The 139,135-nt window shown below is 39.7% G+C and overlaps 2 protein-coding genes and 1 pseudogene across 2 annotated transcripts; 2 read left to right on the top strand and 1 right to left on the bottom strand.

The window, feature by feature from the left end:
- Positions 1-14,338: 14,338 nt before the first annotated feature.
- On the top strand, positions 14,339-17,377 carry LOC138870937 (uncharacterized). Its single transcript, XM_070148779.1, has 4 exons — positions 14,339-14,461; positions 15,351-15,441; positions 16,289-16,346; positions 16,783-17,377. Exons 1-4 carry the CDS (start codon positions 14,339-14,341, stop codon positions 17,375-17,377), a joined length of 867 nt encoding a protein of 288 aa, XP_070004880.1.
- Positions 17,378-28,666: 11,289 nt separating this feature from the next.
- LOC138870938 (uncharacterized) lies at positions 28,667-29,029 on the top strand. The gene has a single exon (XM_070148781.1). The coding sequence runs from the start codon at positions 28,667-28,669 to the stop codon at positions 29,027-29,029; it is 363 nt and encodes a 120-aa protein (XP_070004882.1).
- Positions 29,030-31,408: 2,379 nt separating this feature from the next.
- LOC104245670 (protein EARLY FLOWERING 5-like) lies at positions 31,409-90,878 on the bottom strand (annotated as a pseudogene).
- Between the last annotated feature and the right edge of the window lie 48,257 nt (positions 90,879-139,135).

The raw sequence follows: 139,135 nt of genomic DNA on the forward strand, positions 1-139,135 counted from the left end.
CCCGAATATTATTCTTTTGCCCGGACCCGAGAAATAGGAACACGTTGCTTAACTAGTCCTATGTAAGCAAAATAACTACCAAAAATAAGACTAGTATTTAAACAAAACTATATCTTTTTAAATATTTTTCAAGATTTAAAATAGCTACAAAATATTAATAAAACTATTTTTTGTAATTTTCGTTTTTTAAATATTAAGATAAAATATGAGGTAATATTAATAAAACTATTTTTTTTGTAATTTTCGTTCTTAAATAAAGACAAAAATATGAAGTAATATTTTGTATTATAATGACTGCAAACATTAATAGAACTATATTTTTTTGTAATTTTTGAATTTATATAAAGTACCAAAATAAAGTACAATTTTTGTATTTTTCAAGTTTATGAGAGATACATAAACTAAAATTTATATATATATTTTTTGAAATTTTCTTTTTTGCAATGAAATAAAGTAAAAATAGTTAATACTAGACCCAATTTCACATATTCACGCTAAAAATGTGAAAATTCTCGGGGAGGGTCAAAAATCACGTGCTTACAGCTGGCCATGACACACAGCTGCCAATCTCTTTTCATCAATCAAGTTCAACTGCTCCAAACGGGTTTTGACCCACTCGTCATCATCAATCTCAGCTTCAGCGACAATCCGAAGGGATGGAATTTCAACTTCCGCCGGTATTACTGCTTCAGCTCCATATACCAACAAATAAGGAGTTGCCCCTACTGAAGTACGAACAATAGTGCGATAACCCAACAATGTAAATGGTAATTTCTCATGCCATTGTCTGGATCCTTCTATCATCTTCCTCAGTATCTTCTTTATGTTTTTGTTGGCCGCCTCGACCGCTCCATTCGCCTTGGGGCGATATGGTGTGGAATTGCGGTGTGTAATCTTGAACTGTTGACATACCTCTTTCATCAAACCGGTGTTAAGATTAGCATCATTGTCCGTGATGATCACTTTTGGGATCCCAAATCTACAGATGATATGGGAATGAACAAAGTCTACCACTGCCTTCTTGGTTACAGACTTGAAAGTTTTAGCTTCAACCCACTTAGTGAAATAATCGATGGTCACCAGAATGAACCTATGACTGTTGGTAGCTGCCAGCTCAATAGGTCCAATGACATTCATGACCCAGGAAACAAATGGCCATGGTGCTGACATTGTATGCAATTCTGTCGGCAGAGAATGAATCAAATCTCCGTGTATCTGACACTGATGGCATTTCCGCACGAAACTAATACAATCACGCTCCATAGTGAGCCAATAGTACCCCGCTCGAAGAATCTTCTTCGCCATCACATATCTGCTCATATGTGGCCCACAAACTCCAGCATGTACCTCTGTCATAACTGTCGTGGCTTGACTAGCATCTATACATCTCAGCAATCCCAAATCTGGGGTTCTTTTGTACAACACTCCTCCACTGAGGAAAAATCCATTTGCCAATCGCCGAATGGCTCTCTTTTGATCTCTGGTGGCCTGCTCTGGGTATATCCCCATCCTGAGGTATTCCTTGACATCATAAAATCATGGTTCACCATAAATTTCTTCCTCTATCATGTTACAATAAGCATGCTGATCACGAACCTGAATATACAATAGGTCAACATGAATTTTGTCTGGGTGGTGCAACATCGATGCTAAAGTGGCCAAAGCATCGGCAACCTCATTATGAACTCTTGGGATGTGTCTGAACTCCACTGATCAAAATCGCTTGCTCAGATCGTGCAAACATTGTCGATATGGTACGAGCTTCAAATCCCTTGTTTCCCATTCACCCTGAATCTGATGCACCAGGAGGTCCGAGTCTCCCAAACCAAGACGTCCTGGACATCCATGTTTGCAGCTAACCGTAAGTCCAAAATGCATGCCTCATATTCAGCCATGTTATTGGTATAATAGAAACGTAGTTGTGCCGTAACAGGATAATGATGTCCTGTTTCAGAAATAAGTACCGCTCATATTCCAACTCCCTTCGCATTTGCGGCTCCATCAAAGAAGAGCTTCCAACCTAGTTCCTTGGTCATTTACAACTCATCTATATGCATCACTTCTTCATCAAGAAAATACGTCCCCAAGGGTTCGTATTCTTCATCAACAGGATTCTCAGCCAAGTGATCCGGCAATGCTTGGGCCTTCATGGCAGTCCTCGTCACATAGATGATGTCGAATTCTGTGAGTAATATCTGCCATTTCGCCAATCTCCCTGTAGGCATAGGCTTCTGGAAAATATACTTCAGTGGATCCAAGCATGAAATGAGATAAGTAGTACATGATGACAGATAATGCTTCAATTTCTGGGCCACCCAAGTTAGGGCGCAACATGTCTTCTCAAGTTGAGTGTACTTAACCTCATATGCTGTAAACTTCTTGTTGAGATAATAGACAGCTTGCTCCTTCCTTCCTATAATGTCGTGTTGCCCCAATATGTAGCCAAACGAATTCTCCAGGACCGTTAGATAAAGAATTAACGGTCTCCCGGGCTCAGGGGGAACCAACACAAGTGGATTTGATAAATATCCTTTGATTTGGTCAAATGCCTCCTGACATTCTGTCATCCATTCTACCGCGGCATCTTTCTTAAGTAGCCGAAAAATGGGTTCACAAGTTGCTGTGAGTTGAGCGATAAACCTGCTGATATAATTCAACCTTCCCAACAGACTCATTACTTATGTCTTGTTCTTCGGCGGTGGCAAATCTTGGATGGATTTGATCTTTGACGGGTCCAGCTCAATGCCTTGCCGACTGACGATGAATCCCAACATCTTTCCAGATGGAACACCAAATGCACATTTGGCCGGGTTGAGCTTAATATCATACCTTCGAAGTCTTTGGAAAAACTTCCTCAGGTCTGCTACGTGGTCTTCCTGATGCTTGGATTTTATGATCACATCGTCCACGTATACCTCAATCTCTTTGTGTATCATGTCATGAAATATTGTAGTCATTGCTCTTATGTACGTTGCCCCAGTATTTTTCAAGCCAAAAGGCATTACCGGTAGCAATAAGTCCCCCACGACGTAATGAATGCCGTCTTTTCCGCATCTTCTTCATCCATCAGAATCTGATGATACCCAGCATAGCAATCCACAAAAGACCCGATCTCACGTCCGGCACAATTATCGATCAAGATATGGATGTTGGGTAATGGAAAGTTATCCTTTGGGCTTGCCCTGTTCAGATTGCGGTAATCGACACACACCCTGATCTTCCCATCTTTCTTCGGCACTGGCACCACATTAGCCAACCAATCAGGATATCGAGTGACCCGAATAACCTTTGCTTGCAGCTGCTTGGTTACTTCCTCTTTAATCTTCACACTCATGTCTGTTTTGAACTTCCTCAATTTCTGCTTGACGGGAGGGCATGCCGGGTTAATGGGCAATTTGTGAACCACTAAATCCGTGCTTAACCCTGGCATGTCATCATACGACCATGCAAAAACGTCTTTGAACTCAATAAGTGCTTTGATTAGTTCCACCCGGATATTCGGTGCAATGTGGATGCTTATTTTAGTTTCTCTGGTATCATCTGCATCCCCTAAATTGATGGCTTCTGTGTCATTTAAGTTGGGCTTGGATTTCTCTTCAAACTGGCTTAACTCTCTGTTTATCTCTTCGAAGGCTTCATCCTCATCGTATTCCGATTCATCATCATAATCGACCTCTTGTATAATTAGTTCGGAATCAGATTAATTTCTTAGACTGGGTTGAAGATCCGTTGTGCATGCCAAGTCATTAGAACCAATATAAAGAGAACTGTTCAGAAAGAGAAAAGAAGAAAACAAAGTTAAAACAAAATAAGAAGAAAAAGCTTTCACTTTATTAAAATACGGGATAACAGAGTTTCACACTTTGCCGAATACAAAACAAAATTGGATTACAACCCTGGAACAATCCAAAAACAAGAAAGAAAAATCAGAGCCCACTACCAAGACTCCCTCCGAGTAGGAAGGAGAGTAGCCATCCAATTGTTGATATTGGCCCTAGGCCCCACAAACTATATGTCTGCCTTACTGGAACCTTCTCCAGCTTCTATCATGTTGACATGAGCGAACAGCCTTTCAAAGTCTTCATTCAAATCTCCATCTGGCCCAATCAGTGGTCCGAGAACTTTTGGGCCCGACAGCTTTCTGATACCTACTCTGACAAATGATCTGGATAGGCGCGGGATTGGCTTGGGAAGGACCCAGACTCTTTTCTTCAACTTGCGGGCCCGTCTCACATCCGCCGTTGTAGGCTTGAACCCCAACCCAAAGGTGTCCAGATTTTTGGGCAAAGAAACCGGCTGAACAATACCCTGAAGATCAGCCCCTAAACCTTTGCCTGGCACAAACCCGTTCTTCAACATCTCCGAGGCTACCATGACAGTCGCAACTGCGATCCTGGGAAGTGGAAGGTCCTCGCCTTTAGAAATTTTACCCACTGAAACCGTATCGAAAACCTGGTAAACCCACGGTCCCATATCATCATCAATTTCTATGAAGGGCACGATGGCATCACTTACGGCGTTTGCATTGTCTTCCCCATGTACTATGATCTCTTGCCTATCCCACTCGAATTTGACCATCTAATGTAATGTAGAAGGCACTGCTTTGGCGGCGTGGATCTAGGGTCGCCCCAATAGAAGATTATATGACACTGCCACGTCTAACACTTGAAACTCCATGGTGAACTCGACTGGACCAATTGTTAACGCAAGTATGATGTCACCCACTGTGTCTGTACCACCACTATCAAACCCTCGAACATAGATGATGTTCTTGTGAATCCGGTCACCATCGACCTTCAGTTTGTTCAATGTGACCAAAGGACAGATATTGGCACTGGACCCATTATCAATCAGTACTCGAGTGACTACTGAGTCTTCGCACTTCACGGTCAGATAAAGGGCTCTATTGTGTTCTGTACCTTCCACGGGCAACTCGTCGTCTGAAAAAGTGACCCTGTTGACCTCGAAAATCTTGTTTGGTATTTTCTCCAGATGATTCATAGAGATCTTATCCGGAACATGGGCTTCATTCAGAATTTTCATCAATACCTGGCGGTGCTCGTCTGAATGGATCAACAATGATAACAATGAGATCTGTGCCGGGGTCTTCCTCAACTGTTCCACAATGGAATAATCTTGCGCCTTCATTTTCTTTAAAAAATCTTCCGCCTCTTCCTCGGTAACTGGATTCTTTATCGCTACTGGATTGGCCCTTCTTAACTCTGCGGGGAAAAACACCTTCCCGGACGAGTTAACCCCTATGCCTCACATATTTCTTCCACAACTTCCTTCCCCCTGTGCATTACCATTACTTGATTGTAGCTCCATGACACAACTTTCTCACTTGTTATCGGCAACTGCATTACTGGCCTGATAACAACTGGTCCTGTGCATGCCCCCTTCACGGCTACTGGCTTGCTTGATATCCCTTGCACCATTACTTTGACCGGCTCTGGATTCTTGGTAACATCAGGCGAACTCTTCCCCATCACCACCACTGGCTTGCCTTCTACCCTTTCCGACTGTACTACCGCTTTTCCACTGATCGACTTTTCTTTCGGACTGGCACGGATCATCATTACCATTTGTGAGGGCTTCTTGAGCTTCCCTCCTTCGTGCACTAGTTCGATCATGTGGGCTTCATGGTGTGCTAGCAAAGGGTTCTGATTGATGTTGGGTGCCTCTGGCTCCTGGACCTCGATCCTATTTGTGTCAATAAGATCTTGTATGGCAGTCTTCAACTTGCAACACTTCTCAGTATCATGCCCGGGAGCCCCCGAACAATATTCACAGCTTACCGAGTGATCCAGATTTTTGGGAAGGGGATTTGGCAATTTGGGCTCCACAGGACTCAATAGGCCTAACTGCCTCAATTTGTGGAACAGAGTAGTATAGGTTTCTCCCAGCGGAGTGAATGTTCTCGGCCTCTGCACCCTTTCATTCCTGAAAGTCTGATTCCCACGAAAACCTGGTCCCGAAGGATTCCTATAGGCCCTTGGTGGTGGATATGTGTTTTGTGGAGGTGGATATGTATTTTGGGGAGCCAGCGCATGCCATTGCGAGCGAGCCGGAGGCTGGGTGTAAGTTTGGGCGTGATGGACAGAGAAATGTGGCTCTTGTGGTGGGTAATAGGGTTGTGGAGGGCCATATGGAATGTGTGGGTAATTTGAGTGATGGGGTTTAGGTTGGTAGTGAAAGGGGGGACCTCTGGATCTGGACCAAGTACCTACCTCGACTGTTACGACATCTTCCCTTTTCTTCTTTCCGAGCGCACCTCCCGTGCCGCTCTGGATGGCCTGAGTGGTTGTTTTAATCGCCGAATAGCTCAGGATTTTGTTGGACTTAAGTCCCTCTTCAATCATACCGCCCATTTTCACCACCTCGTTGAAAGATTTGCCAACTGACGTCACCAAGTGACCAAAGTAAGTTGGCTCTAGAGTCTGTAGAAAGTAGTCCACCATCTTCCCCTCTCTCATCGGAGGATCAACTCTTGCTGCCTGCTCTCTCCAGCGGAACCCAAATTCTGGGAAGCTTTCCCCGGGCTTCTTCTCAAGTTTCAGCAATGTGAAACGGTCAGGGACGATCTCAAGGTTATACTGGAAGTGACCTGCAAATGCTTGTACTAGATCGTCCCAGGTATATCACCTGCTAGGATCCTGCCTTGTGTACCATTCCAGTGCGGACCCGCTTAAACATTGACCAAAATAAGCTATCAGTAGCTTATCCTTTCCACCTGCCCCTCTCATCTTACTACAGAAACCTCGTAGATGTGCCATGGGATCACCATGTCCCTTATATAGATCGAACTTTGGCATTTTAAAACCTGCCGGCAATTGAACATCGGGGAATGGGCACAGATCTTTGTAGGCCACACTGACTTGGTTGCCTAACCCATGGATATTCCTGAAGGATTGCTCCAGGCTTTTAAACTTTCGAAGCACTTCGTCTTGCTCTGGGCTCTTAGCCGGCTTTTCAGTCTCTACCGGGAGCTCAAAGTGAGTATTATAAGTATGAGGCTCGAGTGCTTTGAAGGTTGGTTCCGGGGGGTAATACTGGTTATCGTGAGCCTGAAACAACGGCTCGCTGGATGATCTTTGTAGTGTGGCTGGTGGGGGTGCCACGAAAACCGGGACATTTGGTGGGGGAGGGTTCTGATTGGGTTGTGAATCTTGGGATCATAGGCATTTCTTCCCTGATAGTATTGGTGACTGAGGAAGCTTGTCGAAGGGCCGGGGGAAGGGTATTCCGGCGTGTGTCCTGGTGGGAGAGTGGGAATAACGGGAGGGTTAGGCATCTTTTGTACCCTAGCTAAAGCCAGCTGCATTTCTTTCATCTCCTGTCTCATCTTATCCATTTCCTCCTTCAGCATTTGATTCTCCGTCCTTTCATCCTCGACACTTTGGTCTGAACTAGTCATGCTTTTTAGTACGGGCCCTTTGGATCTTGTTTGGTAATGGTAATCTTCCAGAACGTTCTAACAAACTAACTGGTTCGAAATCTCTCTCTGGATAAACAACAAACTTGTTAGCGTTAGAGTTTAACACATATTGCAATTTCTCGTTGGGGGATGCAATGTTCCTAGGCAGTTTAACCATTTCTAACATGTCTTTGCTTCGACTGCATGCGTCATTCTGGCTTACTTTGTTTGTGCCTTGTTTAAGCATTTTCGAAACTTTCTTTATCTCTCTTTTTATTTTCTTTCTTTTCTTCTTTTCTCTTTTTTCTTTTTAGTGGTGGTCGAATCTTATGTTGATTGCCTACGTATCATGTCCCTACATGAATCAGACCGCGCGTAGTTCTGCCACATAAGTGCGAAAAGAAAAGGATAATTTTTTGGAAATTTTCGATTTTTCATTAATAAACACTCTATTACAAACCAGACACTTTTTGGAAAGGAAAATAACAGACTCGAAACCAAACCAAGTACGAACTCAATTACTACTGACATACTCTGATGCGAAATAAAGATAGACTCTAATAGACACCAGACTCTAAGAAAAAGAAAAATGCAGATTCAAACTATGAACACATTAAAGTTTTAAATTTGGGTGCCCGCGGGGCGTCATTCGGCCTCGCCGCGGGTTTAGGTGTAAGGTTCCTTTCCAGCTGTTCCAATTCGTACATAATTTGCTTCACAAATATCATCACCGCCGAGAAGAAAGTAGTACGGGTCATGTTTTCGCACTCCCGACATTTCCTGGTGATAGCACGAGCAATAGTCAGAATCTTGTTCCTGGTTCGGTCTTTCTCTAGGAGTAGGCGTTCTATCTGATCCCCTCTAGCCTTCAAAACCCGAGAATCATGCAGATGTTGTTTCCGTAACTGTTGTATTTCATCTTCCATCGAGGCCATCAGATTACAGCAGTGTTTACTCTTGGTTTCAAAAGCCTTGGCTTGTTTAGCCGCCTTGCTCTCTAGGGTGGTCACCTTCCTTTTTAGACTGACAATGGTCTTTTCATAATCTTTCCCTACCTGTTGTAGGTACTGTGTGCGCTCTTTCGTTCTCTTTGCCCATTGTACCTGGAGTTGTGCTATGGTACCCTCAGATTTCTTCAAATCATCCCGGCACTCACCGATTTCCTTCTTTAGTCCGTTAATCAATCTTTCATCTGACCGACTCCTTTGCTGATTGTTAGCATCTATCCTCATTTGTCGGATCTGAGCTGAGAGCCTCATTTGCTTGGGCTAACTTGTTCTTCTCTCCTTCATCGGCAGCAACTTGCACCTTGTTATCTAATTTCAGATCCTCGATCTGTTGTTTCAGCTTGCCTACTTCGGCCCGGTGTTCGCGCTCTTTGGCCAACCAGTCCCACGGTTCTTGTGACGCCTCAACGAATTCTTGAATGTGAGGTTTTTTGGTTGGCCGTTCTGGCTCATCCCATACAATGTCTCTTTTCCTAAACCAGGCGATATAAGCAGGTGAGACTTCGCCTCTGGATAGGTCGCGTACTCGAGTGTTTACTGTTAAATACTGGCATTCATTCCATATAGAACGAACGGTTTCTTCATGAAATTGGCCGTTGGTGCTAACCTCGATTGCATAAACACTGAGATCTTCATCTGGGGGTACCACCTGATACCTCTCTAACTGTCTCATCACCCGGTAAGGCGCATAAGGCTAAATACCTCGGAGTCCCATTAAAAGGAAGTAAGGACCCATGGCGGGCATGTACACAATTTCTTCAACAGGAAGCCAACCCAATGTCCACCCTATTTGTGCTACAGTGATGGCGCGAAGGCAAGATACCCAGTCTTCAGACCCTTCTGGCAATTTGAGCCATGAAACCCTCGTGTTATATTCTTCAATGCAACCTTTGTTTGTAGATCTATAGCTTATATACTGAGGATGATGACACAAGTGCTCGATCATCCACATTTGCAATAACAAATTGCATTCTTCGAAAAAATCTGCCCCGGCTTTACAGGCTGTGAGAGCTCGGTATATCTCGGACACTATCATAGGGGCAAGCGTGCTTTTATTGTTGGTAATTAGGACCTTGACGACTCCAGCCACCTTCAAATCAATATTTCTGTCTTTCCGAGGAAACACCACAATGCCCAAGAACGCTACCATGAAGGCGAACCGCCTATGTTCATCCCATTTTTCTCGATTCCTTCTGCTGCAAACCCCGCTTTCGAGATCGTTGAACCCTCCTATATGCCCATACCTCTGGTATATGAACTGCAGAGTAGAAAAACCTCTATCCAACTCAGAGTATGGGACTCCCTTGCTTATATTCAGTAGATCCATGAACTTGTGCGAATTGACGGCTCTTGGAGCAATCAGATATTTGTGCCTTAGCCCCTCAGTAATGTCCATATAACCTGCTACCTCTTCTAAGGTTGGAGTGAGTTCAAAATATGAGAAGTGGAATACACTGTGGGCTGGGTCCCAAAATGTAACCAAAGCCTTTATGATGTCACATCTGGGTCTGACGTTCAACAAACTGGTGAGACCTCCCAGATGTAATTTGATCTTATCTCGCTCTGACTTTTCCAAATCCTCCCACCACAAGCGCAACTCCAAAGGGATCTTGCTCCTAACTGTTACCGGCAAACTTGGACCCGGGCTCATTCTGTATGTTTGTTTAGGGTGATTAACACTCATTGGACTCAAAGAAAGAATAAACTAAAATTGACACACATTTAAATAAAACTCCGGTCTTGTCAATATGGCCTTTCAACACTTCGAAGAAGATTTAAAGGCTGTGTTTTACCAACCGGACAAAACCTTGAAAATGACCAAAAGTGGCTATTTTTGCAAAAACAACCTTCCGGCATTTTTTTAGGGACATTCGGCTATTTTTAAAAGAATGGAATCACCCGACTTATTTATGACGAAAGATTAAAAATTTTGACATTTTTTTTTGGATATTTTTGCAAAAAAGGGAAAAGTTGGACCCGATGAGGGCTGCCTACGTATCTCACATCCTGTGAGAATTAAACCGGCGTAGTTCGGGCCACGACAATAAACTAATTCTGATAACAAGACTTGTTAACTCAGAATTATCTCTCTACACTGCTATTTTTTTTCAAATATTCCAGTATTTTCAGAAGCCGGTCAGCATGCAAGTCTGCAGCAAATAAATGCGTAAAACAAACAGGATGCAGCAGGATGGTCTTTTTCATTTCAGGTCGCTTGTCCTAGACGAACCCAACCCCTGTGTTGAGTCCCCTAAGTCAAGTGCACATGATGCAAATAAGCGTTCCTACTAGGGATCCGACATGAGGTTTTGTTATACTAGGTTCATCCTGGGTGTTTGTTCTAGACCTGGCTTACTCGAGCGGACAACTCGAGCCAAGGATGGGAACTGCGTACCGGTAACCAAAAGATCATCCGGTTTTGCAACTCCTCCGAATCCTCGTTCTATTTTGGGATATGACACTAACAGAAAGAAGTCACGACCAGCGTGCACTCCTCAAGAGAGAGAAGAGAGGGATTTCGTAGCAGTTTATATATACAGTTCAGATAATATCAAAGCGCTAAAAGCAACATTTTAGCACATTAGGACAAAACATGTAATAAAATCAGATAATAAATAAAGCCAAATATAACAATTCATCTAAGCTCAAATTCTGAACCCTGAACCAGAGATTCTGGGTTCGGTCCCCAGCAGAGTCGCCAGAGCTATCACACCTCCTTTTTCACCCGCGCCGCCGCCAAGGGGCGCAGAAGGGAGTTTTTCCAATTAAAGGACAATCGAAACAGGATTTGTTTATTTATTTCAGAGTCGCCACTTGGGAGATTTATGGTGTCCCAAGTCACCGGTTGAATCCCAAATCGAGGTAAGGATTGACTCTGTATTACAGTCCGCGAACCAGAAATCCGAGTAAGGAATTCTGTTAACCCGGGAGAAGGTGTTAGGCATTCCCGAGTTCCGTGGTTCGAGCACGGCCGCTCAACTTGTCATATTCGGCTTATTTATCTGATTTTAATACATGTTGAACCTATGTGCAAATTTTAACTTTTAACCGCTTTTATTATTATCATTATTAACGAGAATTGCGACATCGTGAAAATACATCTCGAACCACGTCACATCAATGCATCCGTGATTATTGACACATTTCAACTCTATCAAGATTTGGATTTGGGTCACATAAATGTGCACCCGAGTTTAAGAAAGTAAATTATTAAAGGCGCGCCTAAAGCGACTAGTGTATTATTATTTTGGGTGAAGCCGTGAAATTTTGCTAAACGGCTCATCCCGAAATCTAAATATTTTAATATATACAATTATCGAGGGCCCCGCAATCTGTGCGTTTTATTTGACGAGCCTCATCTCGTTTATTTTCAAAGGACAATCCTAAAGTGACTACATTTTTCTATTAAGTTCGTCTCTAAAATAAAAGAGAAGAGGTCCTAATTAGTTACATGTTTTTGAGCTCGTACCTCTTATTATTTATTAGATTAAGACAAATGCAAACGGAAAATTGCAACAGAGCTTACTCAAGGGAGATTGTATCGTTCCTTATTCTATTAGTTAATAACACTAAAGTTGAGATTATGAATAGAACACGAGATTGACACCCAGTAATATCAAAACAAACTAACTATTCTTTGATTAATTTAAACTAACATTATTAGATGAATTGAACTACTGGAATTAACTATGTGTAATACAAAGCCATTTTTTAACTCTCTTTACGACTTGTTGAAGAAATGAGTCAATGCTTAAAAAACTGACATCAGGCTAACATCAATCACTAACATTTGAGAATATTAGTTACTAACATTATTCACAATGCTATTTAAAATGATGTTACTTACTCAAGTGAACTCGCAATTTCAGAACTAACCCTATTAAACCAACATGCTGATTTCCATGAACTATTTGAACTTGTTTTGTGGCATAACCTATTTGAAACTATTTCACGACTACTGAAAAAGAATTAACTACACTATATTTCATAACTAGTAATCACAAACTAAAATTAATTACAATTGGTATTCACATGTTTGTAGAAATAGATTCAACAGTCCAGTTTATGCATTCCAAAGTCATTCCAATACATACTATGAAATATCAAGTGAACTACTGATTATACATTAAATTAAACACAAAGAAACAGGAGAAATTCAGAAATCCATTCCAACAACTCTTTACTTCATTTCCATTAAATTTGAGAGTTTTAGAACATGTACCTGGATAATGGAAGTACAAGAAGATGAAGGAATAGTCAGCAACAGTAATAACACTGCAACGCAGTGACAGAACAACCCAGTGACAGATTAAAAAGGAAGGAACCAGCAGAGTTCCAACAATACCCAATGAAAACAGTAGCCAATAACCAATAGCAAACTCAGGAAGAACCAATTGAAACCCTTTTCAGTTTCTTAACTCTCCAAACACTGAACCTTTTAGGATTAAAAAACCAGCCTCCTTTTTCTTTTTACTCTCAAATTACTGAACTTTTAAATGTTAAAAATCCAACCTAAACTCTCTGAAAACAAAGACTGAAAGAGAACTCATTTTTCCTTTTAAAAAAAACCCCCCTTTTCTGTCTTGAAATGACCCTATTTATAACCCAAAAACAGGTATGGACAACATATTTTAATCAATCCTTTTTAAGCTTTTCATACCATTATGTTTTGTTCCCCACACTTGCATGCCTTGTTCCCCACTCTTGCATGCCTTATTCCCCACTAGCAAATGTCTTGTCCCCCACTATGTATTAAACAATGACTTATTTTAATATTATTAGTGCTTAGTGGACAGAGCACTCAAATTAAAAACTTTAAATCCCGAAATACCCTTGAAACTATTGAAATTACCATTCTACCCCATCAGCTATACCCAATCCTCCTAAATCAATTAACCAAACTATAGCAGCTATAACCAATCTTAAGTGAGAAAACCTAACAATTGACTAATTAAAACACATGAAACTAACTCCCAATCAACAACATTAGGACAATTCAACAAGGCCAGATTCATATCAGAACAAACTTAATAGAACAAACAAGTATATCCAAATCACTAAACACAATCATCAATTGAACTCAAAACAGTAGAAAAAACGCATACACATATAATTTCAACGAATATGCAGTAGGATACTTCATGTGCAGATTTTATCAAAATGAACCCACATTAAAACGAAACCACAAATAGGTCCGCGAATAGCATAGATTCGAGGTAAGAGATATGACCTTTACTACTGCACTTTCTTGCTCCGTTATGCACAGTGAAAACGAAACTCCAAAGAAAAAGCAAAATATCCATGAACGAGCTATGGCTGACCTTTATGCTAACGATCCGACGTTGAACAATGTTGAACTTCCGATGAAACACAGCTTCGTTTGCAACACTGTTTCGACGCTTAACTAACAAACACGGACTCGGATGGAACCTCGACGCACTGCCTCGACGTACGACTGAGCACGACCTCGGATGGTTGGTCTCGTTTTGGACTGGAGGGTGGTTGGGCTGTGGGTTGTTGATGATTGGTTTTGGTTGGGAGTCCGCAGAAGAAGAATCATGACACCAATAGTTTGTTTGAGAAGCGACAGTACAACCGAGTAGGAACAGCGAGTCAAATCAGAACGACGAAAGGACCTCAAACGGAAACGAAGAGCTAACGGTCTCAAATGGAGATCTCCTGACCAAAAATGAAATTCAAAAACTTATTTTGAAGAGCTGAAGCTTTGATGACTGGATTGGGACTTTTCGCTGTTCTTTTTTGCATTTTTTTCTGCGTTTCGCGTTGTTTCGGATGATGATGCTAGACGAAGAAGAAGAGACAGAAGGTGTTCACTTTACTTAGGTCTGAAGGTTCAAGTTTAGGTGAGAAGGCTGCGTAGGGTGTTGTGTGTGCGTGTGTGGTCACCGATGTGATGGGAGTTGGACAATTGGAGAAGTTGGTGATGGCTGCTGGACGTGGTCGTGGTGGGCGCGAGGCGGAGGGCAGCCATGGACGTGGTCGTTTGGACGACGATGAAGAAGAAGGCCGCATGGGGGTGGTCGTTTGGATGAAGATGAAGAAGAAAAGCAGCCATTGGGGTGGTCGTTTGGACGAAGATGAATAAGAAGGGCCACCATGGGGGGTGGTGGGTTCGAAGAAGAAGAAGAAAGAAGAGGGGGCGGGTGTTTAGGGTTTTTTTTTTTTGGTTAGGGGTTTAGAAAATGAAAATGAAAATGGGGAAAGGGGGGTTGGTTGTTTGGGCTATGGGGCAGACCGGGTCGGGGATGGGGTATGGGCTGGGTATCCGGGTTTCAATTTCAAAGGGGAAGAAAAATTGTTTGGGACTTTAAATTGATTTGGCCCAAATATGACTTAAAACTCTTTTATTTTGCCTTCCTTTTCTTAGACTAATAAAACTAAAAATTCCAAAAATCCTAAATTAGCTTATAGGACTAGATTAATTTACAAAAGTACTACTAACTTTTTAATAATAATTAACACACACAATCAAATAAAATCACATAACTTGGACATGAAATGCTAAAAATGCAAAAAATACATTATTTTGTGATTTTCTTCCTCTTAAAAACAAAATATGGTTCAATTAATTCCTAAGTGCACAATTAAATCTTAAATGTGCATGCAACATATATTTTTTGTATTTTTAATTAATTAAAACAATATAAACATTCACAGAAAAAAATAATTATCCAAAATGTCACGCAAAATTCTCAAAATTGTACCCAAAAGCAATTTATTTTATTTTTTGATTTCTTTGGGAGTAGTTTTTGTGAAGCAAAAATCACGTGCTCACAGTCCTAATTGCACCTCAATACCCTTTATTGTTGATTCATGTGAGTCTACTCTCTCTGTTAATTTTCCAGTGGTCCCTATCAGTTGTTGCAGCATTCTGCTACTGTTATTCAGCATTCCCTCAAGTTTAGCAAACCCGTCATCTTGTTTCACAATCTCTTATTGTTGAGGTTGTTGATAATCCAACTGCTGATTTTGTTGGTTATAACCTTGTTGCCTTTGGTAAGGCACCACTTGACCATGTGGTCGCATAGCCCCAAGATTGTTGATGTTATTGTACCGCTACTGAGTTGGTCTATATTGTTGATTCTGCTGACCCCAATTCTAACCACCTTGCCTCTGTCCCCCATAGTTGGCCACATAGTTCATATTTTCCTGATAGTGTTGGTTATCACCTTCCGCACTCCACGAGAAAACATATGGTTGGTTAATGCATGATGCACATCAGCCCTCATTAGTTGCATCAACTATGTGTACCTGCTGCTTCTGGCCTGATTCATCAACCTTTTTGGTAAGGATACTCATTTATATCACTAGAGTGGCTATATTTTCAGCTATGGATTTAGTTGGGTCTAAAGCCACTGAGTGAACTACAGGAGTGATTGGAGAGTTTCATATCATCCATCCTGAGTTTTGGGCCATCTTGTCAAGTAGGATCTTGCTTTCTCTGAAACAACAATAGTCATATTGCTTTCGGTGTCATATTATGTTGCCTTTGCGTGGCACATATCGATAGGAAATTCTTCAGATGCTACTGAGAATCTTCAATGTATGACCCTGAGAACAGTCCTTTGTTTTGTAACAAATGTAGCATGTTATTTGTGATTTGAAATGATTTTGCTTGTATCTGAGGGACTGCAATTGCGGTTGCTAGGTTGTCGGCGGTGGGTTGTGCCCAATCGTACAATACTGCTTCTGGCAGAAGGCACCATACCCTGATTTTTCGGGTCACTCCCGTTATTTCTGTTGTTTACTTCGTCTCCCATGTCTGGTTCGATTTGTTCTGTTGAGTTCTATTGTTGTTTGCCTTTCTTGTTTGCACGATTCAATGCCTTGAAAACTTTCTCAGGATCTGATAATGCTTTGAACAATTCACCAGTTCTCGAGGAGTTTCTAGGCACGCACTTGTAACACCCAAGACTACAAACGTTAGAATTTCAATGTACTTGGTTTAAATTGAAGAAAATTGACTACTCTAAGAATTTTAGCACTTCTTTTAGGTGCAATTAATAACACCATTAATTCCCCGGCAATGGCGCCAAAATTTGATCACGCCCAACTATGCCTTATAAAAAGCACAAAGCGGTCGCTGCAAATATATTTCGGTTAACAAGTCCGGAGTCGAATCTCATAGGTAATTAACCTATCAATCACAACTATTGAACTCACACAAATTCACGTATTCAATCTTCAGAAATATTTAAGTAATAGATTGGATGTTTACTAACTAAATATTACGTAATGAAAATGCAATAATTAAGAACTAACCACAAACGATAGTAGACAAGAATTGGAATGATCTAGGGTTCTGATTTCCCCTATTGTAGAAATCCTTTCTGCTAGGTTTATAAGAGGGGATTTCAATGGTCATATTTGGTCGACCACTGGTGGGTATGATGGAGTGCATGGAGGCTTCGGTTTTGGGGAGAGTAACGAAGGAGGAACCTCGTTACTAGACTTCGCTAAGGCTTTTGGGTTGGTGATTGCAAACTCTAGCTTTCCGAAGAGGGGGGAGCATTTGGTTACTTTTCAAAATGCGGTGGCAAAGACTCAAATTGACTATCTCCTCCTCAGGAGGCGTGACAGAGGGTTGTGCAAGGATTGCAAGGTGATTCCAGGTGAGATACTCGTGACGCGACATAGGCTCTTGGTGATGGACGTTGGTATTATGGTGAAGAGGAGGAAAATGTCGGCTCGAGGAAGACCGAGAATCAGGTGGGGAGATAAAGCCCAAGAGTTGGAGGGGCGGTTGTTGGCTATTGGAGCTTGGAAGAGCAGTGGTGACGCGAGCACTATATGGTTAACGACAGTAGACTGTATAAGGGAGGCTGCAAAAGAGGTGTTAGGGGTCTCGACGAGCATCTCTAGCAGGCACAAAGGAGACTGGCGGTGGAATGAAGTGCTACAAGGTAAAATGGAAGCGAAGAAGGAGGCGTAACGGACGTTAGTGGGGAGCATAGGTGAGGAAGAGAGGTGAGCGGGCATGGAGAGGTATAAGGTAGCTAGGAAGGAAGCGAAGCTGGCGGTCACGGAGGCTAAGACTGTGGCTTATGGTCGTATGTACGAGGAGCTAGGGAAAAAAGGCGGGGAGAAGAAGTTATTTAGGCTGGCCAAGCTGAGAGAGAGGAAAGCTCGAGATTTAGACCAAGTGAGATGCATCAAGGACGACGATGGTAGAGTATTGATGGAAGATTCCTAGATTAAGAGGAGATTTCAGACTTACTTTCAAAAATTTCTTAATGAAGTAGGAGATCGAGATATTGTGCTAGATGAATTGGAGCATTCCGAGAGTCACAATGACTCTGGGTACTGTCACACCTCCTTTTTCCGCACCCGCGAGGGTGCAAGGGAGTTTTTCCAATTAAAGGACAATCGAAACGGGATTGGTTTATTTATTTCAAAGTCGCCACTTGGGAGATTTAGGGTGTCCCAACTCACCAATTTTAATCTCGAATCGAGGAAAAGAATGACTCCATATTACAGTCTGCGTACCAGAAATTCGGATAAGGAATTCTGTTAACCCGGGAGAAGGTGTTAGGCATTCCCGAGTTCCGTGGTTCTAGCACGGTCGCTCAACTGTTATATTCGGCTTGATTATCTGATTTTATACAAATATGAACTTATGTGCAAATTTTATCTTTTAACCGCTTTATTATTATTGTTTTTAAAAGAAATATGAACATCGCTTAAAACACGTCTTTGGACTGCGTTACATGAAATGCACCCACAATCCGGAACACGTTTTATTTGATGTTTTGGGATTTGGATTCGGGTCGCATGAAATGCACACCCAGGCTTAAGAAAGTAAAATATTAAACACGCGCCTAAAGAGACTATCGCGTTATTATTTTGGGGAAGACCGTGAAATTCGCTAAACGGTCCTTCCGAATTCTAATTAAACCATACATTTTGTGAGGGCCCCGCAATCTATACGTTTTATTTGGCGAGGCTCGTCTCATTTTTATTTTTAAAGGATAAACCTACAATGACTATATTTTCTATTAAGTTCGTCTCTAAAATAAAAGAAAATCTCTTAATTATTTACATGCTGAAAAACGTAACTTATTAGTTATTAGTTTACGGCTAATGCGAATGGAAAATTGCGATCGAGTTTGTACAAAGAAAAACTGCTTTCATTTTATATTCTGTTATTCAATAATACTAGAACATGAGATTGACCATAATATCAAAACAGATTAATTATTCTCCGATTAATTTAAACTAACATTATTAGATGAAGAAAGTATACATATGCAACCTCATTATTCATTAATCATTCAACTACATCTTTATACGAAGAAAGAAAAATTATATTCAACCACAAATCTAAACAGGAGGAATTCAACAGGAACAAAGCCTGATTAATATTTCATTTTTTGCTTCAAGCCGAGATTGTACAAATGTGTACCTGGAAACAGCAGTACAAGAACAAAAGAAGGAGAAGTCAGCAGCAGTAATAACACAGCAACAGCAGATTCAGCAACATCGCAAACCAGTACAGTAGGAATAGCAGAAAACCCAGGAGACTATAAACGACTCCAAGTATAGTGAAGAAGTAAAAGGTAGGAAGGTTCTGACTATTTCAGATCTTAAGCGAGGCAATGAAGCAGTAACTATTCTTTTTCAACTTCAAAACTCTCCAAAATGAATTCTGCCCCTGTATATTCAGTGTATCCAGAATGTATATCGGGTGTATACTTCTCACTCCGCCCCCTCTTTTTTTCTTCTCTCTATCTAGTTTTTCCTCTTTTTTTCCACACCTCTTCTTCCTAAATTTTCTCTTCTATTTATAGCAAAATTTTCGAAATTTTCAGATTTGTTTTTTTATTATTTTATTATTTTTTTAATTAAAAGAAATTCTCACTTACAAATTGCTTTTATTTTTTTAGAAAAAGAAATCCCACCTTTATTTACTTTTATTTTTAAAATTCCAACTTTAATTACTTTATCTTATTTAAAATCCCACTTTTTATTTTTTTAAAAGAGAATCTCACTTTATTTAACTTTTCTTTAAAAAACAAACCACTATCTTTTCTTTTTCTTTCAAAAATGCTACTTTCAATTACTTTAAATTTTTTAAATTTTCAGATACCTTTATATTTATTTTTTAATTCCAACCTTCTTTTACTTTTAAATTTTTTTAAAAAACATTTCCACAAAACTTTTTATTTTTTTAAATTTTCTACATTCTTTTACTTTTTTTTTTAAAAAAAAAAAGAGAATTTCACCTATTTTTACTTTTATATTTTTTTTATTCAATACTTCCCTTTTTCTTATTTTTTTTAAATCATTCCCGAAATTATTATATATTTTTTTTAAAATGTTTTAAAAAAATAAAAATAAAAATAAAATAAAATATTTTCGGATTTTTTATATATAAAAAAACAAAAAATAAAACTATTAATAGTGATAATTCACCTTTTATTTTTTATTTTTTTGGTTTTGTTTTGTGTTGGACAAAAATGAAGAAGGGGTGTTGGGTTAATGGAGCGGACCGGGTCGACCCGGTTTGAAGTGGACCGGGTCATGGGGAAAGTTGGGCAATTATTTGGGCCTGTGGTTTGAAATTGAAGAAGTGGCCCAATCCGATTTTTCTTTGTATTTTTGTTCTCTTTTCTTCTTTTATTTTTCTAAAACTAAATTATAAAAGTACTTAAATTATTATTAAGAACTAAATTAAGTTATAAAAGCGCAAATTAACTTCCAATAACAATTAACGCACAATTAAGTAATAATTAAGCATAAAATTGTTCATTTGGACATTAAATGCTAAAAATGCAAAAGATGCCTATTTTTGTAATTTTTAATTTTTGTAAACAAATTTAATTACTAACAATTGTAGAATTAAATCCTACATGCAAAATGCGACATATTTTGTATTTTTTATTAATTTAACAAATAAACATGCATAGACAAACATACAAATAGTTACACAAAATATCACAAAATATCACAAAAATTGCACACCAAGGAAAATCATTTGATTTTGAATTTTTTGGGAGTAATTCTCATATAGGGCAAAAATCACGTGCTTACAGGTACAGCAGGCGTATCAAGGTTAAGGAGGTCGTGGGAGCTATGAGTAAGATGAGTAGGGGCAGAGCGACCGGGCTCGATGAGATTCCGATAGAATTTTGGAAGTGCGTGGGGAAAGCAGGTTTGGAATGGTTGACTAGGTTGTTGAATGTTATTTTTAAGGCGAAGAAGATGTCGGATGAGTGGAGGTAGAGTACGATGGTCCCATTGTATAAGAACAAGGGTGATATCCAGAGTTGTAACAATTATAGGGGCATCATATTACTGAGTCATACTATGAAAGTGTGGGAGAGGGTAGTTGAAGCGAGGTTGAGGATGACGGTGTCCATTTCCGACAACCAGTTTGGGTTCATGACGGGTCGTTCTTCTACAAAAGCTATACACCTTGTTAAGAGGTTGGTTGAACAGTACAGAGACAGAAATAAAGACCTGCACATGGTGTTTATTGACCTAGAGAAAGCGTATGACAAGGTTCCTAGAGAAGTTCTCTGGAGAAGCTTGGAGGCAAAAGGCGTGTCGGTTCCCTACATTATGGCGATTAAGGACACGTATGATGGGGCAAAGACTCGGGTTAGGATAGTGGAGGCGACTCTGAGGCTTTTCCAGTTGTTATGGGGTTACACCAAGGTTCTGCGCTCAGTCCGTTCTTATTTGCCCTGGTGATGGACGCGTTAACACACCACATTTAAGGGGATGTGCCATGGTGCATGTTGTTCGCCGATGACATAGTTCTGATTAATGAGTCACAAGCCGGTGTTAATGAGAGGTTGGATGTTTGGAGACAGGCTCTTAAATCTAAGGGTTTCAAGCCTAGCAGGACGAAGACGGAATACCTGGAGTGTAAGTTCAGTGCTGAGCAGGGGGAAGTGGGCGTGGATGTGAGGCTTGAATCACAGGTCATCCCGAGTAGAGGCAGCTTCAAGTACCTTGGGTCGGTTATCCATAGGGGAGGGGAGATTGACGAGGATGTCACACTCTGTATTGGGGTAGTATGGATGAAATGGAGGTTAGCATCTGGAGTATTGTGTAACAAGAGAGTGCCACTAATACTCAAAGGTAAGTTCTATAAAGCAGTGGTTAGACCGGCCATGATGTATGGGGCTAAGTGTTGGCTGGTTAAGAACTCACATACCCAGAAGATGAAGATAGCAGAAATGAGGATGTTGAGGTGGATGTGCGGGCATACTAAGATGGATAAGATTAGGAATTATGATATTCGGGAGAAGGTGTGTATGGCTCCCATTGATGACAAGATGCGGGAAGAGAGGCTCGGATGGTTCGGGCATGTTCAGAGGAGAAGCCTAGATGCTCCGGTAAGGTGGTGTGAACAGCTGGTTGTGGAGGGCACGGGAAGAGGTAGAGGGTTGCCTAAGAAGTATTGGGGGAGGTGATTAGGCAGGATATGGCGAGGCTTCAGATTTCCGAGGACATGGCACTTGATAGGAACATGTGGAGGTCGAGTATTAGGGTTGTAGGTTAGGAGGTAGTTGAGTTTTGACTTATGTCATGACTTTGTGAGACTAGTTTGGTAGGGATACTATTTCGCTTTTGCTTTGTATCTTTCTTCTTGATTTCATGTTGTTCCTATTTTTCATATTATTTCTGTGGTGTTACTGATATTGTCTCCTTTTGTCTTTTTGTCTTCTTGAGCCGAGGTTTTTTCGGAAACAGCCTCTCTACTCCTTCGGAGTAGGGGTAAGGTCTACGTACACACTACCCTCCCCAGACCCACTAGTGGGATTTCACTGGGTTGTTGTTATTGTTGTTGTTGTAGGTTTGCTACATATTTGCCCAAGTCTTCTCTATCTATCATGAGCACTCTGACTATCGTAACTCTCTCCCGAGTAATTACAACAATTTACTAGACATATTCTCCCGAATTACTCTAGCTAGCATTAAGTACAACTCACTTAGATCGCATCAAGGTTTCGTTATCCCTAATCCCACCTTTAAACCCTTCGTATTGATCCCTCATATACGTTAGGAGTAATGTTGTTCAACAACTACCTAAATATGCACTCTCTCCCGAGTAATACATACTAAATAGGAATAGTTATTTGAGGGCCCTTCAATCAACAGCAATAAGCATATAGTTGAACAAATAGAGAGAATACTATAGCAAATCTATATTAACGTAACAAGAAATTCATCCTCCATTAGGTTCTATCAAAACCCTAAATTAAGATTTTAGCTACTCATACTCATAGTAACAATATCCAAAGTAATTTACATAATTAAATTTCAGAGTAAAGATAAAGGGATGTAGAAATTGATGATTCTAACTCCCAAGTAGTTTTCCACGAGCTATTCTTGCCTCCGGTTGCAAAAGTCCTTCAAAGTGGCATTTTGGGTCTATTTATATGTTTAGGGCAAGCCCTAAACGTGTAGGTCAAATCCTAATCAAGCAGGGAAATAATTTAAGTCTTCAAAACTCGGACTGGACCTGGCCCTAGGCATGGTGTCGCCAGCCTAATGCCAGCCTCAGCCTGGCTTTTGGCTGGCCTCGCCAGGCTAAAGCTTTGTTTCCTTAGGCTGGCATCGCCAGGCTAAAGCTTGGTTGATCTTGGCCTTTGGCTGGCCTCGCCAGGCTAAAGCCTGGTCGATCTGGCTTTTGCCTGGCCTCTCCTTTGCACTGTTCTCGAGTGCACTTTCAACATTTAAGTATCCCTTTTGCTCTACTTTCATCTCCAATTCACCCACACATAAAATAGACTCCATTACATACAAATAAAGTGTAATTTATCTTTAAAGCATATAAAATGCAAGGCACATAATGTGCTAAACCATGAATTATAGTCACACATCACTAACATATAAAATAATAAAACTAACATATTAAAGTAACATATAAAATATAAAATTATAATATTGAAAATGTATCAACCTAATTAACAAAGAGTAAAAATATAAAAAAAATTAATATTAAAGGTATTGCAATATATTTAAGCAATGAAAAAGAAAAATAATGTAATTAATTTTGTTCAATTTACAGTAGTCGTCATGGAGGTTCTGCATTTGCTTCCCGGACCTGCCTCGCTAGAGCTACTAATGCTATAGGCCGAGCATAGGTCTTCCTACATATATGAGGGGCAATTATTGGCCCAGACTTTCCGTGCTAGGAGAGTAGACAATATGTGGGACTTTATTAAGACCCTCCATCTTTATCCTCGTATAGTCAGACGCCTGTAGGATACAGGTTTCTATAGAATTATTGAGATCGGCTGGCTGTAGCTGGATTGGTCGTTGATCACAGTTTTGATAGAGCGGTGGCGAGACACACACATTTCATTTGCCCATTGGCGAGGCCACTATCACACTGCAAGACGTGGAGGTTCTGTATGGGCTGCCGGTTGATGGACTTCCTGTTTCTTTGCCGCATGCCATGAGAGATTATACGGGAGATCAGTACCTGGAGACGTTGCAGCGGCTTACCTATTTCCGGCTAGAGGATGAGGGTACATTTATTGGGGCTAGTCGTCTTGCGTTGATGCCCGTCCGGCTGCATTCGGAGGCCATGCATGCTAACATTATTCATGATACACGAATCTTCATATTAACCGGTACACGAGGTTGTTGCTGCTGCTTATGTTTGGAGACGTATTGTTCCCGAAAACTTCGGGAAACCTAGTCAGCTTGAGATTTCTTCATCATCTTAAGCGGCTAGATGATTTACATCAGTACAGCTGGGGTGTTTTTATTCTTGGTTACTTGTACAGGCAGATGTGTCGGGCATGCATGGGCACCCAACGAGACGTTGCAGGATTTATGTCGTTGCTGCAGGTGAAAATATAGTCAAATACTCTCTTCATTATAACATACTTCATAAAAATATACCTTAAATTTTACGTCCAAATTGTATATTATGTTTGGGCCTGGGAGCGGTTCCTGCAGTTTCACCCACCTCTACCACCCATAGCTCAGGATGCACCACTTCCATTGTTTCTCCCTTTAGCTAGGAGGTGGGTTGATAGGTGGGGATACGGACGCGAGTACGAGGCTCGACATAATCTCCTGTATTGCAGAGATTTGTTGGATTTGCTGGAGGCCACGCAGGTAATTCTATATTATGTTTACTTGGCCTGGATTTATATGTGTTGCGTATATACACGGTTCCTATTTTTATGTAATAGTTCATTTGGAGGCCATACAACGACAAGCTAATAGCTGGTTTGCCCGATTATTGTGGGACTGGGCGACTTATCTAGAGCTCTTCCGTCCTGTTGATGTGTCTCGATATTGTCGAGCATCATGCCACCGAGCGAGTCCTTCGCCAGTTTGGTCAACTGCAACTTGCACCTCCACCGCCAGCTTGGCTTAGGACACATTACCAGCGGGATGATCATGCGAGGGTTGACCAGGCATATGAGGCATGGCTAGAGTTGCAGATCAGGACTTCGGACCAGCGGCGTGACCTGATTCCGCCACTCTCTCCGCCCGATAATATGGATGGTGAGCATGCATATATCGGCTGGTACCATCATCTTATGGCACTCTTTTACGCTGCACATTTTCACCGCCCTGATTAGGCGTGCTTTATCAAGAAAAAGCATGCCCTTTGATAGCACTGTTGGTCTAGATTCATCCCATATTGATGTCCGAATTTCATTAATATCCCTTGTGTGGGCATCCACATCCGGCATACTTGGAAAATGATCAAGGTAGGGAATATGAATTGAATGAAACGGCACGTGGGACTCATACATTCTTGGTCTAACGGGAGGTGGAGCATGCTCCCTCGTTAATTCAGGTTCAACATTCTCTTCCTCCTCATCATCACCCTAGTTAGGGAAGGGTGTGTCATTTCCAGACTCACCAGCATTGTTGTCATAATCACTATTCTCTTCATGACTCTGCGCATTTGCAAAATCCCGATTAAATACGTCGTCTTCGGGCAATTAAGTAAGGACAGGACCTTCAAGTTGCTCGTTTTCACTGCACAACCAAAGAAATAATGAGTTACTCAAATTGGTCCAAATATATAATATATATAACTTTATATATTCACTTACACATCATAATGTGTTAATATCCCATGATGCACATTATCTTGTTGATGTTGACTCCCGGATGGACCACCATGATCCAACACACCAAAACTAGACATATTCCAACTGGCCTTAGTTCATAACTTGTAAAATTCATATCTAGTCGGTATCCCCTGTGGAATATATGAGTGTTAATACAAATACAATACACAAAAATATACATCGTAACACAAAGGAAAATTGAAGTTTACCACTCAGCTTGTGGATTATGTATACTAGGGGAGACATTATTTCCTCGCTCCTCATTCGTCCGTAGAGATAAGTTTAGATCCGACCAAACTCTTTCAGCCGGAACCTGTTTGGCTAAAACTGCTCCAAAATAACCACCCGATGATTGAGGGATTTTCCTACTTTGCGCAACCTCATTATTGCGAACGTCTTCAGCCTTGATGTACATTTCCAACAATGTTATCACAATAAATTCTCGGCTCATCCGGAGTCCTCAAAACATCTCTCAGAGTTTTATCGTCTTTGATATTAAACTCAACATAACAAGCAACCCTTTGCGGAGTCATAGAATACTGATATCTTTCGGTTATTTTAAGATTAACCAAACGTTTGTTTACACTCATTTTTTACATAACAACGATACAAATGTATCGTACTCCATTGTAAGTGGCAACTTAACATGAGAATGTGGAGATAAACTATAGCTTACTGAGTTATTCGCCACCACAACCTCACCACACACCCCCACCTTTCCAAAATAATGAAACTCTAATTCTTCGCTCTTCAGACATTATGAAAAAATGCAAAACAACTTAACAAAGAAAAATTTCACAAGACTTGAGAATATTTCTGAATGTATTTTTACAAAATCATTAACGTCCTTATATAAAGTAAAAACCATTCCGGGGGTTCAATTATTTGAGGTATAGCATCTTAGCTTAAGACGCTATACCCAGTTGAATTATTGTTATGTCAGTTAAGCCCGAAAGAATTATTTATGGGCCCACATAATATATATAGCTTCTTAGAGAAAAACGTTATATATATAGCGTCTTTTTAAAAGAAGCTATACTTAACTGGCCAAATGGTCGTTAAGGTATAGTATCTTTTAAAAAGACATTATACATATTTTGGTCACTATGTTGTTTTCCACACATTTTTGTTCTTTGAGTCCAAAAGAATCACATTTTAGTTCCGGACTAGGGAACTGATATTTGTTCTGACATTAACATAGGAGAGAACTTGTGAAACCTACATTGTTGTTTCTTATTCGTTTTTTATTGGGTGGTGGTGGTTGGGTGGGGGTGCGGTTGTAAGGGGCTTCCTTTCGAAGAAGGTGGGGAACTATGCTCCTGGTCACTTGGCCCAACAACCCATCAAAAAATGGCCCATGTTTGAAGCCTTTATCTAATATGGGCCAGGTTGTACATAATCCGAAAAGGAATTTTTACCTAGCCATACTATATTACAAACTTATTTATCCATGTTTTCTATATTTTGTAGTTTTTAATAAGTATCTAGGGTTTCCTTACAAATTGTATACATTGCTCCTTAAAAGTCTCTCACCCATTATAAGTGCCTTCAATTAAGGGATTCAATTACATCATTTCCTCTCTTTTTTTCCTCGCCTCTGCTCTCTCCTTTTTTTTTGCATCAAAATTCCTTAATCTACACCAAGAATCTCCATCTTTTCTCTTCCCACCATTGCCGACAACTTTATATTATTAAAAAATCGTCAATTGTATCGTTCTTTTGTTGGAGACTGGATAGCACTAAAAATGAAGAAATATCCAAGAATTATATGATAACTGTATCATAATTGTATTTGAATTGTATCAGATACATCAATGCCTAAAACATAATTGTATCATACTTGTATCACAAATGTATCTGGTACATTAATATTCAAAGTAATACCTGATACAATACTAATGAATTAATATATCATTATCATATATTTGTGATACAAACTATGAAATGCGTCACAAACTCACAACTTCTCGTAACAATATACAATGAATATACAATTACCATAAATTTGTAATACAATTCCTGCGACAATTATGATACATATACAATTATAATACAATTGTGATACATTTCTGAAAAATTGTGATACAATTATGATCTTCATCTTCTTCAAGTTTCGATCACAACTCTACACTAAAAGTCTAATATAATCGTATTATAAATGTATTAGTATTGTATCGAATATTATTTTGGATATTGATGTATTATATACAAGTCACATACAATAAAGATTTTAGAAAGAAAGAAAACAAGATTCAAAAAATTACCCACAGCTTGATTCTAGTGCAATATTCCGAATTTTGTCTGCATTGTATCAATAAGAAATAGAGATTTTGGGTGACTAGAAAGAAAGAGAGAAATTGAGTTTGAAAACCTTTGGAAATGGAAAAGAATCAAAATTTTGTGTGTGTGTGGGGGAGGGGTAAAAATAAAAAAGAGATTTTGGGTGATTATTAAGAAAGAGAGAAAAAAGAAACAAAATATTAAATGTAGGGGGGTTATTGAAAATAGGGGTGGGTGTCGTATAATTGACACGCTAAAATTAAGGGATCCTAAATTTTTTTTCTTTTTAATTGTTTTGTATATAACTTGTAAAGATAGATATACAAGTAATTAATTTAAGTAATCTTAATAAAGGTGGTAAACATGTTTCTATTATAGTATAGCTAGGAAAATCTCATCTTAAAATTACTTTTCACCAGTTAACCAACCCCATTTAATTGTTTGTATCTGACAACCAGTTCGGGTTCATGCCGGGTCGTTCTACTACAGAATCTATACACCTTGTTAGGAGGTTGGTGGAACTGTACAGAGAGAGGAAGAAGGATCTGCATATGGTGTTCATTGACCTAGAGAAAGCATATGACAAGGTTCTTAGAGAACTTCTTTGGAGATGCTTGGAGGCAAAAGATGTGTCGGTTCCCTACATTATGGCGATTAAGGACATGTATGATGGGTATAAGACTCAGGTTAGGACAGTAGGAGGCGACTCTAAGCATTTTCCGATTGTAATAGGGTTACACCAAGGTTCTGCGCTCAATCCGTTCTTATTCGCCTTAGTGATGGACATGTTAACACACCATATTCAAGGGGAGGTGCCATGGTGCATGCTATTCGCCGATGACATAGTTCTAATTGATGAGTCGTGACCCGGTGTTAACGAGAGGATGGAGTTTTTGAGACAAGCTCTCGAGTCTAAGGGTTTCAAGCTTAGCAGGACGATGACGGAATACCTGGAGTGTAAGTTCAGCGTTGAGCCAGGAGAAGTGGGCGTGGATGTGAGGCTTGAATCACAGGTCATCCCAAGTAGAGGCAGTTTCAAGTACCTTGGATTGGTTATCCATGGGGGAGGGGAGATCGACAAGGATGTAACCCACCGTATTGGGGTAGGATGGATGAAGTGGAGGTTAGCATTTGGAGTCCTATGCGACAAGAGAGTGTCACTGATACTCAAAGGTAAGTTCTATAAAGCGGTGGTTAGACCGGCTATGATGTATGAGGATGTTGAGATGGATGTGCGGGCACATTAGGATGGATAAGATTATAAATGATATTATTCGGGAGAAGGTGCACGTGGCTCCCATTGAGAACAAGATGCGGGAAGCGAGGCTAAGATGGTTTGGGCATGTTCAGAGGAGAAGCCTAGATGCTCCGGTAAGGAGGTGTGAGTGGCTGGTTGTGGAGGTCACGAGAAGAGGTAGAGGGCAGCCTAAGAAGTACTGGGAAGAGGTGATCAGGCAGGATATGGCGAGGCTTCAGATTTCCGAGGACATGACACTTGATAGGAAGATGTGGAGGTCGAGTACTAGGGTGTAGGTTAGGAGGTAGTTGAGTCTTGCCTTACTTCGTGCCATTGTGGGACTAGTCTAGTAGGGTTTTTGTCTACGATAGCTAGTGGCAATGTTGAGTCTTACTATTTCGCCTTTCAGTGCATGACCTATTTAATAGCTATCGCTTTTGCTTTGCTTTGCATCTTTCTTCTGGATTTCCTGTTGTTCCTATTTTACCTATGATTTCTATGATGATACTAATATTGTTTCCTTTTGTGTTTTTATTTTCTTGAGCCGAAGGTCTTTCGGAAACAACTTCTCTACTCCTTCGGGGTAGGGGTAAAGTCTGCATACACACTACTTTCCCCAGACCCCATTAGTGGAATTTTACTGGGTCGTTGTTGTTGTTGTTCATTCTTCTCCTTCCTGTATCACGACTTTGCACCCCAAAATTTCTCTATCATTATATTTATTCTTCAATTCCCCTTCCAAATTCAAAGTTAATAACCATTATTTAGATGAGAAGAAAAAATACTACGTAAAAGATTATTTTTTTTTAGTCACCTTTAGTTGTTTGGATTAGGTGTTTTCCCAATTGATTGGGATCATTAAGGGGAGTTCAAAACTCAAATTTGAATTGATTTGGATTAGATTTAAGCTAGATTTGAGTTGAATTTCAGAAGATGCCCAAAGAAAAAGAACCCTTGAAGCTCCATTAATAGGATTCATTTGTATAATATAGTATAAGTAATATATAATAGCGTATAAACACCTCCTCTTCTTCTTCTTCTACTACTACTTCTATATACATAGTGTATCACCAACATTTTTACTATTGTGTTATACATCTTTATACATTTTTATACAATTGTATAATAATGTACCTCTTTGTATAAAAAAGTATAACATTGTATAAAAGTGTATAAGCATCTCTGACGAACTTTTTGTATAATTTTCACTTGCAATTCTTGTTTAAAATTAGTCCAAATCTCCATCAAATGACTTCAAACTTTGTATACAGTCTACTTAGACTATTTCTAATAAGTTCAAACAATACCCACTCCAAATTTCTCATAAAATAATATTCGAAATTTAACAAGACTAGCATTAAAGGAGATGAGATTTTAGATTTTTTTATTTTTGCATTTTTTGTAGCTATGATAGGTATGTAGAAACTTGAAGAAAAAGAACAATGGAAACTCACATATGTTTCACACCTGAAGATATAGAGAACAACAAAAATAATATTTTTTTTAGATTTAAGCTTATTGATATTTGGCTATACATTTGCATACTTGTAATTGGTCTAAAATACTGCAAGGTCAGCTTATGGAGTGCATTATTATGTAATTTTGTGAAAAAATAATGGGGTAAAAAGTTCAAGTGCCAAACATTTCTGAATGCATTTTGAAAGAAATTAAAAACTGATTCCTTACGCCTCAAAGTCCTTATTTTTAAAGTTCGACATTCATAGAGGAGACTTGTGCCTGAAATCCTTTTCATGCTTTAAGATCCATACCCGAGAAAAGACATGAAGCCTCATTTCATTTGTGCTGTCTACTCTCCATAAGTTCATAAGCTACAAAAAATGTCGAGACAATCAACACCTCGGTCACTATAATCACTTGGGACTTGGTATATCACCTGTCTGTTCCAGAGTACTTTGAGACTGATTAATAAGTCGTCCCATTTTTGAAATTTCAACCATAATTTCTCAAGGAAAATGCTAACAATTAATTCACTCTACTAGTTAATTGGCTGCCTGAACTTTCACCTTGTTGATTGAGGTTCATTCCCCACCTTGTAATCCCCCTATGTATAATAAAATTTTAAAATATATACATAAAGGCAACGAAAGGCGAGCCAAAAGAAAATTCCTTGTAAGACTTCAACTTACAATATGTTTCCTGCTTCCTCTAGACTAATGCATATCCACTACCCATTAAAGGCTGAAAAAATGCCAAGATAAAATGGGAATAAGGTGCATCAAAGATCATATATGCAACAAATGAGAAGGCCGATACATCAAAGCACCATAAAGTTATGGACATTCAAGTATTAGGAGACATGGGCGATGTAAATGTCAACATCACATTATCTGCGGCATCTGTTTCCTCTTCCTTTCTCCTACTTGTTACTTCAGCCTTCAAGAGCACCAAGTGCTTTCATGTCCTCCAAGAATGCTGTATATGAGTCATCACTGCTTTGAGGTTTTGGTGCAGATGTGCTAGTTAATTCATGCTTGACAACAGGCAGAGTCACTGCTGGTTGGTTCACTGTAGTCACGATAGTTGATTTTGGCTTGGTTTTTGGGAGTGCAGATTCTCTCTTCACACGCACAGATGCAGGAACCTACAGGAAAGCAACTAGTGTTTTGAACCTAATATGAACAAGTTTGGTTCCCAGTAAAAGTGGTATTCTCATCACTACTACTATTATTTTGGATGGCAAATAAGATAAAAGGATCAAAGAGACAAGGATAATTTCAGTCCACCGCTATATAATTTAAGTGCAAAATGCGCATATTCATAACAATTTACTTTAATCACTTTAATCTCTTCACCACAATTTACTTCATTATTTAATTTGCTATAGATTCAACCAGAATTCATGCTTCATTCGGTCAACCATGAATTTTGTTTTTACCCAAGAACAAAGTCTTTGAAAGACTGTACTAGCAAAACTAGGTAACGAGGCAAGCCCACCGTTAAGTATAAGGTAGGTGCCAGTCAAAGATTGTATTTACTCAGTCCATCAATGAAATTCAAGTATGTCAAACTAGATGTATCTTCTATCCTGTAACCATAAAATGAGAGCATGAGAACACTATATCACCAACATTAAAGATATATGACCAATAAAAGTGATAATAAAGTTCACTTCATCCGCAGTGCTAAATAACAGAAGCTACCAATTATCCATAACTCCGATCCAAGATGCATTTATTCACAAATCCCTGCAGGAATTCCAACTTTTCATATAACTTTTTTCCTTAATTCGTATCTATGTCGATAATTTTGGATTAACTGCAATTTAAGCTTAAATTGCAAAATTATAATTGTAACATTCCTCAAATCAATAAAAGTTGTCATGATACGCTCAATATAGAATTTAATTTTTTTATCTTATCTCAAGTGCATACAAAATTATACTTCTATTACGGACTAAAACATTGACTTATGAGTTACTTCTCTATTTATAAATAATTGGATATACAAATAGGAGAATATTAATAATTTTAATATTATTAATTATTAAAAGTGAGTATCATTGAATACTTTTTAAGTCAAAAAAAAAAAAAAAAGAGCAAAACACTTTAAGAATTGGGCTTAAAGCCCATAGAACGATCTGCTGAAAGAAAAAGGAAAAGGCTTAAAGCCTTAGGAGGAACGAGAGACCAAGGGCGGGTAAAAATTGCAAAGAATTCAAAACAACAAAAAATAGATTTTCGAGGAGCAAGAAACAAAGGCAGCGTTGTTGCTCCCATCGAAGTAGTCACACAGGCAGCGGAATAATTCTAGGTTTTTTTACAAATCACTAGTTCTTGAACTCAGGTATATAAAATGTTCTACTGTCAATTATTCAACAGTAGCAGTAGGTAAGAATTGGATAGTTAATTCCCTTCTTTCTCTGTATCAACAATAAGTTCAATATTTAGGTGTGAAACTTTGAAATTAATTAAAATGCATTGGTTGTTGTAGAATCGATTGTTTGACAGGTATAAATTGGACTGGAGACAACGTATTGGCTCGAGGAGTTTTGAGGTGAGTTGATATAATCCTTTATTAAAGTGGTTTAACTCACAAAAGCACGCATACAAGGTATTTGATGAATTGTTTGAAAGAGTTAATATGTACTTAATTGGTGTATTTATTTAAACTAGTTTCTGAACACGTGCACTTATCAATCGTTACAAACTTTTTAAAATTAATGATAACCAAAAATATCTAAACGATTTGTTAAAAGTTCTATAAAATGGATGTAGCTCTTGGATTCAGATGTATTCAAATACTTAATCCCCTCCCCCCCCCCCCCCAAAAAAAATCGATATGTAAGAATTTTAGTACCCTAAATCCTACCAAATGATAGTTGGTTTATGAGGATTTGAGTTATGTTCTTCTACTTGCCTTATATTCTTCTACTTATATGTCATTGAAACTTAGGTTCGAATGATAACAATTGACTTATGAAATAATTTAACAGTTAATCGTGCATTGTAGGCACTATTGTTCTTTGATTTACGTAATAGACTTCCACATAACCCATGACTTCTTACTGGTAAAAGTAAATAGAAGAGTGTCACACCTCCTTTTTGCGCGCCTACCCCGAAGGATAAATGCGTGAGGGAGTTTTTTCAATTTAAGTGACAATATTCGAAATGGAATTATTTATTTAATTAAGAGTCGCCACTTGGGAAAGGTTTGGCTTTTGGTGTCCCAATTCACCGGTTTATCTTGAATCCCAATTCGAGGAAAATATTTGACTTTCCAAATGAAGTTTGCGAACCAGAAATTCTAAGTAAGGAATTCTGTTGACCCGAGGGAAGGTGGTAGGCACCCCCGAATCCCGTGGTTCTAGCACGGTCGCTTAAATTGTTGTAATGGCTAAATATCTGATTTTTATACATGTTATGACTTGTGTGCTTTTATTAAGTTTAAACCGCTTTTATTATTATTTTTTTAATAGAATTGCAACGTCGTGAAAATGCATCTCGAACCACGTCACAATCAATGCACCCGTGGTTGTTAATACGTTCCGACTCCGTTGAGATTTGGATTTGGGTCACATAAATGCGCACCCGAATTTAAGCATGTAATTTAATCAAAATCGCGTCTAAAGAGTCTAACGCGTTATTATCTTTGGAGAAAGCCGTGAAGTTCGCTAAATGGCCACTCCCGAAATCTAAGTAATTATTAACATCTATTGAGGGCCCCGCAGTTTGTGCGTCTTTGTTTGGCGAGGCTCGCCTCATTTATTTTTAAGGATATCCTAAAGTGACTACATTTCTATTAAATTCGTTTCTAAAATAAAAGAGAAAAAATCCTAATTAGTTACATGCTTAAAAAAAGGGCGTAACATATTAAATGCTAGATTAAGACAAATGTTAACAGAAAGGAATATTACAAAAATTGAAATTATAAATAAACTACGGAATCGACAAATAATATGTTCAAAAGAAACTAATTATCCTATAACTAGATTAAACTCGTATTGTTAGATGACTTGAACCGTTGGAATTAATTATTTACGACTATTTGAAACTAGAATCAATCTTAATTACTAATGCATATTCGAAAGTTTATTAAATTCAAACGTTAACTCGTCTTGTTTGAACTCAAATCATGCCATAATGCCTAATTCACGAAATTAATTTAAATTCATGCTTTAACTAAATTTAGCTACATGTTCACGATTAACCTACTGTTGACAATATTAAAACCTTCAAGCTAGTGAACTAACCAGTTTTACCAAGCCGATTCACTAAAGACCAACTTATGTTATTTTCCTCTTACTCCAATTGTTAAACAGTTTGACAGTAATGAGCATGCTTAAACATATACTACCTAATAACCAAACTAAAACAGAGTATTATTTAATACATCACTACAAGATGCCTAGTTATGCAAAGCAACCGAAATTTACAGAATAATAATACATGAGATAACCTAAACACAATCAGTAAAAGAGACAAAGAAAAAAAAGCTAAATTAAAACTTCAAAGTTCCATTCTTCATATGTATTCATGCTTTCACATTTCAGCTTACAATATCGATAAGGTTACGGCCATGTACCTGGTATTGGAAGTAAAAAAGAAGAGGAAGATCAGTAGAAGCAGCAGTAGCGTAAATACACAGCAATAACAGGTTCAGAAACAGCAAAACCAGTAACGACCAGTAGAATAACTCAGTAACAGATTGAAAACCAGCAGTACCAGAATGCAATCGCAGTCAAAGCAGAAGAGAGACGGATACAAGACGCAGTAGTTTACTGATTTTTGAATAACACTCAAGGAAAAGCAACCCGAAATTATTCAAGTAAAAGTTCAGCTTGTTTTTCTCTTTTTGCTCTCAAATTCTGATTTCTCAAAATTCAGTCAACTCTCTCCACTTTTTTTTCTATCATCCTCCTACACTGTGTAAAAAATGACTCTATTTATAACCAAGACTCTTGTCTTGAACAACTAACCCGAAATATTCCCATAATTGCATGTCTTGCCCCCACTACTTAATATTTTCTTATTTAATTCCCTTGTTCCCCATGCCTACATTTTTGTCCCCCACTATATTAAACAAATACATTATTCTCACTCCATTATGTCTTGTCCCACACTATATTAAACAATGTATTAACCCCCTACTACCCCATGTCTTGCCCCCCACCATGTACTATTGTAATATTATTAATGTCTAGTGGACGGAGCACTCAAAATTAAGGCTCGTTTCCCATTTTACCCCTGAAATAATTTGAAATTACCATAACACCCCCATCAGCTATATCCAAATCCTAATCAATTAACCGATTACGACAGCTATAACCAATTCCTAATCAAATTTCATCAACAAATTTAAGCTAGAAACTCAGATTATGTCAAATATCATCAAAACAAAGATTAAGGATTCTATAACAGTAACAAATTGAACAACATTTTTAACAACAAACATACTTTCAGATGCAATAACAGTAACAAATTGAAACACAACAAATAAGTAGATTCAAATCACTAGACCCAATAATCAATTGAACTTCAAATTAAATCTAACAACATTACAACCAAGACGAAGGATTCAAGTGATTAAACTAACACACTTCTGTATTTAAAACTAAACAAGAAAAATGAATAAAAACAAACTGAAGAAATAATCAAGAAATGACAAACAAACGAACAAGAAAAGAATCAAAAATATACTGATTTCAGATCCGAGAATATCAAACAAAATACGGACAGAAATGAAACTTAAACCAACTAACCGGATCGGAACAACGACGAACTCGAACGGAAACAAATCTGCCCGGAAACTTTGAAACCAAAATAACTCGAATCTGCCCGGAAAATAACTCGACGAGTAGGAACGCAGCAGTGGCGGCGCTGGTTCGTTTGTTTTGACAAGAAGAAGAACGAAGCAGCAGCAGCCACGCTGCTCAACTGGACGGGCGATGGAGGCGACGATGCTCATTTGGATGTGACGATCGAGTTGTGGTCGTTCGTGGCTGGAGGCGAAGGACAATTGTGAAAACTGTGGGTTGTTTGAGGCGATGTGGCTAGAGCTCGAAGCAGTGGCAGCCATGGTCGTCGAGCAAGCAGTGGCAGCCATGGCAATGAGGTGAAGACGAAGCAGAAGATAAAGCAACAGGGATGGCTGTTGGAGCTTGACGAAGCTGGTTATGTTAGAGAGGTCAAGGGTCGTTTGGTCGTTCATAGCTTGAGCTTTGCGGCGAGGGGTCGTTTGGTCGTTTGGACGAAGCTGGACGAAGCAGCAGCAGCAACGCTGCGTTGTGGTCGACAACGAGGGTAGCTGTGTTTTGTATGTGTTGTTGTGTGTGTGTGTGTATGCGTGAGGATGAGGAGGCAGCCATGGTTGCTGCTCGTGTTGGGGTCGTTTGGGACGACGGAGAAGAAGATAGAGGGGGGCGGGTAGATGGTTTTTTTTAGGGTTTGGGGGTTTTGTTTTTTTGTTTTGGGAAAATGAAAATGAAAATGAAGAGGGGGAGTTGGATCTTTGGGTTTATGGGGCGGACCGGGTCGGGTTGACCCGGTATGGGTTTGTTTCTTTTGGGCTTGTGGTTAAAATTTGAAGAAAATGCTCAATCCGGTTTTCTTCTATTTTTTGTTCTTTTCTATTTATTCAATTTCCTAATTAATAAAGCTAAAAATGCTAAGATTAAATTATAAAACCCAAAATTATCTCAAAATACTAATTAACTCCTAATAATAATTATCGCACATTTAAGTAGCAATTAGCGATAAAATCACATAATTTGGACGTTAAATGCTAAAATGCAACGTACATTATTTTTTTATGATTTTTTCGTTTTGTAAAAAAAACTTAAATAAATATCAAATGCAAATGCGACATATTTTTATATTTTTTATTAATTTAACACATTAACATGCACAGGCAAAAAATACAAATAATTATCAAAAATACCACGAAAATTCAAAAATTGCACACAAAGGAAAATTGTTTTATTTTGAATTTTTGGGAGTAATTCTCATATATGGCAAAAAATCACGTGCTCACAGCTGCCCCTCTTTGTCCGAAAACACAAAAAGTTTCCGTGCAAAGATAAAGTGAGCGGATACGAACGATTTTTGCCCGTTGTAATACTCCGTGTGAAGCATTTTTTTTTTTGAAAGATTTGACCGAACCTTTGCTTCAAAGGTTTCCTACATATCCTGGGCTAAACAGGAATCAGGTCAATGTAGTTCGGGAAATTTTTGTAGTTGGGACTACCATGGAACTGCGATGTTGTTGTTACTGCTGTTGCATGCTGTTACTACTGCTTTACCGACCTCCTTATTACACCAAAGGAGAATTAAAACTAAGCTAGCTATGCATATCAACTACTAGTTACAAGATTCCTATCTATAATTCTTTCACAAATTGATCTTGAGTCTTAGCTGATTCTGCTTGTAGACTTCGATCTGAATCTTGATGCTCGCAAGTTGTAGGCGCTTGTTTATTTCTGCAGCATTGAGTGAAGCGGGATTGGCGGAGCTCGTGACTTCAATCATATTTTGAGCGATACGCACTTTGTTTGTTCCAGTATTTGGGCTCATCTTCTTTTGTTCTTTTCTTCCTTTCTTTTATTCTGGATTGAGACTTACTCCATAGGTCATCTCGATCCCTATGCCTCGAGGTCAAACCTGCTCAGACAACGAAACAAACAAACGAACGAAATATTTCTGCCCCAGTTTCACTAGGAAAATTTTGTGAGTTAATTGCCATAAAAATCTACAGAATTGATGAGGGGATTAGAAACCTCAAGTCTAAAAGACGCAACTCAGGGATTGGAGCCCTAATGTCAGCTAAAGAAAAATCGCTCAACTCAGGGATTGGAGCCCTAATGTCGGCTAAAGGAAAATTGCTCAACTCAGGGATTGGAGCCCTAATGTCGGCTAAAGGAAACTTGCTCAACTCAGGGATTGGGGTCCTAACGTCGGCTAAAAGAAAACTTGCTCACCTCAGGGATTGGAGCCCTAATGTCGGCTAAAGGAAAATTGCTCAACTCAGGGATTGGAGCCCTAATGTCGGCTAAAAGAAAACTCGCTCAACTCAGGGATTGGAGCCCTAATGTCGGCTAAAGGAAAATTGCTCAACTCAGGGATTGGAGCCCCAGTGTCGGCTAAAAGAAAATTGCTCAACTCAGGGATTGGAGCCCTAATGTCGGCTAAAAGAAAATTGCTCAACTCAGGGATTGGAGCCCTAATGTTGGCAAAGGTGACTAGGGAATGGAGGCCCTATGTCTAAAATCTCAACTCAGGGATTGGAGCCCTAATGTTGGCAAAAGGCGACTAGGGAATGGAGGCCCTATGTCTAAAATCTCAACTCAGGGATTGGAGCCCTAATGTTGGCAAAGGTGACTAGGGAATGGAGGCCCTATGTCTAAAATCTCAACTCAGGGATTGGAGCCCTAATGTTGGCAAAGGTGACTAGGGAATGGAGGCCCTATGTCTAAAATCTCAACTCAGGGATTGGAGCCCTAATGTTGGCAAAAGGCGACTAGGGAATGGAGGCCCTATATCTAAAATTTCAACTCAGGGATTGGAGCCCTAATGTTGGCAAAGGTGACTAGGGAATGGAGGCCCTATGTCTAAAATCTCAACTCAGGGATTGGAGCCCTAATGTTGGCGAAATATAGGTTGATATTAGGGATTCTAAACTAACCCCTTTTTTGGAATTTTCTTCTTATTTCTCTTTTTGTTTTTTTTTAATTATTTTTTGTTCAGTAAAAATGTAGGAAAGAATTTGGAGGAAACTTCCCTTTTGGGTTGATTCCTTGCTGCAAAGCTGTTTCTTGCACTTGTGCATTTCTTTTCCCTTTTGGTTGCACCTGCTTCTTGCACGGTTGCTTTGGATTGCACCTGTTTCAATTTTCCAAACAAAGAACAATTGTCAGTTTGAAAATGGTGGTTGGTTCGGTGGCCTTGATCATTCCAATTGCTTGGTCCCGACCTCATTTCTGTTGACAAACTTCACCATTGATTGGCTTCAAAAGCGACCCCCTTTCAAACTGATAAGACTCAGATTTCAGGATTTCATGATGACTCGCCCGTGTAAGGCTTTGGGTCTCATTCCGCTTTCCAGACCTTTGCCTTTGACTTTCTTCTCTCTTTTTTTTTCTTTTTTTTTTTCAATGCATTTACTTTGGAGGTAATCAAACATCATGATCAGTCGGGATTGGACTGACGCACCACTGAGGCTGGGTATTTTCTTCACCTCTTGCCAGATGGAGCTCTGTGAAACCGGTCCTGCCACCTTTTCTTTCTAACACATTTTGGAATTTAGGGTTAAGCCGAAAGGGATTCAAGGAAAGGTAAACAAAGAGCGGAAAACCGAATTTAAAAGAGAAGCGTCCCTTTCGGGGAAAAAGAAGGACTTATCTGAGGTGCATGCTGGCTTCAAACTGACATGACATGCTTTTTGGACTGGATGCCCGAACCTCACGAACTTGCATTTCCTCATGAACCAAAACGGATCTATGTTTCCCGACCAGGGAACCTTGCCAGAACTTTCTGTGGTGAAATCATCTTTTTGGCCGACAGCGCCCTTTGCGGGTTTTCGCTAGTCGACCTCTCTCGTTTCTCTTCTCACCGTCGCCCGATAGTACTTTTTGTGGGTTTTCACTAAACGGACTCTCTCATTCTTGGTTTCTCTACTCTCGTCGCCTCATGGTGCCCGAAGGTTTTCACCGACAAGACTCTCTCATTTTATTTCTCTCAATTTTAGAATGCATCGGCTTCTAACCATGATATTTCTTGGTTTCCCCTGCCTTTGGCAATTGATCCGAAGGACTTGTACTTGGTTTTTGGTAAAAAGAATTGTGGATGAAATTACAACTTCGGAACCATTTGGTGTGCCCGTGGTTGAACCATTATAACATCTGCCCCAGTTTCAACTTCAGGGAAAATTGGATTTTTGTTTTGGTGTGACTGAACCCCAGAGAGAGGCTGCCTACGTATCCTTTCGGAATCAAGTCAGACGTAGTTCAGGAAACTTTGTTTTTGATTTTTTTTTAATGACACTTTCAGGTTCCAAAGAGGGTAATGAAAGAAAGGTAAACGGCTCAAAGGGTTAGCAAAGGATTGGAGTGTTTGGGGTAACGAGAATGAAAGCTTTCGTCATCCCAATCGGATAATGTTATTGCTGCAGAAGGATTAGACGTAGTACCTTTTGACCGCATCTGCATTTACAGCTGTTTCAGGATCATTTCCTTCGATATCGCCCAGATACAATGCTCATCTTGGCAATATCTTTCTGATGACGTATGGGCCCTTCCAATTAAGAGCGAATTTTCCTTTTGCTTCCTGGTGATGGGGAAGAATATGCCTTGAAACGAGTTGCCCCACTTCAAAATTTCTAGGTCGCACTTTCTTGCTATAGGCACGAGCCATTCTTTGTTGGTACAACTGCCCGTGGCAGACCGCAGCCATTCGTTTTTCATCGATCAAGGTTAATTGGTCCAGACGGGTTTTAACCCACTCACTGTCTTCAATTTCAGCTTCAACAATGATTCGAAGAGAGGGAATTTCGACCTCGGCGGGTATTATGGCTTCCGTGCCATAAACCAAAAGATACGGGGTGGCTCCAATTGACGTGCGCACAGTAGTGCAATATCCCAACAATGCAAACGACAGCTTTCATGCCACTTCCTGGAACTTTGAATCATCTTTCTCAAAATCTTTTTGATGTTTTTGTTTGCTGCTTCAACAGCACCATTGCCTTTAGGCCGATAAGGAGTAGAGTTCCGGTGCATTATCTTAAATTGCTCACATATCTCCCCTATCAAATGACTATTCAAGTTTGCAGCATTGTCTGTGATAATAGTTGCAGGAATGCCAAAACGGCAGATAAGATTGGAGTGCACGAAATCTACCACATCTTTCTTGGTGACAAACTTGAGAGTGATTGCTTCGACCCATTTTGTGAAGTAGTCAATGGCAACTAGTATGAATCTGTGTCCATTTGAGGCTTTTGGCTCGATTGGCCCAATGACATCCATGCCCCAGGCAACAAATGGCCAAGGTGCAGACATGGGATGCAGTTCTGTGGGAGGTGCATGAATCAAATCACCGTGCACCTGACACTGATGACACTTTTGAATGAAACTAAAACAGTCCTTTTCCATGGTCATCCAGTAATAACCCGCTCGAAGGATTTTCTTTGATAAAACATACCCGTTCATGTGGGGCCCGCATACTCCCGTGTGTACCTCATGCATGATTCTTCCAGCCTCTTCTGTGTCAACACATCTTAACAAATTGAGGTCTGTAGTTCTCTTGTATAAGACATCCCCACTCAAAAAGAAACCACTCGTGTGCCGCCTAATGGTTCTCTTTTGGTCTCCACTAGCTTGCTCGGGGTATTCTTGAGTTTTCAGAAACCTCTTAATGTCATGGTACCATGGCTGGGTATTTGGTGCTTCTTCAATTGTATTAAAATAACCATGCCTTTCCCGAATTTGAATTTCCAATGGATCTACGTGAGCATTGCCTAGATATGGCAGCATTGAGGCCAAAGTAGCAAATGCGTCGGCTAATTCGTTGTGACAACGAGGAATGTACCTGAACTCTATTGACTTGAATCGCTTGCTGAGGTTTTCCACATGCTTCTTGTAAGGGATAAGCTTAAAATCTCGGGTTTCCCATTCTCCTTGGGCTTGCCGGATAATCAGATCTGAGTCTCCCATAATCAACAACTCTTCGACATTTTGGTCGATTGCCATGTTTATACCCATAATGCAAGCTTCATATTCGGCGGTGTTGTTTGTACAGAAGAACTGAAGCCGAGCTGTGGCTGGATAGTGCTGACCAGTGGGTGAGATCAAAATTGCCCCAATTCCAACACCTTTTGCGTTTACCGCCCCATCAAAGAACATTTTCCAAGCAAGAGTGTCTTCAGATATTGCCTCAACTGAATTTACTTCTTCATCCGGGAAGTAAGTTCTCAAAGGTTGGTACTCATCATCAATCGGGTTCTCAGCCAAATGATCCGCTAATGCCTGGGCTTGCATTACCGTGCGAGTGACATAGACTATGTCAAACTCCGTGAACAAGATCTGCCACTTTGCTAATCTCCTAGTGGGCATTGGTTTCTGAAATATGTACTTTAAAGGATCCAACCTGGTTATGAGGTAGGTGGTGTAAGCTTGCAAATAATGCCTCAGTTTCTGAGCGACCCATGTCAAAGCACAACAAGTTCTTTCCAATAAAGTGTACTTGGCTTCATAACTAGTAAACTTCTTGCTCAGATAGTAAATGGCCTGCTCCTTCTTTCCGGTAACGTCATGTTGCCCGAGGACACAACCAAAAGAATTTTCCAAGACGGTCAGGTACAAGAATAGAGGCCTCCCTGGCTCATGTGGGACCAAGACTGGCGGATTCGACAGATATTCCTTAATTTTATCAAAAGCTTCTTGACATTCAACTGTCCATTTGATTGCCGCATCTTTCTTTAACAACTTAAATATGGGTTTGCGCGTGGAGGTCAACTGAGCGATGAAATGACTGATGTAATTCAATCTTCCAAAAAAACTCATAACATCTTTCTTGGTTCTTGGAGGAGGCAAATCCCGAATAGACTTTATCTTTGTTGGATCTAACTCGATGCCCCTCCGACTGACTATGAATCCTAAGAGTTTGCCGGATGGTACTCCAAATGCACATTTGGCTGGGTTCAGTTTCAAATCATATTTGCGCAACCGCTCAAAGAATTTTCTCAAGTCCCAAACGTGGTCGTCCTGGGTTTTGGATTTGATGATTACATCGTCCACATACACCTCTATCTCTTGGTGCATCGTATCATGAAAAATGGCGGTCATGGCCCTCATGTAGGTTGCCCCAGCATTCTTCAGACCAAATGGCATGACTCTATAACAGTAAGTGCCCCATGGTGTGGTAAAAGCGATCTTTTCTGCATCTTCTTCATCCATCAACACCTGGTGGTATCCTACGTAACAATCCACAAAAGACTGTATTTCATGTTTGGCGTAGTTATCAACAATGATGTGGATGTTTGGCAAAGCGAAATTGTCCTTGGGGCTTGCTTTGTTAAGATCTCGGTAGTCAACGCACACCCGGATTTTCCCATCTTTCTTTGGCACAGGAACTATATTAGCCAGCCATGTGGTGTATCGGACCACTCGAATCACCCCCGCCTTTAATTGTTTTGTGCCCTCTTCTTTAATCTTGTCACTGATATCAACTTTGAACTTCCTCTATTTTTGTTGGATAGGGGGATAATCGGGGTAGGTTGGTAATTTATGGACCACTAGATCGACACTTAATCCTGGCATGTCATCGTATGACCAAGCAAACACATCTTTGAATTCAAACAAAAGTTGGATCAATGCATCCCTGGTTCTTTCATCTGTATGAATGCTTATCTTGGTTTCTTTGACTTCTTCAGAGCTACCCAAATTAACTGGCTCGGTTTCATTTAAGTTTGGCTTAGGTTTATTCTCAAATTGTTCCAATTCTCGATTTATTTCCTTAAAAGCCTCTTCCTCATCATATTCCGGTTCTTGGTTCATTATTTCGCAGTTAGACAGCGTGTTTGGATCTGGGCATGAAGTCCGCAAGCATGTCATGTTATTTAAAGCCGCATTATTAGAACTGAAAGAATAAATAAGAAAAAGTAACAAAATTAGAAAGAATGAAGAGAGATGAACGATGAAATATTAATTTCATTTCATTGAATTTTGGGGATAACAGGGTTCACATTGGTAATTTAAAAGACAAGAAACTAAAGAAAAATATCCGAGTTACACCCTGACATAACTCGCGATGCAGAAAAAGTGGCAGGACAGGTCTACCAGGACTCCCGCCTGATTGGGAATGACGTAGCCTTCCAATTCTGTAGCTTGGCATTGGGACCCATATACAGCACCTCAGCGGTGCTTGAGCCTTCCCCTGGCTGGACCATGTGGGTTTCATATAGTATCTTCCTCATTGCCCCACGGATCTCCTCAATCTCTTCGGCAGTAAAGGCCTCATCTTCTTCTTTCTTCTGGTATTTTGGCTTGACAAATGTTCTGTAAAGATGCGGAACCGGCTGAGGCAAAACCCAATCATCATTCTTTCTATCATTTGCCCATCTTCTATCAGCTGGAGTGGGTCGGAAGCCTACCCCGAAGAACTTTTCACTGGTGGGCAGGGTGATAAGTTCAACTATCCCTTGCAATAATTTCCCAAGTCCTTTCCCCAGTTTGAAGCCATGTCGGATCATTTCTTTGGCCACCATGATTGATGCATTAGAAAGAAGGGTTGGGGGCAAGGGTTTCCTTCTTTGTACTGGTCTGCAACCACAATTTCAAAAGCCTGATAAACTATGTGCTCACTCTCCTCTCTTTCTTCAAGACATGGGACTGATGGGTCCCGATAAATTGATTGCTCATCTTCTCCGTAGACCACGATCTCTTGGTCCTTATGCTCGAACTTCACCATCTGATGAAGAGTGGAGGGTACAGCCCCTGCTGTATGAATCCATGGCCTCCCCAAAAGAAAGTTGTAGGATGTGTCCATGTCAAGAACTTGGAAGGTTACTTCAAAGTCTACTGGGCCGATGGTCAGAATTAGATCGATCTCTCCAATTGTGTCCCTTTTGATGTCATCGAAGGCACGTACACAGACATTGTTGGGTCGGATTATTTCGGTCCCAATTTCCATGCGCTGTAGAGTTGAAAGTGGGAAAATGTCTACTCCAGAGCCTCCGTCCAACATCACCCTTTTCGCGTAGTGCCCTTCGCATTTGACTGTTAGGTGCAAGGCTTTGTTATGTGTGGCCCCTTCTGAGGGTAAATCAGTTTTGCTGAAAGTGATCTGGTTGATTGCGAAAAATCTTTCCGCCATTCTCTCCAACTGCTCTACAGAAATGTCAACAGGCACATATGCTTTGTTAAGGGTCTTGATCAATACCTTCTGATGTTCGGCGGAATTCATCAACAAAGCCAATAGAGAGACTTGTTTGGAAAATTTTTGAAGCTGGTCAATCACCTCATAATCTGCCATTTTCATGTTTTGGAAGAAAACCTCCGCTTCTTCGGCACTCACAGGCTTCTTAAGTGGGAAGCGCTTTCTAGTAGCGTTGTTTACCTCTTCCAAATTGGAATACTTTTCAACAGGGTTATTTTCTTGAACTTTTCCTAGGATTTCTTCGCCTTTATAGGTCACCACCATTTTGTTGTAGTTCCAGGGCACAGTAGTAGGATCTTTCATGGGCTTCTATAGCACGCGTCCAATAACCACGGGCTCATTCAACCTTGATGGTTTAATTGGCCCCCGCATCACATAAACCCCCTTGGGCACATACATCTGGGTTGTTTTGTTCAGCTCGAATCTCTTGGGAGGACTCAATGGCATCTGCTTTTCTTTACGGCCTTGAGGGACGTAGAGAACAACATCTTTGAGAGGCGTTTCCCCGGTCTCAACTTCCATGTTCTTCTCTGACTTTGGAGGGGTAGTTTCTTTCTTTTTCTCCCCTTTATCTTGCTTCGAGGTAACTTTTGGTTTCTTTTCTTTGTCAGCAATGGCAATGATGGCCTTCAATGCTGGGTCAAATTCCTCATCCTCACAAATCATTCCAATTACCGGCCCGTTGTTGTGGGCTGGAAGTGGGTTATTGGTCACATTAGGAACCTCTTCATCCCTCAACACTATCTTCCTTTGTTCTATCAAGTTCTCCACGGCTCTCTTCAGAGTCCAGCAATCATCCGTGTCATGCCCTTCTGCCCCTGAGTGATAGGCGCATCGGGTACCGGCTCTGTAAGCGGGTGATGCTGGGTTTTGCCTGGTTTGAGGAACAGGCTATAGCAGACCCATTTGACAAGCTTCGGTAACAAGCTGGAGTAGGTTTCGCCAATTGGTGTGAAATTTGGTCTCTTTGGTGGTTCATGAGGGTGGAAATTATTTTGTGGAGGACGGGGGCTGTAGTGGGTTTGGTAAGGAGGTTGGTTTCTAGGAAATGGAGCTTGATTTCTGTTGGCTTGTTGTTGTGGCCGGACATAAGGCTTAGTATTCATGATCGAGTATGGCTGAGGAGTATAGGCCAAATCTTGGTGAGGGTAATAGTGTTGCGGGGTCCTCTCTGAGAAAAGGGATCTGGGAGTATAGTTTCTCCTTGTACCCGACGCTGCCATGAATGTTTCTTCCCTTTTCTTTCCCTTTGCTATTCCTCCAGACCCACCCTGAATGGCTTGGGAGGTAGCTCTGATAGCAGATTGGCTTAGAATTCGACCCGTTTTTAGCCCATTTTCAACCATTTCGCCAATCTTGATAGCTTCAGTGAACGGTTTACCCATTGCGGACATCATATTCTAGAAGTAGTCAGCTTCCTGAGCTTGAAAGAAAACTGTGACCATTTCAACTTCATCCATCGGAGGCTTCACCCTAGATGCCTGCTCACGCCATTTAACTACGTACTCTCGGAAGCTTTCTGAGGATTTCTTTTTCAAGTTTGTCAATGAGTTCCTATCTGGAGCAATATCAATGTTGTACTGGAACTGACTGACGAAATCTCTAGCAAGATCATCCCCGATGTGCCAGCGGGATATATCCTAGTCCATGTACCACTCAGATGCGATGCCAACCAGACTTTCTCCGAAATAGGCCATGAGTAGTTCTTCCTTTCCACCGGCTCCTCGCAGTTGATTGCAATATCTATGGATATGAGCAATAGGATCACCATGCCCATCGTACTTCTCAAATTTTGGGGTTTTGAATCCCAATGGTAGGTGCATATGAGGGAACATGCATAAATCGGCATAGAATACATTTTTCTGTCCGCTCAAGCCTTGTATGCTTTTGAGACTCTGTTCCATACTCCTCATCTTCCTCACGATCTCTTCTTGCTCGGAAGTTTTGGTGGTCTTTGGTTGCCCTGCAGCGAACTCAAATTGGGGTGGTTGAGGGTAAGTATAAGTAGGAAACTGAGGAGGTTCCGCTTGGAAAGATGGTGCTTGAAATGTGAAGGAAGATGAATCAAAGTTAGGCCTGGGTAAAACATGTTGTGCCGTAGCTGAACAAGGTGGTGCGGTGAATATGTTTGAAGCCGCACTTGAAGCTAACACCTGGGGACGAGACTCAGAAGGTGTTCCAGCAAAGTGGGCTGAAATGGTAGGGTATCCCAGTGGGGTATTTGGATAACTTATGGGGATGTTGGAGGTCCCACTTGCCCTGGGGAAAAGCTCAGGGAATCCAGGGATCGCACTTGGCGGTTCTTTTCCGTTGGCCCAGGCGTCCCACATTTCCATCATACGGAGACGCAGAATTCTATTTTCCTCAATCGTTACTGACTCAGAAGTTGTGATGGCCGAGATCGAACTATCCTCTGGAATAGGAACTGTTGGCAGAGGAATTTCCGAAGATATTTCAACGCTTCCTTTTGACCTTGTGAAGTATGAATGTGAAGCCAGACTACCACAAAACCAACCACCTTACTATAGAACCTCTGAATTGGACAAACAAACTAGTTAGTTTGAAACAATTAACACATAGGAAATCGCACGTTGGGTTGTGATGCACCTATACAGTTAAATGTGTTTCTACATGTTTCGCAACGGCTGCATGTTTCATCCCGGCTCTGCTTATTTTTCCCAATTTTCTTTTTCTTTCCACTTTTTTTTTGGTTTTTCTTTGGCTCTCTTTTTCACATCCCTCTCTTATTTGGAACTATTTACAAAAACGTGACCGGATCCGATGAGGATTGCCTACGTATCACGACGCCGCGTGAATCTGATCATTACGTAGTTCAAGAAAAACAAGTGCGAAAAATAAATAAACAATTTTTTTTTGGGAATTTTCAAATTTTCATTAATAAAAACTCCTAAACTCTCTATTACAAAAGACTTCAAATTACTCATTTTCTGGGAATTTTAAAACTACCAACAGACTAAAATAATTTCCAAAATACAGACTCAATAAGTGAAAAATTATGAATACATCAATGCTTCGACTCCTGGGGCCCGTGGGACATCATTCGGTCTCACGGGCCTACGTGCAAGATCCCCTTGAAGCCACTTCAAATCATTCATTATCTGGCTGACAAATGTCATTACAGCAGCGAAGAAAGTGGTCTGAGTCATATCCTCACATGCGTGACATTTCATGACGATGTAGTCGGCAATGGCTCTAACACTCTCTCGGACAATACCCTTTTCCTGAAGTAAACGCCCGATTTGCTGACTCCGGGCTTCCAACACTTGAGTGTCATGATGATTTTGATTCCGTAATTGTTGCATATCTTCGTCCATTTGGGCCATCAAAGCATAACAATGTTCCCTATCGGCTTTAAAATTCCTGGCCTGTTTGTCCGCCTCATTTTCAAGGGTTATTAGCTTTCTCTTTAAGTTGGCAATTGTCCCCTTATATTTGCTTTTCATTTGTCGCGCAAACTCTATCTGCCTTTCTGCATTCTCTGCCAATTGTGCTCGTACTTTTGCTAGACTAAACTCGGATTTTTCTAGGTCATCTTGACACTCAAGTACTTTCCTTCTCAGACTGCTTATAAGCCTTTCATCTGCCCGGCTTCTTTTCGGGTTTCTAGCAGCCATTCGCATTTTATGGATTTGAGCCTTGAGAGCTTCGTTTTCCTGAGTTAGCTTTTTCTTTTCCCCTTCATCCGCGGCAGCTTGGATACTGTGGCCGAATTTGAGGTTCCTGATTTGTCCCTCTAATTTACTTATCTTAACCCTATAGCTTTCTTCTTTTGCCAACCAGCCCCACTGCTCCTGCGAGTCGTTAGTGAATTGCTGGACATGAGGTCTCTTAGCAGGTCTCTCGGACTCTCGAGGAATTTGAAATCTTTTGCCAAACCAAACCATATAATTGGGGTCCACCTCACCTCTAGCTAGATCCCGCACCACAGTCTTGGGTTCGAGAAATCTGCCCTCATTCAAAACTTGGCGAACTCTTCCTTCTGGAAATACAGCCTTTGGGCCCAATTCGATGACATGTACACTCAAATCTTCGTCATGGGGGATGGTTTGAAATCTTCCTAGTTGGCGCAAAACCCTGTGAGGAGCATATGGTTGAATGCTCCGGATGCCCATTAGGAGAAAGTAGCATACTTTAGCTGACATGTATATGACTTCGGTGGCAGGGAGCCATCCAAACGTCCACTCAATTTTATCCGACGTTAAAGAACTCAAACGGGCAAGCCAAGCTACAGTACCCTCTGGAAATTCAACTTCCACCACTCGGCTTTCAAATTGTTCGATGTAATCCAAACCGGTCATGTCGTAGTTCATATACCTGACACGGTGGCAGAGATGTTCCAGTATCCACAGTTGTAGTAGTAAGTTGCAGCCTTGGAAGAATTTTCCCCCTTCTCGACAGATGGTCAAAGCGTGGTAAATCTCAGATAAGATCAGGGGAACTAATGTGCCATTAGCTTTCTTGATTGCGACATCCACCATTCCCACGAGGCCCAATTCTATGTTGCCATCTTTTCGCGGACATATTACAACACCCAAGAATGCTACTATAAAAACCAAACCCCGCCTTGCTTCCCATTTATCTTTATTTCCGGCATGGGTTAGACTAGTATTCGGTGCTTCGAAACCTTGGGGATTGCCATAGCGTTGGTACAGGAACTGGAAAGTGTAGAACCCTTTAGATAAATTCCCATCTTGAATGTCCCGGCTAATACTCAACATATCCAGACACTTGTGAGGAGTTACTGGTCTCGGTGACACCGGGTACCGACTTCTAAGGTTTTCGCTAAGGCTGGCGTAACCCGCAATTTCCTCTAGCGTGGGTGTGAGCTCAAAATCAGAAAAGCGAAACACATTGCGAGTCGGATCCCAAAAAGGTATCAAGGCTTCAATCACGTCCAATCTTGGCTTGATGTTAAAAAGTCCGACAAGACTACCCAAAACTTTTATCACAGTTCCTCGGCTACCTTTTCCTAGGTCATTCCACCACATGTGGAGCTGTAAGGGGATCTCTTCAAGAGCTGCGAAGGGTTCGTTTTCATCTGTGCTCATCCTGCACATTTATTAGGGTGATTTAATTTAAAAGGTTATGACTCATTTTGACTCAAGAAAAGGTTATCACTATTTATTTTTAAAAAAAATTTCATAAAAATCCGGCTTTGCAAATACGGCCTTTCAGCACTTCGGGGAAGAAGATTTTAAGGTTGTGTTTGCTAAACGGCCAAAACCTAAAAGAAAACTACTAAAAGTGGTTGTTCTTGCAAAAACGGCCTTCCGGCGCCCTTTTGTGGACATTCAACTATTTTAGACAAGAATGACACCACCTTCTTATTTACAAATCAAAACAAAAATTTTTATTCTTTTTGGGCTATTTTTACAAAAATGAAGTTGGACCCGATGGGGGTTGCCTACGTATCCCACATCCGGTGAGAATCAAACTAGCGTAGTTCGCCTGTTTTGACAGAACATGGCAGTTGAAAACTTTGGCTCATTTGGAGATTTCGGAATTTTCTAAATACCTACCTCTCACTCCTATATTATTATTTTTTATTTAATTTTTTTTTTTGATTTTTTTAAATTTATTTTCTTCCTCTGTTCTAGAAGCCGGTCAACATGCAAGCCGAAACAAACAGATGCGCAAATAGCACGTAAGATGCATCAAGATGGTCTTTTTCATTTGGGTATACCTGTCCTAAACAGACCCAACCCCTGTGTTGAGTCTCCAAGGTCAAATGCACATAATGCAAACAAACGTTCCTACTAGGGATCCGTCATGAGGCTTGTTATACTAGGTCTAAAAACCTGGGTTTATTGTTCTAGACCTGGCTTACCCGAGCGGACAGCTCGAGCCGAGGGGGGGCAGCGTACCGGGAATACAGAAGCTTCACCGGCTTTGCAACTTGTCCGAACCTCGTTCTAAAATTGGGATAAGACTCTAACAGAAAAGAAGTCACACGAAGTGCACACTTCCCAGATGATTTAGAAGACTCAGAGAGAGGAGGGTTTCGTAGCAATTTATATACAGTCCAAACAATATCAAAGCGGTAAAAGCGACATTTAGCACATTAGGCTCCACATGTAAAAATCAGATAAAACAAGCCAACTATAACAGTTATTCTAAGCTCGAATTCTTGAACCCTGAACCGAAGTTCTGGGTTTGTTTCCCTAGCAGAGTCGCCAGAGCTGTCACACCTCCTTTTTGCGCGCCTACCCCGAAGGATAAATGCGTGAGGGAGTTTTTCCAATTTAAGTGACAATATTCGAAATAGGATTATTTATTTAATTCAGAGTCGCCACTTGGGAAAGGTTTGGCTTTTGGTGTCCCAAGTCACCGGTTTATCTTGAATCCCAATTCGAGGAAAATATTCGACTTTCCAAATGAAGTCTGCGAACCAGAAATTCTAAGTAAGGAATTCTGTTGACCCGAGGGAAGGTGTTAGGCACCCCCGAATCCCGTGGTTCTAGCACGGTCGCTTAAATTGTTATAATGGCTAAATATCTGATTTAAATACATGTTGTGACTTATGTGCTTTTATTAAGTTTAAACCGCTTTTATTATTATCATTTATTTTATAGAATTGCAACGTCGTGAAAATGCATCTCGAACCACGTCACAATCAATGCACCCGTAGTTGTTAACACATTTCGACTCCGTTGAGATTTGAATTTGGGTCACACAAATGCGCACCCGAATTTAAGCATGTAATTTAATCAAAATCGCGTCTAAAGAGTCTAACGCGTTATTATCTTTGGAGAAAGCCGTGAAGTTCACTAAATGGCCACTCCCAAAATCTAAGTAATTATTAACATCTATTGAGGGCCCAGCAGTTTGTGCGTCTTTGTTTGGCGAGGCTCGCCTCATTTATTTTTAAGGATATCCTAAAGTGACTACATTTCTATTAAATTCGTTTTTAAAATAAAAGAGAAAAAATCCTAATTAGTTACATGCTTAAAAAAAGGGCGTAACATATTAAATGCTAGATTAAGACAAATGTTAACGGAAAGGAATATTACTAAAATTGAAATTATAAATAAACTACGGAATCGACAAATTATATGTTCAAAAGAAACTAATTATCCTATAACTAGATTAAACTCGCATTGTTAGATGACTTGAACCGTTGGAATTAATTATTTACGACTATTTGAAACTAGAATCAATCTGAATTACTAATGCATATTCGAAAGTTTATTAAATTCAAACGTTAACTCATCTTGTTTGAACTCAAATCATGCCATAATGCCTAATTCACGAAATTATGCTTTAACTAAATTTAGCTACATGTTCACAATTAACCTACTGTTGACAATATTAAAACCTTCAAGCTAGTGAACTAACCAGTTTTACCGAACCGATTCACTAAAGACCAACTTATGTTATTTTCCTCTTACTCCAATTGTTAAACAGTTTGACAGTAATGAGCATGCTTAAACATAAACTACCTAATAACCAAACTAAAACAGAGTATTATTTAATACATCACTACAAGATGCCTAGTTATGCAAAGCAACCGAAATTTATAGAATAATAATACATGAGATAACATAAACACAATCAGTAAAAGAGACAAAGAAAAAAAAAGCTAAATTAAAACTTCAAAGTTCCATTCTTCATATGTATTCATGTTTTCACATTTCAGCTTACAATATCTATAAGGTTACGGCCATGTACCTGGTATTGGAAGTAAAAGAAGAGGAAGATCAGTAGAAACAGCAGTAGTGTAAATACATAGCAACAACAGGTTCAGCAACAACAAAACCAGTAACGACCAGTAGAATAACCCAGTAACAAATTGAAAACCAGCAGTACCAGAATGCAATCGCAGTCAAAGCAGAAGAGAGACGGATACAAGACGCAGTAGTTTACTGATTTTTGAATAACACTCAAGGAAAAGCAGCCTGAAATTATTCAAGTAAAAGTTCAGCTTGTTTTTCTCTTTTTGCTCTCAAATTCTGATTTCTCAAAATTCAGTCAACTCTCTCCACTTTTTTTTCTATCATCCTCCTACACTGTGTAAAAAATGACTCTATTTATAACCAAGACTCTTGTCTTGAACCACTAACCCGAAATATTCCCATAATTGCATGTCTTGCCCCCACTACTTAATGTTTTTCTTATTTAATTCCCTTGTTCCCCATTCCTACATGTTTTGTCCCCCACTATATTAAACAAATACATTATTCTCACTCAATTATGTCTTGTCCCCCACTATATTAAACAATGTATTAACCCCCTACTACCCCTTGTCTTGCCCCCCACCCATGTACTATTGTAATATTATTAATGCCTAGTGGACGGAGCACTCAAAATTAAGGCTCGTTTCCCATTTTACCCCTGAAATAATTTGAAATTACCATAACACCCCCATCAGCTATATCCAAATCCTAATCAATTAACCGATTACGACAGCTATAACCAATTCCTAATCAAATTTCATCAACAAATTTAAGCTAGAAACTCAGATTATGTCAAATATCATCAAAACAAAGATTAAGGATTCTATAACAGTAACAAATTGAACAACATTTTTAACAACAAACATACTTTCAGATGCAATAACAGTAACAAATTGAAACACAACAAATAAGTAGATTCAAATCACTAGACCCAATAATCAATTGAACTTCAAATTAAATCTAACAACATTACAACCAAGATGAAGGATTCAAGTGATTAAACTAACACACTTCTGTATTTAAAACTAAACAAGAAAAATGAATAAAAACAAACTGAAGAAATAATCAAGAAATGACAAACAAACGAACAAGAAAAGAATCAAAAATATACTGATTTCAGATCCGAGAATATCAAACAAAATACGGACAGAAATGAAACTTAAACCAACTAACCGGATCGGAACAACGACGAACTCGAACGGAAACAAATCTGCCCGGAAACTTTGAAACCAAAATAACTCGAATCTGCCCGGAAAATAACTCGACGAGTAGGAACGCAGCAGTGGCGGCGCTGGTTCGTTTGTTTTGACAAGAAGAAGAACGAAGCAGCAACAGCCACGCTGCTCAACTGGACGGGTGATGGAGGCGACGATGCTCATTTGGACGTGACGATCGAGTTGTGGTCGTTCGTGGTTGGAGGCGAAGGACAACTGTGAAAATTATGGGCTGTTTGAGGCGATGTGGCTGGAGCTCGAAGTAGTGGCAGCCATGGTCGTCGAGCAAGCAGTGGCAGCCATGGCGATGAGGCGAAGACGAAGCAGAAGATGAAGCAGCAGGGATGGCTGTTGGAGCTCGACGAAGCTGGTTGTGTTAGAGAGGTCAGGGGTCGTTTGGTCGTTCATAGCTTGAGCTTCGCGGCGAGGGGTCGTTTGGTTTGGACGAAGCTGGACGAAGCAGCAGCAGCAACGCTGCGTTATGGTCGACGACGAGGGTGGCTGTATTGTGTATGTGTTGTTGTGTGTGTGTGTGTGTATGCATGAGGATGAGGAGGCAGCCATGGTTGTTGCTCGTGTTGGGGTCGTTTGGGACGACGGAGAAGAAGATAGAGGGGGGCGGGTAGATGGTTTTTTAGGGTTTGGGGTTTTTTTTTTTGTTTTGGGAAAATGAAAATGAAAATGAAGAGGGGGAGTTGGATCTTTGGGGTTATGGGGCGGACCGGGTCGGGTTGACCCGGTATGGGTTTGTTTCTTTTGGGCTTGTGGTTTAAATTTGAAGAAAAGGCCCAATCCGGTTTTCTTCTATTTTTTATTCTTTTCTATTTATTCAATTTCCTAATTAATAAAGCTAAAAATGCTAAGATTAAATTATAAAACCCAAAATTATCTCAAAATACTAATTAACTCCTAATAACAATTATCGCACATTTAAGTAGCAATTAACGATAAAATCACACAATTTGGACGTTAAATGCTAAAATGCAACGTACATTATTTTTTATGATTTTTTTGTTTTGTAAAGAAAACTTAAATAAATATCAAATGCAAATGCGACATATTTTTATATTTTTTATTAATTTAACACATTAACATGCACAGGCAAAAAATACAAATAATTATCAAAAATACCACGAAAATTCAAAAATTGCACACAAAGGAAAATTGTTTTATTTTGAATTTTTGGGAGTAATTCTCATATAGGGCAAAAATCACGTGCTCACAAAGAGGATGTAAAGAATTGAAGTCTATTAATGGGCGTGATAATTAGTCTAACACTTGAATCAAAAATTCATTGTTACAGCAAGAGGAAAACATTATTTCTCACTGGAAATCAATAAGGATAGTATAGTAGCCAAACTTTTTATAACAAAAGATATTCATTTTCATGATAAAAACTATGGAAATATTATATAAAAATAAGAACAATTTTAAAATTTGCGCGAGACTCATAAAATTACCAGGAAAAGAAAAAACTTTACCTCATTTGACACTTATAGATTGGTGTTATGTGTTGTAGATAGTTAACGGATATGACAAATGAGAAGAACAAATTTTCAATGAGAAAAAGAATTTTTCCAATTGACAAATGGTCTGACAGTAAGAAGAATTGCTTAATTGATTTCATTGTCCAATTTTATAAAGTGAATGAAAGAGGGAGAGAAGGCTGAAATACATGAATCTTTAATAATTGTGGGAAGCTCAGAGCAAACATTGAATGGACATTCTAAAGATTGAGATAGTATGTATATTTGCAATAAAGTATCGAAAGATGAAAGCAATACTTAAGAGTAGAATAGGCTGAATTAAGTAGTACAAATTTATTATTTATTGGAAGGTAAGTTTACTTTTTAGTACAAGAATATTAGTGAAGTAGTGTTTATATAATTAATGGGTAAAATAGTCCTTCAATTTTTATGAACATTTTGGTAATTCAAACTTTGACATTTGGAACTTCCTAATAGTATAATATGATATGATGATTTAGATGGACACTTTTGAATGTTGCTATTCAAAAGTTTTTGGAATTCAAAAGAGCTAAGCATGCCAATAATGATAGAGCCCAACTCCAACTTCGAATAAGTGAACAAAATAACATCCACATGGTACATGTTATATACAGAGAAACTAAAGTTCCCAACTTTAGATCATTATAATATACATAGAAAAAGGGGAAGAATGGCTGAGTTGGCCTGGTCCTTTATTTCTTTTTGTGCCATTACCACCTTCTTCTTTTTTTGATAATAACTTCATCTTTTTCTTTTGGTTTCCACATATCTACTTTTGATATATATGCATAAATTTTTAGATTTTTGTGTTATCTTTATATGTCGTTTTCATGTTGAAAGTTCATGAAGAAAAAAGAATCTTTAGATATACTTTTGAATATTTATTTCATGCTTATGCCATGCTATACATTTAAAAATATCGGTATGAGTATGGATAGGTTGTTCCAGAAAAGATTTAGACTTGAATGGTCAAGCAAGTTGAGAAGTTGATTTAGACCCTAGCGAGGTCACACAGAAAATTTTGCTAGCGTTTGGCCATAGATTCCAAAATTTGTTTTGAAAAATCGGATTTGGGTGAAGTTTGATTTGAAGATGAAAATGTGTTTGGACATCATATATCAAAACATATTTCACTTTTTTTTTTTTGTAAAAACATGAAACATGACTTATACCCACAAGTTCTAAAAACTATCACAAATATCCAACAGTACATTCATCAATAACATTCATTATATTTTCGCAAACCATAGTCCTGAACATAAATAAATTTGGTATAAAATTATCATTTTTATAATGAACTACATAATACACTATCAGATGACTGAGAAGACGAAGCAACATTGTTACAAAATAATAAATAGTGGCCTCTTTTATAAAATATAAAAGTTTGGGGCAATCTTAAAAAAAATGTAATAGTATATTTTGGGCCAAAACCAGCTCTAGGTTTTGGGAATTTGCCAAAATATGGATAAAATTTATGAACAAGCATGTATTTGCCAAAAAAACCCAAATAAATTTTGGCAAAATCTATGGCCAAACGAGTCCTTTATTATTAAAGTATTTTTGGGAGTATCCTCTATTCTGAGAAGGGGTCATCGTCAAGGCCAAGGGTCCTGACCAAGGCGCTGTCACACCTCCTTTTTCCGCACCCGAGGGCGCAGGGGGAGTTTTTCCAATTAAAGGACAATCGAAACGGGATTGGTTTAATTATTTCAGAGTCGCCACTTGGGAGATTTAGGGTGTCCCAAGTCACCAATTTTAATCCCGAATCGAGGAAATGAATGACTCTATATTACAGTCTGCGTACCAGAAATCTAGATAAGGAATTCTGTTAACCCGGGAGAAGGTGTTAGGCATTCCCGAGTTCCGTGGTTCTAGCACGGTCGCTCAACTGTTATATTCGGCTTATTTATCTGATTTTAAAATACAATTATGAACCAATATGCCAATTTTAACTTTTAACCGCTTTATTATTATTGTATTTACAAGAATGTGAACATCGCTTAAAACACGTCTTTGGACTGCGTCACATGAAATGCACCCACAATCCGGAACGCATTTTATTTGATGTTTTGAGATTTGGATTTGGGTCGCATGAAATGCACACCCGAGCTTAAGAAAGTAAATTATTAAACACGCGCCTAAAGAGACTATCGCGTTATTATTTTGGGAAGGCCACGAAATTCACTAAGCGGCCCTCCTGAATTCTAAGTAATTTAAAACAAGTATTTACTGAGGGCCCCGCAATTTGTATTTTTATTCGGCGAGGCTCATCTCATTCTTATTTTTTAAAGGAATTTGCAACGACTATATTTCCTATTAAGTTCGTCTCTAAAATAAAAGAAAATCTCTTAATTATTTACATGCTTGCAGATTATTTACAGCAGGATCCGAAATGCTTTTACAGAATAAGGAAACATGACCATGCATACGGACAGCTGATCGAACATTATGGGCCCAAATCCAGCTCATGCGGGATGGGCCAGACCTGGGCCACTGTTTATCCGAGGCGGGTCTGTTTGGTCTGTTTTGACCTGGGCTCGACCTTCATAAGGTTGAGGGGCGCGGACTTGTGCTAATTGTTATAAGGGTGTGGCTTGATAATTATAACGAGGCAGTTTATCAAAAGAGAATGAAAATTAACTAAGGCGGATAGTTTTATTCTTTGACATGCATTAAAAGAGAACGCTAATTACAAAACACAACTAATTTTCAAGACATAGCCTAGTATACTGCCAATCCCTTTGTCTGTTAACCTAACCAACATATGATATCAAACCATACTACATTTTTTTTGTATTCACTATATGAAAGGACCAACTCCAATACCCAAACAAGATTGTAAACCATTACGCACTACATAATCATCTATATAGCAACTACATGTGGACATAGATGTCTTCAAATCTTCCCTTTTGTATTCATGCTCGACTTTCAAATTACATGGACAGTATTAGTTGTGTACCTGGTATAGAGGAACAAAAGAAGAAGGAAAAGGATCAGCTGAATAGTACACAGCAAACAACAGCGCAGCAGATTCACAGCAACAACACAGCAACAACGACCAGCCAACAATGATGAAGCTCAGCAAGGAGTCGAGCAACAAATAAACAATCCCAGAAAAACAGAGTAGGAAATAACAGCCCAGAATGTTGAATGTAACAGCAACAGAAATCCAATGACCACAAGAAAGCTTGGCAAATGACAGAAAAGCAAAACCACAAAGACAACCTGATCCAACTGGACTCTTACACAGTTTCTTCTAGACAATACTCATCCACAATGTTCTGAAATTTATTTCTGTTTTTCCTTTTCAGTTTTCTTACTCACAGAATCTCTCAAGACTCCAAAAATGAACCCCTTTTCTAATGGAAGGTCTCCTCTTTTATAGCCTAACCTTAACACTTTACAGTCTGTTTTACAACTCAAAATTGCCCCCCCCCTCTGTTGTTTTTCCACTCACTTGTTTTAAATAACCAAGCTCCCATGAAATCCCTGACAGCCCCTCTCTCTTTTTTGGTTGTTAAAGTGTACTGATCACTTGTTTATTTAACCAAAGTATGGGCAGTAGGAATATAATCTGACAGCACATGCTGTCCAATTATTTTAATTCCTTAAAGCTAACCATACACATGCTGCCCACGGTCTAAACCAAATGGCATCGTGTTTTAAAATCAAAGTCTGAATCTGCCATTATAACCTTTCCCCTAGATGTTCTTTAATTCGATTTGAACAAAATCAATAGGCAATACAATTCAGTTTCTAATGGGACTCAAATACGATCACAGCAGAAATAAGCAATACGAATCAAGTTGTTACCATTAACGATTGAAACTAATTGACGACATATATCGACTCGACTATATTAATCGTAACACATAACAATCAATCGTTCATATAAACAACACGTATAGAGTCCCGAATGACTTCAGACAAATTTGTTCAAACACTGGGAACTTATATGAATTAAACTCGTTTGACGACTAATCTAATTGATGAGCACGTATATCACAGGGTATATTCAGAACACAAACAGAAGACAATTGACCAAATAAAAAGGCCTTTAACAGAGATGGAAGAAATCCGAATGAAAAATAACAAAATAACAAACAAACACAAAGAAATATGCTGACAACTTAATTAGAAATAAAACAAAAGAAAGGAAAACTTACCAAAAAGAGTTTGAAATCAAAATGACCCAAACCTGACTCAACTTCGAACTCTTGAAGCCGAACAAACTTTAATCAGGGTGTTCTCACATGAGAACACCTTGATTAAGGTCTATTAGACCTCAAACCCTTGTCAAGGCCGGCCAGATTCCCCAGGTGCATGTGTTCTAAGGTCTGGATTTCCAGATCTGATTTTTAGGGAGTTGTGGGTAGATTCGGACCAAACCAAGCTTGGTTTGGTCACGAGGAAGGTCAGGGGAGTGTCTGGTATGAAGATGGGGTGGTTTGGCATAGATCGAGTTTTGTCTCGAATCTTCAAATCCAGATTCGAGACGATAGGAGGTGATTCGAGGTTCGTGGTTAGTGGATTCGTGTTCAGGGTGGTTGGATGCTTTAGGGGTGTGAAGGGGGTGGTCACCGGCGTTCGTGCCGCCGGGTTTTGGTGGAGGGGAAGCTAGGGCGGCTTGCTAGGGTTTGGGGTTTCAGCTCGGGGAAGGAGACGAGTGAGGGGTGGGGTTCGGATAGGGGGCGTGGGGTGAAGGGTTGAGTTTATATATGGGGAGGCTGATTGGATCTGAGCCGTTAGATCAGATGATCTCAACGGCTTGGATCTGATGCTGAGAAATGAGACGGGGTCGTTTGGTAGTTAAACGGGGTCGTTTGGTTTAAGTGAGGGGTTGGATCGGATTGGTTCCTGGGTCGGGTTTTGAAACGGGTTACTGATAAAGGTCCTGAGCCGTTGGATCGAGAGTTTGAACGGCCCAGATCAGACGCATGATGCGGCGTCGTTTCGGGAGGTGGTCAGGGCAGGCCTGGTTTGGACTGGGTTTGAGTGCCGTTTTTGGGCCCCTTTTGTTTCAATTTCTGGGCCCAAATCGATTTTAATCCTTCACTCTTTTGCTTTCTTTTTTTTTCATTTTTTTCTTTTAAAACAAAAATAAAAATAATAGATAATAAAACAACGAAATTAAAACTAAACAACAATGTAACATTTTAACACAATTATCACAAAAATATTTAAGTAAGTTAACTAAAAGCCTAGAACGAACGATGCACACATATATATATATTTTTTTGAATTTTCTTTTACCGACACATAGTTTTGTATTTTTGTTTGATAGTGACTGGATGCAAAATGGGCAGACACACAAATGACCAACAACACATGTTACGGAAAGATCGAAAAATTGTGCAGCGAAGCCATTTGTCACTATTTTTTATTTTCTTTTGGAGCGATCGTCCGTGAAGCAAAAATCACGTGCTTACAGCTGCCCCTCTTTGCACGAAGACACGAAGGGTTTTCGCGCAAAGATAAAGCGAGCGATTTTTGCCCGTCCGAATACTCCGTGTGAAGCATTTTTTGAAAAAGATTTGACCGAACCTTTGCTTCAGAGGTTTCCTACATATCCTGGGCTGAACAGGAATCAGGTCAATGTAGTTCGGGAAATTTTGGTAGCTGGGACTACCGTGTGACTGTAGTGTTTGCTGTTGTTGTGCGCTGTTGTATGCTGCTGTAGGATGCTACTGCTCAACCGATCTCCCTATTACATTGCTCTAAAAGGAAAACAAGAAGCTAAGCTAAACTGAGGATCCTGAAATCTCATCCATCTTCAACTTGTTCTTGTTGCCTTGCTTTCTTGTCGGCTAACGCTTTCCTCTGACGCCTTTATTTTGTGAACTTGGAGATGATGCTGGTCCTTCACCTTTTCTGAATGTCAGTTCTCATCACTTTGCTTGATTTGCTGGGGACACGGCTTTCTTCTTTAGATCTTCCAATGGTTTCTTCAGTGGTATGGCTTTTCATCAGAATTGTTATACTGGGCATGCTACAACGTTCCCAAACTACTTCTTTTGAGACGCGTTCCTTCTTCCCTTTGAATGTGCGCTTGCTTTTGCAGTTGTCTGCTTCTTGGTGCTGGGGATTTTATTGTTTCCCGTTTGGGGATCTCTGTTGTAACCTTCTGTCTTCAGGTGGGGTGACTGATTCCAAAATCTAGAGCTGAATGTATTCCCGCATTATACTGGTGGGCGACCTAGAACTTAAATGTATTCCCGCATTATACTGGTGGGCGACCTAGAACTTAAAAGTATTCCCGCATTATACTGGTGGGCGACCTAGAACTTAAAAGTATTCCCGCATTATACTGGTGGGCGACCTAGAACTTAAAAGTATTCCCGCATTATACTGGTGGGCGACCTAGAACTTAAAAGTATTCCCGCATTATACTGGTGGGCGACCTAGAACTTAAAAGTATTCCCGCATTATACTGGTGGGCGACCTAGAACTTAAAAGTATTCCCGCATTATACTGGTGGGCGACCTAGAACTTAAAAGTATTCCCGCATTATACTGGTGGGCGACCTAGAACTTAAAAGTATTCCCGCATTATACTGGTGGGCGACCTAGAACTTAAAATGTATTCCCGCATTATACTGGTGGGCGACCTAGAACTTAAAAGTATTCCCGCATTATACTGGTGGGCGACCTAGAACTTAAAATGTATTCCCGCATTATACTGGTGGGCGACCTAGAACTTAAATGTATTCCCGCATTATACTGGTGGGCGACCTAGAACTTAAATGTATTCCCGCATTATACTGGTGGGCGACCTAGAACTTAAATGTATTCCCGCATTATACTGGTGGGCGACCTAGAACTTAAATGTATTCCCGCATTATACTGGTGGGCGACCTAGAACTTAAAAGTATTCCCGCATTATACTGGTGGGCGACCTAGAACTTAAAATGTATTCCCGCATTATACTGGTGGGCGACCTAGAACTTAAATGTATTCCCGCATTATACTGGTGGGCGACCTAGAACTTAAAATGTATTCCCGCATTATACTGGTGGGCGACCTAGAACTTAAATGTATTCCCGCATTATACTGGTGGGCGACCTAGAACTTAAATGTATTCCCGCATTATACTGGTGGGCGACCTAGAACTTAAATGTATTCCCGCATTATACTGGTGGGCGACCTAGAACTTAAATGTATTCACGCATTATACTGGTGGGCGACCTAGAACTTAAATGTATTCCCGCATTATACTGGTGGGCGACCTAGAACTTAAATGTATTCCCGCATTATACTGGTGGGCGACCTAGAACTTAAAATGTATTCCCGCATTATACTGGTGGGCGACCTAGAGCTTAAAATGTATTCCCGCATTATACTGGTGGGCGACCTAGAACTTAAAAGTATTGAAATTGTTTCCCCGTTCTTCCGAGAAAATTTTCGACAATCGGCAGAAAATTTTCTGCCCCGGTTTTTGGTGACTTCCATGGCGTTGCATCTTGCTGCCCTCATCAATCCTCTGTTCCCCTGCAACAGACAAAAGGATTTGGTCAGTTTTAATCGTGGTGGTAGAGGGTGCCTTTCTGGCGAGCAATTTTTCTCTCTTCCTCTTTTCTTGCTCTTTGTCCCCATAATTGGTTGGCGGGCAAAGTTGCCTGTTGGGGGTCTCTAGCCTGCTGGGGATTGGTTTTCAATTTATCCCCTTTTCTGCTTTCTCTTTAAACACATGATGTGGGAGTCTGCTTCTAACTCCCGAAACCACTCCCTTTTGGAGCTTACTTCTTCCAAAATTTCCGGGCACAATCTCTGCATTGCCTGGGACCGGCCTTTAAGACTGTTTGTATTATCCTGCATTGGATGAATTCCCCTTCTGTTTCTGGTAGTAAGCTTTGAAAAATCCTTTCAAGACACATTTTTAGGAAAAGAAATAAAAGATATGGAAAGGAGAAAATCTTTCTGAACCAATATTTTGTGGGATGAGACAATCAAAAGAACTTATCTGGAGGACACGACTGGTTCCCGTGATCATGGCGTGCACCATAGATTCCCGACCCAGTCTATTTGCATCAATTGATTTGTCCGATGGTTTGACTTGCTGGGGATGATAAAGGAGTGTTCATTTCGTTCCGAATGTGGTAGCTTTGCTGATCTGTCTTGTCGCCTCATAGTGCCCTTCAAGGGGTTTTCACTAATGAGACTCTCTCTTTTCTCTCATCTCCCAGCGCCTTATGGTGCCTGTGAAGGTTTTCACCAATAAGACTCTCTCATTTCATATTCCTCATCTTACATCGCCTCTCGGTGCCTGTGAAGGTTTTCACCGATAAGACTCTCTCATTTTATTTCTTTCGAGGATCCGGGGTGTTGTAGATACGACCCTCTCTTCTGGAGATTCTTTTGACTATCAACCCATTCCCAGTCTTAACGATCCTCTTCTTTGCTGGGGATCAGTGTATTATTCTCGGCCTTATTTGCCGGATTTGGCATCTCTCGAACATTGATCGGGAGGTCTTTTGGATGTTGATGTTGGTTTTGGTGTGGGATTGAAGAAAGGCTACAAAAATGAAAACAATTTGAAGGGTGATGTGCTACAACTTTTGGAATCAAACCTTTGTTGGAACTTAAAACATAACCTCTGCCCCAGTTTTCTTGCTTGGGGAATTTATTTTTTATGCTTATGTTGAGCTATGTGCGTTACGCACATTGTGCCTATTATGCACACTATGTACATTATGCATCCTATATTTGCTATGATGCATACTATGACCGAGCCGTGAGGCGCCTACGTATCCTCTTTGAGGAATCAGGTCAAACGTAGTTCCCACGGTTTTATATTCCTTGATTTTTCTTTTCTTTCTTTTCATTTTCTTTTCCTTTTCTTTTTCTTTTTCTTTTCTTTTCCTTTCTTTTCTTTTCTTTTTTTTCGTATCTTTCCCATTAGTGATTCCAAAAGAGGGGTATTGAAAGAATTTGCTTAAGGCTCAAAGGGGGAAGCGAGGGTTAAAAGTGTTTGGATAGAAGAAAGAATTGCCTCCGTCATCTCATTATTCAACAAATGCCAAATACAAACAAATAAACCAAAATTGCCATAATTTAAAGAAATTACGCATAATATCTCTTGACTGCATCTGAATTGATAGCCATGTCGACACATCTACCTTCGACATCTGTCAAACACAAAGCACCATTGGCCAAGACTCTGGTCACGATATAAGGCCCTTGCCAATTTGGGGCGAATTTGCCTTTTGCCTCGACCTGATGTGGGAGGATCTTCTTCAATACCTGCTGCCCTACTTCAAACTTCCTGGGGCGCACCTTTTTATTATACGCTCTTGCCATTCTCTTCTGGTACAGCTGACCATGGCACACTGCTGCCAATCTTTTCTCATCTATCAGGCTCAACTGTTCCAAGCGAGCTTTGATCCATTCATCATCATCAATTCCGGCTTCAGCGACAATTCGGAGGGACGGAATTTCGACCTCCGCTGGTATCACGGCCTCAGTTCCATACACCAACAAATAAGGAGTTGTGCCTATGGAAGTCCGGACGGTAGTGCGGTAACCCAACAAGGCAAAGGGTAACTTCTCGTGCCATTGTCTGGAACCTTCCACCATCTTTCGCAGTATCTTCTTGATATTCTTATTGGCTGCTTCGACTGCTCCATTCGCCTTAGGACGATATGGGGTGGAATTGCGGTGTGTAATCTTGAATTGTTGGCATACCTCTCTCATCAAGCTGCTATTAAGATTCGCACCGTTATCCGTGATGATCACTTTTGGGATCCCAAATCTGCAGATGATATGGGAGTGAACAAAGTCCACCACTGCCTTCTTGGTTACTGATTTGAAGGTTTTAGCCTCAACCCATTTGGTGAAGTAATCAATGGTCACTAGAATGAACCTATGACCGTTGGACGCTGCTGGCTCGATGGGCCCAATGACATCCATGCCCCATGCTACAAACGGCCAGGGTGCTGACATCGTATGTAACTCTGTTGGCGGAGAATGAATCAAATCTCCATGTATCTGGCACTGATGGCATTTCCTTACGAAAGTGATACAGTCGTGTTCCATGGTTAGCCAATAACACCCTGTTCGAAGGATCTTTCTTGCCAATACATATCCGCTCATGTGCGGCCCACAAACTCCGGCATGTACTTCCGCCATAACCGTCGTTGCCTGCCCGGCATCTATGCATCTCAACAATCCCAAATCCGGGGTTCTTTTGTACAATACTCCTCCACTGAGGAAGAAACCATTCGACAAACGCCGAAGGGCTCTTTTTTGGTCCCCAGAGGCATGTTCCGGATATATCCCCATCCTGAGGTATTCCTTGATATCATGAAACCAGGGTTCGCCATCTGCTTCTTCTTCTATGGCATTGCAGTAGGCGTGCTGATCACGGACCTGGATGTGTAGAGGGTCAACATACATTTTGTCAGGGTGGTGCAGCATTGATGCTAAGGTGGCTAAGGCATCCGCAACCTCATTGTGAACTCTCGGGATGTGTTTGAACTTTACCGATCGAAATTTCTTGCTCAGATCATGCAAGCATTGTCGGTATGGTATGAGCTTTAGATCTCGTGTTTCCCATTCACCCTGAATTTGATGTACCAAGAGGTCCGAGTCTCCCAAGACCAAGACGTCTTGGACATCCATGTCAGCAGCCAAGCGCAGACCCAGAATGCAAGCCTCATATTCGGCCATATTGTTGGTGCAATAGAAGCGCAGTTGAGCCGTAACAGGATAATGCCGTCCTGTTTCAGAAATGAGTACTGCTCCTATTCCAACCCCTTTTGCGTTTGCAGCTCCATCGAAGAAAAGCTTCCAACCCGGTTCCTCGGGTAATTCCAACTCATTCGTATGCATCACCTCTTCGTCAGGAAAATACGTTCTTAAGGGCTCGTATTTTTCATCAACGGGATTCTCTGCCAAATGGTCTGCCAGCGCCTGGGCTTTCATGGCCGTCCTCGTCACATAGATGATATCAAACTCTGTGAGCAGAATTTGCCATTTTGCCAACCTTCCCGTGGGCATAGGTTTCTGAAAGATATACTTCAATGGGTCCAAGCGGGATATGAGATAAGTAGTATATGAAGACAGGTAGTGCTTCAACTTCTGAGCTACCCAAGTTAGGGCGCAGCACGTTTTCTCGAGTTGAGTGTACTTGACCTCATGCACTGTGAATTTCTTGCTAAGATAGTAGATGGCCTGCTCCTTCCTCCCTGTGTCATCATGTTGCCCCAGTACACAACCAAATGAATTTTCCAAGACCGTCAGGTAAAGGATTAGGGGTTTCCCGGGCTTAGGCGGGACCAATACGGGTGGATTAGACAGATACCCTTTGATTTGGTCGAAGGCCTCCTGACACTCTGCTGTCCAACCTACTGCAGCGTCCTTTCTCAGCAGCCGAAATATGGGCTCACAAGTTGCTGTGAGTTGAGCGATGAACCTGCTGATATAATTGAGTCTACCCAGCAAACTCATTACCTCTGTTTTGTTCCTTGGCGGTGGCAAATCTCGGATGGATTCAATTTTGGACGGGTCTAACTCAATTCCCCGTCGACTGACGATGAATCCTAGCAACTTTCCTGATGGAACCCCGAATGCGCATTTGGCCGGGTTAAGCTTGATATCATACCTCCGGAGTCTTTGGAAAAATCTCCTTAGGTCTGCTACATGGTCCTCCTGACGCCAAGATTTGATGATCACATCATCGACGTACACCTCGATTTCCTTGTGTATCATGTCATGAAACACAGCAGTCATTGCTCGCATGTATGTTGCCCCAGCGTTCTTTAACCCGAACGGCATTACCCGATAGCAGTAGGTTCCCCACGGCGTAATAAACGCTGTCTTCTCAGCATCCTCTTCGTCCATTAGGATCTGATGATAACCCGCATAGCAATCCACAAAGGATCCGATCTCGCGCCCAGCGCAATTATCGATCAGGATATGAATGTTGGGTAACGGAAAATTGTCCTTGGGACTTGCTTTGTTGAGGTTGCGGTAGTCGACGCACACCCTGATTTTTCCATCCTTCTTTGGGACTGGTACCACATTGGCCAACCACTCGGGATATCGAGTGACCCGAATGACCTTCGATTGCAACTGCTTAATCACTTCTTCTTTGATCTTTACACTCATTTCTGTTTTAAATTTCCTTAGTTTTTGCTTGACCGGAGGGTATGCCGGGTCAGTGGGTAATTTGTGAACCACTAAATTGGTGCTTAATCCAGGCATATCATCATAGGACCAGGCAAAAACATCTTTGAATTCCCTGAGAGTTTTGATCAATTCTGTTCTGACATTCGGCTCAATGTGGATGCTAATTTTGGTCTCTTGGACGTTATCAGCGTCTCCTAGATTCACAGCCTCGGTGTCATTTAAGTTAGGCTTGGGTTTCTCTTCAAATTGGCACAGTTCTCTGTTTATTTCTTCGAAGGCTTCACCTTCGTCACATTCAGATTCATCGTCACAAACGACCTTTTGCATCATTGAGTCGGTTTCAGATTGATTTATTAGACTAGGTCGAAGATCCGCTGTGCATGCCATGTCATTAGGACCAGTAAAAAGAGAACTGTTCAGAAAGAACAAAACAAGAAATTAAAATGGGACAAAAGAAAAGAACTTTATTAAATTTGCAGGATAAAAAGGGTTCACACTTTTACAAAACGAAAGTAAAATTGGGATTACACCCTTGAATAATCCGATCAAACAAACAAACAAACAAAACATTAATCAAAGCCTACTACCAAGACTCCCCTCGGACAGGAAGAGGAGTAACCGTCCAATTGTTGGTCTTGGCCTCAGGCCCCACAAATTGTATCTCTGCTCTGCTGGAACCTTCTCCAGCTTCCACCATACTGACATCCGCAAATAGCCTCTCAAAACTCTGATTCAGGTCTTCATTTATACCGATCAAAGGTCCTCGAATCTTTGGGATCGCTGACTCCTTGGCACTTGCTTTAACAAAAGACCTTGAGAGGCGTGGCACTGGTTTAGGCAGAGACCAGACCCTCTTCTTCATTTTTCGCGCTTGCTTCCTGTCTGCTGCGGTTGGTTTGAACCCCAACCCGAAAGTTTCCAGATTCTTAGGAAGGGAGACAGGTTGGACTATCCCTTGAAGTTCAACTCCCAGGCCTTTTCCCGGCACAAATCCATTACCCAGCATTTCTGATACCATCATGACTGTTGCGGCAGCTACCCTAGGGCGCGGGATGATTTCTCCTTCAGAAATTTTGTTGGCCGACCCTGTATTGAAAATCTGGTAGACCCAAGGACCTTTGTCATCAGTGGTCTCTATGAAAGGCACAATGGTTCCGCTCATGGTGCATGTTGTATCCTCGCCGTGCAACACGACCTCTTGTCTTTCCCACTCGAACTTCACTGTCTGATGTAGGGTGGAAGGCACCGCTTTAGCTGCATGAATCCAAGGTCGTCCTAACAGCAAGTTGTAAGATACCGTGGCGTCCAATACCTGGAATTCCATGGTAAACAGGACCGGACCAATGGTCAGTTCAAGTACAACATCCCCCACAGTGGCTGTTCCGTTTCCGTCAAACCCCCGGACACAGATGCTATTCTCCCGGATTCTTCCACGGTCAATCTTTAACTGGTCCAGGGTGGATAATGGACAAATATTGGCGCTTGAGCCGTTATCCACCAATACTCGGGTTACCACCGAGTCTTCACATTTGACAGCTAGGTATAAGAGCTTTATTGTGCTCCGTTCCTTCCACCGGCAGGTCATCATCTGAGAATGTCACTCTGTTCACCTCGAAAATCTTGCTGGCAATGGTTTCCAGGTGGTTTACAGAAATCTCACTGGGTACATGGGCCTCGTTCAATATCTTTAACAGGGCCCGACGATGTTCCTCGGAATGGAGGAGTAATGACAATAGTGAGATCTGGGCAGGTGTTTTTCTCAGCTGCTCAACCACAGAATAGTCTTGTACTTTCATCTTCCTCAGGAATTCTTCAGCCTCTTCTTCTGACACTGGCTTCTTGGTTGCCACTGGGTTGGTTTTTCTTAACTCCACCGGAGCAAAACATCGACCTGATCGAGTCAGCCCTTGCGCTTCACAACTGACTTCTTCCACCTGTTTTCCTTGGTACGTCACCACTGCCTTTTCATATTTCCAGGGCACAGCCCTGCTGTCAATCATCGGCAGTTGGACCACCGGCTTTATGGTCACCCGTTCTCTACATACCCCTTTCAACATGACTGCCGGTGTGGGCAGGATCCCTGGTATTACCAACTTGCTTGGCTCGGGTTTGCTTGCTATGACGGACGGGCTCTTCCCCAATATCACTACCGGCTTGACGCCTTCTCCCTGCGACTGTATACTCGTTGCTCCACTGGTTAAGACTTCTTTCGGGGCGGCTTGGATCATCATCACTGTTTGTGAGGGTTTTCTTAATTCTCCTCCCTCACACACCAACTCAATCATGTGAGCTTCGTGGTGCGCTGGCAGTGGGTTTTGGTTGATGTTAGGGGCCTCCGGTGTCTGGACCTCGATCTTATTGGTGTCAATAAGATCCTGTATGGCATGCCTTAACTTCCAACACTTCTCGGTATCGTGCCCGAGCATCCCTGAACAGTATTCACAACTGATTGAACGATCCAAATTCTGAGGCGGGGGATTTGGTTCCCGAGTATGGACAGGACTAACCAAACCCAATTGCCGCAGCTTGTGGAACACAGCGGTGTAGGTTTCTCCCAGTTCGGTGAAGGTTCTTTGCTTCCGCAACCTGTCATTCCTAGCATCTGGATTTCCCCGGAAACCTGCCCCTGAAGGGTTTCTATATGCCCTTGGTGGAGGGTAGGTGTTTTGTGGTGGTGCATATATGTTCTGGGGAGCCGGTGCGCGCCATTGTGGGCGAACCGGAGGCTGAGTGTATACCTGGGCTTGGTGTACGGAACAATGTGGTTCTCGAGGTGGATAGAAATTTTGTGGTGGGTTGTATGGGTAGTTTGACCTGTGAGGCCTGGGTTGGTTGTAGTGCGGCCTGCCAGCCCTGGACCAACTGCCTGCCTCGATCGTGGCAACCTCTTCTTTCTTTCTTCTTAGCGCACCTCCCGTGCCGCTTTGAATAGCCTGGGTTGTGGCCTTAAGTGCCGAATAGTTTAAGATCTTGTCCGACCTCAAACCTTCTTCTATCATGACCCCAATTTTGACCACCTCGTTGAAAGATTTTCCAACCGTCGTCACCAAGTGACCAAAGTAGGTTGGATCCAATGTCTGCAAAAAATAGTCCACCATCTCTCCCTCTCTCATGGGAGGATCGACTCTAGCTGCTTGTTCTCTCCAGCGGAACCCGAACTCGCGAAAACTTTCCCCGGGTTTCTTCCCAGTTCTCAATAACGTGAGACGGTCAGGGACTATCTCTAGATTGTACTGGAAATGACCTGCAAAAGCCTGCGCCAGATCATCCCACGTGTACCACCTGCTGAAATCCTGCCTGGTATACCATTCCAGTGCAGATCCGCTCAGACTTTGGCCGAAATAAGCTATCAAAAGCTCATCCTTGCCTCCTGCCCCTCTCATTTTGCTACAGAATCCCCGCAAATGTGCCATGGGATCACCGTGCCCTTCATATAAATCAAACTTGGGCATCTTGAACCCAGCCGGGAGTTGGACATCTGGGAAAGGGCACAGATCTTTGTATGCCACGCTGACTTGATTGCCCAGCCCGTGCAAGTTCCTGAAGGATTGCTCCAGGCTTTTGAACTTTCTCAACACTTCATCCTGTTCAGGGGCCTTAACCGGCTTCTCAACCTCTGCCGGTACTTCCAAATGGGGATTGTAAGCCTGTGGTTCGGGTGCATGGAATGTAGGCTCAGGGGGATAGTATTGGGTATCGTGAGCCTGAAACAATGGCTCACTAGTCGTTCGCTGCAAAGGAGCTGATGTAGGTCCCACAAAAATGGGAATGTTGGGTGTTGGGAGAGGTTGATGGGGTGGTGGAGCTTGGGAATCATGAGGGCTTCTTTCTTGATGATAGAGGGGGTTTGGCGGCTTGTGGAAGGGCCAGAGTGCGGGTATTCCGGCATGTGTCCCAGTGTCTCAGGGCTCTTTTGTGTTTTGGCCAGGGCTAGCTGCATTGCATGCATCTCTAGTCCCATCCTTTCAATCTTTTCCATTGCCTCTTTTAGCAATTGGCTCATCGGCCTTTCTTCCTCATTGCTATTCTCCGAAGTAGTCATGCTTGATGCTATCGGTCCTTTGGATCTGGTTTGGTATGAATGTGTTGCCAGAATTCTTTAACAACTAACTGTCTGGTATCAGACAACAACAAACTTTGTTAGTGTTAGAGCTTAACAGATTTGATCATAACACATAGAGGATGCAATGCACCTAGGCAGTTAACCGTTTCTACATGCTTTGCTTCAAACCACATGCGTCATCCCGGTTTGTTCATTCGTCTCTTTTTAAAGTATTTTGCGAAACCCTGTGTTTTATTTTATTTACATTTTCTTTTCTTTATTTATTAAAAGCGGTCGAATCTTATGGGGATTGCCTACGTATCACGTCCCCGCGCGAATCAGACCAGGCGTAGTTCTGCCTCAAAGCAAAGACACACAGTAATTCTTCTGGAGTCACTTAATTTCATTATCAAAATTTGCTATTACACAGTACTTAAAATAAAAATAGCAGAAGTACAGACTCCACGGTTTTAAACTTGGTTTAATGAAAAGAAAACAACATATGGAAAAACAACCAAAGCCAAATAAACAGGACTTGACCAAAACTAATTCTCCAATTTAAGGGCCCGCGAGGCATCATTCGGCCTTTCCGCGGCTCTAGGTGTAAGGTCTCTTTGCAGGTTCTTCAACTCGTTCATAATCCGGCGGACGCAGCCCATGATGGAAACAAGGAGGGTCTTCCGAGGTGTTCGCTCACATGCCAAGCATTTCATGTAGATGTAATGCCCTATTTCATCAATCCTTGCTCGAATGCTATCTATTTCACTGAGCAACTGCCTGATTTGTTGGTTCTTTAACCCCAGTGACTGAGCATCGTCAGCAAGTTGATCCTGAAACAACTCCATTTGTCTTTCCATGCAGGCCATTGCATCGTAGCACTGTCTTCTGTCGGCCTGGGCGTCTCGTGCTTGTTTGACGATCCGATCATGTAGAGTGGAGCTCGTCTCCCTTAATATTCTGACGCTCATTTCATAATCCCTTATGACCTGTTGCAAATGCTGCTTCCGGGCCATTGCGTACTTTGCCCCTCTGACCTTCATCCTTGTTATGCAAGCTCTTGATTGTTCTAATTCTTCTTGGCCTTGGATGACCTGATTTCTCAAACTTGCTATCAATCTTTCATCAGAGCGACGCTTCTGTCGGTCAACGTTACTCTTACTGGCTTGGCGAAGGCGGGCCTTCAAGGTTTGGTTTTCTTGGGCTAACTTGTTTCTTTCAGCCTGCTCCGAGGCGACTTGCACATTGTTCTCAAATACAAGCCTTTCAACTTGTTGCTTTAGCTTCCCGATTTCGACCCGGTAACCTTTCTCCCTTTTTAACCATCCCCATTGCTCTTGTGAATCATCGGTGAAGTGTTGGACGTGGGCCCTTTTAGCAGGTTTTTGCCGAGTCTGAAACCTTCTTTCGAACCAAGCATCGTACTTTGGGTCTACCTCACCTTTAGCTAGCTCTCGTACCATGGTTTTGGGCTCCAAGAATCTACATTCATGCCACAGTTTTCTAATCTTCCCCTCGGGGAATATGACTCCCGGGCTTAATTCCAAGGCATGCTTGCTCAGATTTTCATCATTAGGGACTACTTGAAACCTGCCCAGTTGTCGTAATACCCGATGAGGGGCATATGGCTGGATGCTGCGAAGCCCCATTAAGAGAACATGACATTCTTCAGCCGACATGTAGATAACCTCAGTATCAGTCAACCAACCAAATGCCCATTCAATTTGGTCAGATGTTGTTGACCTTAACCGTGTAACCCATTCTTCGACACCTTCAGGAAATCTGGCGCCTGTCATGCGCTTCTTGAATCCGCTGATACAATTCCTCTCGGTCAACCCGTGGTTCATGTATCCTACTCGGTGATGGAGGTGTTCCTGCATCCATAGCTGAAGTAACAGGTTGCAACCTTGGAAGAACGTACCTCCTTCTCGGCATATAGTTAGAGCCCGGTAGATTTCGGACAAAATCAAAGGAACCACAGTACTATTGGTTCTTTTGATTGCCACGTCGGCCATCCCTACCAGACCTATCTCTATCTTTTTGTCCTTCCTTGGGCAGACCATGACTCCCAAGAATGCTGTGATAAAAGCCAAAGTACGTCTTGCTTCCCATTTGTTTCTGTTCCCGCCGTGAGTTAGCCCAAGGTTCGGTTCCTCGAAACCCTGCGGGGTCCCGTACCGCTGATACAAGAAATGGAGATCACAACACCCTCTTGATAAATCGTCATGTTGTACCTTCCGACTAATGCTTAGTAGATCCAGAAACGCATGCGGGGACACTGGCCTTGGCGAAAGCAAATATTGCCCTCTTAACTTCTCATTCAGTCCCGCATATCCGGCAACTTCCTCAAGTGTCGGTGAAAGTTCAAAGTCAACAAAACGGAATACATTGCAGGTGGGGTCCCAAAATGGTATTAGAGCTTCAAGAATATCTGTCCTCGGCTCAACACCCAACAAATTTACAAAACCTCCCAATATTCTTCCTATTACCCCTTTGCTATCGGCTTCCAAGTCATTCCACCACATGTGGAGTTGTAGAGGGACCTCGCTGAGGGCTGAGAATGGTTCATTTTGCTCTGTGTTCATCCTGCACATTTATTAGGGTGACCTTTTAGGTGAAAACAAAAACCTTTATTTTGACTCTAACCAAAAATCTTTGGACAAAACAAAAAAAAATACATGTGTATACATATATACATATATGCTTTATGGTATATCATTTTTGGTAAAAATGGAAAAAGAGTTGGACCCGATGAGGGTTGCCTACGTATCTCACATCCGGTGAGAATCAAACCGACGTAGTTCGGGTGATAAACTAACTGGTTTATTTATTTCTATTTTTTTTTTATTTATATTTTTTTTATTTTGTATTTATTTATTTATTATATATATATTTTTTTTTTTTGTAAAAATTTCCCAACATTCAAAACCGGTCATCATGCATGTTTGAAGCAAATAAATGCACAAGCAGTGAGTATGATGCATCAGGATGGCCTTTTCTATTTCAGGTTGCTATTCCTAGACGGACCCAACCCCTGTGTTGAGTCCCCTAAGTCAAATGAACATGATGCAAATAAACGTTCCTACTAGGGATCCGGCATATGGCTTTGTTATATTTGTTCTAGACCTGGCTTACCCGAGCGGACAGCTCGAGCCGAGGGGGGGCAGCGTACCGGGAATACAGAAGCTTCACCGGCTTAGCAACTTGTCCGAACCTCGTTCTAAATTAGGATTTGACACTATACAGAAAAGAAGTCGTACGAAGTACACCCTTCTTCATGATTTAGAAGACTCAGAAAGGATATGGGTTTCGGCACAGTTTATATACAGTTCAAATAATATCAAAGCGGTAAAAGCAGCATTTAACACATTAGGCTCAAACATGTAAAAATCAGATAATAGATAAAGCCAAATAACAACAATTATTTTAAGCTCGAATTCTTAACCCTGAACCAGTGGTTATGGGTACAGAATCTCCCCAGCAGAGTCCTGACCAAGGCGCTGTCACACCTCCTTTTTCCGCACCCGAGGGCGCAGGGGGAGTTTTTCCAATTAAAGGACAATCGAAACGGGATTGGTTTAATTATTTCAGAGTCGCCACTTGGGAGATTTAGGGTGTCCCAAGTCACCAATTTTAATCCCGAATCGAGGAAATGAATGACTCTATATTACAGTCTGCGTACCAGAAATCTAGATAAGGAATTCTGTTAACCCGGGAGAAGGTGTTAGGCATTCCCGAGTTCCGTGGTTCTAGCACGGTCGCTCAACTGTTATATTCGGCTTATTTATCTGATTTTAAAATACAATTATGAACCAATATGCCAATTTTAACTTTTAACCGCTTTATTATTATTGTATTTACAAGAATGTGAACATCGCTTAAAACACGTCTTTGGACTGCGTCACATGAAATGCACCCACAATCCGGAACGCATTTTATTTGATGTTTTGAGATTTGGATTTGGGTCGCATGAAATGCACACCCGAGTTTAAGAAAGTAAATTATTAAACGCGCGCCTAAAGAGACTATCACGTTATTATTTTTGGAAAGGCCACGAAATTCACTAAGCGGCCCTCCTGAATTCTAAATAATTTAAAACAAGTATTTACTGAGGGCCCCGCAATTTGTGTTTTTTATGCGGCGAGGCTCATCTCATTCTTATTTTAAAGGATAAACCTATAATGACTATATTTCCTATTAAGTTCGTCTCTAAAATAAAAGAAAATCTCTTAATTATTTACATGCTTGCAGATTATTTACAGCAGGATCCGAAATGCTTTTACAGAATAAGGAAACATGACCATGCATACGGACAGCTGATCGAACATTATGGGCCCAAATCCAGCTCATGCGGGATGGGCCAGACCTGGGCCACTGTTTATCCGAGGCGGGTCTGTTTGGTCTGTTTTGACCTGGGCTCGACCTTCATAAGGTTGAGGGGCGCGGACTTGTGCTAATTGTTATAAGGGTGTGGCTTGATAATTATAACGAGGCAGTTTATCAAAAGAGAATGAAAATTAACTAAGGCGGATAGTTTTATTCTTTGACATGCATTAAAAGAGAACGCTAATTACAAAACACAACTAATTTTCAAGACATAGCCTAGTATACTGCCAATCCCTTTGTCTGTTAACCTAACCAACATATGATATCAAACCATACTACATTTTTTTTGTATTCACTATATGAAAGGACCAACTCCAATACCCAAACAAGATTGTAAACCATTACGCACTACATAATCATCTATATAGCAACTACATGTGGACATAGATGTCTTCAAATCTTCCCTTTTGTATTCATGCTCGACTTTCAAATTACATGGACAGTATTAGTTGTGTACCTGGTATAGAGGAACAAAAGAAGAAGGAAAAGGATCAGCTGAATAGTACACAGCAAACAACAGCGCAGCAGATTCACAGCAACAACACAGCAACAACGACCAGCCAACAATGATGAAGCTCAGCAAGGAGTCGAGCAACAAATAAACAATCCCAGAAAAACAGAGTAGGAAATAATAGCCCAGAATGTTGAATGTAATAGCAACAGAAATCCAATGACCACAAGAAAGCTTGGCAAACGACAGAAAAGCAAAACCACAAAGACAACCTGATCCAACTGGACTCTTACACAGTTTCTTCTAGACAATACTCATTCACAATGTTCTGAAATTTATTTTTGTTTTTCCTTTTCAGTTTTCTTACTCACAGAATCTCTCAAGACTCCAAAAATGAACCCCTTTTCTAATGGAAGGTCTCCTCTTTTATAGCCTAACCTTAACACTTTACAGTCTGTTTTACAACTCAAAATTGCCCCCCTGTTGTTTTTCCACTCACTTGTTTTAAATAACCAAGCTCCCATGAAATCCCTGACAGCCCCTCTCTTTTTTGGTTGTTAAAGTGTACTGATCACTTGTTTATTTAACCAAAGTATGGGCAGTAGGAATATAATCTGACAGCACATGTTGTCCAATTATTTTAATTCCTTAAAGCTAACCATACACATGCTGCCCACGGTCTAAACCAAATGGCATCGTGTTTTAAAATCAAAGTCTGAATCTGCCATTATAACCTTTCCCCTAGATGTTCTTTAATTCGATTTGAACAAAATCAATAGGCAATACAATTCAGTTTCTAATGGGACTCAAATACGATCACAGCAGAAATAAGCAATACGAATCAAGTTGTTACCATTAACGATTGAAACTAATTGACGACATATATCGACTCGACTATATTAATCGTAACACATAACAATCAATCGTTCATATAAACAACACGTATAGAGTCCCGAATGACTTCAGACAAATTTGTTCAAACACTGGGAACTTATATGAATTAAACTCGTTTGACGACTAATCTAATTGATGAGCACGTATATCACAGGGTATATTCAGAACACAAACAGAAGACAATTGACCAAATAAAAAGGCCTTTAACAGAGATGGAAGAAATCCGAATGAAAAATAACAAAATAACAAACAAACACAAAGAAATATGCTGACAACTTAATTAGAAATAAAACAAAAGAAAGGAAAACTTACCAAAAAGAGTTTGAAATCAAAATGACCCAAACCTGACTCAACTTCGAACTCTTGAAGCCGAACAAACTTTAATCAGGGTGTTCTCACATGAGAACACCTTGATTAAGGTCTATTAGACCTCAAACCCTTGTCAAGGCCGGCCAGATTCCCCAGGTGCATGTGTTCTAAGGTCTGGATTTCCAGATCTGATTTTTAGGGAGTTGTGGGTAGATTCGGACCAAACCAAGCTTGGTTTGGTCACGAGGAAGGTCAGGGGAGTGTCTGGTATGAAGATGGGGTGGTTTGGCATAGATCGAGTTTTGTCTCGAATCTTCAAATCCAGATTCGAGACGATAGGAGGTGATTCGAGGTTCGTGGTTAGTGGATTCGTGTTCAGGGTGGTTGGATGCTTTAGGGGTGTGAAGGGGGTGGTCACCGGCGTTCGTGCCGCCGGGTTTTGGTGGAGGGGAAGCTAGGGCGGCTTGCTAGGGTTTGGGGTTTCAGCTCGGGGAAGGAGACGAGTGAGGGGTGGGGTTCGGATAGGGGGCGTGGGGTGAAGGGTTGAGTTTATATATGGGGAGGCTGATTGGATCTGAGCCGTTAGATCAGATGATCTCAACGGCTTGGATCTGATGCTGAGAAATGAGACGGGGTCGTTTGGCAGTTAAACGGGGTCGTTTGGTTTAAGTGAGGGGTTGGGTCAGGCTGGTTATTTGGGTCGGGTTTGAACATGGGTCGCTGAAAGAGGTCCTGAACCGTTGGATCGGCTGGGACGGACGGCTCAGATTGATTTGCCTGAAACGACGTCGTTTCAGGAGGTGCCTGGGCAGGCCTGGTCTGGACTGGGTTTGAGTGCCGTTTTTGGGCCCCTTTTGTTTCAATTTCTGGGCCCAAATCGATTTTAATCCTTCACTCTTTTGCTTTCTTTTCTTTTTCATTTTTTTTCTTTTAAAACAAAAATAAAAATAATAGATAATAAAACAACGAAATTAAAACTAAACAACAATGTAACATTTTAACACAATTATCACAAAAATATTTAAGTAAGTTAACTAAAAGCCTAGAACGAACGATGCACACATATATATATATTTTTTTGAATTTTCTTTTACCGACACATAGTTTTGTATTTTTGTTTGATAGTGACTGGATGCAAAATGGGCAGACACACAAATGACCAACAACACATGTTACGGAAAGATCGAAAAATTGTGCAGCGAAGCCATTTGTCACTATTTTTTATTTTCTTTTGGAGCGATCGTCCGTGAAGCAAAAATCACGTGCTTATAGGCGCTAACTTCATGAAACTACTTGTGCCAACGTAGGAAGCACACGAGCCAAGGGTCTCGTTGTTGAGAATTTGCCTAACCAGGCTAAGGTATGATACATGAGCGCCGAGAACCATGAAGTGAGTGCACCTCGTGGATTGGGCCCATTCGAACAGGTTAGGATTGAACCCGTGCCGATCACATGATGATTAAGACAAAAATAAGCCAGGATAGTTAGAACTTTCGAAACATAACATGAAGTATTTTTTTAGATATGAAAGAAAAAGAAAAAAAATTCTTTTAGAATATTCATAAACTGATGTTATGCAACTATTTAAGAATTATTCTTAGAAGCTTTATGCTTTCCATGCATTTAGAATCTTTGCTTGTAATGTATATTTTATTAAAGTTTCGCTCCCTGTTTTGGGAGGGGAGGGGGGCATTGAGATCCACTGAGTACAATGGATGGTACTGACGTTCTCAGTGTTATTAAAAGCGCTCGCTTCTCGCTTTAAGCGATGAAGCGAGGTGAGGCGCAGGGTTAGCGCTTTTTTGCTAAAAAGGCGACTTCTTCTCCAGCGAACTTCAGCGACGACCACTGCTGCTCCAACTACTTCTTCTCCAGATCTCGGTAAGTTTCTTCAACTTCTTCTTCTTCTTCTTCTTCTTCTTCTTCTTCTTCTTCTGTTCTTCTTCTTCTTCTGGTCTTGTTCTTCTGTTATTCTTCTTCTTCTGTTCTTCTTCTGATGAAATTCTTTCAATTTTTCACTTTTTAAGCACTCATTTTGTGCACTAAATGACTTCTTCTTCTTCTGTTATTAAAAGTGCTCTGTTTTATGCTACTGTATGCTTTGCTTTCTGCAATTTATGCTCTGTTTTCTGTTTTCTGTAATTTATCAGTGAATTAATTGTTATTTTTTTTATTGTTGATTGTAGTAAATTTTTGATTATTCAAATGGCATAAAGTCATCTGCTTAATATGTTATTTTTAATGAGTTCTTAGCCATTTATCTATGCCTATTTTATTTTTTTATTTATGAGTTAAATTGCGCTTCACATGAAAAAAAAGCGCGCTTCGCTTCGTGTTTCTCGCTTCTGTGAAGCGAGGCCTCGTCGCTTTTTTGCGCTTAACGCTTTCCAAAATACTGGATGTTCTCTTTTAGGAACCTGCGGTGGTCTGCGGTACAACTTAGGAACCGATTTTGCAGGCGAACATGCTACAGGTTAGGATTTCCCTCACTTCTAGTGCTATTGGTGAGCTCCGCTTTCGTTCGTGGAGTATTCATTTGAGTCATCATTATTTAGCTATTTCTTTGTTTACTTAGCAGTGCGTCAGTTTATCAGTAAAGGCTTCATAGACACAATCGGTGGGTTAAGATTCAGATATTTTTGATAATAACTTTGAAGTATTTCAGTAGCTACTACGAATAAAGTTTTGGAGTTGGTTTATTTTAGATATTCAAATTTATTAAAAGTATTTGATTAAAGTATTGCCTTGTTGCATATAAAGTTTGAAGTTATAATCATTTTGATGAGCGCAGATGGTTCGCTTGGTCAAATTTACCGATCGGGTGCCGGTCACGACTTGTTCAGAAAATGGATCGTGACAATAATCATAATGGTAACAACATTTGTTTTTTTTATAAAACCAACTTTGTGACATTTGTAGGAATTATAATAAAATTGTGGAATCAGTGCATGTTTAACATTTTCTTTTTTCAAGTTGGATAAGGCACATTTTCCTTCTTATCTCCTAGGTTTGAAAGAGGGTATATTACACATTGAAGTAGGAGAAAAAACGTGGGAGATAATCCACACATTCTCACTGGGATCGTCTCTTTGGCAAGTAGTTTAGCAGCTCTGAATAAAGCTGCCTTTGGATTATTCCTCCAAATACCTGAGATTAATTAATTTATCCTGGGAGTGGATGACAATTTTTCTCCCAACTTACAAATAGGGATATTTTTAGGAATTTTTCCTTTCTCCAGGTTCCCCCTTCCCTCTTTCACCTACCCATTTCTTTCGCTCCTTCCTGCTCCCTATACTTTATTCTCCAGTATGAAGAGATATCACAAATTCCATTGATGGGTTTACGGAGAGGACAACGAATATGGTGACATTTAACGATAACTATGAGTTGGCTAGGGATATGCTTGGGTGCTTAAAGACAAAGCCTATAGGGTTTCATCACCGACAACAAAGGGCTACGATTTGGGTTGTTGAAAATTTGACCTAATAATGTTTTTGCTCAATGATAACTACGCAAAAAGTTTTATTCATCAACCAAAAACCAGCAACAAGATTGCACGGCGAAGGTAAAAAAGTTGTTTATAGATATATCCCTGTCTATTCCTGAAGAGTTGCTAAAAAGTCTCGGAAATATTATCTAACTTCACATACATCCGTGAGGTTACACCACATAGTTAATTGACACAAACACCTCTACTTCAGTTTATATAAAGTTTCAGCCTTTCTTTCAAAATACACTTGAAAGTTGATGCAAATAAATACAGGATAACAAAGGTACAAGAAAGGGTGAAATGGAAGATTACTCACCATTGCTGTAAGTTCTGGTGTATGCTGAGCTAGAGGCCTCTTAACAACTGTTGAAGCAGCTGATTTGACATATGATGGCTTTTGAGGAGCAAGCAGTCTAGCACCATCTTCTTGAAAAGGAGGAGGACCAGGCGGAAGAGGTGGTCTCATCATTGGTGGAGGTCCTGCAGGAGGTCCAAAAGGTGGTCTTGGCATTAGAGGGGCCATCATTCCAGGTGGAGAAGGCTGGATCGCAATTCCAGGTGGGGGCAGCATATCAGTTAGAGGTAGGGGTGGAGGGAATCGAGATATTCTAGGAGGTAATACGTCAGGCTGAAGAGTTGGGACCATGGCAGGACCAGGAACTAGAGGCTGTTGCCGTGGGTGGTGGAGGTGGCGGCGGCAATTGAAGATGACTTCATTTCTGAAGCTTTAGCATCAGATTGAGCAGGCATGCCATCTGACTTCAATGGCATTCCAGGTGGAGGAGGAAGCACAGTTGATGCCTGAGAAGTTAAAGAGATAGGGAACAACTTTAGGGCCAGGGAGTAGCAACCACAAACAAGTTCACTTTTAATGTTCCAGAAAGGGATCTTTAGATATATATCTAATAAGATTTCCTAAGACGTGTACTTGATTTTGTTCTCTTGAGGCCATCTCATCCAGTTCAGAATGATTTTTATCCCTCTCATTTCTACCTGTGCCAGGATGAGGAGGTTGAGCAGATTGATGAAGGGGTCGAGGAGGAGGTGGAGGAAGTGGAGGATGAACAGAGATCTGTTCCTTTGGTGGGGGACCAGGAGGTGGTGGGGGCAAAGAATGTGTGGCAATGAAGCACCCATGTCCGTCACTACAGGCTTTGGCGGCATAGGAGGTGGAGGAGGTAAAGGTAAAGATGCAGGCATCCCATCCACAGAATCTGCATCACCAGTTGGGGGCAATGGAGGTGGTGGAAGAGCTGGTAAAGCACCATCTTCCACATCTGACTTCGAAGATGATGCAGCACCACTAGATGAAGCAGCTGATAATGGTATTCTAGGTCCTGCAGTTTGAAACAGGAGGGATCAGAGGTGGGGAGAGAGAGAGAGAGAGTAGCAATATAAAATTAACATGAGATATGAACTATAGATACCTATTGTTGACTTAAACATGGGAGGTTTTCCAGGAGGAGGAGCTCCAGTAGGATTCAGTGTGGGGTGATAATAAACTGAGTCCTGCATCCACATATGCCATGTTATTCATGGATCGGCAAAAGCAACTTCCATAAAACGTAAGAGTGAAGCAAGACCTTACTTCAGGTTTAGGGTGATTGACCCTTTCTTCCTCTTTCGCAGTGGTCCGCCTTTGAGGGGGGCCCAGGTGACTGCAGAGAGTGGGAAAAACAGATGTAATAAAGTATCAAGGAGAAAGGGGCATTCTCACAACATCAATAATACAAGAGAGGCCTTCTCTTACCTAAACATTACTGGCTCTTCACCCTTTTCTTTCAATTTCTCTTCATATTCCTAAAAAAGCATTGCCAGTGAGCAACAAGACATCGAAATCATGATATAGAATCAAAGGGTAAAGAACATAAACATCCCAATACCAAGCAAAACAAATTTAACTTGAAAGTATATTCTTTTGGTAATTATCTTGAAAGTATATTTTTTTCCTGTACATTCCAACTAAAACCACTGAACTCTACCAGCTAAACTATGAGAGATGTCATCACCAAACTTGCAGCATGCCTACCATGATGTATCTTCTAAAACTAATTATTCAAAGATTCAAGTCTAGTGAAAATAATTAGGGGTTGTTTGGTTTAAAACCAGGATATCCCAGGGTTATAATTCTGGGATTAAACCCAGGATTAAAACCTGGATAACTTATCCCACATTCTATATGGGATAAGCTATACCAAGATTTTGGTATTAAAAAATACCTGTTTTAACTAATAACTCCAACCAAATACAAGATAAATTAAATCCCAAAATTTATACCAGGATAACCCACCTAATCCCTTGAACCAAACAACCTCTTACTCTTTCCATCAGAAATCAGACGTCCTTTCATTTTAGAATGACACAGAATATATCTAAATTTTTGAAATGGTAAATTCTATTGGACAGTGTACCATAACATTCGGATATAGTGGGAGAACAGAAATAAAATAGACCTGCTTAAACTTCTTAATACTTTATCTAGAAAGTGAAGAGTTCAGAGAGCGTAGTGAATGACAGATTACTCCTATAAACATTTAAGATGATGCAACTTCAACTCTTGCGTTCATTGGTTAAACCAAGACATTCAATTAGAGGAGTCCGGCTTGTTTTCACCTCATAGGGTGCTGAAATGTGTGATCATCTTATCTAAAATCTTACGCTGTTAGAGAACATACTTTATTTACTATTTAATTATATTTTCAACATGTCTCCTCATGTACAGGCCAGATTGTTTTTCATGGCCAAGCATCGAGAAATTCTTTTTCTGATAATGGATGGCAATGAGATTTGAACTTAGTACCTTTTTCTATGGAAGAGTTGGAAAATGTTATTAAATCATTCAGAGGAGATAAAGCACCAGGACCTGATGGCTTCAATCTTTATTTCTTCCAAAAGTGCTAGAATACAGTTAAGAATGATGTGTGGCAAACTGTGGAGGCTTTTTATAAAAAGGTTCCTTTATCAGAAGTATGAACTCTACTTTCATTGCATTGATCCCCAAGAAAAAGGGAGTTAAAGAGGTGAAAGATTTTAGACCTAGTAGTCTGTTGGGAAGCGTATATAAGATCATTGCAAAACTGCTGGTAAAAAGACTTAAAGTGGTAATTGATAAAGTAGTATCAAATAGCCAGAATGCATTTATTAAGGGCAAGCAAATAATTGATGCTGCTATGATTGCAAATGAGAGTGTTGACTATCTGCTGAGAATGAAGAAAAAAGGTGTTGCTTGCAAATTGGATCTTGAGAAAGCTTATGACCATGTGAATTGGTCTTGTCTGTTAAACATTCTAAGGCAAATGAACTTTGGAGACAGAGGGATTGACTGGATCAAGTTTTGTGTATCTACCGCAAGTTTTTCTGTGTTAATTAATGGAAATCCCCAGGGTTATTTTAGATCTCAAAGGGTTTGAGACAAGGGGACCCCTTGTCCCCATATTTGCTCACCTTGGTGATGGAAGTGTTTAGTAGGATGTTAATGAAGGCAGAGAAATTGGGATGGATTAAAGGGATGCATTTTGGTAGATCTGGTTATAATAGAGTCACAGTTTCTCATATATTATATGCTGATGACACCCTTCTCTTTTGTGAAGCAGAGAAAGAACAAATTCTATACCTAAAAGGAGTTCTGCAAATTTTTGAAGCAGTGACTGGATTAAGAACAAATCTGGCCAAAAGCAACATATTTAGCATTAATGCTGATGATACAGTTGAGGAGTTGGCTGTTATCTTGGGTTGTAAGGTTGAGAGATTTCCAACAGTATATCTTGGGCTACCTCTGGGTGCTAGAAAAAATGATCAGAACATGTGGCAAGGGATTTTGGATAGATGTGCAAATAAGTTGGTTCCCTGGATGAAGCAATATTTATCTATGGGAGGTAGAGTCACATTGATTAAAAGTGTATTAGATGGAATGCCAACTTACTTGATGTCACTCTTTGCTATGCCTGTAGCAGTGGAGAAAAAGATAAACACCATGAGGAATAATTTTCTATGGGATGGCAATGCTACTAAAAAGAAAATGCATTTAATTAAATGGCAAGTGGTGTTAAATGATAAAGAAGGGGGTGGTTTGGGGATAAGGAATTTGAAAGCCCACAATAAGAGTCTACTTTTTAAATGGCTATGGAGATTTACTCAGGAAGGGGATAAAGTATGGAAGAAGCTGATCAGTGCTATTTATGGAATCAAGACTGATTGGAGACCTTCCTCTTTGCAGTTGAAGGCAAAATGAGGTATTTGGAAGTGTATTAGTAAACGTTGGGAAGAATTTCTGAAACATACAAAGCTGGAAGTTGGGAATGGGCAAAAAATTAAATTCTGGACAGATTTATGGATAGGGGAGGAATGCTTGAAATCTAAGTATCCTTCTCTATTCAACTATTCCCTTAATAAGGGAGGAGTGATTGCTAATTTTTTCACAGAATCAGGCTGGCAAGTGGAGCTCAGAAGAAACCTGAACGACTGGGAGATAGAAGACTATTGTTTCTTACTTCAGCAGCTTGATTCAGTCTCAATTAATCATAGTAAGATGGATGCATTGATCTGGGCAGAGGAAAAGGATAAAAAAGTTTTCAGTCAAAAGTTATTACAATATGCTGATTAAACAGTCAAGACACAGGGTGGATAATTGGCCATGGAAGATGATATGGAAGACAAAAGCTCCAGCCAAGGTGGCATGCTTTGGTTGGATAGCAACTTGGGAAGCATGTTTGACACACGACAATTTGCAAAAAGGAGGTTTTAATCTTAGCAATAGATGCTATTTATGTGAAGGAGATCAAGAATCAGTGAATCATATTATGCTTCATTGTAGAATTGCTAGACAATGTTGGGATTTATTCTTGAACATATGTGGAATTTCTTGGGTGATGCCACCGACTGTTAGGAGCTTGTTGGAAGAGTGGTATAGTCAAAGAGTACTTAGAAGACTGAAGCAAATATGGAGAACCATCCCATTATGCATCTTCTGGACTTTATGGCTGGAAAGGAACCAGGCTTGTTTTGAAAGACATAGGGAGCACATTTTTAGAATTAGAAACAAATGTATTCACAACTTATTTTATTGGTGTAAAAGCAGTGTATCAACAGAACATCAAAAGTTTTTAGAGTTTCTGGATTTACTTGGAAGCTTATAGGATATGACTGTTTTGGGGTGTTCTCTGTAACTTTTTTTACCATCTTGATACCTTATTAATAAAACGTTTACCTTATCAAAAAAAAATGTTAAGAAATGGACCTTGGGCCTGATTTAAACTCCAAAAGCTAGCTCATGACGTAAGGATTGTCTTAAGACTACACAAGGAGAAACAACTCATTCTCTCGATGTAGGACTCTAGTCTCTAACACCCCCAAATGGCCTAGACATCCGGAGTGTGGAAAACATGATATAAGGTCCAACGTTGGGTAAACCAAGAATAGAGATGGTCACACACTTCAACACATCAAACAGGAAATAATCTCAAAAAAAGATACCTTTCAACCTATGTTGTCAATCAGGTGGAGGAACAAAATCAGGAGTTTCTAGAAGAATCTAGAGTATTTGTCGACTCCATGTGATTTCACTTTATCAAATAGCTAGCACGAAAGACGAGTAGTACTGACATCACCAAATATATGTATCTCTTTACAAGCTAATTAGCACCCTCGATGTCTATACCTAGTCCAAATCTTAATTATTACTCCCTTTGTTTCAATTTAGGTGATCTTATTTGACTTGGAAATACGAGAAAGAAGAGAAAATTTTTGAAACTTGTGGTGCTAAACATGTCATAATATTTTGTGGCAATAAGAATTTTAAAACTTGTGATCTCAAACATGTCATAAAGTTTGTATGGCTATAAAAGCTTGTCATTAAGGCTAAAATGAAAAGTTCAAGTTAAAATTATTTCCATATTTAAAAAGGGGTTCATTATTAATAAATCAAACTAAAAAGGAAATGGGGTCCCATAAACTGGATCAGAGGGGGTAACATATATATTTCTTGTTTGGTTTCAAAAATAGTTAAGCTGAATTTTTTTCATAACTTGTACATATAAATGGAGAGGGATAAGGAAAAAACAGACACTGTCAAATGGTGGCGGTGGAGGATACAGCAGCAGATTGTCAGACATCTTTGGCCTGCGAATTTTGCGACTTGTAGAAGAATGTCATCTAATGCATCCTAGCTAGTGAACAGCCTCTTTTTCATTTAAAGATAGCTTATTCTCTCTCCAAATCGACCAGAAAAGTCGCCCGAGTAGTAGTATTCCAACATTTACATTTCCTGTCAGAACTCTCGAACCTTGCCATGCAGCAATGAGTTGCACATATTAAATTTAGATCATAATGATCAGCTCCTCGTGAAAGAAAAAAAATTCAGATATAATTAACTCAAGTTGTGAAAAACTAGAAATAAACTCTAGTTTATTCTTTTTGGGTTACATTAGATCTCAAATAACTCAATTTGCACAGAGGTATCTGAATATTTTACATAGGAAACCTTACCTTTCTTTTCTTGAGAACAAGATTAAGTGTATCCTCAAGTTGTCTCTTTTTATGTTTCCTTGCTTTGTCTAGAGCACCTTCAGCCTCTGTGTATGTCAAAACATCTTCATATTAAAATAAGAATAAGATAAACACAATTTTAAACGAAATTCTGGACAATCCAAGCTCCAACAACTTATCTTTTTTTCCTTGTAGCCAGCCCTACAACTAATTCTAATGTCATTTTATTCCCTGAGCATGAGAACATTTTGATAGCCAGCCCTACAACTAATTCTAATGCCATTTTATTCCATGAGCATGATGCATGTCCATAAAATTTGCGCAAGAGCTCTCCAAAATTCCACATGCAACACCTTTTCTATTCCTGGTGGCGCCAAAGATGAGCTCCAGCCAAAAAAAAAAAAAACTTAAAGTTTCATGTAAAGCAGCAATTATCATTTATCAAAATGGATTTTTGTCACTTTAGGAGTAAAGATAGAAGCTCTGAAACTAAAATAACATTAAATAAGAGTACAACTTGCTGGTTAGTCATGCTGTACAACCTAGTAATTCAAAAAATTAGCGATCAGGAACTACACACCACAATGTTATCAATCAATCGATCAATTCCTAGGACATTGGATTTGGTAATAAAAATCATCTATACCCATCCCACTCTATTCAAATCATTTCATGCAATTACTAAAAAAAATGACTCGCAAGCAATTGGGAATTCTCTAAAAATAGAGATTTTCAAAATCACACACTACCCTATACAAAATCTCTAGTTAGAATAAAGGACACCTAACAAGCACCTGACCTAGTTGTTATTGTCTATATGAATCCTTTAAGTTCGCATTGATTTCCCAAGCTTATACGTTTCTAATATAATTCTTTCTCATTAAACTTTAAATCTACCTCGTCTCATCTTATCACTTTGAGTAATCAAATTGTCGCACCTAAGAACAAGTGCATAATTGCATATGAAGATCTACGATATGGCCAAACCATCGCAACTGACCTTCTATCATTTTAGTTGACCTTGTTGAAATTATATTTTGGTAATGCTTCAATTGCATCTCATGTGTCACTATTGTATATTGGATGCTAAAATAGTAATTTTAATTGCAATTTGATGTGTGTATATATATATATTCAATTAATCGTGCACTTCACTTTGAAGTTTGAAGAAGCATGTGCTTTGCTTCATGCCTTTTGCTTAGAGCCTCGAGTGTCTTGTCAATTTGTTTGTGGTGTTAAAATGATATATTGAATTACTTTTACCTATCCTAGAAATCTAACTCTACATAGTGCTTTTTTACAGTTCTAAATTTTGGTTGACTCTCTCTTTATTTTAGTCAATTGACACAATATCATCTTATATTGGTTAGCTCATCCATAACTAGAGTAACAAATACAGGACTCAAGGCAGATCCTTAATGTAAATGCATGTTTATCGGGAACATCTTGTATGTACGTTATCACACATGACAACTTTTTTCTAAGCCAATGAATGTCATGTGAAGGTCCTTCTTTCTCTCTTAAAATTTTCTATCGGTAGTGTTAGTATAAATATTATCTCTTATTGTAATATATCAGGGCATAAATCCTATAGAAGTGTAGTCATTTCACCTAAAAGCTTAAGTGGTTAGAGAAAGCACACTTTTATCTATCCCTTCACGTGTAAGTGTGATTCTTTTTTATGAATCAAGCATATGGAAATTCTTTATGATAATGGGTGACGTGTGAGAGTCGAACAAAAGACCTTGCTCTGATACCATGTAGAAGTGTATGACTATCTCATTTAAAAATTGTTAGAAAGGGCACACTTTTATTTACTTATTTTCTTATGGGTGTTTTTATTAACTTAATTAGGTCTTCAACAAATCCAAACTAGTTCTTAGTCACTTGCAATTTCTCTAAGTTTATACTTCATCACTTTTTTTGGATAAGAATAAGTTTCATTTCCAGAACAAAGCACCAAGCAGGTGCAAGATATTTATGTTCCATCAGTCTTGCTCAAAGTTTCTTCAAATGACTCATAAGTTTAACCACAGTAGGTCACATAATTTTAAATATGTCTGCTATATGAGAACCAAGGTACTCTTTTTCCACTGCCCTACACTAGCTCCACAATCTTAACATCACCACACAAATATTTTTAAAAAAAAAAAAAGGGAACGAAACAACCAGCCATGTCCGACACCTGTCCCACCCAGCTAGATATACAAGTAGCATACAACAAATTTCAAAATGTGCAGCAACTTACTCATCATTTCTAGTTTCTGAATCTGATCTTTTAGTTGCTCCGGATCCTTCTTTAAGATACCAACTTCTCTCACCTTCTTCCTTTCTTTCTTGTTCTGTGAAAGGAAAAGGTACAATCAAGCATTATTGACAGATTTTAACCATAAGTAAAAAACCATCTTTTTGTTTTTAATTATTCAGTATCCTGATATTCCTATATTTTGCAATAGAAAGCCAGAATTGAGCAAGAATCTTTAGAAGCATGTGAGTGGCGACACTCCAAAACCTCCATACAAAGCATGAAAGGTCGTCAATATGCTGTAAAATAGATTGAAACAGCCAATATACAACTCCTAGAACTCCTTTTTATTTTTATTTTGTATAATGTTGGCTTGAGATGAATTCAAATGGAAAAAGAGGATTTAGCCTACTCCAACTTGTTTGGGACTAAGGCAACCTGGAACAGGACTAAATATTGAATACTGAATCGAAATGGATTCTTGAAAATAGATATATAGCCAACTCCAACTAGTTAAATTGAATTTATAAGAAGTGCATTGAGAAATTTTACCCTTTTCAATTCGCGTTTGCGAATTTCCTTGCGATAAGCATCGGTAGGGTTCATGACTTTGCCACCTTTGGTTGTCTTCATTTTTTTGGTGGCTGCTTCTTTCTGCTTTGATTCAGCAATGCAACTTTTTTTTCACTTCCCGATTTAGCAGGCTTTGTGTTGGCTCTTTTGGGATTACCTATATTCTGGAGCAGAAACAAGGATTTTGGTGCACAACTTCGGCCTCCTTTATTTTGGTCCAAAAATATGCTTAACTATGTATATAGCTCACTTGTGTCCTCCGTTACTAAATTGGGCCAAAAAAGTCCTCCCCGTTAGCAAAATGGGCCACTAATGCCTTCAATCTAACGGCTCATTCCTATCAGCACTTTGTATCCTATATGGCATCCACAAAAGCCATGACATGGCAGCCATATAAGCGGGCCATTTCATAAATCCGCTCCAGTTCCAAATAAGAGGATTCCAAATATCAACGCGAAGGCAGAAGACCCCCATTTCCAAACAAAAACCTAAGTTCCTCCATGTCTGTTCTTCCATGGTGATTTGAGAGGTGAGGGGATGACAAAATCGAGCAAGGTTTAAATGATGTAGCCAAATACACATCAATCATATGCAGTAGCCAACTATGGCTAAGTCTCGACCAACACAGATGTGCAAACTAACACTATCCAACGAACTAAGTCTCGACCATATGCAGTAGAAACAGCACTGCTGTGCAAACTAATATGCAGTAGAAACAGCACTGCTGTGCAAATTAACACTGTCCAGCAAACTAAGTCTCGACCATATGCAGTACACATCAACCTACTACCCAGCAAACTACCAGCACTGCTACCAACAAAATAAACACTGTCAAAACAGCTGCAACAAAATAGCACTGATGTGCAAACTAAACCAAAACAACACTGTCCAGCAAAATATCAAAACAAACAGCACTGATGTAATATTAATTTACTGCTGCTAACAGAAACAGCACTGCATCAAAATTTTAGTTTACTGCTACTACAAAACAACACTGTCCAACCATCAAAACATGTTTACAAAACAACTGCTAAACCAAACAGCACTGAAGTAATATTTGCAACTAAACATAAACCAAACAGCAATGTTGTACCAACCAAAACATCAAAACAAAAGGGTTCTGTGAGTTTGCAGATTTGCAACTACATACAATAACCAAGATTCCTAGATTTGTGAGTTCCCATTGAGTTTCCTGCACTTCAACTTTCCGACTTTCCTTTGTCTTGCCACTTCCAATTGATTTCCAGTCACAGCTTCTTTGCCTTTCCAAGTGAGCTTAATAGGTGAGTAAGGAAGATCAGTGGGATAACTGAATGATCTCGTTTGAAAGAGATGACTCTTGTCCCTGCTGAGGCCAATTGTTGCTGCCTCATCAGTAGTCGTGTTTGATCTTCAGAAATAATCTTAGGCATTAAAGCAGGGTCACTTTCATGCTCACTACCATCACCAAAGGGTTCTGCTTGTTGTATTGGTACTCTTGGTGTAGGCATGAACACAAATTCACTTTCACGTTCACCTTCTTGTGTTGGTTGAGTTGGTTGAGGGGCTGAACAACTAACATCCTCAACATTTCCTTCACCACCAACCTATTAAAAAGAAAAACTTTCTATTAAGTTAAGAATAACTGCAATTATATAAGAAGAAAGATAATAATTTAAGAAGCAAGTACCTTGCATGTCCTTGAATTGTGGTCTAGTTCACCACAAATGCTGCATGTCATTCTAGTTCCCCTTCTTGATGCAGCCCAATCTCCTTGTCTCTTGTTAGCCTCATCCTTCTCCCTATTTCTTTTGACTTTTGGCCTTCCAACAGTTTTGGCACGTGGAGGAGGGTCCATAGCATGTTCTGGTAATACTTTCCAGAACTTTTCACCTCTAACAGGCATCAACTTGGCCCTATATGTCATCATGTAAGCTTCCTTGCTGTGCCACCAAATAATTTCAGTCATTGGATTTTTTTTCTCGTATTTTAGTGCCCTGACAGTATGAGGCCATGGGATGCCAGTCAACTGCCAGGATCTGCAAGTACATTTTTTCTCCACTAGGTTCACTGTATATCTATCACCACCCTCAGAAACCTCATAACCAGTTTCACCATTGAAATGAACAGTACATGTCACACCTCCTTTTTGCGCGCCCGCCCCGAAGGGTTAAATGCGCGAGGGGAGTTTTTCCAATTTAAGTGAAAATATTCGAAATGGGATTATTTATTTAATTCAGAGTCGCCACTTGGGAAAGGTTTGGCTTTTGGTGTCCCAAGTCACCGGTTTATCTTGAATCCCAAATCGAGGAAAATATTCGACTTTTCCAAATGAAGTCTGCGAACCAGAAATTCTAAGTAAGGAATTCTGTTGACCCGAGGGAAGGTGTTAGGCACCCTCGAATCCCGTGGTTCTAGCACGGTCGCTTAAATTGTTATAATGGCTAAATATCTGATTTAAATATATGTTATGACTTACGTGCTTTTATTAAGTTTAAACCGCTTTTATTATTATCATTTATTTTTATAGAATTGCAACGTCGTGAAAATGCATCTCGAACCACGTCACAATCAATGCACCCGTGGTCGTCGACACATTTCGACTCTGTTGAGATTTTGGATTCGGGTCACATCAATGTGCACCCGAGTTTAAGAATATAGTTTAATTAAGCCGCGCCTAAAGAGTCTAACGCGTTATTATTTTTGGAGAAGGCCATGAAATTCACTAAACGGCCTATCCTGAATTCTAAAATATTTATTATGGTTAGTTCTTGAGGGCCCCGCAAATGTTGCATTTTTTATTTGGCGAGGCTCGTCTCTATTTTAGAAAGTATATCCTAAATCAACTACATTTCTAACTGCGTTTGTCTAAAAAATGGAAGAAGAAAGATGCATGTTAATTCAAGTATATGCTTTGGCCTAACCCGGATCCTTATCAATTTCTGATTAATTATTTTATAAAATGGAGGGACGTCATACCTTGTGAAACATGCTTTAATTGGACAAAGAAGTTACATGCGAGATTGACAAAATTCAACACTTAATCCGAACAACATCCTTAAATCGGATTTAAATTAACTCGTTTAAGCAGGATTAATAGAATTCCTTATTAAAGGAAAAACTAGTCCTATAAACTGCCCAAAGAAATTGAGACTGGGTGATTCAAAACTGTATTATATTTGGCTAGATTTAACAACCATTTGCCCCTACCTATTCAAAGCATGCTGAAAGAGTGAGTTCAATTCTAACAATCATATTGAATAGTTTCACATTCCATGAACTGTATTTACATCCTGTATGCTTCTAAATGAATCAAATACCACAGTTTCAGATCAACATAAACATTAATTAAGTACAAACTTACTAATGTATTCTCTATTAGGCTACAAATTAAAGGATTTATACAACTTTAACAATATTCGCAAAGCCGTAAGTAAGGCAACAGATGATTAAAAATTCTTCAGATCTTTCAATTCAACTTTCATTGCGACATCAGTTACATCAGACAGATTCGAAGTGTGTACCTGAGGAGATGCTTACAATGAAGAAATCAAGAGAGTCAGTTGAGCAACAGTGTAAGCGAAACAGCAGCAGTAACAGATAACAACAACAAGACAAATTCCGGTGCAAGATACAATTATAGACGAGGAAAAAGTGGAAAATGACAGCAGTAGGCAGCGTAGCATAAACGAAACTCCAGGCAGACCAACTCAAAGGAAAATAAGCACGAAATACCACCAGTAATCTCAATTGAGACTTGGAAGAATCAGTACAGCCCAACAGGTTGACAGCAAATGAAACCCAAACAGAAAACAGTTTTTCCTGAAATTTCTGTATATTCTCTGTTTCTTGTTCACTCTCTATCTGTATATATAGCTTCTCTCAATGTGTCTGTATGTGCCTCTTTATGATATCCCTCTCACTATCTCTTTTCTTCTTAAACAAAACAGTGCCAATTTTCAGTCTTGAAATCTATTTGAGTTATCAAAAGAACTCCTCTCAGTTTTTTTTGTCTTTCAGAACTTCAGCCCTCAATGATTCATTCTCCCCCTTTTCTCTATCAAAATGTCCCCCCCTTTTATAAGCCTTAACATCACCCCTTTAACAGCCTGTTAGACCAATCAGACAACCTCCCACGTGCTATCCTCTTTTCAGATTCCACTTAGCTATTTAAGTATAAACCCCCCATGATATTCCCTGGCAAACTTACTCTTTTAAGTGAGGTTTAATACTTCTTAAACTAAAGCAGGGTATGGGCAGCAGGGGTGTGTTCTGAAAGCACATGCTGTCAAACTATTTTAATTCAAAAAGGGCCTTTATGCACATGTTGTGCACAAGGGCACATGCTATCAATTCAGATTGCAATTAGACAAAACCAATCCCTTTACATTTATGATTCAAATATATCAAAGGTAAGTAGCTATAGTTGATTCTTAATTCAAACAATGTTCAGCAAGACAAATCAAGTTGTTACCATTCAAACAGCTAAAAACTATTTGACGACATGTATCGAATCGACTATACCAGTTACAACATACACAATCAAAGCCAAGGATTAGAATCAAACAGTATAAACAAGGGGTCAGATTGCACATGTCAATACAGAGGTTAACTTGGGGATTGATTACTCAAACAATTTTGATTCGGTCAATTAGGCAGTTCACATACACACACATTATCAGTGAATGAGGAAACATTCGATCAAACAAAAGGGTACAGGCAAAGTGGACAATCAACAGTTGATAAAAAATTCAAAGACAACAAATTACACAAGACATTTGGCCAACGAACAGACCTTTAATCAGCTCATGAACTAAAAATAAAACAAAAGGAAAACAAAAACTCACCTTAAATCCCGAAAAATCAAAGAGTCTTGGCTTGGATTCGAACAGGCCCTTCTTGGGGTTGAAATGACTTTAATCGAAGTGTTTTGAGAACACTTCGACTAAAGTCCATTAGACCCTAAATACCTCGGCTCAAACGGATACAGACCAGTGATGAGGGACCCTAGGGTTCCAAAAGTCAGATCTGGGATTCATGTTTCTCTGGTCAGATTCGGACCAAACCGAGCATGGTTTGGTCACGAGGGGGGTCTAGGGACTATCTGGTGTGAAGTTGAGGTCGATTGGGGTAAGTCAGGTTCCAACTCGAATCTTCAAATGAAGATTCGAGAAGGTGGGAGGGGATTCGAAGTGTGTGGTTAAAAGATCCAGGTTCAGGATGGCAAGGGGGTTCTATGGTGTTAAGGGTGTGGTTACCGGCGTCCATGCCGCCGGCTTTCATGGTGAAGAATACAGGGGCGGCTAGGGTTTGGAGGCCTGAGGTCTGATGAAGACGACCTAAGGCAGGGGGGGTTGGACTAGGGTGCGGGGTGAGAGATCTTGGTTTATATAGTTAGTGGATAGATGGATCCTGGCCGTTGGATGAGACACGATGAAGGGCCAGGATCCTTCGACTAATGGGGAACGGTGTCGTTTCAAGGGTAAGGGGTTGAGGTCGGTCCGGGTGAGACGGGTCGGGTCTGTTAGTGGGTACGGGGTGAGAGATCTTGGCCGTTGATCTTTCAGAGATCAACGGCTCAGATCAGCCTGGATTAAAACGGCGTCGTTTGGACGTTCTTGAAGTAGGCTGGTTATGGACCGGGAAAGCATGGTTTTGGGCTGGGTTTGTTTGGGCCAATTTGTTTAAAATTGGACTGGCCCAATCCGAGAATTCTTTCTTCTCTTTTATTATTATATTTTTTTTTGAATTAATTTACCACATAATACCATGTAAAACCATAAACAACATTTTACATTAATTATACTAACATCACTTAATGACAGAAACAAAAATGAAAGATGCACATTTTTTATTTATTTATTTATTGAATAAAATAAACACGGACGGGATTACAGATAACTAACGAATATGCCACACAAAAATCCAAAACCTGTATAGCAGGACCATTTGTCACATTTTTTTTATTTCTTTTGGAGCGATTGTCGCGCGAAACAAAAATCACGTGCTCACAGCTGCCCCTCTTTGTTCGGAAACACGAAGAGTTTTCGTGCAAAGATAAAGTGAGCGGGTATGAGCGATTTTTGCCTATGGACTACTCCGTGTGAAGCATGTTTTGAAAGTTTTGACCGAATCTTGCTTCAAAGATTTCCTACATATCCTGGGCTAAACAGGAATCAGGTCAATGTAGTTCGGGAAGTTTTGGCAGCTGAGACTGCCATGGGACTGCAATGCTTGTTGTTACTGCTGTTGCTGTTGTCACCGTTGCTTTACTGACCGCCTTATTACAACCAAGGAAAAATTGAAACTGAACTAAATACTTATACGTATGTCAACTGCTAGTTACAAGATCACTATCTATGATTCTTTTGCGACTTGATCTTGGGGTCTTAGCTGATTGTGCTTGGAGACTTCGATCTGAATCTTGATGCTTGCGAGTTGCGGCGACTTGTTTAATCTCTGGGATACTGAGTGAGACGCGATTGGCGGGGTTCGGGACCTTAATCAAATCTTGGAGCGATCCGCCTTCCATTTTCTCCGGTGTCTCGGGACATCTTTTTTTTTCTTTTTTTTTCTTAGATTCTGAGTTGAGACTCATCTTGTGGGTCGTTTCGATCCGTGTGGCTCGAGGTTAGACCTGCGGGAAAAACAAACGAACGAAATTTTCTGCCCCAGTTTCACTAGGAAAATTTCGTGAATTATTCGCCAAGAAGTTCATAAAATTGATGAAAGAAGGTATGAATGCTTAGTTTAGGGTTGGAGCCCTAATACCGACTAGCTGGGAGAAGTTCAGTTTAGAGTTGAAACTCTAATACCGACCAACTGGGGAAAAGTTCAGTTTAGGGTTTAAAAACCCTAATGCTGACTAAATGGAAAAATTCAGTTTAGGGTTTAAAACCCTAATGTTGATTGCATGAAAAAGCTCAGTTTAGGGTTTAAAACCCTAATGCTGGCTGAATGGAAAAAAGTTCAGTTTAGGGTTTAAAACCCTAATGCTGACTAGAGGAAAAATTCAGTTTAGGGTTTAAAACCCTAATGCTGATTGCATGGAAAAGCTCAGTTTAGGGTTTAAAACCCTAATGCTGGCTGAAAGGAAAAAAGTTCAGTTTAGGGTTTAAAACCCTAATGTTGATTGCATGAAAAAGCTCAGTTTAGGGTTTAAAACCCTAATGTTGGCTGAATGGAAAAAAGTTCAGTTTAGGGTTTAAAACCCTAATGCTGACTAAAGGAAAAATTCAGTTTAGGGTTTAAAACCCTAATGCTGACTGCATGAAAAAGCTCAGTTTAGGGTTAAAAACCCTAATGCTGGCTGAATGGAAAAAAGTTCAGTTTAGGGTTTAAAACCCTAATACTAACTAAAGGAAAAATTCAGTTTAGGGTTTAAAACCCTAATGCTGACTGCATGGAAAAGCTCAGTTTAGGGTTTAAAACCCTAATGCTGGTTGAATGGAAAAGCTCAGTTTAGGGTTTAAAACCTTAATGCTGACTGAATTGAAAAAGTTCAGTTTAGGGTTTAAAACCCTAATGTTGATTGCATGAAAAAGCTCAGTTTAGGGTTTAAAACCCTAATGCTGACTGCATGGAAAAGCTCAGTTTAGGGTTAAAAACCCTAATGCTGGCTGAATGGAAAAAAGTTCAGTTTAGGGTTTAAAACCCTAATACTAACTAAAGGAAAAATTCAGTTTAGGGTTTAAAACCCTAATGCTGACTGCATGGAAAAGCTCAGTTTAGGGTTTAAAACCCTAATGCTGGCTGAATGGAAAAGCTCAGTTTAGGGTTTAAAACCCTAATGCTGACTGAATTGAAAAAGTTCAGTTTAGGGTTTAAAACCCTAATGTTGATTGCATGAAAAAGCTCAGTTTAGGGTTTAAAACCCTAATGCTGGCTGAATGGAAAAAAGTTCAGTTTAGGGTTTAAAATCCTAATGCTGACTAAAGGAAAAATTCAGTTTAGGGTTTAAAACCCTAATGCTGATTGCATGGAAAAGCTCAGTTTAGGGTTAAAAACCCTAATGCTGGCTGAATGGAAAAAAGTTCAGTTTAGGGTTTAAAACCCTAATGTTGATTGCATGAAAAAGCTCAGTTTAGGGTTTAAAACCCTAATGCTGGCTGAATGGAAAAAAGTTCAGTTTAGGGTTTAAAACCCTAATGCTGACTAAAGGAAAAATTCAGTTTAGGGTTTAAAACCCTAATGCTGATTGCATGGAAAAGCTCAGTTTAGGGTTTAAAACCCTAATGCTGGCTGAATGGGAAAAAAGTTCAGTTTAGGGTTTAAAACCCTAATGCTGACTAAAGGAAAAATTCAGTTTAGGGTTTAAAACCCTAATGCTGATTGCATGGAAAAGTTCAGTTTAGGATTTAAAACCCTAATGTTGGCTGAATGGAAAAAAGTTCAGTTTAGGGTTTAAAACCCTAATGCTGACTAAAGGAAAAATTCAGTTTAGGGTTTAAAACCCTAATGTTGATTGCATGAAAAAGCTCAATTTAGGGTTTAAAACCCTAATGCTGGCTGAATGGAAAAAAGTTCAGTTTAGGGTTTAAAACCCTAATGCTGACTAAAGGAAAAATTCAGTTTAGGGTTTAAAAACCTAATGCTGATTGCATGGAAAAGCTCAGTTTAGGGTTTAAAACCCTAATGCTGGCTGAATGGGAAAAAAGTTCAGTTTAGGGTTTAAAACCCTAATGCTGACTAAAGGAAAAATTCAGTTTAGGGTTTAAAACCCTAATGCTGATTGCATGGAAAAGTTCAGTTTAGGATTTAAAACCCTAATGCTGGCTGAATGGAAAAAAGTTCAGTTTAGGGTTTAAAATCCTAATGCTGACTAAAGGAAAAATTCAGTTTAGGGTTTAAAACCCTAATGTTGACTGCATGGAAAAGCTCAGTTTAGGGTTTAAAACCCTAATGCTGACTGAAGGAAAAATTCAGTTTAAGGTTTAAAACCCTAATGCTGACTGCATGGAAAAGCTCAGTTTAGGGTTAAAAACCCTAATGTTGGCTGAATGGAAAAAAGTTCAGTTTAGGGTTTACAACCCTAATACTAACTAAAGGAAAAATTCAGTTTAGGGTTTAAAACCCTAATGTTGACTGCATGGAAAAGCTCAGTTTAGGGTTTAAAACCCTAATGCTGGTTGAATGGAAAAGCTCAGTTTAGGGTTTAAAACCCTAATGCTGACTGAATTGAAAAAGTTCAGTTTAGGGTTTAAAACCCTAATGTTGATTGCATGAAAAAGCTCAGTTTAGGGTTTAAACCCCTAATGTTGACTGCATGGAAAAGCTCAGTTTAGGGTTAAAACCCTAATGCTGGCTGAATGGAAAAAAGTTCAGTTTAGGGTTTAAAACCCTAATACTAACTAAAGGAAAAATTCAGTTTAGGGTTTAAAACCCTAATGCTGACTGCATGGAAAAGCTCAGTTTAGGGTTTAAAACCCTAATGCTGGCTGAATGGAAAAGCTCAGTTTAGGGTTTAAAACCCTAATGCTGACTGAATTGAAAAAGTTCAGTTTAGGGTTTAAAACCCTAATGTTGATTGCATGAAAAAGCTCAGTTTAGGGTTTAAAACCCTAATGCTGGCTGAATGGAAAAAAGTTCAGTTTAGGGTTTAAAACCCTAATGCTGACTAAAGGAAAAATTCAGTTTAGGGTTTAAAACCCTAATGCTGATTGCATGGAAAAGCTCAGTTTAGGGTTTAAAACCCTAATGCTGGCTGAATGGAAAAAAGTTCAGTTTAGGGTTTAAAACCCTAATGTTGATTGCATGAAAAAGCTCAGTTTAGGGTTTAAAACCCTAATGCTGGCTGAATGGAAAAAAGTTCAGTTTAGGGTTTAAAACCCTAATGCTGACTAAAGGAAAAATTCAGTTTAGGGTTTAAAACCCTAATGCTGATTGCATGGAAAAGCTCAGTTTAGGGTTTAAAACCCTAATGCTGGCTGAATGGGAAAAAAGTTCAGTTTAGGGTTTAAAACCCTAATGCTGACTAAAGGAAAAATTCAGTTTAGGGTTTAAAACCCTAATGCTGATTGCATGGAAAAGCTCAGTTTAGGGTTTAAAACCCTAATGCTGGCTGAATGGAAAAAAGTTCAGTTTAGGGTTTAAAATCCTAATGCTGACTAAAGGAAAAATTCAGTTTAGGGTTTAAAACCCTAATGCTGATTGCATGGAAAAGCTCAGTTTAGGGTTTAAAACCCTAATGCTGGCTGAATGGAAAAAAGTTCAGTTTAGGGTTTAAAACCCTAATGCTGACTAAAGGAAAAATTCAGTTTAGGGTTTAAAAACCTAATGCTGATTGCATGGAAAAGCTCAGTTTAGGGTTTAAAACCCTAATGCTGGCTGGCTGGGGACAAAGTTCGAGAATACTAAGCGACCTCTTTTTTTGAATTTTCTTGTTTTAGTAGAAGATAAAAGGGGGTTTCGTGGAAACTTACCTTTCGAGTGAATTCATCATTGCCAAAGTATTTCTTGTACCCGTGTACCTTCCTCTTTGGGCGACACCTGCTTCTTGCACGGTTGTCTTGGATTATACCTGTTTCAACTTTTCAGACAAAGAACAATTGTTAGTTCGGAAATGACGGTCGGTTCGGTGACCTTGATCGTTCCCAGTTGCTTTGTTGCGTCTCTATTTCTGTTGCGAAGTCCCGCCATTGATTTGATTCAAATGGCGAAACCCTTTAGACTGCTCAGGCTTGTATTTCTAGATTCTGTGATGACTTGCTTCGTAAGGCTCTCCTTCTTTTTTCTTTTCCTCTTTTTTTCTCTTTTTTTTGTCCAGTTTTGCTTGGAGGTTCTCAACGGGGATTTTATTGGAGGTATTCTGTGGGGATTTGTACAAAAGGAAACTCTGTGGGGGAATATTTACAAAGTGGATTCTTTGTGTGGATTTTGTACAATGGGGCATGCTGGGTATTTGTTTCAAAGCGGGCTTTCTAGGATTTGTTGGGGTAAGCTTCTTGGGGAATTTTTACAAAGGGACTCGTTGGGGATGTGCTGGGGAAATTCCAACGGGGATTTTTTTTTTTTAATATATATTGGGGATACTTTGTGGGGGATGGTACAAGGAGAGACTCTGTGGGGATTCGTCCGAAGGCGGACTTGCTGGGGGAAATTTCTCTTTTTCCTCTTTACTTCAAACGTCATCAAACATCATGATTTATAAAGTTTGAACAGACGTACCAACGAAACGGGGTGTTTTCCTTTATGAAACGGAATTCCGTGAAAACAAACCTGCCACCTGCCCTCTCCGGTGTATCTTGAACTTGGGGTTAAAACATAAAAAAGGATTCGAAGAGAAACAAAGAAAGGAGAAAAACAAATTTCACGAAGGGAGTGTCCCTTTTGGGACGAGAAAGACTTATCTGAGGAAGGTAACGCTGGCTTTAAATGACATGACATGCTCTTTGGACTGGACGCCTGACCTTCCATGAACTTGAGTTTCCCTGAACCAGAACGGATCTGTGATTTCAAACCGGTGGAACTTTGCCGAGACCTCTTTGGGGTGGAGCCATTCTTTTCAGCCAACAGCGCCCTTTGCGGGTTTTTGTCGGCTGACCTCTCTCATTTCTCTTCCTGTAATCGCTTGATAGCACTCTTTGTGAGTTTTTACTAAACAAGCTCTCTCATTTTGGTTTCTCTACTCCCGTCGCCTCGTGGTGCCCGAAGGTTTTCACCGACGAGACTCTCTCATTTTATCTCTCTCAATTCAGAGTGTGCCGGTCTCCATTTGTGACGCTTATTGGTTTCCCACTATCTTTGGTAATTGATCTGAAGGCTTTGTGCTTGGTAAATAGAGGTAGATGATACTAACTTCTAAACTACTCGACGTGCCCCGGTTTTAATTTCAGGGTGAATGGGATTTTATTGTTGGTGTGACTGAACCTCAGGGAGAGGCTGCCTACGTATCCTTTCGGAATCAAGTCAAACGTAGTTCAGGCCTCAATCAATGTTTTGTTTTTTTTTTGTTTTTTTTTTGTAAGCGGCCCAAAGGCTTGTAGAGAGAATTGGGTAGTGTTTGGGAGTAGTGGGGAATAAGACCTTCGTCATTTTCAAATGTGTCAGGACCACTGGAGTATAATTTAGACGTAGTATCTCTTGACTGCATCTGCATTTACTGCTGTTTCGGGGTCATTTCCTTCGATATCACCTAAATACAACGCTCCTCTTGGCAATATCTTCCTTATGATGTATGGGCCTTTCCAATTTGGAGCAAACTTCCCTTTGGCTTCCTCATGATGCGGCAGAATACGCCTCAGTACCAGCTGACCTATTTCGAAATTCCTGGGCCGGACTTTCTTGTTGTAAGCACGGGCCATTCTTCGTTGGTACAACTGTCCGTGACAAACCGCGGCCATTCGCTTTTCGTCAATCAAAGTCAATTGCTCTAACCGAGTCTTGACCCACTCGCTGTCTTCGATTTCCGCTTCGACAATGGTTCGAAGAGAAGGAATTTCTACCTCTGCCGGTATTACAGCCTCGGTCCCATAAACCAAAAGATAAGGAGTCGCTCCTACCGATGTGCGTACCGTAGTGCGATACCCCAATAATGCAAATGGTAACTGCTCATGCCACTGTCGGGAACTTTGGATCGTTTTCCTCAAAATCTTCTTGATGTTTTTGTTTGCCGCTTCTACAGCGCCATTGGCCTTTGGCCGATAAGGAGTAGAATTCCTATGCGTTATTTTGAATTGCTCGCATACATCTCCCATCAAGTGACTGTTCAAGTTTGCTGCGTTATCTGTAATGATAGTCGCAGGAATACCGAAACGACAGATAAGATTTGAGTGTACAAAATCCACTACAGCTTTTTTAGTGACCGACTTGAGAGTGACAGCCTCTACCCATTTTGTGAAGTAGTCTATGGCAACCAGTATAAACCTGTGTCCATTCGAAGCCTTTGGTTCGATTGGTCCAATGACATCCATGCCCCAGGCGACAAATGGCCAAGGCGCAGACATAGGATGCAGTTCTGTGGGAGGTGCATGAATCAAATCACCGTGCACCTGACACTGATGACACTTCCGAACGAAGCTAAAGCAGTCCTTTTCCATGGTCATCCAGTAATAACCTGCTCGAAGGATTTTCTTCGCTAAGACATACCCGTTCATGTGAGGTCCGCACACACCTGCGTGTACTTCGTGCATGATCTTTCTCGCTTCCTCGATATCGACACATCTTAGGAGATTGAGGTCCGGGGTCCTCTTATATAACAATTCACCGCTCAGAAAGAAACCACTTGCATGTCGCCTAATGGTCCTCTTTTGATCTCCAGTAGCGTGCTCGGGGTATTCTTGTGTCTTCAGGAACCTCTTGATGTCATGGTACCAAGGCTGCGTATTTGATCCCGCCTCGATTACATTGCAGTAACCGTGTCTTTCCTTGATTTGGATTTCCAAAGGATCGACGTGGGCGTTGCCCGGGTAGGGTAGCATTGAAGCCAAAGTAGCAAGTGCATCTGCCAGTTCATTGTGACACCTCGGGATATACCTGAACTCTATTGATGTAAAGCGCTTGCTGAGGTCCTCCACATGCTGTCGGTAAGGGATAAGTTTGACATCCCGAGTTTCCCATTCGCCTTGAGCTTGCCGGATAATCAGGTCAGAATCTCCCATAATCAGTAAGTCTTCGACATCCTGATCGATTGCCATATGCATGCCCATGATGCAGGCTTCATACTCAGCTGTATTATTTGTGCAAAAGAAACGAAGTCTAGCTGTGGCGGGATAATGCTGACCAGAAGGCGAGATCAAAATTGCCCCAATCCCTACACCTTTGGCATTCACGGCTCCATCAAAAAACATCTTCCAAACATGAGCGTCCTCCGAGACCACCTCTACGGCGTTTACTTCTTCATCTGGAAAGTAGGTACTCAATGGCTGGTATTCCTCATCGACTGGATTTTCGGCCAAATGATCTGCTAGCGCCTGGGCTTTCATTGTTGTGCGAGTGACATAGACTATGTCGAATTCGGTAAGCAGGATTTGCCACTTGGCCAGTCTCCAGGTAGGCATCGGTTTCTGAAATATATATTTCAAAGGATCCAGCCTGCTTATGAGGAAAGTAGTGTGGGCTTGGAGATAATGTCTCAGCTTTTGAGCAACCCACGTCAGAGCGCAACATGTTCTTTCCAGCAGAGTGTATTTGGCCTCGTAAGCCGGTGAATTTCTTGCTCAAGTAGTAGATTGCTTGCTCCTTCTTTCCGGTTATGTCGTGTTGCCCGAGGACGCAACCGAAAGAGTTCTCCAAGACTGTCAGATACAAGAAAAGTGGCCTCCCTGGTTCTGGAGGGACCAAGACTGGGGGATTCGAAAGGTATTCTTTGACTTTATCAAAGGCTTCTTGACACTCAGTTGTCCATTTAATCGCCGCATCTTTCCTTAACAGCTTGAATATGGGCTCACACGTGCTTGTCAGCTGGGCAATAAACCGACTGATGTAGTTCAACCTGCCCAACAGACTCATCACGTCTTTCTTTGTTCTCGGGGGAGGCAGATCTCTGATGGATTTTATCTTAGTTGGATCTAGCTCGATACCTCTCCTGCTTACGATGAAGCCCAAAAGTTTGCCCGACGGAACTCCGAAAGCGCATTTGGCTGGGTTCAGCTTCAAGTCATACTTCCTTAATCTCTCGAAGAATTTCCTCAAGTCTTGGATGTGATTATCCTGCGTCCTGGACTTGACTATCACGTCGTCCACGTACACCTCTATTTCCTGATGCATCATGTCATGAAAAATGGCAGTCATGGCCCTCATGTAAGTAGCCCCAGCATTCTTCAAACCAAATGGCATGACCCGATAATAGTAGGTGCCCCAAGGCGTGGTAAAGGCAGTTTTCTCGGCGTCCTCTTCATCCATCAATACCTGATGATACCCAGCGTGACAATCTATGAAAGACTGTATTTCGTGTTTGGCGCAATTATCAATGAGGATGTGGATGTTGGGCAGTGGAAAATTATCTTTGGGACTTGCTCTATTCAAATCTCGGTAATCTACACATACCCGAGTCTTCCCGTCCTTTTTCGGTACTGGAACCACATTCGCCAACCATGTTGTATATTGGACTACCCGAATCACTCCCGTTTTCAGTTGTTTAGTGATCTCCTCTTTAATCTTGTCACTGACCTCAGTTTTGAACTTTCGTTGCTTTTGTTGAACTGGAGGACAATCAGGATGAATCGGCAATTTATGAACCACTAGATCAACACCTAGTCCCGGCATGTCATCATATGACCAAGCAAACACGTCTTTAAATTCAAAAAGAAGTTGGATTATCGCATCTCGCGTTTTCTTGTCCGTGTGAATGCTTATTTTGGTCTCCCGGATTTCTTCAGGAGTTCCTAAATTAACCGGTTCGGTGTCATTCAGATTTGGCTTAGGTTTATTCTCAAAATGTTCCAACTCTCGGTTTATTTCCCTAAAAGCTTCTTCCTCATCATATTCTGGTTTCTGGGTTCATTAATTCGCAGTTAAATAGCTCGTTGTGATCTGGGCGTGAAGTCCGCAAGCATGTCATATTTAAAGCCGCATTATTATAACTGAAAGGAAAGATAAAAGGAAAAATAACAAAAATCAGAACAAAAGAAAGAATGGGAAAGCAATGATTGATTTTTTTTATTTTTTTTATTTTCTTTGGAAAGTTGGAAGACAACAATGTTTACAACTTAGGAATTCAAAACAACAATGGAAAGGAAGAAAACGTTCAAGTTATGTCCTGGAGATAACTTGTGACACAGGAAAGGTGGCAGGACAGGTCTACCCGGACTTCCGTCTAGTCGGGAATGGCGTGGCCTCCCAGTTTTGAAGTTTGGCGTTCGGCCCTACGTACATCATCTCAGCAGTGCTTGTGCCTTCACCTGGTTGAACCATGTGGATCTCGTAGAGCATCTCTCTCATCGCTCCACATATCTCCTCGATTTCCTCAGCTGTGAAGACCTCATCATCTTCTTCTTCGGCGTACCTTGGCCTGATGAAAGTTGCATATAAATCTGGCAGTGGTCGAGGTAACTTCCAACCCTCATTTTTCCTTTTCTTTGCCCACTCTTCGTCTGCTGGAGTAGGTTTGAAACCTAGTCCAAAAGGTTTCTTGGTGACTGGCAAGGTAATGGGTTCTGTTATTCCCTGAAGGGTTCGTCCAAGCCCCTTCCCTGGCCTAAATCCGTGCCGGATCATCTCTTTGGCCACCATAACCGAGGCGTTAGACAAGAAAGGCTGGGGGCAGGGTATTCCCTCTTCGTGCTGCTCTGCCAGTACAATCTTAAAAGCTTGATAGACCGTATGTTCGCTTCCTTCTCTCGGTTCAAGATACGGGATGGATGGGTCCCGATAAATGGCATGCTCATCTTCCCCATGGACCACGATCTCTCGGTCTTCGTACTCGAACTTCACCATCTGGTGAAGAGTGGAAGGCACGGCTCCTGCCGCATGGATCCAAGGTCTGCCAAGGAGAAAATTGTAGGATGTATCCATGTCGAGCACCTGGAAGGTTACTTGAAATTCGACTGGTCCTATGACCAACAACAGGTCTATTTCTCCCATGGTATCTCTCTTGATGCCGTCGAAAGCCCTTACGCAGACATTGTTGGGTCGGATTCTTCCGGTCCCAATTTCCATTCTTTGTAGCGTGGAGAGCGGGCAAATGTCAACGCCTGAGCCCCCATCCAACATTACCCGCTTGACATAATAGTCTTCGCATTTAACTGTTAGATGCAAAGCCTTGTTGTGTGCCGCTCCTTCCGGGGGTAGATCGTTCTTGCTGAAAGAGATTTGGTTGACGGCGAAGAATCTTTCTGTCATCCGCTCTAATTGTTCTACCGAGGTTTCAACTGGCACATATGCTTCATTCAGGGTCTTCAGTAAGATCTTTTGATGCTCGGTCGACCTCATTAACAATGACAGCATGGACACTTGCTCGGGGTACTTGCGCAGTTGATCTATCACTTCGTAATCCGGCATTTTCATTTGTTGGAAGAACACTTCCGCTTCTTCAACACTTACGGGCTTCTTTGGCGGGAAGCGCCTTTGTGTGGCGTCGTTCAGTTCTTGGGTATTTGAATACCTTCCAATGAAAGTATTTTCTGGACGTTCTCCCATGACCTCTTTACCTTTGTACATTACCAAAGTCTTTTGATAATTCCACGGTACTGTGGACGGGTTGGTCATTGGCTTTTGTGGCACGCGTCCGATAACCACTGGCTCATTCAGCCGAGGTGGTTGAATCGTCCCCCGGACCACATAGGCTCCTTTCGGCACGTACATAGGTTTTGTATTTTTGATTCCGAAGCTCTGCGTCTTCTCAGCTCGGCCTCGTGGTATGTAAAGAACTCCATCCTTTACTGGTACCACTTTCTTCTCCACCTTCTTTTCAAGCACTTTCTTTATAGCTTTGGCCTCCTCCCCTTTTTCTGGTTTCTGGTCTGTTTCGGGCCTCTTTCCCGTGTCGACAATGGCAATTATGGCTTTCAGAGCAGGGTCGAACTCTTTGTCTTCACAAATCATTCCGATCAGCGGCCCATTATTGTGAGCAGGCAATGGATTGTTAGTTACATTCAGGATCTCCTCGTCCCTTAGCACTATTTTCCCTTGCTCTATCAAATTTTCGACCACTCTTTTCAACGACCAGCAGTCATTTGTATCATGTCCCTCGGCCCCTGAATGATAGGCGCATCTGACTCCAGCTTTGTAAGAAGGTGACGTCGGGTTTTGCCTTGTTTGAGGGATTGGTTGCAAGAAACCCAACTGGACCAGCTTTGGGAACAAAGTTGAGTATGGTTCACCGATGGGCGTGAAAGTCCGCCTTCTGGGTGGCTCCTGAGGGCGGAAGTTATTCTGCGGGGGTTGTGGATTATAGTGGTTGCGGTAAGGAGGCTGATTTCTGGGAGGTGGAGCTGGGCCTCGGTTGGCTTGTTGCAGTGGATGGGCATAAGGCTGGGCATTCATGACCATATAAGGTTGATGGGCATATGCCAAATTTGAGTGGGGGTAGTAGTGTTGTGGGGTTCTTTCCGGAAAACGGGGCCTGGGATGACGATACTCCCTTGCTTCCGAGGCTGCCATAGTCGTTTATTCCTTCTTCTTCCCTCTTGTCATTCCTCCGGGCCCGCTTTGGACGGCCTGGGAAGTCGCCCTTATGGCTGCTTGACTCAGAATCCTACCTGTTTTCAGGCCATTTTCCACCATCTCTCCAATCTTGATCGCTTCCGCGAATGGCTTTCCCATGGCTGACATCATGTTTTGGAAATAATCAGACTCTTGAGCCTGGAGAAAGGTAGTGACCATCTCCACTTCATCCATGGGAGGCTTCACTCTTGACGCCTGTTCACGCCACTTAATAGCATATTCTCTGAAGCTTTCTGAAGGTTTCTTCTTCAAATTCGACAGAGAATTTCGGTCTGGCGCAATGTCGATGTTATACTGGAATTGTTTCACAAAATCTCTGGCGAGATCATCCCATATATGCCATCGGGACATTTCCTGGTCCATATACCATTCCGAGGCTATCCCTACTAGACTTTCCCCAAAATACGCCATTAGCAGTTCTTCTTTTCCGCCGGCTCCCCGCAATTGGTTGCAGTATTTCTTAAGATGTGCAATGGGGTCACCGTGCCCATCGTATTTTTCGAACTTTGGTGTCTTGAAACCCGTTGGCAGGTGCACGTGAGGGAACATGCATAGGTCGGCGTAAGAGACGCTCTTCTGTCCGCTTAATCCTTGCATATTCTTCAAACTTTGTTCAAGGCTTCTCATTCTCTTGGCAATCTCATTTTGTTCTGCAATTCTGGGGTTCTGATCCTGCTCGGGTGCAAGCTCGCACTGAGGTGGTAGAGGATTAGTGCTGGTAGCGAACCTAGTTGGTTCCATTGAGAACGATGGTGCTTGAAATGTAAAAGAGGATGAGTCAAAGCTTGGCTTGTACGTGGCAGGCTGTGCCGTAATCGGGCAAGGCGATGCAGTAAAGATGTTCATGCTTGCATCAGTGGATGACATTCGGGGATGAGGCTCAGAAGGCGATCCAGCAGAGAAGGCTGAGGTGGCTGGGTACCCGAATGGGGTAGCAGGATAATTTATGGGGACATTAGAAGTCCCACTTGACCTGGAGAATAATTCAGGGAATCCGGGGACGACACTTGGCGGCTCTTTCCCATTATTCCAGTCGTCCAGCATTTCCAACATGCGGAGCCGTAGGATTCTATTTTCCTCCGCAGTTGCGGATTCAGGTGTGAGGACGGCTGAGATTGAGCTCTCCTCAGAAACAGGGATCGTTTGCAATGGAATTTCTGAAGACATTTCCACACTTCCTTTTGACCTGGTGAAGTAAGTGTGAGTACTGCTTCTGGTCCTAACAACAAGTAGTTGAACACTTCTCCTTGACCTCGTGAAGTATGAGTGAGAGGCCAGACTTTCACCAAACCAACCGTCTTTTCAAAAAACCCTGAAGGATACTCAACGACAAACGCACGGTTAATTTTGCAGCAAATAACAGATAGTTAATCTCACGTTGGGCATGATGCACCTATACAGTTAAGTGGATTACTACATGTTTGCTACGAGAGCATGCGTCCTTCCGGCATTTTTCCTCTTATTAGTTTCCCCCCCTTTTTTTATTATTATTTTTATTATTTTGCAGTAAAAGAAATGCGACCGGATCCGATGAGGATTGCCTACGTATCACGATGCCTACGTGAATCAGATCATTACGTAGTTCGAAAAACACAAATGAGCGTAAAAGAAGCAACCTCTTTATTGTTGAAATGGTCTATTACAAACTACATTTTGCAAAAGAAAGAGCAAACTTTGAAAATAAACCTAGACTCAAAATAGACTAAAAATCACCCTGATGGGAAAAACAGGCAGAAGATGCTAAGATGCAGGCTTGACTTATGAGTGCATTATGGTTTTGAAAATTGGTGTCCGCGGGGCATCGTTCGGCCTCGCCGCGGTCTAGGCGTGATATCCCTCTCAAGTTGCTCCAGCTCGTGCATAGTCTGCTTGACATAACCCATCATTGCCGAGAGGACGGTAACGCTGGACATGTTCTCACATCGTAGACATCGTCTGGTGATGGCATGGGCAATGGCCTTGATCCTATCTCTGGTTTGCTTCTTCTCTACGAGCAGGCGTTTTATCTGATCGCTGCATATCTTGAATACTTGAGCATCCTGTATATGCTGATGCTTCAGTCGCCGTACTTCCAACTTCATCTGGGCTATTGAGTCGTACCAATATCTGCTCTCAATTTGGAAATCCTTGGCCTGATTAACTGCTTCGATCTCAAGTGCAGTCATCTCTCTCTTTATTTTAGCAACAGTTTTCTCGTGGTCGCCTTCCAATCGATTCAGGCGTTGGCGATGCTTATATACTCTTGTATCCCACTGTGCCCTGAGCTCTGCTATGACGTTTTCAGATTTCTCCAAACCATCTTGCCATTCCCTGATTTCACTTTTTAGCCTTTTTATCATCTGCTCATCTGATCGACGCCTTGGCTGTTTATCCGCATCCACCTTTATCTGTTTGATCTGGGCTCTGAGCATTTCGTTTTCCTGAATTAACCTGTTCCGCTCTCCCAGATTGGTAGCAACTTGCACGTTGTGCTCATATTTCAAGCCTTCCACTCGTTGCTTTAACCTGCTGATTTCGGCGTAATAGCCTCTTTCCTTTGCTAACCAATCCCACTGCCTTTGCGATGATTCGGTGAAATTCCGGATGTGGGGTCTCTTAGCCGGCCTTTCATGCTCGAATTCCCTTCTATACCATGCAAGGTAACCTGGCGTCGTCTCTCCTTTGGCTCGATCCCGTACGCAAGTATCTGATTTCAAATATTGACACTCACTCCAGATTTGGCGAATCTTCGCTTCTGGTCCGTTAGGACTTATCTCAACTACTTGAGTGCTAAGATCTTCCTCATGAGGTACTGTCTGGCATCTTCCGAACTGTCTCAAAACTCGGCAGGGTGCGTAAGGTTGAATGCTCTTAAGCCCCATTAATAAGAAATGAGTTTTAGCTGCCGACATATATAGGATCTCATCAACAGGCAACCATCCTAACGTCCATTGTATTTGGCTGGCAGTAAGAGCTTGAAAGAACGAGGTCCATGCCAGGACTCCTTTGGGCAAACTGATCTCTTTGGTTCTCGTGTAAGATTCTTCTATGCAAGTCTTTTCCGGGGAACCATGGCTCAAAATCTCGGAATGATGGCAGAGGTGCTCGGTCATCCATATCTGTAGGAGCAAGTTACAACCTTCGAAGAAATTTCCCCCAGCTTTACAAGCTGTAAGAGCTCGAAAGATGTCAGATACCACCATAGGTGCGAGAGTACTGTCATTTTGCGTGAGTAAAGTGCTGACGACCCCGGATATCTTCAAATCAATGTTTCCGTCTTTCCTTGGAAATACCAGAAGGCCCAGGAACATCATCATGAAAGCTACCCGTCTGTGTTTGTCCCACTTCTGACGAACACCTTTGCTGCACAGTTTGTTGATTGGATTATTGAATCCCCCCTCATGACCGTACCTATCATATATGAAGCATGGAGTACAAAATCCGGCTGCCAGATCCGGGTTGTGGACTGTTCTGGGTATCTTCAATGAATCTAGGAACCGATGTACCGTGACAACTCTTGGGGCGACCAAGTATTTTTGCCTCAATGGAAGTTCAGCATTCCCGATGTACCCGGCCATTTCTTCCAAAGTCGGGGTGAGTTCAAAATCAGAGAAATGGAAAACATTGTGCGCCGGGTCCCAGTAGGTAACCAAAGCTCTTATGATATCTCCCCGAGGCTGGATTTCCAACAAACCCACGAGACCTTTCAGATATTTCTTGACCTCATTTTGTCCTTCAACACCTAGATCATTCCACCATAGCCGTAACTTGACAGGGATTTTGGTCATTATTGAAAAATGTTCATTTTGCATCGTGCTCATCCTGCACATTTATTAAGGTGATTTTAACAAAAATGACTTGACTCAAAAATATTTTACAAAGGGGATCAAGTTTTGAACACGGCCTTTAAACACTTTGAGGACGAAGATTTTAAGGCTGTGTGGGTCAACTGGACAAAAATGCTAAACAAGACCCAAAGGTGGCTGTTTATGCAAAGTCAGCCTTCCGGCGTCCCTTTTCGGGAACATTCGGCTATTTATGACAAAACAGCATCACCTGACTTATTTATGACTCTTTTAAAATTTGACACATCTTTTTCCTTTTTTTTTCTTTTTTTTTATTTATTTATTGATTTTGGCTATTTTAGCAAAAATGAGGTTGAACCCGACGAGGGTTGCCTACGTATCTCACCATCCGGTGAGAATCAAACCGGCGTAGTTCGGGAATATCGTGAATAGAGAAAATCAAATAAACCTAGAAATCAAGAATACGTATTTTTATTATATATTTTTTTTGAAAAGAGATAAAGACATAAAGAAAATATTTATTATTTTTTTTTAGGAAATATTTGGACTATTAGTCTGAATTTATAAAAAGGGGTACTGCGAAAGAAACAACATTTTTTTTTGAATTATGAATTTTCCGTTTTTTTTTTTTTTACTTTTAAATAAATACCTTCTCTTTTTTGATTTTGAAAGTGATAAAAAGAAAACTCTTTTTTTTTAAAAAAAAAAAACAAAGTAGAAGACAATCTTTTTTTTTCTTTTTTTTTTTAGATATTTTTTAGAAGAAATTCCGGCGAGGTTTCGTCATTACTCGAACATTGGTTTTTCCAAAAGAAATAATTATCTCCCTACGCTGTTATTTTCCTTTTTATTTTTAGAAACCGGTCAGCATGCGGAACTGAAGCAAATAAATGCGCAAAACAAATAGGATGCAGCAGGATGGTCTTTTCGTCTCAGGTTGCCTGTCCTAGACAGACCCAACCCCTGTGTTGAGTCCCCTAAGTCCAATGCAACATGATGCAAATAAGCGTTCCTACTAGGGATCCGGCATGAAGTTTCATTATACTAGGTTCACAACCTGGGTATTTGTTCTAGACTGTATACCCGAGCGGACAACTCGAGTCGAGGAGGGGGCTACGTACCGGGGACCCGCGAGATCGTCCGGCTTTGTAAATTGTCCGACCTCTTTATTTCGGGTATTGACACTAACAGAATAGGGAGTCTCGACCAGCGAGCTTCTCCCCGGAGGTAAGAAGAGAAGGGTTTCGGCACAGTTTATATACAGTTCAGATAATATCAAAGCGGTAAAAGACAACATTTAGCACGTTATGCAAAACATGTAATAAAGATCAGATAATAAAGCCAAATATACAATTATTCTAAGCTCGAATTCTTGAACCCTGAACCAGTGGTTCTTTCCCCAGTAGAGTCGCCAGAGCTGTCACACCTCCTTTTTGCGCGCCCGCCCCGAAGGGTTAAATGCGCGAGGGGAGTTTTTCCAATTTAAGTGACAATATTCGAAATGGGATTATTTATTTAATTCAGAGTCGCCACTTGGGAAAGGTTTGGCTTTTGGTGTCCCAAGTCACCGGTTTATCTTGAATCCCAAATCGAGGAAAATATTCGACTTTTCCAAATGAAGTCTGCGAACCAGAAATTCTAAGTAAGGAATTCTGTTGACCCGAGGGAAGGTGTTAGGCACCCTCGAATCCCGTGGTTCTAGCACGGTCGCTTAAATTGTTATAATGGCTAAATATCTGATTTAAATATATGTTATGACTTACGTGCTTTTATTAAGTTTAAACTGCTTTTATTATTATCATTTATTTTTATAGAATTGCAACGTCGTGAAAATGCATCTCGAACCACGTCACAATCAATGGACCCGTAGTTATCAATACATTTCGACTCTGTTGAGATTTTGGATTCGGGTCACATCAATGTGCACCCGAGTTTAAGAATATAGTTTAATTAAGCCGCGCCTAAAGAGTCTAACGCGTTATTATTTTTGGAGAAGGCCATGAAATTCACTAAACGGCCTATCCTGAATTCTAAAATATTTATTATGGTTAGTTATTGAGGGCCCCGCAAATGTTGCATTTTTTATTTGGCGAGGCTCGTCTCTATTTTAGAAAGGATATCCTAAATCAACTACATTTCTAACTGCGTTTGTCTAAAAAATGGAAGAAGAAAGATGCATGTTAATTCAAGTATATGCTTTGGCCTAACCCGGATCCTTATCAATTTCTGATTAATTATTTTATAAAATGGAGGGACGTCATACCTTGTGAAACATGCTTTAATTGGACAAAGAAGTTACATGCGAGATTGACAAAATTCAACACTTAATCCGAACAACATCCTTAAATTGGATTTAAATTAACTCGTTTAAGCAGGATTAATAGAATTCCTTATTAAAGGAAAAACTAGTCCTATAAACTGCCCAAAGAAATTGAGACTGGGTGATTCAAATCTGTATTATATTTGGCTAGATTTAACAACCATTTGCCCCTACCTATTCAAAGCATGCTGAAAGAGTGAGTTCAATTCTAACAATTATATTGAATAGTTTCACATTCCATGAATTGTATTTACATCCTGTATGCTTCTAAATGAATCAAATACCACAGTTTCAGATCAACATAAACATTAATTAAGTACAAACTTACTAATGTATTCTCTATTAGGCTACAAATTAAAGGATTTATACAACTTTAACAATATTCGCAAAGCCGTAAGTAAGGCAACAGATGATTAAAAATTCTTCAGATCTTTCAATTCAACTTTCATTGCGACATCAGTTACATCAGACAGATTCGAAGTGTGTACCTGAGGAGATGCTTACAATGAAGAAAGCAATAGAGTCAGTTGAGCAACAGTGTAAGCGAAACAGCAGCAGTAACAGATAACAGCAGCAGGACAAATTCCGGTGCAAGATACAATTATAGACGAGGAAAAAGTGGAAAATGACAGCAGTAGGCAGCGTAGCATAAACGAAACTCCAGGCAGGCCAACTCAAAGGAAACTAAGCACGAAATACCACCAGTAATCTCAATTGAGACTTGGAAGAATCAGTACAGCCCAACAGGTTGACAGCAAATGAAACCCAAACAGAAAACAGTTTTTCCTGAAATTTCTGTATATTCTCTGTTTCTTGTTCACTCTCTATCTGTATATATAGCTTCTCTCAATGTGTCTGTATGTGCCTCTTTATGATATCCCTCTCACTATCTCTTTTCTTCTTAAACAAAACAGTGCCAATTTTCAGTCTTGAAATCTATTTGAGTTATCAAAAGAACTCCTCTCAGGTTTTTTTTGTCTTTCAGAACTTCAGCCCTCAATGATTCATTCTCCCCCTTTTCTCTATCAAAATGTCCCCCCCTTTTATAAGCCTTAACATCACCCCTTTAACAGCCTGTTAGACCAATCAGACAACCTCCCACGTGCTATCCTCTTTTCAGATTCCACTTAGCTATTTAAGTATAAACCCCCCCATGATATTCCCTGGCAGACTTACTCTTTTAAGTGAGGTTTAATACTTCTTAAACTAAAGCAGGGTATGGGCAGCAGGGGTGTGTTCTGAAAGCACATGCTGTCAAACTATTTTAATTCAAAAAGGGCCTTTATGCACATGTTGTGCACAAGGGCACATGCTATCAATTCAGATTGCAATTAGACAAAACCAATCCCTTTACATTTATGATTCAAATATATCAAAGGTAAGTAGCTATAGTTGATTCTTAATTCAAACAATGTTCAGCAAGACAAATCAAGCTGTTACCATTCAAACAGCTAAAAACTATTTGACGACATGTATCGAATCGACTATACCAGTTACAACATACACAATCAAAGCCAAGGATTAGAATCAAACAGTATCAACAAGGGGTCAGATTGCACATGTCAATACAGAGGTTAACTTGGGGATTGATTACTCAAACAATTTTGATTCGGTCAATTAGGCAGTTCACATACACACACATTATCAGTGAATGAGGAAACATTCGATCAAACAAAAGGGTACAGGCAAAGTGGACAATCAACAGTTGATAAAAAATTCAAAGACAACAAATTACACAAGACATTTGGCCAACGAACAGACCTTTAATCAGCTCATGAACTAAAAATAAAACAAAAGGAAAACAAAAACTCACCTTAAATCCCGAAAAATCAAAGAGTCTTGGCTTGGATTCGAACATGCCCTTCTTGGGGTTGAAAGGACTGAGAACACTTCGACTAAAGTCCATTAGACCCTAAATACCTCGGCTCAAACGGATACAGACCAGTGATGAGGGACCCTAGGGTTCCAAAAGTCAGATCTGGGATTCATGTTTCCCTGGTCAGATTCGGACCAAACCAAGCATGGTTTGGTCACGAGGGGGGTTTGGGGACTATCTGGTGTGAAGTTGAGGTCGATTGGGGTAAGTCAGGTTCCAACTCGAATATTCAAATGAAGATTCGAGAAGGTGGGAGGGGATTCGAAGTGTGTGGTTAAAAGATCCAGGTTCAGGATGGCAAGGGGGTTCTATGGTGTTAAGGGTGTGGTTAACGGCGTCCATGCCACCAGCTTTCATAGTGAAGAATACAGGGGCGGCTAGGGTTTGGAAGCCTGAGGTCTGATGAAGACGACCTAAGGCATGGGGGGTTTGGACTAGGGTGCGGGGTGAGAGATCTTGGTTTATATAGTTAGTGGATAGATGGATCCTGGCCGTTGGATGAGACACGATGAAGGGCCAGGATCCTTCGACTAATGGGGAACGGTGTCGTTTCAAGGGTAAGGGGTTGAGGTCGGTCCGGGTGAGACGGGTCGGGTCTGTTAGTGGGTACGGGGTGAGAGATCTTGGCCGTTGATCTTTCAGAGATCAACGGCTCAGATCAGCCTGGATTAAAATGGCGTTGTTTGGACGTTCTTGAAGTAGGCTGGTTATGGACCGGGCAAGCACGGGTTTTGGGCTGGGTTTGTTTGGGCCAATTTGTTTAAAATTGGACTGGCCCAATCCGAGAATTCTTTCTTCTCTTTTATTATTATATTTTTTTTTTTGAATTAATTTACCACATAATACCATGTAAAACCATAAACAACATTTTACATTAATTATACTAACATCACTTAATGACGGAAATAAAAATGAAAGATGCACATTTTTTATTTATTTATTTATTGAATAAAATAAACACGGACGGGATTACAGATAACTAACGAATATGCCACACAAAAATCCAAAACCTGTATAGCAGGACCATTTGTCACATTTTTTTTTATTTCTTTTGGAGCGATTGTCGTGCGAAACAAAAATCACGTGCTCACAGTACATAAGTTGGCTACTTTCAAATAAGCAGCATATAACTTCATGCAGTTAGGACTAAACCCACCTCCCCATGTTCTAGCTTCTTCTTCCTTCTCTCTCAACCTGTTCATGACCTTGATTTTAATATCCTCAAGCATCTTTAGGATAGGCTTTGCCTCTTGCTTCTAAGATCCAAGAGTTGAAGGACTTTGTAAAATTGTTGTCCACCATCTGATTTTCGCATAATGTATCAAAGTAGGACCTACACCAATTCTGTGGTAGATAGCTAAGTAACTCCTTGACAGCATCAACAGACAATTCACCAAGATTCTTTAGTTGATCTTTAAAGTCCTCCTCATAAGTGCTCCAAGCAGACCACCATAGGTATTTCTTCATCTCTCATGAAATTTTGATCCTCTTACTCCAGTTGGCTTCAATATGCCTCACACAAAACCTATGATTTGAGAGAGGGAGGACAGTTCTTACTGCTTCCAACAGACCCTGCACATGTAAATTTAAACAGAATTAACTATATAATAACTTAAAAATAACTGGAATAGTCAATTAAACAAAATCATAAGTTGTACCTTTTGCATATCAGACATAAAGGTAATACTGGTTCCATCTTTCAGATTCAATGAGTGCTTCAGCAGCTCCAGAAAACCATATCCATGTCAAGGTATTTTCTTTATCAACTACAGCCCAAGCCAAGGGATAGAAATGATTCTGACAATCTTGTGCAGCAGCCACCAATAATTTTCCCTTGCAATGACCCTTTAAGAAAGTCCCATCTAGTCCAATGAATGGTCTCAACCCTTGTTTGAACCCCAACTTCATTGCATTGAAGCATATGCACATTCTAAGAAATCTTCTTTTACCTTCAGCCATGACATCTTTTGATAAATTGATAACCACATCACTACCGGGATTGCTCTCCCTAATCTCATTTGCATATGCTTCTAATCTGTTATAGTCATCTAAAAAGCTTCCTTGCAATTGCTAAAGTGTCATCCTCTTAGCCCTTTTCAATGTGGAGTTATGTACATTCAATGAAAATTGATTTTTCAAATCTAGTTTCATATCCTTTATCTTGTACTTGGGTTTATTCTGCACCTTACTCCTGAAATATTCAGCTAAAGTTTTTGTTTTGACTCTAAGATTCTCAAATGCATCTTCACATTTGTACTTTGTCTTCAATATTTTTATCTTAAAGCCAGGACCCTTCTTATCTTCAGAAATGAGGCATATAAAAGGGCAGCCTACTACACATCTATACCTTACTCTTATTTTATCACTTTTCTAAGCTTCAAAGGTTTGAAATTTGCAATAGCATAGAAGTTCATGACATTTTTGGCCTTTTCCAAGTCCTTAAATGTCATAGACTTATCAAGCTCTTTGTGGTGACTAAGCTTATCACTAACTTCTTTACCCTTTTGCATCCTAAATAACTTTAATTCTTCAAAATCATATTCACTAGCATCTGAACCATAATCTGAACTTTTATCACTATCAGATTCACAATCAGTACGTAATTCACACTGATATTGACCTGAAATTGGCTCTTCGTGGTCCCGCATATTGAAATATCTATAATAAAGATACAGAAGAAAACATAGAGGGACCACATGAATAATTTAACAACTTTGACAATAAAATATTGAACATACAATAAATTACTGTATATAATATAGTGGAAAGAATAAAGCACACACTTTAAGAGATAAAGCACATGTTTTGTCGATTCCAAACCACAGTGGAAAGCAAAAAAAACACTGTCTTTAAGAATAAATGCACATGATTATGTCGATTTCAACAACCCAACCTTTACCACACTATGATAAAAAAATGTGAAAAGGACACTTGCAGCAAAAAACGATGTACACCTAAGGCTCAAATTGACACCACATAAGGAAATAACAAAGATAACAAACAAAAAGAGTACAAGACCCACATGCAAACACTATACACTAGAAGCGAGGATCAGAAATACCAGACAAAACCTTAGAAAATTACAAAAAAAAAATTGAAGTTCAAGACAGAAACCCAATAAATAGAAGGGAAAATTACCCGAATATCTTCAGATGATCTTCAATTTGTGTTGTTAAACCTTGCTCGATTTTGTCATCCCCTCACCTCTCAAATCGCCATGGAAGAACAGACATGGAGGAAATTAGGTTTTTGTTTGGAAATGGTCGTCTTCTGCCTTCGCGTTGATATTTGAAATCCGCTTATTTGGAACTGGAGCAGGTTTATGAAATGGCCCGCTTATGTGGCTGCCATGTCATGGCTTATGTAGATGCCATGTAGGATACAAAGTGCTGATAGGAATGAGGCGTTAGGTTGAAGGCATTAGTGGCCCATTTTGCTAACGGGGGGATTTTTTTGGCCCAGTTTACTAACGGAGGACATAAGTGAGCTATATACCATAGTTTAGGGATATTTTTGGACCTTTTCGTTGTTTTAATTTTCAGATCATTAAAGAAAAATATTCACATCGAAATCGGGTTTGGACCGGTTCAATCTATTGGGCTTTTTTAGAAATTGCGTTGGTAATATAGAGATAAATGATTTTTACATACATATGCACTATTAGAAACTTTATTACCCTTTCTACTCAAGTTTCAATTAAATTATCTTCTATATACAAAATTACTAATTCTATACACTTTAGAAATTAAATGGGTATCCATTTATATTAGGAATCAATTATTTATCATCCTTATTCTCTTTCCCTCATGCTCTCTCCCCTGTGCTCTTTCTCTCTCTACGTCTCTCTCTGTCTCACAATCCCTAATTCCAGTAATGTAGAGCAAAGAAAAAGAGAGCAGCAATTCCACCATTGACAACCATTAAAAAGCTTTGAAGCTTTGAATTCGAATTTGGGTTTTCAAAAAATATTATTTATTTGAATTGGATGTTGTTGCAAATAATTGAGAATTCTCTCTACGTCTCTCTCTATCTCTCAATTCTTAATGACAATAATGTAAAGCAAAGGAAAAGAGACCAGCAATTTACACCATTGACAGCCATTAAAAAGCTTTGAATTCGAATTTGGGTTTTCAAAAATCATTATTTGTTTGGATTGGATGTTGTTGCAAACAATTAAGAATATGGTTTGGAGTGGTTTGGAGTTTATATCTCAATTTTGAGGGTGTTTTGGTGAAAATTAGACTTGACTTTGGCTGAATTTCAGATTGAAACTCGAAGAAGAAGAAGAAGAAGAAGAAGAAGAAGAAGAAGAAAAAGACATGACATATATTATACTCACGAAATTGTAGAAAAATTATATTTTATTGTTTATATTTTTTTTATTTAAATATTGTATGAAAGTTGAACAATATTTGTATAAAAAATGTATTTAAGTTGTATGATATTGTAGTTGTATATAACTGGATAGAAACAATGTATGAAAGTTGTAGATAAGTTGTATAACATATAATTAGTTGTATGAAATTTATTTTTACTATGTATTAAATCAGATACAAAATATACAAAAGACGTATTGTATAAAAATTATATTTAAGTGGTATGATATTGTAGTTGTATATAACTGGGTAAAAATAATGTATGAAAGTTGTAGATAAGTTGTATAATATATAATTAGTTGTATAAAATTTATTTTTATTATGTATAGATCAGATACAAAATATACAAAAAAAAAAAAAACATATTGTATAAAATTTGGGTCAAAATACTTTGCCCTTTGCTCACCACCTCTGACGTTCTACATGTAACACTACTCTTAAATAGAAGCCAAGGCGTCTTTTCATTGATGTGTTGGTCGTTTGTCATTTTCCACCTTCTAACACTTGATTAACCTCAACTAATCTAACTTATGAGTGCTGACGAAGATGTGGTGGCACCTTATTTTGTTATCATCAATATTACTATGATATAAACTATACCATGACAGATAATTTAGTGATTTTCTGTGGCTTTTGTTCGCTGAAGAAATTATTACTTTCGAATGATGAAATCTTTTAAGTCTAAAATATACAGTAGTAAATTTCTTTCTGGAGAGAAGAAAGAGAAGAGGAGAAAAATAAAGGGAAAGGATGTAACTAAATTTCTTGATTGAAGGCACTATTAATGGATTGAGAGCCTTTTAAGGTGAAATGTATATATTTTGTAAACAAAACTTGTTTAGGTCGGGTAATTAACTAAACATGAACATTTTTGGTAATAAAGTTTCCAATAGTGTATAGATATGTAAAACTCCCGATAGGATTCTGATAGAACCTTTTTCTAGGGATCTTTACACAAATAGTCTGTCAAATTTAATGTTTACTTTTTAGTCCGTATATATAAATTATTTAATAATTATATATGATCATGCACATATTATACATATATTATACATTCACCGGCTAGTTTAAATTTAGATGCTTGAATATGCAGGTATTTAAGTTAATTCTTTTTTTAAGGTAATTAACAGGAATGATATTTAAATATTGTCTTTATTTTTTAATATGTTTAAAAATGACCTTTGGACTCACACGTACATATGCTTGTAAGCACATAATTTTTTGCCTCATGCAAATTACTTCTAAAATACTTCAGAACAGTCTTGTAATCATTTTATATTTTTATAGAATTTTAAGAATTTCTCTTTATTTGTTTGTGTGCATTTTACTGAATTTATTTGCATTTTTTTACATAATAAGAAATACCTCAAAACATAAAAAATAAAAAAAAAATTGTTATTTAATCATTGCACTTAAGGACTTTAGTTGCATTTTTAGCACTAACACATTTTAATTGCATTAAAAACACAAAAATCATAAATACAAAAAAGGTTAATCATCATTCATTTTTGTTTTTTTTTAGAATTTGTTAGTTGCATAATTAATTAGCATAGTAGGTTAATTTTGATTTTAATGGTTGATCATTAGATAATTAGGTGATTAGGCCAATTGTGCAAAAAGAAGAATTTAATTGGATTTAGAATTAAAAGGGGTTTAATTGTGTAAAGGAAAGGAAAAGGAAAAGGAAAAAGGCTACTTCTTCTATGGTAAACCGGGTCAGGCCATTTTGATGGCCCAATTTCGAAACCCTATACCCATTCAGCTAGGGCTTTGCATAATTTAGTAAATATCGAATTATCGTATTGAAACCAGAAATTTTGGCATTTTGGTATTTGGTATGATATTTGGTTTAAATTTATTAAAAATTTGGTATTAGGTATGGTATTTGATAGTTAAAAAAATAATACTGAAATATATACTAAGTTACATAAACACATATTATTGATTATAATGTACTAAGTTACATAACACTTTTCTTGGGCATTCATGATGCGGCTGACACTAAAGCCATAAACTTATTTTGAAAAATAAAGGAACAAGTTAGGCTGCAGATTCTGACTCTTTTTTTTCAGGTTGCCAAGTAGATTAATGATAAATGATGAAAAATACATATTTTTTAGTATATTTGCATATTCATTCTTGTGTGAGTCACAGGAGATTACGTGATTTTTGAAGTGAAATATGCTCATTATGTGTTTCTTATGTGTAGGAACGAGTTTGGATGATAAATGATCAAAATATGACAATTTGACACAAAAAGGAAGAGATGGAAAGAATTGGGAGCTCGTCCAATCTCATGCATGGCACAAAAATAGACGCGAAAAAGGAGAAAAATGAAGGCACAAAACAGCGAAGTGAAGCGAAGGCACGGATCGCTTCGGGAACCAAAAAATTGCAAAAACTAAGTCCGCGTCTATGGTCGCGTCGCGCGAAGGCAGACACGCCTTCCAGTTCTCCTATCCAATTTTGGATTGCCTTGGACGGACCTCCACCCTACCTAGGTCATATAAATACATCCTAAAACATAAACTTCGAAGGAAGAGACACTACTTTAGGGTTACACAAAACCTTTGGAGGCAAGAATACACTAGGAGCATGAAGGAAGATTCAACCACGAGTTTTTCCTTTCTTCTTCCTGTTTTCTATTGTTGGTTAAGAATTTTAGTATTGTATTTTCACATATTACTATGAGTAGCTAGTTTATTATTTAGGGTTTTAATGGAATCTTTTGGAGGATGAATTCTTGTTAAGTTTGGATATAATTTAGCCTTTGGATTTCTCTACTTGTTCAACTACGTGCTTATTTCTGTTGATTGAATGGCCATCAATTAACTGTGCCTATTTATTATGTATTGCTTGGGAAAGGGTACATATGTAGGTAGTTGTTGAACAATGTCACTCCTAACGTATATGAGGAATCAATATTGTATGTTTAAAGGTGGTTTAGAAATAACAAAGCATTGATGTGGTCATAGTGAGCGGTAAGATTATGCCAGCTAGCGTAGTTCAGGAGAATATGTCTAGTAAATTGTTATAGTTGCTCGGGAGAGAATTACGACACATGAAGTGCTCACGATCAGCAGAGAATAATTAGGCAAAATTATATGAGACATAGCGGGAAGGATTCCAACAATTGGGGAAATCATAACTCTAGACCTCCTTAATGTTGTCTCCAACCCTTAGTATCTTTAGTTGTTAATTCACTCATTTAATTTGTTAGTTAATTAGTTAGATATAAGAATCTTTATATTTATAACTTAGGAATTATTCGAACTTGTATTCTTGGTGATAGTGAACAGTTGTAGCTAAACTTTAGTTCTTTGTGGGATTCGCTCCGAACTTTTAGAGCGGATTCTATTTGCAACGACCGCTTATCCTTTTTAGGAATAGATTTCGGCGTGATCAAATTTTGGTGCCGTTGTCGGGGAACTAACGGTATAGCTGTATGTGTACATATTTCTAGGTTTCAAGTTTGAACTTCTTTTTAGTATTTGATTTTTTTTTTTTTAGTTTTTACTTGTTTATTTGAGAAACATGGTATCTTGGAATTATGAGAGTTTCGATGTTGGTAATTTTACTATTGATCTTCCTAATGCTTATTGTGGAGGAAATCACCCTTGAAAAAATTATTAAAATATTCCCGAGAGCGAGTTATGTGCACCAACTCAATCTTATGGTAGAATGTGCGTGATATGTGTGGTGGTCAAGATGGTCACTTTCATGGTTGTGCTTATATTTCTTATCTTCCCCCAACTCGTTACTTTGATGGTTCTTCTTTTTCTTGTGAAATTAATAGGAACCAAGAACCTAGGGATGATGACCTGAAAGAGATCAAGGATATGCTAAGGTGCCTTGTAGAACAAAATATTGAGAAACAACTGCACATACAAAGGCAAGATGCTACTATTTGCAACCTAGAGGCACAAATGAGTCAACTAGTTGAAGCATTTAATGCTCAACAAGCCAATATTGTGGATAGTAGTTAAGAAGAGCATGAATTAGATACCGAAATTGAGGTTCTAATGGAGGAGGTCAGAGTAAAACACCAACAATCTAACCAACTATGATTTGTGGATGCCGATGTTGAAGAAGTAATACTAGAGTCAACCAGAGACGTTGAGGATATAAATTTAGTTGACTCTAGTGTGATTGGTGTTAAGGATGTCGAAAATCTTGAAGTTCATGTATTTGATCACGTTGGAACTCATTCCAAATACTTCTCTACATTATGTTCGGGCGGTGAAATGGGAATGAATCTTTACGAGCATAAAAAGCAGTCCAGGGAAGAGGTAGATGAGCCTTATATTTTGAAGATTTCTAGGCCGTCTAGGCAAGGTGACACTCCTCGGTGGAGAGCCAAAAAGTGCATGAGAATTTATTTAATTTTTGGCTCGTAAGAATTTGTATCATCCCAGGAGCATAATCATAAACTTGAAGCAAAACTTGGGATTCAATTCATAAACTCGAGTTGGACACAAAAAGTGATTCGCGTCGTGTCGCGATGTTAAATCAAACGCTTGTTGGGAGGTAACCCAACTTTACCTTTTTTTAATATTTTTTTTGTAGTGTCACTTTTTATTTTTTAGGAACATGGGAAACAAAGTCATTGGAAAAAAGCAAAGAAAGTGAGATGGTGAGACTAAGTGTGGGGTGCCCGCACAAAGAATCAAGTGTGGGAGAAGTCTGAGTACCCCATGAGCTGTTAATGCTTCGGCCTATGGCTTACCAACTAGCTGAGAGTTTCTTTGTGTGTGTATTGAGATGGCAACTAGCTGGAAATACCAATTTATGGAGGGTGTTGAAAAGATTTTGAAAAAAAAGAAAAGAAAATACAAAATAAAAAAAATTCTCCCACCCCCCCCCAATTCACTTTGATATGTGCTAGTGCTTATGTAAATGTGATTAAAGTCAATTGGCTACGTTATCTACAGTTTCATAGCGATACATTGAGTGATCATGCAGAGGATGTGCTTAAAAGTTAAAGTGTATTGTATTAAAGTGCTTAGGAAGGCACTATTATCCATATCTATCCTACTTGTCCCTTAGCCTTCATTACAACCCATGAAGACCTAATTGATCCTAGATTTTGCGAGCTTAAATTAGTAGAGACTTACATTACAAGCAAGTCTACGGTATGAGCTTTGAGGGCACATGAGTTTATTTTCGAGAGTGAGCGAATTTTTTCATTCTGTGAGTCCTTAAATTATACTTGAATTCATATTTGAGTGTGCAAACTGATTATTCTCGTTATTTTGTTGGTGAGGACACATGCTTTACAACCGATTGGTAAGGAACTCATATCTTTAGTTTGCACAAGAAGCGAATCAACAAGAGGAATGTAGTGGAGTCAATTTTTGAGGCTAGGATGTTAGAAGAGTCGCACAAATATTTTAAATAATCTTGGTATGAGTTTAAAACTTGAGAAAATATATGAAGAATGCATATGCTGAGTTCTAAGTGTTGACATAAACCATTGTCATTGGTATGATGCTTGAGTATGTTTTGAAAGGTATTTCTTGCCTATGCGCTTAATTTTATGTTGCTCGAGACGAGTAAAAGTTTTAGTGCGGGGTAGTGATAAATGATGAAAGTGCATATTTTTTAGCATATTTGCATATTCATTCTTGTGTGAGTCATAGGAGATTATACACTAGTAAGAAACACCCTAAAATCACAAAAAAAAAAATATGTGTTAATTGATCACGCCCAACTCTAGTCCTAAAAAAAATAAGTGGTCGCTGCAAATATAATCCGGTCAAAAAATCCGGAGTCGAATTCCACAGAGAACTAAGGTTTAGCTACAACTGTTCACTATCACCAAGAAGACAAGTTCGAACAATTTTAAGCTATAAATATAAAGATTCTTATATCTAACTAATTAACTAACCAATTAAAGGAGTGAATTAATAACTACAGATACTAAGGGTTGGAGACAAGATTAAGGAGGTCTAGAGTTATGATTTCCCCAATTGTCGTAATCCCTCCCGCTACGTCTCATATAATTTTGTCTATTTATTCTGTACTGATCGTGGGCACTTCAGGTGTCGTAATTATCTCCCGAGCAACTACAATAATTTACTAGACATATTCTCCTGAACTACGCTAGTTGACACAATCTTACCGCTCACTATGACCACGTCAAGGCTTTGTTACTCTTAAACCCACTTTTAAACATGCCGTATTGATTCCTCATATATGTTAGGAGCGACGTTGTTTAAAAACTACCTAAATATATACCCTTTCCCAAGCAATACATAATAAATAGGCACAGTCAATTGATAGCCATTTAATCAAAAAGAAATAAGCATGTAGTTGAACAAGTAAAAAAATTCAAAGGCTAAATTATATCCAAACTTAACAAGAATTCATCCTCCAAAAGGTTCTATCAAAACCTTAAATAATAAATTAGCTACTCGTCGTAGTATGTGAAAATACAATACTAAAATTCATAACCAACAATAGAAAACAGGAAGAAGAAAGGAAAAACTCGTGGTTGAATCTTCCTCCATGCTCCTATTGTATTCTTGCCTCCAAAGGTGTTGTGTGACCCTAAAGTAGTGTTTCTTCCTTCAAAGTTTATGTTTTAGGATGTATTTATATGACCTAGGTAGGGTGGAGGGTCGTCCAAGACAATCCAAAATCGGATAGGAGAACTGGAGGGTGTGTCTGCCTTCGCGCAGCGCGCGACCAAATACGCGAACTTAACTTTTGCAATTTTTCGGTTCGCGAACTTCGCTTCACTTCGCTGTTTTGTGCCTTCATTTTTCTCCTTTTTTCGCATCCATTTTCATGCCATGCACGAGATTGGACGAGGTCCCAATTCTTTCCATCTCTTCCTTTTTGTGTCAAATTGTCATATTTTGATCATTTATCATCCAAACTCGTTCCTACACATAAGAAACATATAATGAGCATATTTCACTTCAGAAACCATGTTATGTTGCATCTATTGGATTAATTGCATTCTCTAAGTTCAGCAAATATCTCTACGCAAGTAATAAGACATTTTCAATTATCAAATTTATTCCTTTATGAACCTTTTTTTTTCTCTCTATGGATTAATACTTGCTAATTTTGGACAAAGATTTTGTCAACGTTAATATTCAATCCGAACAAACGAAATTTACCGTACTGAATAAATCAAAACTGAAAGGAAAAAAGCCGAACAGTACCGAATTGAATTAGGTACGGTATTGGTATAGCATTTTAAGAAACCGAATACCGAAAATACTGAACTGAAATATCTAATTAATTACTGTATCGTACCGACCGACAAACACCCCTACGTCCAGCCCAATGCCCAATCCACACCCGAGCCCCTTAGTGTTTCAAACTACGTAGTCTTATTCCAAAACTACGTCGTATCGCCAATTTACCCTATTTAATCAAAATAAGGTGTAAAGATCGGACTTTTATCACCTTCTAATCCACCTAGATTCTCTCAGCCCCAATTTGGAATCTAGGATGGCCGGAAAACGTTTCCGCCGCCCTCCGCCTTGTCTCCACCGATGGCGCTGCCTTCCGTCGCTGCCGAAAAACTCCAACAGCCCTAAACTATCACCATGCACTCCCTATCTTATCTCCATGCCTATCCCGTGATTAGTTTCTTTTAAAAACCCTCGGAACTCCTCGAATAGTAGATCTAAAAATTGAGAACCTAACCAATCTGCCCCTTTCTCGACTCTTCCTCAATTACGGCCCAACTGGTGATGAAACCTACATCAATCGACCAGTATCGATGAGAACTGTTGATTGGTGATAGTCCCAAACTATTTCATGGCCGCCAAAATCCGCTCAAACTCCCGTTGACCGGCCAGATCTCTTCCAAATTCCTTGATCTTCTTCGCTTCGGCTTGCTAACACAAGATCAATGCCACACAATATATAACCCACAACTCAACAACAATGAGTACAAGAATAACAATAATAACGCAAGAGTACGGGGAGTAAATCAACAATGAAATGTGCTTCATATAATAACAACTTCAATTCAAGGCATATTAATAGTCTAAAGGTCTAATCCAGTCAATTACCACACATAAGCATGTGTACACACTCGTCACCACATGTACACATCTTTTAACATAGTTCAAATAATACAATTAGACCAAATTCTAATTCTTCCCACATAAATTTAGACAAGATACTTACCTCAATTATGCCAATTCAACACTCAAAAATAACTTTTCCTTTAAAATTCACCTCCCCCTGGCTCAAATCTAGCCAAAAGCGACATAATAATATCAAACAATGCAAGAAAAACTAATTTCAATTAATAAAGTTAAAATCTTTATACTTTTTCAAAAAGTCAACAAAAGTTAAACCCGGGTTCGCCCGACAATACCCGAGTCAAAGGTAGATCTCGACTATCCATAACCCCATGAGTTCATATGTGTGTTTGGTTTTTAAATCCGAGTCCAATTCGACTCTCAAATCTCAAATTTTTATTTTTCAAAACATAGTAAAAAAACTCAAAAATTTCTCTTCAAATCTCATGATTTAGATACTAAAATCCATAAAAAAATCATGTTATAAAATAAAAATTGAGTTAAAAATACTTACCCAATAGTTTGGTATGAAAATCTCCTCCTACAATCGCCTCCCACCGAGTCTATGGCTCAAAATGTGATAAAATAAGAATAAGTCCCGAAATTCCAACCTTATGTTCATCCGCGGATGTCGCAAATGAGACTTGGGGTTTGCAAATGTGACATGGGTTTCGCAAATGTGAACCCTGCAAATGCGACAAGGGGATCGCAAATGCGATGTCCGGCAAAGCCAGGGAAATGTTGCAAATGAGACTCTAACTTCGCATTGGCGAAGTCGGTCCTCTTCGCAAAAACGACCAAAAGGTCGCAAAAGCGAACAACTCCCAGTCCAATCCCTCTTCGCATTTTGCGAGGTTAGCTTCGCAAATGCAAAGCCTTCCACTATGCGGCGTGTATTTTGCAAATGCGATACTCGCAAATGCAAACTGGTGCTTAGACTAGCCTCGCAAATGCAAAGCCTTCCACCATGCGACGTGTATTTTGCAAATCCGATACTCACAAATGCAAATTGGTGCTCGCATTTGCGTTAACTGCAGCACCAACATACCAACTATTGAGAAACAAGCCCAAACCAATCTGAAACGTGTCCGAAACTCACCCTAGCCCCCGACGCTCCACACCAAACATCTACACAAGTCTAAAAATATCATACGGACTCATTCGTGAAATCAAAATACCAAAATAACATTCGGAACCACGAATCGTATATCAAAACACATATATATTATAATGAAACTCAAGAATCGCTAATCACAACCAAGTGTCCGATTCTTACCAAGCCAACTCGAAATGATACCAAATTTTGCAGACAAGTTATAAATGACAAACGAATCTATTGTAAGTCTCGAAATTCAAATTCGAACCCGATAGCCACAAAGTCAAAACGTGGTCAAATCTAAAAAAATTCTAAACCTTCAAATTGCCAACTTTCGCCAAAAAGAGCCAAATCAACCTAGGAACCTCCAAATCCAAATTTGGACGTACGCCTAAGTCCAAAATTACCATATGAACCTATTGGAATCATCAAAATACGAACATGGGACCGTTTACACAAAAGTCAAATTTCTGACTTAAAACTTCCAAATTGAGAATCATTCTTCCAAATAAATTCCTAACTGCTCGAAAATCAAAACTGACCATACACGCAAGTCATAATACATCATATGAAGCTACTCACAACCTTAATCCACCGAAAGGAAATGCAATTGCTTAAAACGATCGATCGGGGCACCACACCTACAGTCTAGATGGATAATTTTGCATGAATTTGATCATTTAAGACGATTGTTTAAACTTTGTCACAAATTTGTGCAAGAATAACCTGACATGTCATAAGCGGATCATAACTTTTTCACAAGTTATGTCAGGTGGAAGAATAAGAGTTTTCACTTTTACAAGTTATGCGAGGTGTCTCAAAACATTGGCACAAATTGTTTACAAAATTCTGTCCGTATAGGTCCAAATATGGTAATTACGGTAACGGATAAGCAAGACATAGGATGGGGTCGACCACGATACAACGACTGACGGTCGTCCAAATGAAGGCCGACGACTAGAAGCAGGCAGCTGAGATATGATAATAACGGTAACTTAAACTCAGAAAGAGACAGAAAAAATATTCCTTTGGATATTCTTTATATTGTACTTTTTAGGGTTTTTTGCCTTATAAATAGGAGGAGATGGTGAACAAACGAGGGATCGGCCTTTTGAGAACTGAGACATATTGTAAAGTTGAGAGAAGAATATACGAAAGAGTTGTCTTATTCACTTTATTCAAGTACATGTTGTTCAACCTTTATCTATAAATCTCAAGATTCCACATTCATATCGACTGCTTAACTTTCCACGTCGTCAGAGAAAGGAGACACCCAATCACACAATCATTGTGGGTGATAATTTCTTTACACTATAACCCTTATCATTTCTTGCATTTATTGTACATTTATGATATTACATATTTTGTCAATCATAGCATATCAACATTACCATTTAATGCTCCCAAACTCTACCCGTTGTACGGGAGTTTTGTTTTATTTGGTGTAGGATTTATTAAGTTCAACCGAGATTCACCCTATTAACTTACTATCAATTGGTTTAGCAATTATTTGCTCAAACACTGTCCGATGGCCAAAATTTACAGTTTACGACGAGCGGATGTAACTTTGGTACACATCTTTCACAAAGTTATGTCGAATTCACAAAATTTGCTTGCGATATTCAATTTTTCACAAGTTTTGACAGTCCTCGGGACTTCGTTCTATCTTCATTCTACATGTCTTATTCAACCCATAAAAATTTGCCGGACTAGCCACTAATTTGTTCATTTTAGGAAAACTTTCAACTGTAAAGACTTGATCATATCTTTACCAATTTTTTAAAAAAATGGGAATAGAGACTAATAGCACTCCAGATATTGCAAATTTTCCAATCTCATGGCACACTTACTTATTATGATTCATGCTCATGTCATTCCAGAAATCTAGCAAAAAAAAGATCTAAATCAATGTTGATTCTTGTACGATGGTCAACGATTTGATACATGATAATAAATCAGATTTGGATTTTGTACGTAGGTCAACTCTTTGGTACATGGTATAGAATTTTCTTTTCCAATTTTTTTAAACTTTGCAAAATGGTATAAGTGGACAAGGCGACGGGGGTTTAAAATTTATGATGAGAATTGGAAATCATGGTTGGCTATATTAAATGATTTACTAAATATATATAATTTATGATAAGAAACAAAATCATAATAACAACAACAATAACAATAATTTAATGTCTTATATTTTACATTGTCAGTATGAGCACATTAATTAAACAGTCAGAAATCCAAGACACGAGAGGAACTTGTGTGGTCACGTTGACAGCACGTGCCCAGTGAGAGTTATGGATTAAATATGAAAGGCAAGCATTTGGAGATTTATTTAAAGCTTATAAAATTCATGCTTTCCTCCTGAAACTGTTTAAGGTGTGGAAAGAGAATTTTAGTTGCAAGTTTAGGTGAAAATAATATTTATTAAGCTATTATTTAGAGATATCTTTTGCAAAAGTTTTTTTAAGGCAAATTTGTATTTTTGGTACCTAATTATTAGGGGTCATAGTCTTTAACAGCTTATTTAGATGGTTGTTACATATTGCATTGTATTGTTACTTTAAATGTAATATTTGTTTTAACTGTTACTTGAGTTTTATTGTATCGTATCGTTAAATTTATCGTTACGTAATGATTGGTGTGGTGTCGTCGTTACCTTATTTTTTTTCTCTGATCTTGCCCTTTCTTATTATTAATTAATTATATTTTATTTTTTACCTTACTTTCTTATATAATAATTTTACTCTGTTTCCTATTTTTCTTAGTAATATTGCCAGTTTATTCCTCTTATTATTGGTGCGTGACATTATGAAACGACGACAAACGATACAATTTATCCAAACATTGTATTCATCAAACAATACAATATAGAGCCCGTTTGGATGAGCTTATTTTAAATGACTTTTAAGCCAAAATAACTTTTAAGTCATAAGTTATGAATTTTAACTTTTGGCTTTTGGCTTTTTTTGTCATTTTAGCTTAAAAACAAGTGCTTAAAAGCACTTTTTTACTTTATCCAAATACTACAAAATGACTTAAAAGTTATTTTGACTTAAAAGCACTTAAAATAAATCAATCCAAACAGGCTCATAGTATAATATAATACGATACATTATAAAACAACACGTAACAACAATCCAAGCAAGCCGTAAGTTGCGCAAATAGCACATGACTTTTATATTTTTAGCGTACAAATCAGACCTTATCCTAAATTGTGTTAACTTTTGCAGGAAAAAAAGAAGTTAATTTCTCTTTAATTTCAAAATATACAATGTACTAAATGTATCCTAAGTAGCTAATGATCTTCAACCTGCCATTTTATTTCCTATAGGAAAATAAAAATCTTGAGAGAAAGACATTTTAAATAAGTAATATGTTTATCGTTTTGACGGATCAAAAAGAAAAGAATGCTACATAAAATAAAAAATAACTTAATAAGGTAAAGATTTTCAAATAAAAAAAGACGTACACATTTTATGTATTTTTGTAAGGTAAATATTTTCAAATAATTTTTTTTATGCTTGAATTGGTCAACCGATTATTTAGCATAGTCTTCCGTCAAAAAGTTGCAGAAGGGCAAAAGTTTTGGTGAAAATTGTTGAGTCGGAAAAAAGAAGGATGGAGCACACATTGGTAGTAGGTAAAATTTGGGTTAGGTACTATTTGTATCTACCTAAGTTTCGAAGCGCTCTCAAATAATCTGGATTAAAAAAAAAAAAAAAAAAGGTTTACTACATAGAAGGCCAAATAGTTAATTTGAAGGCAGAGGTGCAAACTGGGAAAATTCCCTTAGACATTTAGGGGTCGTTTGGTAGGAGGTATAATAATAGTGCTAAATAGAGTGTATTAGCAATGCTGGTATTAATAATATTGACATTAATTATGCTGAAATTATTTTTTTATTCACTGTTTGGTTTGGTGTATTAAAGAATTGCATAATTTTTTAAAAATTGGGTGTTTACAAAAGTACCCTCCATAATGTTTAACTTTAGCTATAAAAATTAACTTTATAGATAAAAATTAAATGTGCTTTTCCATGGCCAAAGCGTACAGAGGAAATTTGTTTGCTAATAATATGGGGAAAGGCTTTTATTAGGGATTTGATGGGGGCAATTAGGTCTTTCCCCATGTTTATGCAATTATTAAAAACCCTTGCATTACTAATATCATGGTTTCTTATGCATTGTACATAGCATAATACCAAGTATAATGTATAACTAATACAAGTATTAGTTATACAAATGTTGAAAAAATATACCAAATGAGATATTAGTAATGCACAGAACTAATACTTGCATTATTTTTTCTAATACCTCCTACCAAACGACCCCTTAGGGTAGGGACTATCTGTCGGGGCAGATGACGACATGGAAAATCGTACACCAAGTCTGCGACGTGTGGTAACTCGTATAAAATCAAATCAATGGCAACATTGATATGACCAAACCTATTGTTGTATGTGAAAATAGACAAAACAAAAGAAAGAAAAATCAAAAAGAGATGAAAATATGATGTAAGCGCTTACATCGACACTCTTGTGATGTAAGCAATTACATCGGCATTCTTATGATGTAAGCGCTTACCTCGGCAGGACATTCAAATGCCTATAAATAGGGGGTCTACATTTTCATTTGTAGAACATCCCAAAACTTCTTCTTTCTCTCTTCAATTAATAAAGAGTTATTCTTTGTGTGGCCGTGGAGTAGGCAAAAATTGTTGAACCACGTAAATCTTGTCTTGTCTTGTCTTGTGCAATTTATTGCTTTTCTCTCTTAAATATTCTTTTCTTTCTATTAGCTTGATACGCTTCCAAACAACTGGTATTAGAGCACAGACAGTGTAATTCTGGTAGAAAAGTATAGTATTGGTGCAGGTACTATTCACAAAAATAGTGTGACACTATTGATCATCGTTACTATTCACAAGCACTATTCACATAAATTGTTTTTGTGAAAAATGGCATCGGAAGAAGGGAAGGTTAAGATTGACAAGTTTAATGGCAAAGATTTTGGATTCTGGAAAATGCAAATAGAGGATTATTTGTACCAGAAAAATTATACTTACCTCTGACCGAGGTGAAACCGGAGACTATGGCCAAAGCAGATTGAGATCTATTAGATCGCCAAGCTCTTGGTGTGATTCGTTTGACGCTAACACGAAATATGGCATTTAACATCATTAACGAGAAGACCACTGTAGGCCTGATGAAGGCGTTATCAAATATGTATGAGAAGTCATTTACTTCAAATAAAGTCTATTTGATGCGTCGATTGTTCAACTTAAAAATGACAGAAGGTGGATCAGTCATGGAACATATCAATGAGTTTAATACAATATTAACTCAGTTGAGTTCTGTTAATATAACAATTGATGACGAAATCAGGGTGTTGATTCTACTATCATCTCTACCGAAGAGTTGGTCTGCAACAGTAACTGCAGTTAGCAGTTCATCAGGAAGTACCAAACTCAAATTGAATGATATTAGAGACTTGGTTCTAAGCGAAGATATTCGCCAAAGAGAATCAAGTGATTCCCCAGGATCTGCTTTTAGTACCGAAAGCAGGGGGAGAATCAACCAAAGAGGACGGAGTTATGGTCGTGGCAGATCAAAGTCAAGGAGAAGAGGACAATCCAAAAATCGCAAGGACATTACTTGTTGGAATTGCGATTAAAAGGGTCACTACAGTAGTAGTGTAGAGAACCAAAGAAGAAGAAGGAAGAAAATTCAGCAAATGTAATTGCTGAACAAGTTGGTGATGCACTAATTTGTTGTACAGACAGTCCAGTCGAATCTTGGATTCTGGACTCAGGTGCATCCTTTCACTCTACATCATGCAAAGAATTATTGCATAATTATATTGCTGGAAAATTTGGGAAAGTTTACATTGCCGGAAAAGGTGAAGTTCATATAAAGATTTCACAAGGCACGCTATGGAAATTGCAAAATGTACGACATGTTCCTGGCCTCAAGAAAAATCTGATATCTATGAGTCAGATTGACGATGAAGGATATACAACAACACTCGGCAACGGATCGTGGAAGATAACCAAAGGGAATTTGGTTGTGGCATGAGGCTTCAAAAGGGGAACACTGTATGCAACTGCAATAGAAAGAGATACTATAGCAACAGTTGATCATGGTCGTGATACAATATTGTGGCACCGGAGGCTCGGGCATATGAGTGAGAAGGGAATTAAGCTTTTGGCATCCAAAGAAAAGTTGCCAAACCTAAAACATGTTGAATTAGGTTTGTGCGAAGATTGTATTTACGGGAAACAAAAGAGAGTTAGTTTCTCAAAGGTGGGAATGACGCCAAAGAAAGAAAAGCTGGAACTAGTGCATACAGATGTGTGGGGACCAACTCCTGTAACTTCTCTAGGAGGCTCACGCTATTATGTCACCTTCATTGATGACTCCACAAGAAAGGTATGGGTTTATTTTCTGAAAAATAAATCTGATGTGTTTGTTACCATTAAAAGATGGAAAGTTGAAGCTAAAAATCAGACAAGTCTAAAGTTAAAATGTCTGAAGTCTGACAATGGAGGAGAGTATGATAGCCAAGAGTTCAAAGCATTTTGCTTGGAGAATGGGATCAGAATGATCAAGACAGTTCCTGGAACACCGGAACAAAATGGTGTTGCTAAGAGGATGAACAGAACCCTGAATGAACGAGCCAAAAGTATGAGAATACATTCTGGATTGCAGAAGTATTTTTGGGCTGAGGCTGTTAACACGGCATCTTACCTCATAAATAGGGGACCCTCTTTACCACTAAATTTTGAAATTCCCGAGGAGGTATGGACAGGAAAAAAGGTAACTCTCTCACATCTGAATTTTTTTAGTTGTGTTGCTTATGTGCATGTAAACTCTAATGATAGAGATAAGCTTGATCCTAAAGCCAAAAAATGTTTCTTTATTGGCTATGGTGATGATAATTTTGGTTATCGGCTTTGGGATGATCAGAATAGAAAGATCCTAAGACACAAGAATGTCACATTTAATGAAAATGTGATGTACAAGGACAAGCTTGAAGTAGAACCAACCAACACCAGCAAACAGACAATGTCTGAAACAGTTGAGTTAGAAGAAATCTCAGAAAATGAAGTGGCTAGACGGATTACAACTGATTCTGAAATTGAAGATGAAGAACCAAAAGCTGAATTTGAAGAAGAACTAGAAGCCGAACCTGAATCAGAACCAGAACCGGAACCAGAGATAGAATCAAATGCAGAACCAAATCTGGAATCAGGACCTGAATCAAATTCGGATTCTGTTACTCATGAACCTACATTGAGGAGATCTAAAAGAGTCACAAATGCTCTAGATAGGTTAACTCTCTCTCTCTTCACTATTTACTTCTTACTGATGCTGGAGAACCAGAGCATTTTGTTGAAGCAATGCAGGTGATAGACTCTGATAAGTGGAAGCTAGCCATGAAAGAAGAGATGAATTCTCTTCAAAAGAATAAAACATGGATACTTACGGAGTTACCAAAAGGAAAGAAGGCATTGCAGAACAAGTGAGTGTACAGAGTCAAGGAAAAGCATGATGGTAAGAAGAGATACAAAGCACGATTAGTAGTAAAAGGCTTTCAGCAGAAGGAAGGAATTGACTACACCGAGATCTTCTCTCCTGTAGTCAAATTAACTACTATCAGGTTGGTGCTAAGTATCGTAGCTGCAGAAAATTTGCATTTGGAGCAGCTAGATGTTAAAACTGCTTTCTTGCATGGTGACCTTGAAGAAGACATCTACATGAAGCAACCTGAAGGTTTTCAAGTTTCTGGTAAAGAAAACCTTGTGTGTAAGTTGAAGAAGAGTTTGTATGGTTTGAAACAAGCTCCCCGACAATGGTACAAGAAATTTGATGGATTCATGCATAAAAATGGTTTCACACGATGTGAGATGGACCATTGCTGTTATATCAAAAATCTTGATGAATCCTATATCATTTTATTATTGTACGTTGATGATATGATAATTGCAGGATCTAGCATAAATGAGATCAACTTGGTTAAGCAACAATTGGCGGAGGAGTTTGAAATGAAAGACTTAGGACCAGCTAAGCAAATGCTTGGGATGAGGATTAGCAGAAACAGGTCGGAAGGAACCTTAAAGTTGTCTTAAGAAAAGTACATATAGAAGGTACTAAGCAGGTTCAGTCTTCATGATGCAAAGACCAGAAGCACTCCATTTGGAAGCCATCTAAATCTGTCAAAGGACCAATCACCTAAGACAGATGAAGAAAGGAAGTACATGTCCAAAGTTCCGTATGCTTCAGTAGTAGGAAGTTTGATGTATGTTATGGTTTGCACTAGACCTGACATAGCCCATGCTGTTAGAGTTGTCAGTAGATACATGTCAGATCCAGGAAAGGAGCATTGAGAAGGTGTAAAATGGATATTGCGATATCTCAAAGGCACCTCAGGTATGACACTTTGTTTTAAAAAGAGCAATATTATCTTACAAGGTTTTGCTGATGCAAATTTAGGCGACGATCTGGATAGTCGAAAAAGTACCACGGGCTACGTGTTCACCTTGGGTGGTACTACTGTTAGTTGGATGTCCAGACTTCAGAAAAGTGTTGCTCTATCTACCACTGAAGCAGAGTACATGGCAATCTCAAAAGCTGGAAAAGAGATGATTTGGCTCAAGAATTTTCTTAAAGAGCTAGGTAAAGAGCAGGACAATTGTGAGCTTTTCAGCGATAGCCAGAGTGCAATTCATCTTGCCAA

Source organism: Nicotiana sylvestris, chromosome 6 (genome assembly GCF_000393655.2).
Source record: "Nicotiana sylvestris chromosome 6, ASM39365v2, whole genome shotgun sequence".
NCBI lineage: Eukaryota > Viridiplantae > Streptophyta > Magnoliopsida > Solanales > Solanaceae > Nicotiana > Nicotiana sylvestris.

Coding starts and splice junctions, on each gene's coding strand:
- LOC138870937 (XM_070148779.1), top strand. CDS start 14,339: ATGGGAGTTGGACAATTGGAGAAGTTGGTGATGGCTGCTGGACGTGGT. Junction 15,442..16,288: donor TTATAACCTTGTTGCCTTTG/GTAAGGCACCAC, acceptor AAACTTTCTCAG/GATCTGATAATGCTTTGAAC. Junction 16,347..16,782: donor GAGTTTCTAGGCACGCACTT/GTAACACCCAAG, acceptor CCTTTCTGCTAG/GTTTATAAGAGGGGATTTCA.
- LOC138870938 (XM_070148781.1), top strand. CDS start 28,667: ATGGAGTTTTTGAGACAAGCTCTCGAGTCTAAGGGTTTCAAGCTTAGC.